Source organism: Eupeodes corollae, chromosome 1 (assembly GCF_945859685.1).
Source record: "Eupeodes corollae chromosome 1, idEupCoro1.1, whole genome shotgun sequence".
Lineage (NCBI taxonomy): Eukaryota > Metazoa > Arthropoda > Insecta > Diptera > Syrphidae > Eupeodes > Eupeodes corollae.
This window is the reverse complement of record NC_079147.1, coordinates 1,463,865-1,580,087: the sequence shown is the minus strand read 5'-3', so window position 1 is coordinate 1,580,087 and position 116,223 is coordinate 1,463,865. Positions and strand designations below refer to the sequence as shown.

General features: G+C 31.0%; 9 protein-coding genes and 1 long non-coding RNA gene across 18 annotated transcripts in view; 4 read left to right on the top strand and 6 right to left on the bottom strand.

The window, feature by feature from the left end:
- Positions 1 to 15,143, top strand: part of LOC129939048 (sex determination protein fruitless) — a 15,666-nt gene extending 523 nt beyond the window's left edge. The window contains exons 1-3 of the mRNA XM_056046914.1: positions 1 to 133; positions 10,826 to 11,614; positions 13,321 to 15,143. The exon at positions 1 to 133 is cut by the window's left edge and continues 523 nt beyond it. Coding sequence (XP_055902889.1) covers positions 1 to 133; positions 10,826 to 11,614; positions 13,321 to 14,423 — 2,025 coding nt within the window. The 3' untranslated portion in view covers positions 14,424 to 15,143. The remainder of the gene's footprint in view (positions 134 to 10,825; positions 11,615 to 13,320) is intronic.
- A 7,191-nt stretch (positions 15,144 to 22,334) lies between these two features.
- On the bottom strand, positions 22,335 to 24,648 carry LOC129941271 (26S proteasome non-ATPase regulatory subunit 6). The gene is made up of 2 exons (XM_056049859.1): positions 23,984 to 24,648; positions 22,335 to 23,062 (listed from the first exon to the last, which is right to left on the bottom strand). The coding sequence occupies exons 1-2, from the start codon at positions 24,524 to 24,526 to the stop codon at positions 22,436 to 22,438; spliced, it is 1,170 nt and encodes a 389-aa protein (XP_055905834.1). The 5' UTR covers positions 24,527 to 24,648; the 3' UTR covers positions 22,335 to 22,435.
- A 2,987-nt stretch (positions 24,649 to 27,635) lies between these two features.
- LOC129940225 (AP-2 complex subunit mu) lies at positions 27,636 to 36,102 on the top strand. The gene is made up of 4 exons (XM_056048484.1): positions 27,636 to 27,924; positions 27,999 to 28,277; positions 28,347 to 28,506; positions 34,716 to 36,102. The coding sequence occupies exons 1-4, from the start codon at positions 27,748 to 27,750 to the stop codon at positions 35,411 to 35,413; spliced, it is 1,314 nt and encodes a 437-aa protein (XP_055904459.1). The 5' UTR covers positions 27,636 to 27,747; the 3' UTR covers positions 35,414 to 36,102.
- A 7,387-nt stretch (positions 36,103 to 43,489) lies between these two features.
- Positions 43,490 to 45,019, bottom strand: LOC129938825 (valacyclovir hydrolase). Its single transcript, XM_056046614.1, has 3 exons — positions 44,240 to 45,019; positions 43,919 to 44,174; positions 43,490 to 43,850 (listed from the first exon to the last, which is right to left on the bottom strand). The coding sequence occupies exons 1-3, from the start codon at positions 44,730 to 44,732 to the stop codon at positions 43,754 to 43,756; spliced, it is 846 nt and encodes a 281-aa protein (XP_055902589.1). The 5' UTR covers positions 44,733 to 45,019; the 3' UTR covers positions 43,490 to 43,753.
- Positions 45,020 to 46,669: 1,650 nt separating this feature from the next.
- On the top strand, positions 46,670 to 94,047 carry LOC129943307 (modifier of mdg4-like). Of its 8 annotated transcripts, XM_056052642.1 has the most exons (7): positions 46,670 to 46,827; positions 47,198 to 47,458; positions 47,528 to 47,667; positions 49,311 to 50,010; positions 68,364 to 68,557; positions 68,622 to 68,781; positions 68,862 to 69,057. In XM_056052642.1, the coding sequence occupies exons 2-7, from the start codon at positions 47,245 to 47,247 to the stop codon at positions 68,981 to 68,983; spliced, it is 1,530 nt and encodes a 509-aa protein (XP_055908617.1). In that variant the 5' UTR covers positions 46,670 to 46,827; positions 47,198 to 47,244; the 3' UTR covers positions 68,984 to 69,057. The 8 variants fall into 8 exon arrangements, with proteins under 8 accessions (XP_055908617.1, XP_055908622.1, XP_055908621.1 ...); XM_056052647.1 differs by lacking the exons at positions 68,364 to 68,557; positions 68,622 to 68,781; positions 68,862 to 69,057 and adding exons at positions 66,476 to 66,629; positions 66,698 to 66,961; XM_056052646.1 differs by lacking the exons at positions 68,364 to 68,557; positions 68,622 to 68,781; positions 68,862 to 69,057 and adding an exon at positions 93,683 to 94,047.
- On the bottom strand, positions 69,116 to 70,372 carry LOC129943311 (uncharacterized). Its single transcript, XM_056052656.1, has 3 exons — positions 70,030 to 70,372; positions 69,811 to 69,970; positions 69,116 to 69,749 (listed from the first exon to the last, which is right to left on the bottom strand). Exons 1-3 carry the CDS (start codon positions 70,138 to 70,140, stop codon positions 69,625 to 69,627), a joined length of 396 nt encoding a protein of 131 aa, XP_055908631.1. The 5' UTR covers positions 70,141 to 70,372; the 3' UTR covers positions 69,116 to 69,624.
- On the bottom strand, positions 81,081 to 81,461 carry LOC129940912 (uncharacterized; the record flags this gene model as incomplete). The annotated part of the gene is made up of 1 exon (XM_056049438.1): positions 81,081 to 81,461. A coding segment is annotated over one exon (321 nt), but the record flags the coding sequence as incomplete, so codon positions are not given.
- LOC129954103 (uncharacterized) lies at positions 81,334 to 81,917 on the bottom strand (the record flags this gene model as incomplete). Its single annotated transcript, XM_056067775.1, has 2 exons — positions 81,334 to 81,454; positions 81,516 to 81,917. A coding segment is annotated over one exon (279 nt), but the record flags the coding sequence as incomplete, so codon positions are not given.
- LOC129943315 (uncharacterized) lies at positions 81,924 to 87,070 on the bottom strand. Its single transcript, XR_008781208.1, has 3 exons — positions 86,588 to 87,070; positions 83,762 to 83,826; positions 81,924 to 82,198 (listed from the first exon to the last, which is right to left on the bottom strand). It is a non-coding gene; the product is annotated as an uncharacterized LOC129943315 (long non-coding RNA).
- Positions 87,251 to 92,317, top strand: LOC129943310 (uncharacterized). Of its 2 annotated transcripts, none has more exons than XM_056052655.1 (3): positions 87,251 to 87,534; positions 91,765 to 92,001; positions 92,070 to 92,317. In XM_056052655.1, exons 1-3 carry the CDS (start codon positions 87,459 to 87,461, stop codon positions 92,186 to 92,188), a joined length of 432 nt encoding a protein of 143 aa, XP_055908630.1. In that variant the 5' UTR covers positions 87,251 to 87,458; the 3' UTR covers positions 92,189 to 92,317. The 2 variants fall into 2 exon arrangements, with proteins under 2 accessions (XP_055908630.1, XP_055908629.1); XM_056052654.1 differs by having other exon boundaries at positions 91,762 to 92,001.
- Positions 94,048 to 116,223: the final 22,176 nt, after the last annotated feature.

The following is a 116,223-nucleotide window of genomic DNA, read 5'->3' as shown; positions in this document are numbered from 1 at the left end:
GACCGTGGTGACTTAGTGGACGTGACGCTGGCCTGCGATGGCAGACTTCTGCATGCCCATAAGATTGTCTTGGCCATTTGCAGTCCTTACTTTCAGGAGATCTTCATTTCGAATCCCTGCAAGCATCCCATAAGTGAGTATTCTTCTTGTTTAATTTAGTTATTTTACCATCTTTGGTAGATGAAAATGCTTTTCATTGATAAATTATGAATTCAAAGACCTTGCCGTATTGTGTTTTAGTAATTTAGCTTAACACTTTATTTTCTAATTCAAACACATAACTAATGACACCAACTGGACTTTGAAAGTTCTTCAATCGAATAGCCGATTCGATTGACACTATCAAAACGCACATATCTATTTATTGAAATGTAAATTTTATTTCCCTGTTCAGTGCCTTTGATATAAATACTCTGCATACATTTTATTTTTGAATTTAAAATAATTATTGATAATGTGGATATGCGAACAAGTTTAAAATTTTTAAAATCAGATGAACATTGTTTGGCCATTTCTTACATTTGTACGACTAAATAATGTAAGAATCTAACTACATTAGATAAGTTCATTGCAGCAGCAAATTTTAAAAATACTGCGAAGGGGAATTTCTCTCGATATTTTAAATGTAGTTTACATAATATTTTGTTTTGGTTTGGGATCAGTCATTTATATTTGAAGCTTCAGATCTATGGATACTGGATAGAACAATGGAAGGGGGTATGACTGCTTACTAGGTACTTAAAACAATCTGTTCATTTGTCAAAGCATAAATACCACCAGATTTAAGTCTAATTTCGCCATCCCTTCTTAAATAACTGTATGCTTAACCTTTTCCATTTCACTGATCCTAATCCTAATATTGTCCACTTTAAAAGGATTATAAAACCTATCATTCATAACTATAGTGCAACCCCTGCAGTTTGAGCACTCGGTTATTCGAATGCATTACAGAATATAAGAAATATTGTATTTCTAAGAAAAAACATCTTAAGAAACCAATTTATTGATGGTTTACGTGCAGTCATCATTTTTGTGTTAACTAAGTGTGTTAATCGTTTACTATATAGTATTAAAGACCAAAAAGTCGGTAATTCAAAATCCGAATTCTCTGATAGTATATAGTAACATTTTCACCAATAGTATGAATCTTATATAGTTGAAAATGGGCTTTTTTAAGTTGGTAATTAACTGAAAATACTTTAAGCATTAACTCTCACAAACAATTGATTTTTGACATAAAATACAAATTATTTTTAAACATTAATGGAAGTTCCGACCCTGTTGGTCTTTTACGGGCATTTAAATACAAAATTTCATTGAAGGTTTAAGTAGAATAATAATTTTGGTGTTGAGTTTTTGTAATGATCATGAACTATTTAAAAAAGTATCACAAATAAAAAAGTAAGTATTTCAAAATCATACGTGGACTTATCTAAGTTTTTCTTTAATAGTTGAAATAACAGAAGTGCAACTAACAAACTCCAATTTTTTAAATAAGGCAATATAGGCCAATACAGAAGTGTACATTTACCGTAATAATCTTGTAGTTAAAAAAGGGCAAGGGTAGGTAACACGTTTTTAGTACAAACCCTCTAATGAATTCTTGTCATAAAACACTTTGTTTAAATGTAATTGTAAAAATCAATCCAGTCGGGTATTTCATTTCGAGAATTTGGGCTGAGAATTCAATTTAAGCTCCTTCTAGTGTTTAGTTCAAAAATCATAAAATAGAGTTTAGATGCATTGGGCGCATTCAAATAGCAAATAGCTTTGTGAATGCAAAATTTCACTACAAAGCTAGTCAATCCGGAACTGTCATATTAACGACAATATATGTACATATGTATGTACATATGTATAAAATAAGAAACAAATAGAAGATGTAATATGATTGATTTATATTTGTATTTAAATTCCGAAAGATTCGTTTCATTGTGAATTCTTGTGTCCTTACCGAGCAGTTGATTGTGAAACGTTAAAACCAGTGTGCACTAACTTTATAGCCGAACTACGTACCCACTAGCTTTGTGAATGCGACCATTCAAACAAAAGTAGCGTAAGATTAGTTTTTTTAAAAACAATAACCTATATCTTTGATCTCACATTTGATATCTGCTTGATCCCAAACTATTGTATCTGATCTTTCTCAATAATAACTAACATACATATTAATTCCCTCAATATGATTAAAATCTGAAGTTTTAAATTTCACTATATCTAGAATAAGATATTTGTATACAAAATTCGTCAAGATATCGGGAATGTATGTCATTCCAGACTTACAGTGTCATAAAATGTCACTTAAATAAAGCTCACTCCATCAATCAGCAATTTAAAAACAAAAATCTATAAAACTAGGTAGTCATATGTCAACATTAGCTTTTGTATTTATCATAACATGACAAATAATGTGATATTTGTACGTTATTGTTATACTAGAGGCTATAAACCCAACGAATAGTAGTTATCGGATAAAAAAGTTCTGATACGAATCGTCCATTCCTATGAGCCACAATAAATTTTAATAAATCAATAAAATAATGTTCTTTTTTCTTATAACGATAGATAAGGGTCAATTGACAATAACACTGTACTTCTTCAGTAGCATTTAATGTTTACTTTGTATCTATTTCTAAGTATAATTATATTAAGACACACAGATGGCGCTTTATCTTAAACTTTAGATATATGTAGCCAACATATTCCATGAGTCCATGTTTGATAGCCCAAAAAAGGTTCACCTATGGATACGGGACCATATCTGATTTTCGTTTTTATCTTGAAACTCATTTATCTATCAAGTAGCCAAGCGAGCTAGCTACATGACAATAATCATATCACAACTAATATTGCTCTGAGTGAAGTCTAATACTGGATTTAGAAGTTGTTTCTTTTGTTTTTTTTTTTATTTTAATAAATTCATTATCTGTTTATCGTAAACCGTAATCTTTTATGTCACTGAATGCATTTGTAAATATATATGAATGTTTAAGGGACTACTACTTATAGCTATATAGCTTAAATGAAGAGTATAATAATTTTTCAACGATCCTCAATTCATTTTATTTATTATTTTAAAAGCAAAAAAACATATTTGGATAATCGTAGTTTAAGATTTTAAGTACACAAATTGCTTATTTTCTAGATAAGCTTCTTGTATTTGAATTCTAACAAATAATATACTTTGCTTCAACGATTTGTTATCGACTTATTATTATTTATCTCAATTTAAAGCAGCGATAAAAATTGGTTAAAAGATATTCAAGCAGTACTTTTTTTTAAATATTGTTTTGGTTTCGTAACATCAAGATACATTTTTATCTGATAAGAGAATAAGTTTGAATTAAATCAAATATGTCTCATGATCAATAAAATGATTAAAAATATTTTCACACATTATGAGTTTCAAAAAAAACGGCAAAGAGAATATGCTTGACTCCCACATTCATATGTTTAAGAAAAAATGGACAAGTCACTTTTTCGAAACCAACGGCGGCGTCTAAAAATTAATGAAGTAAATTTTGTTGGTCGTTTTCCAGAATAACAGCTCTATTGTTCTGAATTGGTTTAAACGATTAATTAAAAAACTAAAATTTTGTTAGGTTTTCTTATGGTTGTTTCATGGTTTTTCTTTTTCCTTAAATCTATACGTAACTTTACTCTTTTTAAAGTTAAGAACTGTACCTGCTTTACTAAAAGATATATTAAAAATACAAATATTGTTGATTTAGAGTAAACATTCTTTAAGAGCTTTATAGTTCCTTCTACTGTCCTTTTCTTCTCGTTGGTTCAAAAATATCCAAAGAATCAAATATAAAAGTAAATTATTCAAATTTGAGATAACCTCAAACTTTCAAATAACTCATTTCAAAAGCCTATTTTTTAATACAAAATTGATTAGTAAATAAAAATAATTGTGTATGGAATAGGGAATAGAAATTAAACTTTTTTCAAACAAACAGATAAGATTCATGACAACGCTTATTTCATTTTGATATTAAAATATGTCTTTCCTGACTGACCCAAGCTTAAAAAGAAAACCTTAAGTTATTATCGAATGTTATCATCTTCAAAACAAGTGATCAATAAGTCTATCGTGTTTCTTTTTGCTACTGTGTGTAGCACATGCCTGAAAATTGATAAGATAGATCAACGGTGGCGCTCAATAAGATGCTACTTACAACAAAAAAAAAATATATAAAAACACCAAACACATATTTATCTCGAACTCGAACGTCGATGTTGTTTAATTCTTCCAAACGAAAAACAACATCGACTCATGATTTTCTGCTCTGTTTCTGTTTCGAGATGATATTCATCCAATAATAAATAGGAGACCCCTAAAGTTTATCAATATTGTTTAACCTAAATTGTGTGAATATGCGTTCAATATTTAAATACAAAAACAAAAATTAAATAAAAAACCCAACCGTATTTATTTAAACGCTTATCATCCATACAAATTTCAATGATAATTTCTGTTACGAGCGTTTTGTTATACTCAAAACAGCTCTCTAGATGGATGAAGTTTTAACTATTTCTATACAAAAGTATTATCTTTAAAGTTCACGAGGTTAAGAAGACGAGAGCAGCAAAGCAGAGATAAGTCCAAAATTTATTTCTAAATGTGTTTGATCGAAAGAAACAAAAGTTTCTTATCGTGATTGGTAAATTTTTTGTTCGAATTAAAATTATTGATAAGGTTCTTACAAGTTGTGAACTTTACTGCTTTGCCTGTCCAATTATAGATACATTTTAGAGCCTGATATATTAGGTGACAGTTTATGGAAGCATTCTATTGGGTGTTTTGATAAACGAATTGGATATCTTCATTTCCCATATCAACTAATTTATTGATTTGGTTTTTCAAACCAATGGATTTACGTTAAGACCAAAGTGGGTGGTGGGTAGGCTTATTATTTACTTTTTATTTTTTAGCTTCACTCTAGAAATGTATATTAGAACTTAAAACGAACGTATTGTAATTTTTATATTTGAAACAAAAATTATTCGAAATCGGTTGCATTTATAAAAAACAATATATCGATTATAACTAAATATTTCCGCTCAATAGTTTGTACCGAACCCGATAGTCTTTGTTCAAAATAAATTATATGAAATTTACACAAGTAAAACATAAGAAACACTTGAAGAATGTTTCTAGTTTATGTTCGTTGTATATAAAGAAAAATTGTATTGGTTATAAATTTGTACAGTGACTGCCATTAATATTCGGTTTTTGTTATTTTTTTTACTTCGACTTGGTGTTTAAAAATAAAATATATACAACTATTTCTTGCTTGTAAAAAAAGAATTTATTATTTCTTATTAAATGGTAGAATTTTTGGTTACCAAACTAAAAGCTAAACAAAGAAAAAAATAGAAAACGAACAAAACTTTTAAAAAACATAGTTCATTAATATTCGGTTTTTTCTAAAAACACAAATGCATCGTTAAGAAATTCATTTTTTAAGAAATGATTTAATATTTTGTCGGATAACCTTGATTGGATATGACTCCTTGAAGTCTTTGAGGCATGTTTTTTATAATTTTTGAAAGATATTCAACACTAATCTTGTTCCATTCTTCTTGGTGTCGAATTTTAAGTCCACTTATTGAAGTAACGGGGTTTTCACGAACTCTTCGATCCAATATGTTTCGGATGGATGTTTCGCCATGTTTGACAGTTGGTTTTAAATTTTTGCCCTTTAGCTCTTCGTTAGGTTTCCGCAAACCATAACCCTTCCGTCTGAACCAAAGAGATTAAACTTACTCTCGTCGGCAAAAATAACGTCGTCCCACCAACTTGCATCCTTGTTTTTATGCTCCTTCGCGAAGTTGACTCGAATTTTCCTATTGCGCATATTAATGAAGGGCTTCTTTCGGGCAACCCGACCACTGTAGCCACATGCTTTGATGGTACGACGAATGGTTGATGCAGATATTTGCTTTTTGCATTCAATTCTGACTTCTTCAACTATTTTTGGGGCACGTAAACGAGGATTAGCTTTGATCTTTCGTACTATAAGCCGTTCTTCTTTCGCCGTAAGTTTTTTTGGTTGGCCCAACTGCTTCTTTGGCTCGATTCTTCCTTCATTTTTGTATCTCCGGACTATATCCCCGACAGTATTTGGCTTCATATTTAATAACTCTGCAATTTTCTTGTAAGTTTCACCTTTTTCGTGTTGAATAATCACAAGTTTTCTTGTTTAAAGACTCGAATTTTGTCATTTACGACCCATGTTTTATTTATTGAATAATTCTATAATGTTTGACTTCTAATTACTTTACAAATGTACGCAGAAAACCTACAGACTAGTTTGGTTTAATTTTACATTAAAAAAAAACAAACCGTTAGTCTTAAGAAATGCCAAAACAAGCAGAGGAAGAAAAAACCGAATATTAATGGAGCGTTTACATTCAGCCTTTATGCGTTTACATCTAATAATCTTAGCGGAGGATGGTCAATGGCGGATAATTTTTGTTCAATTGTAAAGAATATATTCATTCATAAATAAAATACAAACAAAAAACAAATACTAAGATTTATAATAATGTTTATAAGTGGAAAATATGAAAAAAGAAATTGCATGATAAAAACCGAATATTAATGACACTCACTGTATAAAAATTCACAAAAAAATGGACTAGTTGAAAAAATACTTGAAGGCCTCAAATAAGTTTTGTTTAGTTTTAATTAAAATAAAATATTTAAAAATATACGTTCTTAAGAAAATATCGATAAAGACCTAGAACTACTGTAATTAATTTAAATACAGATACAAAATTGTTGAAAAAACATTTCTAGAAATAATTTACTTGAGCCTTTTGGTATTATGAATCATCATCTTTTAAGTTTGATGGATGCATGACTTTGGATGGATGCATGTTTTGACTGCTTCAAGGATTGATCCAAAAATTGTATTAAATTGACATCTTCGAAGTTTCACCTATTAATCGGCATAGTTTTCATATAATATCTTTTCGCTCTATAAACCATATTACAATTCAGTCATCTGTTAAAATGAAATATGATTTTGTCTGACACATAATTATGGTTTATATTTGCCATGTAAAAATGGTGTTCATTAATGTGGTTGCAAGGTGGTTTGATTTGGGTTGGTCGAATGAAAAGTTTGATATTCAGATTGCTTTTTTTGGTTAAATAATAGCTTTTTAATTAATTTTATTTACGATTTATGAGTATCCTAAGTCCCAAGTGAATCAGGATACTCAACAAAAAAATAGTATTTAATTACACCTTTGGTCACCTATGGCTGTAGTTTTCAATTATAGACCACTTTAACATTCATTGCAGTAACATGTATTTTGCACAACATTTTAAGAATAAAAGGAGTTCTCTCAAGACAATTTGATCCACAACTATCTACAGTAAAATATTAATAACTTAAACAAATGGAATGACCAAATTATGTTATATACCAAATTTTGGTAACATAACTACATTATTGAAAATAAAAATAAATTAGCATATACATAATTCCATATAAGACCTAAATCAAATCTTTAAAAGTTTGTGTTTCAGAAAATATGAGCCAACAATTTTTTAAAGTAGCTTCTTCTTTTTGTATGCAATATTTTTATGAAGTGCTTTATTCATGGTCAAATAAAAAAGGGATGCTAGGTCCCTAGCTAGATGTCTCCACTATCGCGCTCCGTGTTGGGTGAGGTCATTTTCCACTTGTGCGCGCCACCTGATCCGCGTCTTCCTCTACTGCGCTGCCCTGTGGGTGTGGATTCGAGGACTTTCCGAAGACTTTCCCGTTTTGTCGGAATAATTAAACAAACAATTTTTAGTACTGGAGAGTTTATGGCTCGATGACAGACTTATTGAAAGATGATTTTAAGTTCTTGAATTAATTCTTTTTAGTTTTGATTAAAATAGTATTTAAAAATATTGCTATCCATGTACGTTAAAAAAAAAATCGATAAAGATCTATAACTACTATAACTAAGTAAAATAGAGATTTTCTATTTAATTTCTAACAAATTGTTGAACAAAACTATCCTCCTTCTAGAAATAGTTCGTTTGCCCTTTAAAGATGGTAAAATTCAGGTGGAAAAACGTCACCACTTGTCAGGTAACAAAACACATATCTGGCCTGCACTAGATTGAAAGCAATCAAAGTGCTTGCTATCTCTTATTAGATCGCATATAAGATCCATAATCGGTGTTATAACCGGAAACTGTCTAATGGGAAAGCCCGCCCCGCGGCAAGTCGTATCCTAAAATAACTTTTGCAGAAGCTGTTTGGATGAGGAAGAGGAGGAAATAGTTCTTCACGTCCTTTGTACTGTACATGCCCTGCTCTAGCTCTCGAAAACGCAAGAATTACCTAGGACCAAACATAATCAGCCTCTCGCGTTTGGTAAAGGACTCAAACTGGTTTCAATTAACTTAGGAAGAAAGTCTCAAGATTCATATGGTATTAAAATGGGCCACTAAGCTGTCCTAAGTGTGTCCTTCTCCATCACGCACAGCCACTTTAACCTAACTTACCTAAATTTTGAAAGAGTGCGCATGTAATTTGTCGAAGCCCTTGTGTTACATATTCAACCTATCTCTTCGAAGTGGTGAGTTTTTGGATACATGGAAATTTTCCTATATTACTCCCATATATAAATCTGGCTCTAAGCAATCTGTGGAAAATTATAGACCCATTGCAAAGTTGCAACTGATTCCAAAGATTTTTGAATCGATTGTGAAGAAGAAAATCTATGAAGTAGTGAAAAATCATATATCGGATTACCAACATGGTTTTGTTCACGGGCGATCTACTGCAACTAATTTGACTATTTTTGTAAACTTTTGCTTGAATAACATGGAAAACAAACGTCAAACCGATGTAGTTTTCACAGATTTTTCAAAAGCATTTGATAGGGTAAGCCATCAAATTTTATTAAAAAAAACTTTCCTTCTTGGGATTTCACTCAACACTCCTTAAATGGTTCAGTAATTACTTATGCAATCACTCACAGTTTGTAAAAATTGGATCTAAATTATCTTTTAAAATTCATAATTACTCTGGTGTGCCTCAGGGCAGTCACCTTGGACCCTTGTTATTCCTACTCTTTATTAATGATCTTCCTGTAGTGATTAATTGTTCACAATCTCTGATGTTTGCAGATGATGTAAAAATTTTCAAGTCAATCAAGTCAGTTGCTGATTGTTTGGATTTACAAAGAGATATTGATAAATTGAACGAATGGTGTACTATTAACTCCTTGTGCTTGAATACAAATTAATTCACTTATGTCTTTTTCAAGGTCCGTCGTGCCTATAATGTTTGAATATAATATTGCTAACGTTTCATTGCAAAGGGTTGTAAGCCATAAGGATTTAGGGGTCATTTTTGATCCACACTTATCTTTCAATGTTCATATTGATTATGTTATATCGAGAGCTAACGCTATGTCTGGATTTGCGTTCAAGAACTCTCAAGAATTTCGAGATCCTTACACACTGAAATCCTTATACGTAGCTTTAGTTCGTCCCATTTTGGAATGATGTATGGTCTCCTCTTTTTAAAAAAGATTTTATACGTATCGAAAGAATTCAAAAACGATTCTCTAAATATGCGATTCGAAAACTGAACTGGTCTAATTCCAAGCCATCTTATAATAGTAGGTGCTTACTAATTGGTTTAAAACCTTTATCTTGTAGAAGAATTTATTATTCAGTAATATTCGCAAGAGATGTAATCACGGGACATATTGACTGCCCCCCTCTTTTGGCCTTGTTCGGTATATATGCTCCCTCTAGATCCTTAAGACCAAGAAGTAATGATTTTCCTCGGCATGTTACAAATTATGGTCAAAATGAACCAGTTACTAGTGCTTGCATAAATTTCAACAAGTATGCAAATGTTTTCGATCTTAATCAAAATAGAAATAGTTTTAAAGCTATTATTATGGAAAGCATTGTCTAAAGTTAGTCAATCTTTTTTCTTGTTTGTATACATTTTTATCTTGTATATATATATTATATTTTATTATTTTTAAGAAATATTGTACTTAGTCTAAGAGAGTCATAATACTTATAGACGTAAATAAATAAATAAATAAATAAATTAATTCCTTCTTGCATTATGGTTGCTTGATTCTGAATGGAAGCATGTTTCCACTTCTTCAAGCTTTAATTCACAAAAATTGTATCAAATTGCCATGTTCAAATTTCAGTGATTCTTCGGGATTGTTTTAATATACCATTTTTTCGCTTAACCATATTACAATTTAATATTCTGGTAAAATGAAGTATAATTTTGTCTAACACATGATTATAGTTTATAGGGAAGGGGGAAGTATGCTATGTAAACATGGTATTCATTAATGGGTGGTCTGGTTCGGCTCCAGACGCAAACAATTGTTTCATCAAAAAAGAATCTAAATGTAAAGTCGATTTTCCACATAATGCATTATTTTATTTTAATAATTCTAAAATTATAATTTTTTTTTTTAACGGTTTTGTTCATATTTGAATCACAAGTGTTTCAAGATACTCAAAAAATAATATATTAAATGACACCTTTGCTAAGCCCCGTGCTTTGGGGAGAAGCTTTACAATAGGAGTTCTATCGAACCAGCTTGACAGCAGTTCAGCATAATTTCTTAACTTAAGACTGAATATATCACAATCCCCACACACTATTTTTCCAAACACTACAAATTTGTAATGCGCTTATACTCGTCTTGTTGATACAATTTTTATTCGCCGCCCAAAACTATATTTTTATTTTTAGTTGATTTTACATTTAAAAATGTTCTGTTCTCTCATTAAAATATTACCTTTTATTTTCTTTTGCAGTTATTCTCAAAGATGTGACCCACGGTGTAATGTGTGAACTTTTGCAATTTATGTACCAGGGAGTGGTTAATGTTAAGCACACTGAATTGCAAGCTTTTATGAAGATTGCTCAGTTGCTTCAAATTAAGGGTTTAGCTAGTAGTGTAGCAGCACCCCATAAATCTCCTAGTCAACTACAAACCATTTCTAGTGCAACCGCTGTCCAAAACACATCAACATCATCAGCTGCTGGCAGTAGCGTCACCAATCAAAGTCACAAACCGGCATCTGGACAAAACCCAACTGAAAATAGTAATCTAAATGATACAAAGAATAATATCCCTGCGCCTTCTTCTTCGTCATCAACGTCATCGCCTTCGCCGATGCCCTTTTCGCATATCAAAAGCCCGGCTGAGAATTTAAATCCTTTCCAAACTGGGCCCGGACTCAAGCGCCTTCCTGAATATAGTACAGATTCACTTTCAATCTACTCGCGAAAACAATATCGACGAAATACTGAAAGCAGCGAACAAGATATGTGCCCTGATTCAATGGATCACGTCAATCCTGAAGACAATTTTCTGGCAACAACAATCCCGCATATATCGATGGCGGAACGTTTCGATCCGAATAGTGTTAAACGGGAGAACAGCGATCACACGTCCAGTCCTCTTGGACTAAGGAATTCACTTCCTCCACATTTTGGGTTTGATTACAATATTTACAAAAATAATCCTGACTATCCCAGTGACTTGCACCTACCCAATGATTACTCGAAAAGCTTTGGCAACCACATGGACATTCCTCCAAGTAAGTGCATATCTTTTTTTATGGTATTGCATGTCATTAACTTATTTGCACATCATCTTAATTTGTCCTTATTAAAACCTTAGCATTACTCATTAAAAGCTTTTAAGTGCATGTAACTGCCATTTGCGAAATGTAAAATCATCTACATTAATATAATTAAACTTTATGTATAATTTATTAATAGATATATTTTGTTTTCATTTATTTTTGGATTCCAAAAAAATCTATTTTATGATTTAGTTTCTATCTTAAATCAAGTTCCAGTTCAAAGTTTATCTAACTCAAAATTTTAAGTGAGAACATCCAAAAACGAAAACAGTGTTTTTTAAAACCATACTGAAACAATCATTGAATTGAAATCTTAGCCTTTTACTTTAATCTTTGGTTTCTAATACTATTTTAAAGAATATACGCATATCTAAACTTGTAGGGAATCTTCAATTTTTAGTTTATATCATTTTTTGATAAGTTTGACTGTGAGCTTGTGTATAATGCCTTAAGTTAATGTCCAAAACCACAAGCAGCTATTTTCTAGATATTTAATTCTGTAAGCAAACTGGATCTAAGCATTTAGACCCATTTAAACTTCTTGTTTGAAACATCTCAATCGAAGTTTTTGAACCTTTAAAAGTAAAAAGCAAAGATGAGAAAGGGTGGACCTAAAGCGGAAACTTGAACTTATTTGTTACTGACGAAAAGGAGCTAAGGCATATTAACAAGCGAATATAATAACAGTTACGCAGTACAACTTTGAGTGCATAGTTGTAAGAATGCAAGCATAGATGCAATTTTATAATTTTGATGTTTATTTCTTAATTATTACCAATGTTAAATATAACAAATTCAAAAAGTCCAAGTTGGTAATGCAGTCAAACTATCGTAACTATCCTTTTATTGTTCCTAACGATTGTTGCCAACAATCTTTAATACTTAGTCACTGTTTTACATATTTTTAACGCTTAAATGTCGCCCTGTGAAGATTTTGGTGAGACTGGTAGAGTCTTTGAATCCAGAATATCTATAGATAACTTCTTAAAATAACGCTACCTGTATCGTATCTTAGTGACGTAAATAATTATTTCATACGAACCTACAAAAACCTTTTATAATTTATTGCCAGTAAATTCTTGCACAACTTTCACAATGTTATTCTGTCATCTCTTTAAGATTAAATCTATATTTTTAACTCTCGTTAATTCTTATGTAAATATGTAATATATATTGTTAATGCAAAAAATTTAAAATCTAATACTTATGTATAACTATATTGAAGCTCAACTTATGAACACATTTCAATAGTTTTTCAAAATGATTTAATAACTTTTTTGTTGTTATATAAATAATAGCTTTGAATATACATTGTTGCTTTTTCTAAACAATTTGTTTATTTATGTTTGTAAGATAGTTTCCTTATACTTTTCTTTTATTTCAAAGTTGTTGTTTTTTGTTTATAAAAGAATAAATTTCACTATGCATTTTGTTTAATATACAATACAATTACTTTGATCTTACTCTACCTGTGCATTTTGCTAACAAGTTCTCGAGCCTTCTGTAAATAACTGCTTCTTATTTTAAAATATACAAAATATACATCAAACCCACTCATTTATTTTCTAATTGCACAAAATATCTTTCAACAATTAAACAAAATTAAATACACGTAAAACGACAATGACAATATTAACTAATGTATAAACTAAAATTAGGCGGCGGTAATGTAACAATGCTATCGTCTACCTCATTGCTGCATGCGAACTGCGTCTTTAATCGCAACAATACTGTGGCCACTCAGCAAGGAATGAAAACTTATTGGCTGTGTAAGTCCTATCGCATAAGCATGTGCCGAGCTAGATGCATAACTCATCAGGGACGAGTGATATCTGCAACTGGAGTTCACAATCATGCGCCACATATGCGAAACGTAGCGGGTGGCCTGGAAATGATGCCGCCTCAACAAAACAATGCAAGTCTAATGGTTCCAAATAGTTCTGCAAATCTAATGCAGATTCCAACATCGAGTGCAAATTTAAACAACTCTCTGCCCAACATCCGCCTGCCACAAAGCGCCACTAATCTTTCGCAGCATAATCTATCAGTTATGAACCACCAGCAGCAGCAGCAGCAACAACAGCAACAACAACAGCAGCAGCAACCGCCGCAGCCGACACCGCCTCATCATCATCATCTGCCGCATGGAATTTCCTCGAACCCTCCACCACAACACCAAATGCATCAAAATCCACCTAGTCATCATCACCATCAAACTCAGCATATATCGCCGCACAGTCAGAGTTCAGTAATTCAAAATATGATGCACAATGTGAATCTCATGCATTTGTCAAACATGGCCCCTATGTTGAACACGCTCCCGACGCAACACTCGCCTCAAATGAACTCCATGCAACAGCAAACGCACCATCACCAATCTTCTCATCACCAAATACCACAACCTCCTTCGAGTCTGGAAATCACGCCGATTCTAACCGAAAGTCCGTGCGTCAATAGTCCATCCAATCGCAGCAGCAATCCGTCCCAAATAGAGAACATAGATTCACCAATGCACTCCTCAACTGGACCCAGTGGATCCGGTGGGGTGGCCTTAGAATCGCCTTCTCAGGCGAGTGACGGCAACGGCTCTTCGCATGTTCCCGATGCAACAGCTTCGCTCGTTCCTAACTCTGCAATGTCACCGGATGACATGAGTAACAATTGCCAGGACTCTCACAATTCATCTCAGCACTCGCACATTATAAGTTCCATAACTATATCGCCAGGCAGTGCGCATAATTTTAAAATTGAAAACATGTAACCGCAATTCACGAGCATCTGCGATCGGGCGCAGGATATCCAAGTTGGCTAGCCATTGGCCTGAAACTCATTTGATACAAAACAAACAAGTGCAATATTGTATTCTTTATTTTTATTCTTAACTATTTGTTGAAACACAAATTTTTTGATCTTTATGATTCCTCTCAACAAGCAAGTGAAATTCTTTCGAATTAGAATTATATATGAACGTCATGGTTTCATGTATTTATACAAAACAGTATAAAATTGCCTCCCAACTGTTGACCAATAGAATTCTTTTATTTTATAACAGATAATAATTAAAGGCAGTCTGATAAAGTTAGATCAATAAATTGGGTGTAATACTATGTCCCGATACTTTATCAAACATGCAGTCACATACGTGAGCGAAAGTTTATCGCTTGCAATTGCAATCGAGCAATTATTTATTACTCTACTGTAACTTCTGATTAGTTTTGCTAATTCTACCAACATTAATCGTGTTTTTTCTTTATTAAACTTCTCATAATATCTCTTGTTTTAAGTGAATAGGTAAAATACATATATCTATTATATAAACATTTAAATGGCTTTGATTTGTGTAAACAAAAATTAATTGCAGTTTTTTTTTTTGTTGTTAAATGAAAAAACACAAATACAAAATTGTAAATATGAAAATATAAATTAAATACTTAAATATTTTTTCTATAAGAGTTTTTGGGTCCGTACTTAAAGTTAATATATTAAACAAAAACAAAAAGAGACAAAAAGAAAAATAACAATATTGTGTTTAACATTTTATTAATTTATAAATAGCATATTTTTTTGTTGGTGATGTTATATTTCAAATATTTATCTATAAGTTGTTTATTTATATAAAATTTTAAATTAACAAAAAGAAAAAGAAATGGAGGTTACATTCTCTTCTACGATGTGACGTCGCATCGTGTTTGTTAATAAACCTATATACATAATATTTAATATATGAAAAATATTATTTACTTAATTCTAATGTATATCATGAAATGGAATTAATAAAAAAAAAGATAAGAACATAAGATTTTTTAATTTGCAGTTTTTACTGTTTCCATTGGTAATGTTTTTTGGGGAAACATTCAAAGTGCAATGAATTATTTTTGTTAGAATATTTAAGCATGAATTATCGAGTGGAATCACATTTATTTGCATGTACAAGGGGATATAACTTTAGCTAATTTAATTTGTTTATTTTAAACGACAAGTGGGTAATTTTTTCAGAGATAAATTGGATTTCAAGTAAGTTCTTCTTTTCGTTGGATTTGATTTTTTTCTTAACACTTTTTTAAAAAACACCTCTTTAAAGATTTTGAATAACTTACTTCTTTAAAACGTCTGATAGTACTTTTAAACGAGTAATATTTGAAGAACAAAGTAACAAATACAAAAATTGTAATATTCAGCATAGATTACGTAAGATTTTGTAACCTAAAGGTTTTTTTTTAGCAGAGTACTCATGCTGGACAAATTCATGATCATAGAATTAATTTCAATGCAGATACGATTTTTTATTGTAATTAATGGAAAATTGACATTTCACATAATTTTTTCGTTCGTACCAACAAAATAACCAAAATGAGAAATTTTATATTTTCTACAGTGGTGCTAGAAACATTCCGGATTTTTTTGGTCAAGTTTATTAATCCATGTTTTGCTACCCAAGAATGTATACTTTTTTTTATATTGTCTATAATGTAATTAGATCATAAAAAAATTAAAACCAGTTAAAATATTCCACGCAATAAATGACAAAAAATTAAATGAATTCAGAAATTCGTCTGCTAAAAACTAACTGGATTTTTGTCACTAAATCTTAAAAATTAATATTTTGTCCAGTAACCTTTCTTTTTAATAACTTCATGGCATCGACGAGGCATTGACATGATTAAATTGTCGATTATAAAGGCAGGAATATTCTCCCACTCATTCTTCAAAGCTGCAAAAAGAGAGCTTTACTTTGTTTGGGATCATTATCCTGCTGAAAAGCCCAACGCAAAGGCATTTCCTCTTTAGATTTTCGAATAACTAAGCACATCAACACGGGACAAGGTCTACAATATGCAATATCTTAAACAAATAAAATAAATAAAAATAAATAAATGGCAGCGTTGTTGACTACAAAATATACCTATATTGAAAACGGTCCATAATTCCTGCGAATTGATGTATCGGAGCAACGCCTGGCCCGGAAAAGAAAGTCCAGACCATCACCGAGACACCACCGTGCTTAGCAGTAAGGAGTACATTTGCGCCTTACTGTCATTCTACCATAGGAGTAAAATAAGTTCAATTTGCTTTCATCACTGAAAAGCACACTTTTCCATTTGCTTATGGTCCAGTTCAGATGTTTTTTTGCAAATTTAACCCTGATGATGATGTTTTTCAGTAAGTAAAGCCACTACTTTTCACTAAACATCGTCGGAACGCATAAAGGCCGCATTCCCTTAAACGACTCCTTGCCGTAGATGGCGCTATAGATAAATTTACATCCTCACAGATGTTTTCTAGGACGCACAAGGGTCCTTAAGAACAATATTCTGTCTGCCTCTATCTGTTTTAGCTGTTGTTTTGCGAGGGCGTCCACCACGAAGTTCTGCTTCTTCTGATTTTCCGCTTCTAATCTTTTTGATAATGTCATTAACCGTTGAAGTTAGAATTTTCAGCATTTCAGCGATTAGATTTTGTTTTTTTTACCGGGTTGATACTTTTCTAACACTTTATAACGAATAGCGTTTGTGTGACGTGTTTTAGCATTTTATTAGTCGAATTTATTTCTATTTAGACAGCTCACAACCTCCTTAGTTTTTGTTAATTAATTATGTTATCCAAAAACCGTTACCTAAACTCGAAGTTTTGTATAAAATCCGGTTATTTTTGAGCAGGGATGTTATGGAGTAAATTTATATATTTTATATTTATTTATTTTTTTACCATCAGATCATTATTGTTTTAAAGTAACTATAAAGTATACCAATATGTTTTTGAAATACATACAAACAAGAAATTCAGTTAGATTTTTCCTAGTTGATATTAAGGAAGGCATCATACAAAAAAAACACATCACTGTACAGTGTACATGTAGTTTGATAACTGATTCGAATTCTTGTTAGGATTTTTCTCAGACTTTGTTGTAAGTTTGAAATAGAGATAATTCTGTCAATCGCCTAATTGAATTTGTATAACAAAATTTTGTTTTTATTAAAATAAAAAAAATTGAGGAGTCATAACCCTGTTTAACAATATCTGAGCAAAGTATTTTTCAAGTAATTGTCTTTGAAGAAAGCTTTTCATTAACAGCTCTTAAAAAAAAGAAAAGTTAATTCTGAAGTTGATTTCACATTGAAAAAATGTTGTGAAAACAACAATTTGATTGTGTCACGAAATAAGCTAGACTTATATGTTTCATGTCAAATCTACCATCGTACTTCTTTGTCTGAGGTACTCTGGTTTATCAGTTCAATTGAAAAAACATTATTAGATTTACTAAAAAGCGAACCTGGACTCAAGCACTAATTTCCGTCGAGTCAGGTCTTTAGATTTATTTGTGTTTATCAATTGCAGTTGGTTTTCAGAATGAGTTTATGATCATTCTTCTTTATTTTAACGTTAAATTGTTTGTCTTAAAATTCAGTATAATTCTAAGGATATTTTTAGTAAGAACTTATATATGTCATGCAGAGAATAGTCAACAAGGAAATATTGAATGCATCAACTCAGGTGGGTACTTAACATCAATCGATCTGAAATTGAACAATATTTTAATATAATAAGTAATAATAAAATGATATCATTATTTATGTGCTTCATTCTGGGATACTACTAATCATCTAGCTCATCATCAAATTATCGTTGCTCTTGATAAAAATACGAAAGCGATTTAACTAAAAACTCCCTTTTAAATAATTTATAGTAGCACCAGGTGAGCGATGGTTCCATGGTAAGCTAGAGTTCATGCTCAGCCAACGAGGTAAGCCTTTACTAGTGCACGATGGTCATACCTTTGGCATACAATACGTGCGTAAAGATAAAAAATACTGGCAATGTAATTTGTCGCGTAAATTTAACTGTAAAGCTCGTGTCACCACCACCGATACCGGAGAAATAATCGTTACCAATAACGAGCACTGCCACACCGAGATTCGTCAACATCTCCGCAAAGACTATCAACGGAATAAAGTCATGATGAATGCCTTTATAAACCTCAGTAAGAGCCAGCTGAGCGAGCTGCATCGTCATCAAAGTTGCAACAATAACCTCAATAACTTTGGAAACATTAACAATCTCAGCACGTCGTCGTCGTCTAGCAACAGGGTGGAAAAAGAATATAGACCTTATCTGGAAATGGTCCATGAAGCCATCAATGCAACTATGCCGGACAGAAAAGCCACTCCACCGAATTCACCAAATACCGATAATAAAGTCGAAAGCAATATCAATACCAAAGACATAAGTGACAGCCCTATAGATGTTAGTTGGAAGGGTAAAAACAACGAGTCAACCTAAGCCTAAGCATATCCGTGTCCGTATCCGCCTAAAAATGCTAAACTATCAGTGATACAAAATTATACCTGGTAGTGAAATTAACAGAAGCAAAAAACGAATTTAAATTAATGTAACTTTTATATAAAAGGTGAGCGGAGCCGGCGTTTCTTTCATGCTTTACGCTGGGACTATAATTTAAAATATTCTATGTACATTAAGAAAACAAGTGAAATTATAACCAAAATATTTATCTGTAAAATACATGACTAAGATACATAGATAGAAAACATATTTCAATATTTACACATAGCAACGTAAGAAACGATTAATTAATTAATGCATGACTTCTATAATTCGATTTAAATAAAGTACAAATTAAAACTTAAAGTCAAACCAAAATACTCGTCATGTCGTCTTCAAAGAATACATTTAGAAATTAGTTAAAGGGTTTCATTAAGTAGGTACATAGATAAATTGTGAAGAAGCAAATTAAATATATATTTTATAAAATAATTAATATTTTTTTGTTTGTAATACGAAAACGAATAGATAAAGAAATTCTTTTTTGTTTTGTTATTAGTTTTATATTCTATACTTTTATTATTTTAGTCATTAAGCATTCTGGTTTTTATGCTTATAATTTTTGTTCATTTAATATTAATCTTGTTGATAGTGTTTCTTACCAAATACATAATTTTAAATTATATATACAGATATTTTTTGTATAGGAGCAGCCATGTTATCAAATTAAATGTAATATATATGCACAGTTTTTGGGTAGAAAAATGGTATATTATTTCAAGAGATTAAATATTTATAGAGCTTAAAGTAAGTAAGCAGCTTGTAACAATGGTTGTCACATTAACTCGCCCTGGCAAATGTTTCGTAGAGTTGAAATGTCCATTTTTTAAAACACTTAAATAATTATAAACTTATATATTTTTTTAAATTTAAAATATTGCCTACAATAACTCTCTTAAAAAGGACTTGACAAGAAACCGTGTGTCAAAAACATAGAGATAATGTACTGACAAATATATTTTACATTATTTTGGTCCTAAAAATAGAGTTTTTTATGAAAAAAAATAAAAAGATAAGTTTTAAATTTATAAAAAAAAAAAAATGGATAATGATTAAACATTGATGTGTACTTACTTAAGGTGACGCTATAGTCCTGTGTAAACTACGGCCTCAACCTGATTCGCGGTCTTCCTCTACTGCGCTGTCCTGTGGGTGTGGATTCGAAGACTTTCCGGGCCGGAGCATTGGTTTTCATGCGCTCTACGTGACCCAGCCATCTTATTCGTTGAACTTCTACCCTTCTGGCTAAGTCTACGTCGCTGTACAGCTCGTCGATCCATCTTCTCCTCCACTCTCCTTCGATGCATACGGGAGCATTGTCACAGTCCATGCTTCTGCACCGTGTAGCAGGACGGGGATGATAAGGGTCTTATAAAACGACACTTTGGTACTTCGAAAGAGGACTGTTCCACTCAATTGCTTTCATAGCCCAAAGAAACAGCGGTTAGCAAGAGCTATTCTTCGTTTGATGTTTAGCGATTTATATATACAAAAATAAAAACTCCAAAATCCCCTTTATTTAAATGTCAAATAACGGAGTTCCTGTTCCTACTTTGTTAAGCAACGTCTTTTATAGAGGAATGGTTAAGAGTTTTAGAACTCTGTAATTAGCCTTATCGGAAACTCCTTGGGAAATAATTTTCCCTAGGAACGTTTCTCTTCCCGGGAGAAAGTTCCTACTATCGGGATTTCCCCACGGAACTCTTTTTACTTGGGAGCAAATTTTTCCAACATAAAAATAATACATTTATTTTCGAACATAGTTTTGGAATGATTTGACAGTCGGTTCTTGGCGAACAAAATGGATTGGTTTCGTACTAGACCTAATCCTTTTAAAAATGCAAAGAATATCCTTTTTATTATGAATTTATAAGGCGATTTCAAGTAAATGGAACTCGAGCTTTGCTTTAACTTTTGCTTTAACCTCCTTTCTCATCGTTTCCATTTCAAGGTTGTGCCTTGAGGTTTCTTGTTCTGAAACTCACTAATTTTTCATTGGACTTTTATGTTTTCTTGAAATGGGATACCATTTCTATTTGGTGTCGCTTCTGCCTCTTCAACCTTATTGCAGAGTTCTTTTTGGATTTTAATTTTCGTTCCAAATCGAAGTCACAAGTGATGCCTTTTTCTGGCTTTTTTGTAGGACGAGGACTTGAAGTTCTGTTTTCAATGTTCGGCTGGGAGTCCAAAAGTTAAAGCGTCTGGACATTTTTCCACCGATTTTTCTAAAGCACAAATTCGTATTATCGTTTTCTCCAACGCACTACCATACATACTCCTTGGTTTTGCCTCCACCGGTTGCTTTTTTTGTCTTGTTTTAAGACACTTTCTTCCTCACGTACTTTTTTTATCAAGCCATACCTTAAATTATTTGTAAGGTATTTAAATGTTAAATCATGGTTATTAACTTATCACCTACTTTTTTTCATTCAGAAATAGATTTTGTTGGTGGGCCCAAACTGTTAAGTGCTTGTTCTACTTCTTTCCAAAATGTTGGTACATCTTCCTAAGACAGATTTGTTGTTGATTTTTTCCATAAAACTAATTAAAACGTGAACTTGGTGAGTATTTGTTGAATTCGATCTTAAAAAGATACATTTTTATTAATATTTTGATTGTTATGTTGTTCAGAATTGCTTACATTGTTTGCTCCACTTCTCCACAACTAAATAACGGGGAAATATTCAGAGAGAAAAACACAAGATTTTCCCATAAAAAAAAAGTTGCCGATAGGTATTTTTCCATAGGAATTTTTTTCCCAATTTTGAAAAATTCCCGATACCAATTTTTCGAATATGGGAACAAATCCATGGGAAAAGAAGTTCCCGATAACCCCAAATATTAAAGCAGATTTGCAGAGCTAACATTTTACACAAAATGCAATTGTGTATGCCAGTTCCTCGGAGACTTTATAAATGCAAAACAAAAACTTTCGGTGGCAGGATTGGATTTGACCTAAACTTGTTATAATCCATGACGTTTAGGCTTAAACAATTTAATACAAATTGAGACCTTACACAATTTGTACCTTTGTTTGTGTTCATAATTTATACAATTTGATGTACAGTGAAAATGTTAAACTCAGAAGGTTCATGCCGGCAAAAGGAATTAGCGATAACAACGCAAACAATTTCACGCAAAGTATGACCGCGTGTGCTCATAACATGTCCAACAGCTTAAATATTTATTTCAGCTATCAAGACCACACAAAATCTTCCAAAGAATAAACTTAAATTTATTAAATCACCCCACCTATTAGTAAAAGATAAAAACATAACATTCTGGGTTAAACTTTAATAACAAAGAAAAAGCAATGCCAGAAAATCATCTTAAATAAATTTGTAATTCAAAACTTTAAGTTAATATTTTATTGTTCAATATGTTAATACAAAATATTTAATTAAAAGCAATGGGGAGACATTTTATTGTTGACACCTAAATATTAATAACTCTGCTCAACTTTTGTATACGATTAAGCAATAAATCTCCCTGCTTGATGGTAGCTTGATATTGCCAGTTTTTGTTATCGGGACGATTTGTTTCTACGATTCCTCCCACACGATCAACTTTGCAGTGCAGACGACCAGCGGCAATAAAACGAGACAATTCTTGATCGATGTAATCAACGTCCACGCCAAATGCTTCGGCCATGTATTGTAGGGTAAGCGATCGGTATGATTCCAAAAGCTGAGTGTAGGCTAGGATACGCATTTCACGGACATAGAAGCGATAATGGGGATTGGCCAAGTAATCATTTCGAAAGATGGTCTCAACTTCGGCCAAGTGCTGGAAGAAATCGGCATACTGGCAGTTGTACAATGAGAAGAGATATTTCTTGACATCGGGTAAGCCGTGAAGAACTTCTTGGATTTCAGCGCCTTTCACAACTTTATCTCTCAATTCGTTGCGTGGCAAACTTATCATCGAGACATAGACGGTATAGCGGACGAATGTGGGATAGTCCATAAGTTCGTAGGATGTAAATGTGCTGACAGTGTCCAAAAAGAATTCGGCGGCAGCCTTAAAGTCCCGAATCGCAACTGAGTAAATTCCTTGATAAACCTACATAAAGGAAAAAGAAATCAAGAAATTAATAAAATCTTATAACATTTATTTTTGTTTAGTAAAAAATTAAATTATGATTTAGTTTATAATATGGAAGGTTTTATGTGATTGAATGCTTTCAGTTTAACAGAAATAAAAAAAACTTAAGATGGACTTAAGTGAAAAACTTTTATTTTTATTTTAATTTTTCGTTTTTATGATCGGTGCAAAAATAAAATAAATTAGAGAATAAGGTCTTAGTCACAGCGCTCAACCATTCCGCTGTGTGAGTCATGTCAGGGATTCAGGGGCCTACACATTTTATGCCGAATCCGAACGGATAATTTGAGAGTCCTTTTTATGAGGTTATGTCGAACTCTTAAAAAACAAACTTTAGAAGCAGGTATTGAACTTAAGACTTCTGACATGACAGTCCAACGTGGACCTTGTTTGAAATTAGTCGTATGCAGGCAACGGAAGTGTAAATGGGAAACCTTTTGACCTTACAAATTAAAAAACGTAGGTTTATTGATTTTCGAATTAAGGGCACTCTTTGTTCTTCTTTATCTGAAGTTCGTTTTCACAAGTCCCCATAAGAACGACCTGAATATCCCAACCGAATAATGTAATCTGTTTTAATTGGGATATTGTGAGAACATCCTTTAATCAACATGAGTTCTTTAGTTAAAACTTAGGTCTAAATTGCACAAGGTTACTCGTTACTTATGCGATTCAAACTTTCCTATTTGAGGATATAGATTGTAAGATTGTTAACTGAAAAGATGCGAAAATAAAGAACTTCACAAAGGGATTAGAAAATTGTATAGCGCCAATATATAGTTCATAACAAAAGCAATTTTTAAAAATAAGAAAGTAAAGTCGATGTACTATAGAACTAAATTAACAATTTAAAATTAAATTAAAAATATTTGGACAAACCTTCAAACGATTGCGACGATCCCAGTCGCCACCTTCTTCGATTAAATACTTTGCCTTGTCGATATTTCGAGTGATGAGGTCGTGATCCAAGTAAAACAAACCCAAGCGAATCAAATGAAAGACAATATCCAAACGATGACCCAATGAAACTGTCTTTTCGTAGGTCTTTCGGAATGCGGATTCCGCACCAGCTTTGTCCCCAATACGGCACAAAAATTCAGACTTCTTAAGATTTGCCTCACGCACTTCCATCTCACCAAGACTTTTTTCTGCGTCCTCAATAGCTGCATCAAGCTTGTCCAGCTCAGTCTTATTGTTTTCCTTCATGCGAGCAAGCAGGTCTTTGTCTACAGGCCAATTGAGTTCGGCACAAACCAGCTCATACCATGGAGCCATATTATCGGCTTTGATGGCATCGAGGAGCCGTGTCTTGATAGCGACATCATTTTTGTGTTCGCTCAAAGTTAGCAAAAACTTCGATTGTGCCAAATCTAGATTGGGATTTTTTTCGAGTCCTTGTTCTTCCAGGTTTTCAATAGGCATTGTTGAAATTTATTTTTTCTTTTAGAACTTATTTAATTTAAGAACAAAGCAGCCCAATTTTTCAGTGGGATTTTCTTTTTAGTTTTATGTTTGACAGCTATGGCTATGACGGTGAAATCCGCAAATCATGAACCACGAAGTGAAGTGAGTTGTAGTTGTTTGTTTGCTTAAAATGAACGAATTCAGTAGACAGTTCTACAGTTCAGCGCACATTTTGTTTTTTACACTGACAAAATAATCGAAATCTTTTACAATGTAACATAATTATGACAAAACAAATTATATCAGTCTAGCAATGAAATGGAGACTTGTGAATAACAGGAGAAACAAAAGGAGGGACTTTCCAGCGAACTTACTTCTGATTTTTATTAGTTTAGTTTAGTTTATTTCATCAAGCAGAGTTTTACAATCTCTTATAGATTACTACTTATATAATAAATTAATAGTATTAATAATAATAAATATGTATAAATATGTACAATTGGCGTTAGTAAATAAAAAAAAAATATGAAATTAAGTAACTATGTGTTGATTAGATAGCAAAACAAGCATGACATATCTTTTAAAAATATCCTTTGAACAGACTTGAAATATATCAATGGAGTGTTAAACACTATTTGTCACTTTGATGCAACGAGATATGGGTTCATTCCTACTGTAGTTGCCTCTAAAAAATTCATCACGTAGGTAGAAAACCATATGGAGACTTCTGCAAGGAAAATACAAATTAATACATTCAAGCACATAAGAACAATTTATGTGGTTACTTAATATATCTTTTACCATCATTACTGAAAAATATCTCCTTCTTAAGCCTAGTACATACTTGTGAACCATCTTGTGAACCCATACAAATTTCAGTTTTTGGTTCACCCGTGAACTTGCTCGTGAAGCTGAGTGGAGAACAAAGTGGAGAGTTTTCGTTCACGGGCAATTCACGTGCAAAATGTACGGGAACTGTTGGTGAAGCTTTGACATTTGGTTTGTTCATGTTCACAACGTGTACTCACAAGTGTGTACCAGTGAGCAATGTCAAAAGTTCACTTTCTCCACTGGCGAACGTTCACTTCACGAGGAAGTATGTACTAGGCTTTAACTCAAGCGTTTGCATACCAAAGAGCTAACACCTTACAGGATCTATGAATACTCCAATTAAGCTTATTAAAAGCATATCTAGTGAAGGATTTCTGCACTTTTTCTATTCTTAAGGAATGAGTGTTATAGTACGGATTCCAAACAACACTACAATACTCAAGATTTGATCTGACAAAGGCTGAGTAAAGGCATTTGAGCGCGTAAGGATCAGTGAATTCCTTTGTGTTCCTTCGTACAAAGCCGAGCATCTTATAAGCTTTATTTACAACAAGATCAATGTGGAAATCAAAAGAAAATTTATGATCTAATATGACTCCTAAGTCTTTTTTTTGAGTAACTTTTTCTAAAACAATGTCATTAATTTAGTAATCAAACAAAATGTATAATTTTTTCCTAAAACACGTAAAACTTTGGCACTTAGATACATTCAGAAAGAGTAAATTTCTATTACACCACAATGCCAATTCATTTAGATTCTCTTGCAATATTATAGAAAATCATCAACATATTTAATGGTTTTAAAAATTTTAACATCATCAGCATACAATAAATAACTAGAAAATTTAAAAGTATCAGGAATATCATTTATAAAAAGTATAAAAAACAAGGATCCAATATGACTCCCCTGTGGATTTTATTTACAGGAAGGTAGGGGTGTCGATGGAACATGTTTTAAATATTAAGGTGAGGAAACACCTTTGAGTCATAACAAAATATTTTTCTTTTTCGGACTTAACAAGTTTTTTTAATTGATAGTATGGCGTACTAACAGCTAGGTATGTAAGGGGGTCATGCTGCCCCCTCAAAATAGCGAGTCGAAGTTCGTACTGCGGTAATGGAATGTTGAGCCCAGTTAGGTATTGTAATTGGGGTGGGTGCGAGTTTGGGCATATGAAAAGTACTTTTTGCAATTGAGCACCTAAATCAAAAAAATTCCAAAAAAAAATCAAGTTAGGCAACACTGAACAAAAAACAGGGAAGAAATATCAAAATCAACCATTTTGCGTGTGTTCTTTGTAAAAAAGTGATCTTTAAAAATTAATTTAAAATTGAAATAAATGTTTCCTCATTCTAATATAACTATTATTTATTTGCAAATATCTATCAAATAAAAAAACCAAGTGTTTTTATTCGTGCTGCGGTAATGGAAAGTTGAGCTAAACAAAATAAAAACTGTGAATGATAACAAGGTAGCGGAATCGACTGATTACGTCATGACAATGACAAGACAAATTACAGATTAAACTTTAAAATCTTCACAAAGACGAGATCATAGTCATTCTCGATATAAGTACTAGTTGATTTACATTCCCACAGGAAATCCCTATTAAGTGTAGGTTTGGAGGAAAAATCATAATTATTTTCAAACTCTATCTCTTGTTTCTTTGCCTCAATAATCTTTTTTTCTCAAAAAAACTAGGGTCCTCTATCATTAAAAAGTCACAAAATAAACAAAACACATAAATAAAGCTCAACAGTTTTTCCATTTTTCTTCTCACCCTAGTAGTGTTAAAGAATAGATGACATCAGCTTGAAGTTGGCTACTAACAGTGATTTTTATCACTGTTTTAACAATTTTGTATGCTAAGTGGGGAAGATGATATCTGTTGAGTAGCTCCCTGTGTCGATGCACATTTACCCTTTTTATAGCGATTTCCATTCCTGTCTGCATGATTTCTGGTGATAAATGTTCAAATTTATGTCAAACATTTTTTTTAAGGGCTGCGAATGTCTGCGGCTCGTCATGACATGACAAATTTTGTTTCTTTTTTTTTGCAGATTTGGTGTTTACAAATGTCAGATATGATTGAAGATTAAACATGATTACATTTTTTAATAATTAAAATAATATCTTCTAATAATGATTCATTTGTTAGTACCACCTTTTATAATATTCAAACTGATGTGTAACCAACCTTAGAAAATGTTCGTACTAAATTTATGAACGCACTTCTGTACTTGTGGGTTGTTGTTCTACTTTTAACGACTCAACTGTCCCGTCCCTTTTTCTGTCAACTGTCACTTAATTCATAAAAGAGGGTGTCGGATCGATAAGCTAATTGGAGAAAAGAAAAATTTAACTTCTCGGAATATCTTCATAAAAATTTCAATAAAAATCCTCAAAAATGATCGGTGGATTGTTCGTCTACAACCACAAAGGTGAAGTATTAATTTCTCGAGTCTATCGTGATGATATTGGCCGAAATGCAGTCGATGCCTTTCGGGTCAACGTCATCCATGCAAGACAACAAGTGCGCTCCCCAGTAACAAATATCGCTCGCACTAGCTTTTTCCACATAAAGGTAGGCGTAATCTCTAAATAAAATCGAAAATTTAATTTAATTTCCTTCGAATGCATTTTTTGTCGATGGTGTAGCGTGCAAATATTTGGCTAGCTGCTGTAACCAAACAAAATGTAAACGCTGCAATGGTCTTTGAGTTTCTCTTAAAGATCATCGAAGTGATGCAGTCATATTTTGGAAAAATCTCTGAGGAAAACATCAAGAACAACTTTGTGCTTATCTACGAGTTGTTGGATGAAATTCTCGACTTTGGTTATCCTCAGAACACCGACACTGGCGTCCTGAAGACTTTCATTACACAACAAGGAATTAAATCTGCAACAAAAGAGGAACAAATGCAAATCACCTCGCAAGTAAGTTCATTGATCTTTTGTTAGTATTTTGTGTGTCGGCAGTGGAGAGATTAATTTATTTTTTTTAAGGTCACTGGTCAAATTGGATGGCGTCGTGAAGGTATAAAGTATCGTCGCAATGAACTGTTCCTTGATGTTTTGGAGTATGTGAATCTCCTTATGAGTCCTCAGGGCCAAGTTTTATCTGCTCACGTAGCTGGAAAAGTTGTCATGAAGTCTTATCTTTCTGGTAAGTATTTAATTTTATATATTTACATATATACTTAACTTTAGTTGATGGCTCATGAGTTTAGCTTATAGAAATTTATACCAACTCTTTGAAATATGTTTAAGGTACAAAAATTTAAACCTGAAATCATATTATAATTCTCATGGTGCGTTAGAATAGTTTTTTTATACACAAAATGAGCACTTAATCTATTTGACCGATACCATTGATGGAACGTTGGAAATTTGTGGATTTTTGTTGTGAATTGTTTAGGAAAAAAGTACCTGCTCAATAAAAGAATCTTCCCTACTGCAGATATGATTCAGGTTCACGGAATTTTATTAAACTGGGAGGTATTTCCTGTGTGATGATTTTGTTCAAAAAAAAATATGTCTTCAAAAAAATCGTGTTTTAATGCCAAGTCGCCAATTTTCATCCAATCAAAATTGTCTTACGTCATCGTGGTTAGTTTAAATTTCAAGTCTATCTGATAATTTCTCTTTGAATTGCAATGTCAACAGAATTGAAAGATCTTACTTCGATTGTATAAAGACTTATTGGTTATTTTATACCTACGAGCGTTTGCTCTTTAAAAATCTACCAAAGGCATCGACATTTTTACAGATAAATTTATATTGGAAATATGTACATACCTATGTATGTATGTCTACAGTTAATCGAGTCATTCCAAATGTTCTCAATAAACAACAAGTCCGTTTGTTTTTGTTAACCATGCAGTACACTTGACAGTCATTTTCGTACTATGTATGCCATTTATAACAAAACCTTAGATCCCCACCTAGAGAAGGAACCTCTTATGTCTAAATCATTGAGTTTCTTAAAAACTTCTTTTACGACAAAACTCGATATAGGGGGGTTTTGATTTATAAGTTTTTCAGTCTTGAAGTCACTCAAATCGTTATGAGTCACAAACACGTTATTTACTCTGAAAGCGTATCTGTTTTCTACGCCATGCAAAACTGAAACAACAGCACTGAACTTATATGTAAAACCAGACATCAACTTATTAAATTGACATATAATATCAAGTTAATGTGAACACCTAAAGATGTCAGAATTCGCGGAACGAGTATTCAGCCCCGGTATTCAGCTTTAACACCCACACCAAATTAGATTTGCTTAAACATATACAAAAAGCATCCACCATCACTATTAAAAAGTTAACCCAGATAAACTCATCCCCATATACTAGACAAGCGTTTCTAAATACAAAATCTATAACTTTGAACGACTAAGACTTGAACACGCACAGCCACCCATTGACAAAACCACTCCATCGGCTTATGATTTCTCATTTGGGAGTTACCCACATGTAAGAACAACGATTTACTGGCTAAAGCAAAAGTTATTACAGTGGTGGTGCAGTATAACGAATGATCGATAGTCCATTAGGTTTTCTATATAACGAACAAAATAACGAATTTCAGATAGTAAACAAAAAAAAAATAATGTAAATGTTTTAATGTCTCTAACATGTATGTTTATGATAATATTGGAAGATACATACGCAATTTCCCATTAACCAAGTATTTTTTTCGCTTGCTTAGTTATGTCCTACGTATTCGTCTTCGTGTATGTAAACAGTTGCCCTGTTCGCTATGCACAAAACTGTAACGGAATTTTAGTCCCATTTTTTTTTGTTTTACGTTTTTTGCCGTCTGGAATATTTAACATGGTTTCTCAGTTTCATGCCTGATGCTGAATAAGAAAGTTCAGCAAGATGTCGTCGCGCAAACGTTTTACAATGGAAGCAACAATTAAAATCATTAACGAACATAAAAGAGGAGTTTTGCTTTCGGACATTTCGGAGAAGTTTTTTATTCCAAAGTCTAGCACATACACTATCAAGAAAAATGAGAGCAAGGTTCTCAAAAATCTGAGAAATACAAACAATGGATCTTTTCGTCGACGATCATTAAAGAAAAATGAATATCGAAAAATGGAAACCGCATTGTACAAATGTTTTATTGCCCAACGTAAGAATCATGTTTCTATTAATGGTAACACTTTAAAGGCCAAGGCAATGCAGTTTCAAAAAAAATATCACCACGGTGAATTCACAGTGGTTGGCTAACAAAATATAAAAAGCGCTTTGGAATTCGACTTCTTTAAGAGTCTGGTGAAAAGCTTTCTTCGTGGGCAGACCTTGTCAAACCATTTAAGAAGAAATTAGCTTAACTAATACAGTATATTCCCTAAATGTTTCGTTATATTTCAATAAAGTTATATATGTTTTTTTTTATTCTAAACGGTGATTTTTTAAGAGCTTGAGAACTTTTTTTTTAAAAAAAACGCATCAAATTTGCAAAATCTCATCGATTCTTTATTTGAAACGTTAGATTGGTCCATGACATTTACTTTTTTAAGATAATTTCATTTAAATGTTGACCGCGGCTGCGTCTTAGATGGTCCATTAAGAAAGTCCAATTTTGGGTAACTTTTTCGAGCATTTCGGCCGGAATAGCCCGAATTTCTTCGGAAATTTTATCTTCCAAAGCTGGCATAGTTGCTGGCTTATTTGTGTAGACTTTAGACTTGACGTCGCATGATCTTGGTGGCCAACTTACCGGTCCATTCCTTGAGATGAATTGTTCTCCGAAGTTTTCCCTCAAAATGGCCATAGAATCGCGAGCTGTGTGGCATGTAGCGCCATCTTGTTCAAACCACATGTCAACCAAGTTCAGTTCTTCCATTTTTGGCAACAAAAAGCTTGTTAGCATTGAACGATAGCGATCGCCATTCACCGTAACGTTGCGTCCAACAGCATCTTTGAAAAAATACGGTCCAATGATTCCACCAGCGTACAAACCACACCAAACAGTGCATTTTTCGGGATGCATGGGCAGTTCTTGAACGGCTTCTGGTTGCTCTTCACTCCAAATGCGGCAATTTTGCTTATTTACGTAGCCATTCAACCAGAAATGAGCCTCATCGCTGAACAAAATTTGTCGATAAAAAAGCGGATTTTCTGCCAACTTTTCTAGGGCCCATTCACTGAAAATTCGACGTTGTGGCAGATCGTTCGGCTTCAGTTCTTGCACGAGCTGTATTTTATACGGTTTTACACCAAGATCTTTGCGTAAAATCTTCCATGTGGTCGAATAACACAAACCCAATTGCTGCGAACGGCGACGAATCGACATTTCACGGTCTTCAACAACACTCTCAGAAACAGAGGCAATATTCTCTTCTGTACGCACTGTACGCATTCGTGTGGTTGGTTTAATGTCCAATACAGTAAACTGAGTGCGAAACTTGGTCACAATCGCATTAATTGTTTGCTCACTTGGTCGATTATGTAGACCATAAATCGGACGTAAAGCGCGAAACACATTTCGAACCGAACACTGATTTTGGTAATAAAATTCAATGATTTGCAAGCGTTGCTCGTTAGTAAGTCTATTCATGATGAAATGTCAAAGCATACTGAGCATCTTTCTCTTTGACACCATGTCTGAAATCCTGCGTGATCTGTCAAATACTAATGCATGAAAATCCTAACCTCAAAAAAATCACCCTTTATTAAGTGGAGTTGTAATTTTTTAATTTTTATGAAGGTTGAAATAAATTAATGAAAAATACAAATGTACTTTCTATTAACGTAAAGATTTGTATGAAAAAAATGTGTCGATATAACGAATTGACTCTGGACATTATATCGTTCGTTATACTGGACCACCACTGTATATAATAACTTAATAAACTGAGCCAACAGTCTCCCAGCTAGGCTCGTTAATCTACTATGGATTACATTATAATTTATAATTACTTGTGCATAAACAATAATAATAAAAAAAAAAGAAACACAAAATTCAAATAAATGCATTCAGTCTTTATTTGAATACGGTAAATATAATTTAATGTTTAATGATTATGTCATGCAAAGGTTTGGCCGTGGCTACGCTTACTCTTTAAAACAATTTTCCCGCTACTTCACAATAATTGACCGGACCAAACGTGGCAGTAAATTCTTCACCGTTGCCGAACGTTATTTTTCGATAGAAATGTTTTCCTCCGGCCGAATTTTTAAAAGACCATTAAAATTTTGTTGTTGTGTTAGGTCTTTCAGCATCAATTCTGGCACCAGCTGTATGTTGAAAGGCCTCAAACCTAAATGTTTAGGCACATTTTTTTCACGTAGTGGAGTAAAAGAGACCTAATAGTTGCGAACGGCGGCGAATCTAACTAACACAAACCGATACCGCAGTTGCACTCTTAATAAGGGTGTTGATAGTGTAATGTCAAACAATTTATAATTGGTGGTCACAATAGTTGATTAAAATGACCATAAAATGGAAGAACCCCGCATTTCGATAATAAAATTCAATTCTTTAAAAGCGCTGTTCGTTTGTAAGATGTACTATCAAAAGAAGTATGACCACATAGAAAATACCAACAAAATTGCTTATCGGGCGTAAGAGTAATCTGTACCATAACTGAATTTTATGACAAAATCTCGCTGCAGATCTTTTTTGAATGGCATGAATAGATTTAGAATATAATTCAAACTTAACTTGTAACATTAAAAATTAAAATAAAAACTAAATAACCTATATCTATTTGTTTATTCTCGAAAGGCATGAATATGTTTGTTTTTGGGTTTCTTACAATCAATTCCTTTATGAAACTCTACCTATTTATTTAATTGCATTCCTTGAATAAAAATACAAATCTAAACTCCGTCAAGAAAACTGTTGGTGTCGGTCGTTGTATAATTCAACTACTTGAGTAATCTGTCTTATAGATCTGCTTCTTTTTGCATTGCCAAGATGAATTCACGTTGGTCTACAATGCTGTGCTTCGTTTAGTTCTTATTATTGTTTTGTCTGTTAGTGGTATTTTTGGAAACTCAAATATTTAATAACATAATTTTCATACATTACCAAAACTTCAGTTTTAAGTAAAATTGATTATGAGTTGTTTATATATGGCCACTGCCCAAAGTATGTTTTGAACATCATAAAACCCATCTACCACACAGCAGCTAGAAGAAGCATAAACGCCTTTCCAACAACACCAACAAAAAATATCCTAACTGAAGAGACACCTTAACTTTTAAACTGCTCGCCAACTAGTACTCTCCAAGAACTCCATAATCGACAATGACATCAAAAAGACAATGAATCAAAAACTAACTAAACGTATTCCATCCGCCATCTGTACAATTCTTAAAGAATCAAGAATCATCAATCCTGAATCGCTGATATTGGATCTAACAAAATATAAAAAAATAAAAACAGCAAACAGCACATATCGCCAACTTTATTTATGTATTCCCTCTGACTTAAGATCTGACGGATAGAGATTTATCTTCACCGATGGCTCTAAAATTCCAGACGCTACATCTTATGCGGTGACTGATGAAAACGGATCAACCGTAAGCATTGGTATTCTCTCAGATTTTGGCTCGGTTTTTACAGCAGAAGCATTGACTATACCTCAAGCTACTAAAGCTGCAGTCAATCTTTATGAACAAATCATTATATGCTCCGACAGCATCTCAGTAATCAATGCAATTCACAATGCAAACAACAACACCGAAATCATATCAGTAATTAAATATCAACTCATAAAATTATTGAAAAAGATTAAACTAATGTGGACCCCAGGCCAATTTGGAATACTCGGAAACGAATATGCCGACAGCGCAGCGAACTCAGCCAAAAACGCACCTGTACTCACCTGCAACATTTTCACCAAATCCGACCTTTCAAGCATACGGGAAAGATATCTTCTGCAAAAAATAGTCACGAATGGAGCCTATATCAGCATCACTACAAGGATAAAAACCTCTTAAAATCTACGCCGATGTACCCTACTAACTGTTCAAAACAAAAAATAACCAACTTCAGTAGACTTAAACTTGGACACACCAACACCTCATCAACAAAAACGACCCTCTAACCTGCTCCACTTGCAACACCCGCCTTGATCTAAAACATATTTTGGTATATTGTCTGTTGACGCAGCCCATAATTAAAAAAAAATTAAAAAATATCCCCGAATATGAAATCCTCAAAAATCCCAGCTTAACAAATAGTTTCTCAAAAAAGCAAAAATTGTAGCTTGAATTCTCAAGCAAATAAGCCATTTTTAGGCTCTGCAGCTAGGCTTGTTAAATTTTATATTAACTTGTAGTTTTAATTGCTTGTTAATAAATATTAATAATAATAATAATACTTTTTTCTTTACACTAAAAATAATTTTAGGTATGCCAGAATGCAAATTCGGTATTAACGATAAAATTGTTATGGAATCCAAGGGACGAGGTTTATCAGGAAACAACGAAGCCGAAGCATCTCGTTCGGGAAAGCCAGTTGTCGTAATTGACGATTGCCAATTTCACCAATGTGTTAAACTAAGCAAGTTCGAAACCGAACACTCAATCAGTTTCATTCCACCGGATGGTGAATTTGAACTTATGCGTTATCGTACAACAAAAGACATTTCATTGCCATTCCGAGTAATTCCTCTAGTACGTGAAGTAGGTCGCACTAAAATGGAAGTGAAAGTCGTTCTTAAATCGAACTTCAAGCCATCGTTACTCGGTCAGAAGATAGAGGTTAAAATTCCAACGCCACTCAATACTTCCGGAGTACAATTGATTTGTCTCAAGGGAAAGGCCAAGTATAAGGCATCGGAAAATGCAATTGTTTGGAAGATAAAGCGCATGGCCGGTATGAAGGAGACCCAACTGTCTGCCGAAATTGAACTACTTGAAACTGATACCAAGAAAAAATGGACCAGACCCCCAATCTCGATGAACTTTGAAGTTCCATTTGCGCCGTCAGGCTTCAAAGTTCGTTACCTTAAGGTCTTCGAACCAAAACTCAACTATTCAGACCATGATGTCGTCAAATGGGTGCGCTACATTGGTCGCAGTGGACTCTATGAAACTCGCTGTTAAACATCATTATCGTTGATCACTTCGTTTCAATCGTAATAAGAAAACACAAGAAACAAGATGCAGAAAACATATAACATTATTTCCTAAGCAAAATGTTCAATCTTTGTCGTTATATTCCAATATTTTAGATATTCACTTTTTTTATTATTTTCTTATCTTTTAAAAAATACCTAAATACTATATATAAAAACGAAACCTACATTTATCAAAGACCTATGCAAATCGAAATTTCCCCAACATGGATAAGTTCTGGTAAACACTCGAAATTCCGATATTACTCTAAGTGTTATATAGAATTTTCATTGTTAATAAATACATGTAATAATTAAATAAATTAACTATCTTTTGTTTTTTGTTTGTTTAATTATCGCTACACTTTAAAAGAATTAAAAATTATTATTTTTAAAATGTAATTTAGCCTAAAAACAAATGTTGGGAAGAATGAAACTCTGACATATAGAAAAAAGCTCACTCCTACATTATAACACTTTCCTAGGATAGTGCTAATATATGGCTCTACCTTTGAGTAGCAGCAAACATTAATTAATATATAAACATTATATTATATATACTCGAATGTAAAATAAACAGGAAAATGATAAGATTTATGTATTATTAAAAACGTTGAGTTTGTTAAAAATAAAAATTAAAACAAAAATAAAAGCCAATGGTATAAATCTGTCTTAAAATATTTTACTTTTTATTTACTTTTCTATACGCATCGTTTGGGGAGCTTATATTCTGTAGAGGAATTTTTTTAGCACATTAAAAAGGTCACTTTCCAATTAAGAAGTTAGTCATTTGCATGGATATTAATAATGCAATGTTTATATCATAATCTATTCTTCAACATACAATAATTAAGGACGTTGTTTTTATTATTCTATAACAGTGCACTCTCTCATATTCTAATTAACTAAAAGATTTGAAATCGAAAGATTTGTTTCTGTAGCCAAAAAGAACACGGCCTGATCTCTCGAAAATAAACTCTCTACTATAAAAAGCAACAAACAAAATTTAAAATTAGAAAAAGCTTTAAAAAAAGGAGAATGGGCATAAATATATGGGACCTGGGCCCTTATTATGAACTACGAAACGAACGGCAGAAAAAACGAAACTCGAAGAAACGAAAGTCATGGCGAAGAGCGATTATAAGATACGAAAATAGAAAGCAACAAAAGTTGCCAGGCAAAAAGAAAAAATGATAATTTTTTAAAGGAGCAACTAACTTCACTGGTATTAACAAATGTCAAAATATAAATAAAGTCGAGGAAGTTTCAAAAATAAATGTAATTTGCATAAATTCTATAAAATGTTTTTTCACTGCCACTATTTCCTTGAAAGCAAAGATGAATCCCAAACTAACGAAGAAGAGGAAATGCGTATAAAAAGAAGAGTTTTAAGAGATTCATCGAACCCAATGAGTCTTCCAAGTTCAACGTAAGTAAAGTGAAATCCTTTCCATCTAGTATTAAAAAAAAAACTCCTTAAATATTTGCCAGGTTCAAGCTTCTTTATCGTTTGAACAAGGTCGCATTCAAATATGTATTAGAAGAGATCGATCCTTTTGGATTTGGCTTTGGCTTGGCTCGTCGGCAAGTAATTTTTTGCTATGTTTGGATTGGTTTCCATAAAAGCTACCAGCAAATCCAACTGCTTATCAGAAATACCAAGGAGACTTAACAGAAGTAAGAAAGTTGTTAGAAATCATATTTCTGATCCACACAAATATATGAAAAAGCATAAAGGGTACAAGATAGAAATAAGAACATAGGGCAGGCAGACTTCATTTGCAGTTTACTGTATTCTTTGAACGTACATTTTGACCAAGGCAACTAGTTAGTTTTTCAAGTGTCATGAATTTCAAATTCAGAACCTTACTTCACAAACCTCTACTGCAAGTTCATAGTACAAAAACTAATAAACATATTATTGTTTAGAAAACACTCCTCAAGCCAGCTATAAGTAAGTCACAATTTAGATTTTATATTGTAAACGTATTATTTAATTTCCAAATTGACAAGGAAACCTTTTACAGAAAGCATTAAATGAAGTTTTGCAGAAAATAAATTAATAAATAAATAATAAATTCATCGTTGGGTTCAATGAAAAAACATAATCTATTGTCATTTTGAAAAAAAAAATAAACCTGACTTGATAGTTAGGGAGATTTTTCTCGACTTACTTTCCAGTCAACTTTCCAATAAAGTTGCCTTAATTGAAAGGCATTTTTTTGACAGCTGGCCAATCAGATACTGGAAACTTAATGTCCTGAATCTGCCCATTATAAGAAGAGCTGTTAATTCTACGACTTGTCTAAAACCCACTTCAGCAATCACGACGATCAAAAGATAGCCACAGCCATGCTATCAGCGTCAAATAAGCTTAAAAAATGACGCATTCAAATAATTTTACTTGTATCATGCCAAGACACGCGACACAGGAAAATATTATGTATCTTTGGAAAATTCTGTTGCATTTTGTTTTTGTTCTGTATCTTCGGAACTTTATGACAATCAATATTCTTATAATGGTTGTTATAATCGAAATGGTCGTTAAAGCCGAAGTCGTTACAACCGGAAGACATAATTCAATATTTAGTGCCAAACACAACTTAAGCTTTGTCGTTTAAATCGCAGTCACTACGTGTCGTACCTATCCTACGAACGTTCTATGAAACACTTACAGCCTAAAACTAAAATCATATTTGCAAAAATCAGTATTATAAAAATGCTCATAATCGATGGATAGTTCGTTTTATTTATCAGATCTTATGCTTATGTATTTAGGATATTTCAATAAATTAAATACAAAAAATAGAATTGTTAAAGGGAAGAATTGTGTTTGTATTATACTGCCTAAGCTCCATGGCCTACAGTGCCATAATGATGCTCTTGGACTAAGCTTGCCAACGTTGTATATTTTAATTTTGGCCACAGGCCGCAGTTTTATACGCAGTCACTTAGTTGAAGAAAAGTAACCAAAACTTTTATTTCAATACCTCATGGCTTACAGATTTGTGCCCATACAACAAGATGATGTACTAGGGGTAATCTTTCAAACAATATACAGTGTCGGGCATAAGTCATGGTACTCAAAGTGCCATGTCATTAAAAGCTCTGAAAGAAAAGAAAACTTAAGGACTTAATTTTCATGCATCAAGTTATTTATTATGATAAAACCTTATTCTTTGTTTTACCAATAGAAAAACTTAAAAACAAATTCTATTTTCTAGCAAAAAATAATAAAACCTTGAAATCTATGAAAAAAGTAGTGCAAAAGTCTAGGTACTTCTGCACTTTACCAGTTTTAACTGTTTTTTTTTTTTTTTTTTTTTTTATAATAAGCGCACACTCAAGGGGATATATTACCCTTATTATGTAGACACAGTGTGAGCACTAGGAAAGGGAGAGAGGGGTTGAAAGGAGATGTCGGTGTACATTGGTTTTGAATTCCTGAATATTGCAATAGCTGGGAAAGACAGAATGTGGTAAGGCATTCCACATTCGCATAGTACGGCTAAAGAACGAATCTCTATACTTGACAGTACGACCGAAGATGGGCTCGAGGGTATATTGATGAGCATTCCTAGAAGCGCGAGTATTACGGTTGAACTGTTTAAGGGGAGGAATGCAGCTGGCTATTTCTCTAGAGCATAAACCATTAAAATAACGGTAAAACAGGGTGAGACAAGAAACATTTCGACGATGTTCAAGTGACGTAAATGATGTTATGATGGTAATAAAATTTTTAATTTTAAATTTGTAACGATCTTGTTGGCTTTGTTTTTTTTTTTGCATGAAGCTTGTAATATGACATATGTGTGTCAATCAGTACAAAGCGATCGGTAGTGCAGGTTAAGGTCAAAGAAATTTGTAAACCAAAAAAGCGATGGTCAGAAAAGAACTAACGGTAAATGAGCGTCAAATTATTATTAATTGCCATGAGCAAGGTAAAAGTTATGCGGATATTAATAAAATTGTTGGACGACCCAAATCTACCATACAAAATGTGATTAACCGTTACAATAAAGAAAACCGAATCGAAAATAAATTCAGGTCTGGTCGTCCGCGCAAGTTTACAGAAAGAGATGAACGAAAAATCGCGAGTATAATAAAAAAATATCCATTCAAAAGTGCTTTAAAGATTGCTACCGATATACAGATTAGTTTAAATAAAACAGTTTCTCTGTGGACAGTTGCAAGATCGCTCCAGAGATCTGGGTTTAAGTCTTGCACACCTCGTAAAAAGCCGTTTGTAAGTGAAATAAATAAAAAGAAAAGACTGGACTTTACAAAGGATTATAAAAATAAATGAAATGAATTTTGGGATAACGTAATATTCTACGATGAGTCGAAATTCAACATTTTTGGCTCAGATGGGAGGATTAGAGTTTGGAGAAAAAAAGGCGAAGCCTTGAATCCTAAAAACACAATTAAAACTGTGAAACACAGTGGCGGTGGTGTAATGGTATAGGGGTGTATGTCATCCAATGGTGTCGGGAATTTGACAATAATTGATGGAATTATGAATAAGAAAGTTTATTTGAACATCTTAAAACAAAACTAACAACAAAGTGCAAAGAAACTTGGGATCGTAGACACATATCACTTCCAACAGGATAACGATCCCAAGCATACGGCTACAAATGTAAAGTTGTGGATCACCTACAACACGCCCCACATGCATTTTTGGGCAATAGGTAGACATAGTAAATTTGAGTGAGTGATGAGTAGAAAATATTGAGTCTGTTTTAGCGGTAAATAAAGAATCTCTAAACTTAGCAGTAAGTCAAGAATATGTATACAAACACAAAAGCTAACGTCTGGGGTGAACCGCAATATTCTGAATGGTTTATTACTGAGTCTGGTGTCAAACAAGGTTGTCCACTTAGTACACTTTTATTCTCACTATTCATTACTGACATTGTTAACCACTTACCTGGAGGAATTAGAATGGCCGGAATCCAGATAAATGTGTTACTATATGCTGACGACATGGTCATATTATCGGAATCGAAAGAAAATCTCCAATTGATCATAAACTGACTAGCTGCATACTGCGATAAATGGGGATTACAAATCAATACAGATACATCAAAAATAATGATCTTTTCGCGTTCCAATCGGATTGAAGCAGAAAGTAATTGGAAGTACAGCGGAAGAAGTTTGGAAGTGACAAACGAATACAGATACACTCCGCTTCCACTGAATACGCACACATTTTTTCTAGGGTATGTTGTCTTTTTTCTCCCAACATTAAGCATTTCTTCGTCTTTTTTTTAGACTTGCTAATGGCTTAGTATGTTAAGATAATAAATGAGAACAATTTTCGCAAAAAGTACCGCTATTTATTCTATTTTTCTCTTCCATTGTGTTCCATATGCAATAATGTCATTAATTTTTTGTTTCAACCGAATAGGTACAAACATAAAAACTAACGATTATTAGTAAATGAAATGAAAAAAAGTAATATTTTTTTTTTGAAAATTATGTTTATTAATTTTCAGTAATGAGTACTTCCGCCTTTATTGCTGATTACTTCTTAAACTCGATTGGGCATCGAATCATAAAGCTTCTTTATATAATCAAGCGAAATTTCGCTCCACGCTGATCGTATGGACATGATTAGGGATTCCCTGTCTTCAAATTCACGGCCAGAGGCATAAACTTTTCTAACTAGCCATCCCCAAATGTTTTCAATAAGATTCATGTCCGGGGAATAGGGTGGCCATAGTAGTAACTCCACATTTTGCTCGTCGATCCAAGCTTTAACTGCCCGCGCTGTGTGAATAGGAGCGTTGTCCTGTTGGAAAACCCATCGATTAGGTCCAAAAATATCCGTAAATTTCGGAAAGTTTCTTTCCAGGATGGTTTTGTAGGTTGTTGCAGTCATTTTGGCGGTCTGAAACTCTAAATCAATTGTACCGTAATAACTCACCACACCCCAAACCATAACTCCACCTTCTCGGCTGTGATGACGGGTTAAAAATTGTTCCTCTTTTCTCAGATCATGAAAATAATAATTAAACCCATCAGGGCCATCGAAGTTAAACTTCTTCTCATCCGAGAAAACTACAAAATGCCATTCTTCTTTCCAGGTCATATGGCGTCTACAAAATTCAAGTCGTTTTATTTTTCGTTGTTCGTTAAGAGGTGGTTTTTTTTGCAGTTTTTTTCGTTTTAAGTGGCTGGCACTATTTATTATTCTTCGGACTGTTGAAGTACTAGCACTAACGCCGGCATTTTTTTTTATTTTTGCGGCAGAGTCACAAGAATTTGAAGCTCATCTTATAATTTTTCTTCGATCAGCTGGTGTTGTTGCCGTTTTTTTGCCGCCTTTCATATTTTTCCCATAGGAATCTTTATTTCTAAGGTAGGAATAAACCACATTAAAACTTCGTTTAATTTTTTCCGCTATTGTACGGCCGGTTTGACCTTGCTCACGTAGTAAATTTATCTTTGCTTGTTCAATGGCACTTTAACATTTCGATCTACCCATTTTTCTTTTAATTCAGATGAATAATTATAAAATTACACTTAAATTCACTCAAAAGTCTTTAACCGTTCACCTGATTTGTCAATTACCTCAAACGCTTGTAAACAATGAAGTTAAAATGTTTGTACCTATTCAGTTGAAGCAAAAAATAAATGACATTATTGCATATGGAACACAATGGAAGAGAAAAATAGAATAAATAGCGGTACTTTTTGCGAAAATTTTTCTCATTTATTATCTTAACATACTAAGCCATTAGCAAGTCTAAAAAAAAGACAAAGAAATGCTTAATGTTGGAAGAAAAAAGACAACATACCCTAGAAAAAATGTGTGCGTATTCAGTTGAAGCGGAGTGTATCTTGGAGTGAACCTCAATACACGGCTGAATTTTAGTAGGGACCTTGACATTAAAGCAAAAACATCACAAAGTCTAATAAACTTAAAATGGAGAAAGACTTTTACGTACAACCTTATTTATTTGTCTACCAAATTGTTAATTCAGTTGTAAAGTCCTCTTTATGTTATGCAGCTCAAGTTTGGGGGATGGAAGAGTATAAGGAAATTGAAAAATTTCAGAGGAGTTTAATCAAAAAAAATCTTTAACCTACCAAATTATGAGTTATGCGATCTACTTAGAAACTGGCTTACCAAAGTTATTTACTAGCACTTTGAAACTACAAGCGGATTATATTATTAAAGTCTTAGGCTACCCAGATGAGCGATTAAGCAAAATGATGCTGCTATACGAAATAAGGAACAAAGATTTTTAGTATGATATTTTTTTTTTTAGTTGCAATTTAATCTGAGTAACAATAACTATTTCATCGATTCTTTAAGCTACAAAGATATTTCTTTAATTTTCAAAGCAAGATGCGAAGTCGTATGTCTTAACGATAGGCCATACAATGGGAGTTTTAACCAGTTCTGTACACTGTGCAATTAAAAAATCCAAAGAAGACAATTTTCAATTCAAAAGCAAATAATGTAAAATTTATTTATTTTAAAAATTAATTTCTTACTTAAAAAAAGTGTGGAATTAGGCTTAAGGGTAAATTGAAAAGCATTCCTAGAAGTACAGGTTTTGCGGTTGTAACTGGCCATTTCGCTAGAGCATTGTTTATGAAAAAACTATAAAACAATGACAGACATGAGACCTTGCGGTGGCTATCAAGTGTAGCAAAATGTCTCAATATGAGAACGATCGTCTAGTCTTTTTAGAGATCTTTTTTCAATTCTATCTAAAAGACTTAAATACGTTTTTAAGGCACCAGCCAAAATATTAAGCATTTGGAAAATAAAACTTTTTAAATAACTATATCCGGATCAGAAAAGAAAACATTTCTTGCATCGCCAGCGAAAACTTAAACACTTAGATTCCCCATTAGATAATGCTGTTAAGATCAGAATTTAACGAGCTTAACATAGGCTGCCGTTGGATCTGGATGTCCACATTCGACGGACAAGTACGTCCGAGTTCAGAAAGGGTCATCCAGCCGGGAAATCCAGAACCCCAAGATGGTAAAGTTGAAGTCAACTTTTTCAGTGTATTACTGGCAACAACAAAAAAACATTTTCAAAAAAATTGTTTAATTTGCTGAGTATTAATTTTATTTTAAATGAAAACGAAGGCACTTTCTTTGTAAAATTAAAAAACAATATACCATTTTTCTACTTCGTCAAAACTAACTGGCTTTTAACCCTTTGCTTCCTTATGATTTCGCTTTGGATCCACATAATTGATTCTTTTTTGATATGATTCTAGAGGTTTGACGATTCCCAAATCCATTTGTGCAAAATGTAATTGATACCTTCGAGAACAAAAGGTTAAAGACTTCCACCTATTTAATATTTTTGTAATAAAAAGTTCGCAACAACGTTGTTGAATTCGTCGGAATATTTCAAGTGAATGTTGTGCTTGCCTTCTGGGAATGAGTAATACCTGAAATAAGAAAAAAAATTAATCGTTAAAAATATTTAAGAAAAACAAAGAATATCCCTATCCCTAACCTGCATCCTAGAATCCTCTTGCGGATATAAGGTATATGTTCTTCAGCTATCATTGGATCTTTTACTCCATGCAAAATAAGAGTAGGTACTACGATTTTCTCTATGTCCTCCCTACAGAAATTTCCATTCCGTTGTTTAAAGAACTCTAACATAGCATCGATCCACTCGGACCAGATTTCTGCGAAACGTTCGGGGCCATATAGTTTTTCCAGGGGTTCTCTCATTCGTTGAGACCATGTTGAAACATCACGCATACCTGTGGTTAAACAAAAAAAGAAAACATTAAGATCATAATACTCTCTAATGTTTTTGCTATATAACCTTCTATCAATTTTATTTCTTTTTCATTGATGTAAGCACCAGCTCCCCAAATTATCATATTGTCTACCAGGCGGCGATGCTTGGCAGCCATGATCATAGACGTTATCCCACCATCGCTCCAACCAAGGATGGAGAAACTTGAATAGCCTAGAGCTTGCATAAAATCTTTTGCCCATTCAGCATCTTTCTGAAAGAAATCCAAACCAAATTGTCTTCGGGGAGGTATTGATTTGCCGTAACCTGGTGGATCCCATGCGATGATTGTGTAATCGGGTAACAACGAGGGCAGTTTTTCAATTTGTGGTTTGAAGTCAGTCCATGCCGAACCGATGGCGCCTGGCATCAACAAAATCCCATTGGGGCCATCTCCGGATTTCACGTAATTGATATCAATACCTCCGACATTGACCTTTTGTTCCGAGATGTTACTTGCAAAGCGTTTGATAACTCCAAGTGCAGATTTTACACTTTGAAATAGCCGTGGTCTGATCATTTTCGAGTTTCTTGTTATGTTCAATGTTGACTTTCAGTTGTCAATGGATATCGTTATCAAAGCGTATGTGTCACTTGCATGGTTCATGCGACAAGCGAAATGCATTATTTTACATAAACATTAGATCAAGGCGACAATAAAATAAACAAGTTGTTCTTGTTTTATATACGCATTTTAAAGCATTTGCTTGAAGAATTGAGATGAGTTTGAAATTGTTATTATGCATGTTTAATGTTTTTGGTTTTATAATGCTAACTTATATATTTTAAGTTTTAACAGCTGTTAAAATTAAAAACCTGGCCAAAATGGTGGGAAATGTGTTATAAAAATAATAAATCGAGGTGTAAATTGAAAATATATGTATTTCCCCATAGGAACAGATAAGCAAAGGTTCAGTTCAGAGATTATCAAGTATAAGGACGCGGTTGCATTGTACACAAAAATTGCCTAGTTTGGTAAAGGCTGATAAATTTAAATAAAATAATAAAAAACATCAAATTCTTGTGAACAAAGGACACTTTCCTTGAACTTAAAACTATACAGAAACAGGTCTTTATATCTGCTTAAGAAGAAGGAGTGAAGTACATGTTGAAACCCGAAAGTGGGAGAGAATTCATAAGTGGTAATCCTTTTTTACTTCCCATAAAATACTTTAACTTTTTAACAATGTTGCTTTAAGCCTAAATAAAATTTAAAAAATAGCGATAAATCTGAATATATTTTCACACAATAAAAATATTGCTGTCAGGGAAAAGGCGATTACATTTTTAAAATGTAGAAAAGAGTGATTTAAATATTAGCCAAACTTCAAATTTTGTGGAGCTTCTTGAACTTTAAACTATACAAAAAGAGGTCTTTAAATCTTCATCTGCAGGAAAGAAGAGGAAGGTAGATGCATTTTGAAACGTGAAAGTGGGAGAAATCTCACCAGTGTCAATCTTTTTTAACTAATATGCTATAACTTTTGACAGTACAGTGTTATTCCGCTAAATTTTAATGTATTTTGGCTATAATTGAGAACATAGTTTTTTTCTCCCTAGTTTTCATGATAGCTAAAAGGAACTTATAATTCAGTTAAAAGAAAAAAAAGCATTAAAATTCAAAATTGACTTACGTAAGAAAAATATTGCAATAAGTTACCTAAATCTCACAATTAAAAGGAAGTTTAAGTGAAACTTTAAGCTTTATTGCAGACTTAGACTCTATAATAAAAGATGAACACTTTCGTCTTCAGTATAATTTTGACTTCTGCATTTTTTGAATTTTCTATGAGTTCGACTAATTTTGTATGCAGCATTACTTTTTTTGCAGAAATCAGAAAAGCAAAATAAAGTCAAGTCAAGTATAGAGGTTCCTTACTTAGCCGTACTAAGCGAATGTAGACTGCCTTCCACACTCTGTTTTTCCAAGTCATTGCAAAATTCAGGAATTCAAAACAAATATGCACCGACCCGTCCTTTCAACCCTTCTCTTTCTTTCTTAGTGCTCGCACTGTGTCTTTACATGATAAAGGTAGTAATATTCCCCTTGAAACCTACAGCCATTTTGAGTTTGGCAGCTAAGCCCAAATTGTAATTTGAGAACGGTATTAAACCTAACTAAAATAAGTCTAAAATATAGCAGCTAGTTTTGTTTTGATTTTGCCGTGTTTTATGACATTGATTTATATTTCTATATCAAAAATACTTTGTCTGTAAAGAAAAAACACAAATTAAATGCTTGCAAATATTTAAATTGAATGAACAAGAAATCCCAAATATCATAAATATGATTAAACGTGACTTCAATCATTTTGTTGAACCTAGGTCAAATGTAGTCGTGGCCTTAGTATTTCCTAGATTATTGTGGTGGCAACCAAAAACGATCGAACAACCAATCGAAACGCTCGTTGTATTTTTTCACATAGCGGAAGTAGGAACAGATAGAATTCGTTCCCAAGCTTAAGCATTTGGTCGAAAATTTGTGCCCATTCTAGTAAAATTCTCCAAAGAAAGAGGTTGTGTCGCTTTGATTTTTGAAGTCAGCGTCTGGAATTTTTACTCATTTTACTTAATCAAACGAGAATTTAAACAATAATTGTGTTTTAATTTTAAAGGTGAGACAATAATTCAAATTCAAAAGATTCCAATTAAATAATTATTGCTAGTTTAATTTGGTAAATATATTCGATAGAAAACCTTTCTTGGTTTTTGAAAACCAAGATGGCCGCAGTAATGGTCATATCGAAGAAAATTTCCCAATTTTGTTTGCATCTAAAAAATGGGAATTCTTAATTTTGTTTTCTTTATTTACTTTAAGTATGAACAAAATTTAGTTTAACATTTTTTTTATTTAATAGTTAATGTTTAATTGGAATGCTTTTTGACGCTTTTTTTTGTTTTATTTAACGCAAGCGCGTTCTTATCTCGCCATTGATTTTCTGTATAATATATTTTTAATTTTTTCTTCTTTTCGGACAAACTCAGGAAGGTTGATTTGCTGTTTTCTGCCACAAAGTAAATGAGTCGCCGACATGGCGGACGATGAGCAGTTTTCACTTTGTTGGAATAATTTCAACAGTAATTTGTCGGCTGGTTTTCATGAATCACTATGCCGAGGCGATCTGGTGGATGTCACTTTGGCGGCGGAGGGCCAATTCGTGAAGGCGCATCGGCTTGTTTTGTCGGTGTGTTCGCCATATTTCCGCAAAATGTTCACCCAAATGCCAGCGAACCAACATGCATTCGGTAAGAATTAAAGCATCTTTGTTTTTTTTGGTCGATGCTAATTTGAATCGTTTTCTTTCTTTTTCAAAGTTTTTCTGAAAGATGTAAGCCACTCAGCTTTAAAGGATCTAATACAGTTCATGTATTGTGGAGAAGTTAATGTGAAGCAAGAGGCGTTGCCTGCATTTATCAGTACAGCTGAAGCCCTGCAGATAAAAGGACTCACAGATGTAAGTAACTCTATTTATGTTTGTCTTATAGTAAATGTCTACTTGGCTTTATTAGTGTAATTATGTTATTAGCAAAAGTTTGATTTAAAAAAAAGGGTGACAACTTGGTCGCACAGGTCACTGCCGACAGCACGCAAACTCCTTATGTAGCTTTTTCTCTACTTAAGTTTTGTGTTCTCTTAAACTTCAAAAAAAAATTTGTGCTGGGTTTTATATGATGCTCGATATGATGCATTGTGACATGTCCCGCCACCGGTTGGTAGCGTCAGTTAATTTTCAAATACATAGTGTCCATTTTGTTTTGACTGTGAGCGCGTCGGTTCTACAATACCCGAAGTATGAACGCCAAACTACTTGCCGGCCATATTTGTTTTTATTTAACTTATTAGAAATTAAAACCAGTTTATGTTTAGTTCAAACAAATGTCTAATATCTTTGTGATACAAATTTTGAAGATGTTTGACTGTTTACAAGGTATATATATGTACATGCAACATTTTTTCTAAGTTTATGAGATTTGAGAATTTTCTCTTTACACTTGACAGTAGGAGAAGTCGATAAAAACACAATTATCTACCTAGAAGCGAAATGAGCTTTTTTTGTATTTCTTTTCTTCATATTTGAATTACAATGAAGAACAATTGAAAATCGAATGCTGGAAATTCCTTTCTCAGTTTTGACATCAAAAACCAGAAAAACCTACTCCAATTTGTATTTTCTAAGTGGTTATTTTCAAGGATTACACATATGCATTTTATTTAAACTAGTTGAAAATATGTAATTCTAACAATTATTTGAGATCTGCTATTATAATTTTCGTTTGGACGAAATTTAAACAAGATCAATATAAATATTTCGGATAATGAGTACTCCGACAAATTGATAATTCCATTCATTAGAACTTAATTTTATGAAACAATAACTTTTAATTATACAGCAGTTTTTCGTATCAGAGTATTAATTCGACTAGGAATTAAACAAATTATATACTTTTTACTTCTTACTGGACTCTTGAATTATTTCAGAATGTTTGCTTATTGCATTTCAAATACTTGAAAATCTAGCTTAATCTGACGACTTAATCATAAAATTGGTCGACTGGGCGTTCTCAATTTCAAGAAAATTATAAGTGCACATAATAAAATTGTTTCATAATTGTCAGTTCTGATTTATAGGATGTAGTAAACACTGGAGTGCATCTACTATAGTCTATAGTAAACCACAGTTACAGTTTTCTTCAAAATTTAACAGTTTTTTATTAATATTAGATTTGAAATACTTTACACTCCAACATAAAATCCATAAATTATGGTTGTTAAAAGTTTAAGGCTGATTGAACATTACGCACAAATTTGTATTTCATTTATGTTAAATAATATTAACATTATTAAATGGTCTACCATAGTAGGCCACACGTGCTTTGGTGTATAAAAATAGGGTGCGTGTACTCCAGTGCTAATAAATGTGTAGATATAGTATTTCAAGTTAATTACATGCTCCGCAATAATTCTAAATAATGGTTAAGTAAAAACTCGAGGTCATAGATTAGTAGCTTTACAACCATAAAAAAGTAATACAAGAACTTCCTTTTCCTACTACCTTCATGAACTCATGAAAATATTACTCTTTTTTTCTATTTACAGAGTGATCCCGCGCCTGCACAATCTCCGGCCAAGCCATCCACACCAGCGCCCCAACCAGCGCCGCCCGCCCAAACAATAACTCAAGCTATTACACCTCCCCGTGTAAGACAGCGTAACAGTACAAGTCGGTCGTATAGAATAGAAACAGACGATTCAGATGACAAGAGTACCCAAATTGTATTGCAAGCAACACCGGTACAACAACAACAAACCCAGCAACAACAACAAACACAACAACCTACCATAGTACAACAAACAACAACCACCACAGCTATAGTTAGTCAAAAGAGAACGGCACCCCGCAGTATAAGCACCCCCCATACAAAACGATCAAAGAATACCATCGATCCGCTTGAGGCATCCGAACCTACACAGATTACCGTTCAGACAGTTACCGAAAGTAAATCGACGAGCGATGCGGAATTTATTGACTTGCCCATTGAAATGCCGACCAAATCTGAACCTGATTATGCTGAAGAAACCGGAGAAGTTGAGACTGCTGAACAGGACGCAACATATGTTGAGGATGATTCATATGGTGATATGAAATACGATGAGAGCTATTTTACAGAACAAGAGGAAGCGGGTGCGGCGACGGGCGGTGCTGGTGGAGCAACAACATCAACGGCAGTCGTTAAACAGTCATTCGTTGATAATTCATATGTGGAACAGGCGGATCAATCAGCTAATGAAGCACAGGGTTAGTTGAAATCTTCTTTTTCCAAAAAAAATAATCAAAAGGAAAGGTTTGGTTTTGGTGTTGATTCCTTTCTGCTTAACTTCCATTTTTACATGGATATAAAATTTGCTTCTAAATGTGAAATCGTAGACAGTAATGCACCAAAACTGGGTCTTTGACAATTCAAATGGGAATTTTAAAAGACCAAAAATGGTTGTGTTCGCATCGGTCAAGTTTAGACTTCCCATTTGCTTTTGTGCTTTTGAAATTTTATAATTCCAACTATATTGATTGATTATATATATTTATGTATATTGAATTTAAAATTATTTTTTGACGTACAATCAAAAAATAGTCGTGTAAAAATCTGCTTATTATCGGGAAAAGCAGTTGCTTAACATTTCGAAAATGAATTTTGATGTAAGTATAGTTTTTTTTGTGATTTATTTAATTGATCCTAGTGAAGTGGTAAAATTATGTTTCAAAATGTGTGAATTATTTTAAAAGTGTAGTGTGAATTTAAGAAGACGGATTTGATGACAGGGCAAAGAAAGAATCCAAAAACAAAAACATACAATCTAGATTCTAGAAGAATGAAGGAAGACTTGCTTTGGGTGGCTGGTGTCTATATAATTGATATAGGTGGGTTTCTTTTCTTAACATATTTAAAATTACATGTGAATATACTTTTAATCGAATGGTTTTGATTATTTATATATGCTCGATTAAAGGTTTAATCACTACTTTTTACTATATTTAAAATTGCATTGATTTTTAAAATTCTGAATTTAAAGACCCTCCCTGAAAAAGTCTGCTTTTAAAGTTGAGTATTTTCGTCAAATTTAAAACTTTTTTCGATCTTTAGATGATACCATTCTTTCTGTATTTCTATATGAATTTCAATGGCTCATTTTTAATTGTTTCCAATGGAAAATAGTATCTAAAAAAAAGATGGAAAGATGACTATTATCTAACGATTTGGAAAAGTTATGTATTTTTATTAAAATCGGATAGTTGCATTTTTTTCAACATTGTACATCCATTCTTAGCACAATATTGTTGTTGCTGTAGGTATTTGCTTCGACAAAATTGAGAAAACAAAATATATGAAAACTGTAAACATTTGTAAAAAGATTTAATATAAAGCAAATTGTTACCTACCTACAGCCCCAATATTGTGCTAAGAAGTTTGTAACATAAAAAACAATTTATGCAACGATATTAAACATTTATTTGCGAATAAGTCGGTAACTTTTAGTGGAAAACAGTGACAGTATTATAAGTGATGATAAATGAATGTGTTTTAGAAACAATTGTGATGTGCTTAGTTTGTGAAAAAATTCAATTGTGATGCGAGTGTGATTTATATGTTAAGATGGAAGAGCGAGTAAGTGTTTAACTATTAATTACTATAATATAAAAAAATAACATTTGATTGGTACCAGAATTCTATAAAATATTTGTATACTAGTTTGAGAAAAAAGGTATGAAAAGTAATTAAATAACTAAATGAAATGGTGGAAACAACATCAAATTTTGTTGAATATCTTGTAGAATATCAAAAATTCAAAGTCGACGGTTAGCTTAAAGTGTGCTCTGGTCTAAATGCATTGATTGTTATTGTTGATTTAAATATCAACATGCGAATACTTAAACTAAATGTTTTTTCCTAATAAGAGAACTTCACGTCCTTCATTAACAAATTAAAATAATTTATTTTCACAAAATGTCCGGATCTTGTATTCGTCAAAGTTATCCCGTCTGAAAGGTTGATGTGTTTAAAGGTTTAGATTTAGTGCAGTGTGCAATTTACGTTCACAATTCTCCGTCTGAATAAAAGTCAATTTGTTATATTTCTGTCATCGATTTAGTTGTACAAAAGAAATCCAAATGATATTGTTAAGAAATTCTTTCAACTAATTTGTTTTCAAAATTCAAGATGTTAACTATAGAAAGAGCTAATTGAATACAAAAAAAAATTCTGGAAAGAATCCATCATGAATTTAAAATAATAGTGTTTGATCATTGGATCAAGTTTTTCTTGTTATAGTTGAGTTCGTTATTGAAGGATTTTTTGCCTATACAGAAAGTGTCAAATATACGTTATATAATAGAATTTTAATTTGTATTAGATACATTTAAAAAGCGTTCCCGAAAATATGGCAGAAATAATAAAACTGAAAGAACCAAATGAGAAAAGGGAAAATATTTTTGAATATGAACACATTGAGGATGTTAAAAAGATTAATTGAAAAAAATAAAAGTTTCCTTTAAACAATTGAAGAATTTCCGGATGACATTTTTAAAAACTATTTTCGAACTACTGGGTCTGCTTTCATTTGTATTTATAACAGCTTGAACTCAGATTGAGTCATAAGAGCGACTTAAATGTTAACCGGTCTTGAGTCAGTAATTATTCTGCCTTCCGTTAGCTAAATAAATGAAAGTGAAGAGAATACTGAACATTCCTAATTTTGCTTCAAGAATTGTGTCCTTATTATGAAAAAGAAAATTGTAATAGGTGAATATGTTAACAAATTTGTTTAAAGGATTGGCATCTTGTGTGGTATTTGTTCCGAGCGAACATTTTTAACGTACCCCATCTTCAAAACGAAATTATATCGATACAGCGAAAACATATTTTTTATGTAAAGCGCCAATTCCTTAAAATTGGGTTAATAAACGATTCGAATTTTACTTATAGGGCCCATACACTACACACGCCTGCATGCGCTGCGCATACAGTGCTTGCGCATGCAAACTGCCAGTGTATGGTGTGAACTGTGTGTTTGTGCAAGCGGCATGAGCAATATAAAAAAAAATTTGATATTTTCTTGCTTGTGCATGCAAGCATGAGTAGTGTGTGTGCTACATTTGCTCAGTCAAGGGCTAAAGCAATCAAAATTGCCGCAGCAGCGGAGTCGGAGCTTGACATTTTTTAAAGTTTTCTGTTCAGCGGTGAACACAAAACTGAATTTTGTACAGTTTGCATGCGTAGTGTATGGGGAAAGAGTGTTTGCGCATCTTTGTGCTTGCGCATGCAGGCATGTGTAGTGTATGGGGCCTATTAGCGAAGACGATCATCAATTGGTACAAAATTAGATACGAGCTACTGATAAAACGACATTTTTGGTTATTTATTAACGCGAGTAGAATTGTCTCTTTGAATGTTTTCCTCCTTTTGGCGCAAACGTAGATGATGTTCACAATTCTGTAGGCTTCTCCAAACGATAATTTTTGACGTGATCGTCCATGATTTACTTCAAGCACTTAATTGACTAAAACTAGTTAAAAAAGCTAGTTATGAATGAAAAACGTTTTTAGTTTCATTTGAAATCAAATCATTTAAAAATGGTAGTTGCATTTTTATTTATATATATTTACGAACTAGGCCCATTGCTTTTTTTTAGAAAAATGAGTTTTCATTGCAATTATTTAGCGCTATCACGAACTCCATTGTAATTGAAAACTTACGATTCCTGATAAAAATAAAACAATTACCAAGTACTTTCGCCGTGGAACGTCAACATTAGGAACAGATTTCGGGTACGGTTTTCGATTTTCATAAAAATTGTCAAAAAAAAATAAAAAATATAGGTAAATACTTTCACATTAAAACAGTAATAAAACTTACATAATTAATTTATCTTCGCAAGATAAATATTTTTTTCGTTTTAAATTAAACCCCGATCAAAATGTTCGTAGAAAACCTCTTCATTCGGAGCTAGTTATACCACTTTTCACGAATTTCGTAGCAAATTTTTTTAATACGACGGGAGTAATGATAATTCAAAAATGCAACTAGTTGCACAAGCCATGGTGAAAAAAATTCATGGAATGCATTTATGAACAGAAAAATTACCGCAATAATTCGACAGATACAATATCAAAAACCAATTGTCGAAGTAGGTGCTTATTAAAAAAGAAGACAAAAGATTTTTGGCGGCATGACGGCCGCGTTGACAAAATTCTTTCAAAAAGTCCGATACAAATGTTTTAATAGCAGTTATTTGAAATGTTTTGATTCCTATGAAGTATAATTATTTTATTTCAACTTATTAACATCAAATCATTTTATTTTTGGCCAGAAATTTAATAAATATTCAATTATTTTACCTTCTTGCCTTGTTCTGACATTTTCCTGTAGAGCGACAACAGAAATAAAATGACATGTTTGATCGCATTTCAGCTGTGATTGTTTTTTTTTTATCAAAGTTTTACCGACTGCAGTAATGCAGTGTATTTACATTAATGAATGCAAGTCTTGCATTACTGCTCCATTTTTACTTACCCATACTTTTTTTCGGGGTTCATACTGCGAATCTATTACGATTAAGACAGTACTTTTTTTTCGGGGTTCGTCAAAGTTTCCAATTTCGATGGAATTTGTGATAGGGCTAATTATTATGGTATAATAGTTGAACGAACCCGTTTGATAAATTAATCGTTTCGGTTATCATCGCCAATGCTTCTTATAATAGCCGAAAACGTTGAACAATACTGGAATGGATAAATTATAAAAAAATGTATTTAGGTTGAATAATTGTTTTTACATATAAGTTAGAGTAGGTCAGACTGTCTTCGCATGCGTATAAGTTATTTACTTTCATTTTGTTTCGCCTACAAATTTAAAACTAATTTTGTCAATCGAAGGAAGAATTACTATACAAGATGTCAATTTACAGTGGAAACTCATCAGTAAGCTATCGCCAAACTTTAAAATTGATGGGAGACGATACCAATTTAGTTCAGAATGCCATTATTTGATAGCGTTTTAATTACTTACAACTCTCAACTTTTCCTGTGTGGTGGTATTGTTGTCAGGGATGGAGGGGTCCTTGTTTATTTTAAAGTCGAATCCAAACGGCTAATTTAAGAAAGCACTTTTCGTGACAAGAATTAATCTTGGAGAATTTGTCAATTCCTCGCAAGAGACAGTACCTGTGAAAAAAAAAAACTAGATGGCATGGGCAGGGATCGAACCCAAGACCTCTAGCAAAACAGTCCAACGCACTAACCATCATTACTGGCTTCCGTAAATTACAAAACGCTCAAGCGGTATTTCAAACAAACATCTTAAGACTATAAATGTGTCTTTTATTCAATAAGAAGAAAAAGTAGATGTCTAATACTTTTAACCAATTTAGTTGCAACCACAGATGGGTAAATTTGTGTGCACTTTTATTCTAGCAACGTTTTAAAAGCTTTCTGCAATCTAACCAAAAGCAACTTGTAACAGTGGAAAGCCAAGGTTAATTTAATTAATTATATGTCTTCAGAATCGACGACCTATTACCATTTGTAAGGAAATTTATATACAGACGTCGGTTAAGTTCAAAAATACAACTAGTTGCTGCACAAGCCATGCCGAAAATATTCTTGCAATACATTTATAAACAGAAAAACTTCTGCAAGAATGCGGCAATGATATACAATATCAAAAGTCAGTTTTTAAATGTCATCAAAGTAAATAAGTTACGCGGGTTTTGGTTTTTTAGTATTTTAACAAAAGGAATTGTTTTGAATGTAACAAATTCATTCATTTCTATGAAGCATAAATATATTTCAACTTATTAATAACAAATCATTTTATTTCTTGCTAAACATTTACAGTCTTATTTAATAGAATTCGCTAAACAGATGAATAGTTATACAGTGAATAAGGATTTATGTAGGCTCTATGTAACGTTGCAAAAATTCCTATTTATAAAAAAATCTGCTATAAATTTTAGTTATACAATGCTTATATCAAAAAAAGTGCCAAAAGTACTATAAAATCTGCTAGTTGTCATAGCAACTAAAATATAACAAAATAATTCCAATTATTTGTATGATATTCTCTTTCGAAAATCTATATTTTTTTTAGATTCTTCGTTTCTTCGGCTCACGACTCATCACGAGCTAAACTCGAGAGGCATTATTGTTTTTATTTTAATTTCAAAAAGAGAGGAGAGAAATCAAAATGACATTTACGAAATAATAATAACAATAATTTCCTTATGTAGGCTCTATTCAACCTCAAAACGCGTTTAGCTTATTATGGGACTATGCAACCTTGTATAAGTTTTATAAATAGCATTTTTGCGTTTAGAGGCATTATAGAGATAACATAACTTTATGTAGGCTCTATACAGCGTTTTTAAATAAGACTGTTAATAAATATTCAATTATTTTACATTAATGAACTTAACCCCTGACGACTCACACATGAATTGAGAGTTGTAAGTCACTAGTCCATGGTTCTGTACGGACTGTTGCTCCACCTATTTTATTGGTAAACAATGTAGAAATTTGATGCGGAAAGTGAAATCTTAAATGTGGTAAGCTCAGAAATCATTTGTGTCTTAGTTGTCAGTGTGACATCTAAAAGCCACCACAATGTGGCGTTGTGGGTTTTATAAACGAAAGTTAAGAACATAAAAACTACGAGCTAGTATAGTCTCAATGATAAGACTACGCTCTATTGAAATCTTCCAATTAAGGCAACTTTTTGATAGTGAAGCAAGGTTCCAAGTTTGAAATAAATGTCACCTAAAAACGTATACATACTTGTGGTATAAATTTGCGTTCAAAGAAATGCAGTTGACAGTTCTGTTTGAACCTGCATAAAGACAGATATGTTGAACATAGAAACATTTTGAGATTTTATTCGCTATCTTTTACTTTGTATTCTATATTTATACAAACTATTCTAAAAGTAAATAGACAGAAAAACAAGTTACATGTAAATGCAGTTTTTAATATGTGAAACGTATGAAGGGTTGGAGTCTCATAACCCTGGTTACAACAGGAGATTAAGTAAACGAATCGAAATTGCTCAGTAAAATGAAATTCCGTCCGGAAAATAAAAAAAAATAAATTTTTAGCGAAAAATAAATGCACAATTAAACTTTATTCCTCAAAAAAATTATGATTTCCAATAAATCATACATAAATTTCATTTTTATTCAAAGGGAAACATTCAAACATCCGTTCAAAATAAATATAACATTTTTTAATGTGTATTTAATTTATTTATTTGAAATGATAGGTACATAGTTGTTGAGTACTCTGTTTTTCATCTTGACGATATGAATTTCTTTTTTGAATCTGGCAAACATAATGTTCCAAAGTGTATCAGATAAATAAACCTGACAATAATAATTTAAAACACATTGTGAAACAATCAAAGTCATTAGTCCATCGGCTGATGAGCTATAATAATTTATATCTAAGAGCTCAGTAAGTAAGTATGTATACTGTTATGCAAAATTGAAAGTGTCTGAACTAAGCTAAATCAGTGATAAAATTGTATAAAAAAGGACATCTGTAGGTAAATGCTTGCGTATAAACGATTGTTTTTATTAATTTATATGAAAACCATGTTCTGTTTACAAAGCAAAAAATAAAAAAACAGAAATACGATTTATTTGATGAATTAAAACCCAACTTTATGTGTTATCTTATCACACAGTAACAGAACTAATTTTCAATATTATATTCCCTACTGCAAGATTTTAAAAACAGATACTAAAGCAGGACATACACGATCGAACCCTTTGGACACGATCCAAATTTGGCCGGCATACACGACCGAGCAACAGCCATTTTGACTCAGATTATTTTTTATTTCGAGCACAAATAAATATAAACATACATATATGTATATGTATGTACATATATCTGGATAATAATAACATAAAAAAGGGAGTTTATGAAATAAAATAAATATTGCCAGTACTTCGTTCAGGAAAATATCTTAAAATTACGAAATTTGTAAGCAGAAAAACATGGCCTAAAAAGGTAATCTAGTAAAAAGATGGAAAGAGGCATTGAGGATTTATTTACTTGGTGAGATAAATGGAGATAGTTGTTAGGTAGCGAGATAAGATTGTGTAAGCAGACTGCACGCACATCAGAGCCGAGCCTGGCTCAAGCTCGTTGATTTTTGACTTGCTGAAAATCCAAATGGATTGATAGATCTAAACCGAGCCATCCTTTTCCCCATACACTGTTGATTTTGGATCGGGACCGTTTCTTTGTATTCTGGGATTATCGTGTATGGCTAGCTTAAGATCTAATAAATAGAAATAGATAAATAATATAAATTTAGTTTTAAAACATAACAAAGGAATATCAATTATTATGTATTGTATATGTTCAATAAAAGATCAAAAAATAGTTAAATAATACGAGAAATAAAATTATTACTATGCTGAATTTGCAAAAAGCTATACAGGTGGGTTATTATGAAAAACGATAATCGTATTTGTAAAATTGCGATTACGAGAATCGTAAAAAAACGATACTCGTATTTTTATTTACGAGTGCCTTCAAGCTTTTGTTTTGGGTTTTGGTGGTTTACTGTCAAGTGTCAAACATTATTGTGTTTTGGTTTGGTTTTCATTTTGATGAAGGAGAAAAATGTAAGTTAAATAATAAATATATTGGTGAAAAACAAAAATAAGATATTTCTAATATTTAGGCCTACAACGAATGCTAAACAACATTTCACCGAATAGAATGCAAATCAAATTTAAACTTAAAACTTTTCCAACATTTACATTTTGACATTTGTAAATAGGTGTGAAGTTAGTTGCGTTTAAAAAAAATACCATTTTTCATTTTTGGCTGGCAACATTTTCTTGATTTCATTTTCGTTTCTCATAATCTCTCTACGCCATGAGTTTCATTTTTCTGCCGTTCGTTTCGTATTGCATAATAAGAGCCCTGTTGCAGTAAGTTATTTAACATTACTTTTGCATTATAATTTTGGAAGAAATTGACTTGGTAGCTGTTGGGGCGACAGTTTATTAGATTTATTCTGCCAAAGGTTCACATTAAAATCTGACGTTTGCTGATTTATCCGTAATAAGTAAGAAATTAGTAAAAAAGAAAATTAAGCAAATGGATTCTCCTTTGGAATTTCAAAAATTTAAATCTAATACAAATTGGTATTACAATTTATAACGTAATAATTTATTGAAATTTTCACTTGAATCTACATCAACAAACATGTACATGTAAACATTATTGAAATCTAGCGGAACGACCGAGACGAAATTTTTGGTGCCGTCAGTAAACTTATAATTTTTGGTATAGCTTATGTTGGTAGAAAATAACGAGGACCAGCAGCACTTCCGAGTGTACTAAAATTTCATGTTCAGTGAGAGAAGTTTGGATCTTAGAATTATCAACTTCATTATACTAAAACATTTAAAAAAAAAATTCAGTCATAGTTATGTATTAGAAAAATAAAATTTAAAATTTAGTTGTTGGATGCTATTTGTAATGACAGAGCCGTTGTCATTAACATTTCCAACAAAATAAAGGTAAAAATAAAAATTAAAAAATATTTTGTTAATTGAATTGAATTGAAATAGGGGGCGGCTGTCATAACGTTGTAACATGAGAAAGAAACAACAAATAATGTAAGTATGAGTACGAAATCAACAGTTTCGATAAATAAAATAATAACAAATAAATCTTATAAATGTTGAGGAGACAAATTCAAAACATCATTTTATTATCATGAACAATTTCAAATCTGTTCGATAGTGTGTTTGAAGGTGATTCCAAAACTAGTGTTTTGATGTTAATAGGCATATTGGGAATATAAGAAAAGTCTACATTAAAAATCCCAAAGCTAATATATTTTTGAGACACAAGTAAGTAAACAAAAAATTACACTTAAGATGTCAACGCCAGCTTCGAGGAAAGTTCCGAGGAGATGTACAAAATCGTTGAATTCTCTGCTGCGAATGGTTTTCTCGGTAGGCCGAAAGATTAGATATATCCAGCCTTCGAATTAATCCTTATTTTAAAGATAAAAGTTGTAGTTAAAAAAAGAGAGATGGAAAGTCTATTAACAAACACGATCTTAATCGAATTGGATGTGACCTCCTCTGTAATCGTAAGGCAGGAACCTTGTCTTTGACTCCTTTGTAAATGTTAAAGTTAAAAGTAAACACTTTTAGAGATTTTACTTATAATAGGAATGAAACTTATAGCATTGATTTATAATCAATAAAAATTAACATACAAAATGTTTGCAATACAATAGTAAACAAAAATGTTCAATTCACTTCAGTTAATTTTATACCTATAAATTATGTCAATGAACAAAAAATAAATACAAATTTAAAGCGCCTTTTGAAGAAAATTTTAATTTTTTGTATTGTGCCAGAGGCGGGACAAATGAAACTAAAGGTAGATTTTTTGAAGGAAGCTTCATTTATCGGATTCAATTACATAAAACGATTTGGAATGATCATGGACTAAATTAAAGAAGTAAGCTTAATCTATAGCGATAGCTCCGTTGTGTGGCTTCAAAATGCTGTTACATTTTAGTCTTAGTTTAAGTTAATCAGTTGGCGAGTTAAACAGAATTATTTACAATGCACAACTTGCTTCAAGGACGATTTTCTTGAAATAAACCATATCAGAAGGAATAACACACTCGCACATTATTCTAGCTGTAACCCTAACTTATGGTGAGTTTAATAAGATTTAGTTTAAGCTTTGAACTAAAAAACTTGGCCATCCACAGGAATGATCAGTTGATTTTAACACGCTAACAAACCAATAGAAGTTTTTTATAACACGCATTTCCGATTAAAAAGCATTTAAAAGTAAAAAAAATTTAATTTACTTTATCTGCTGTACTATCTAAAATGATAAAATTATCTATAAATTATGGTATTACTTTTTTTGATATTGTTAAAGGTGTAAGACTTTATTTATAAGGAAAGCAGGTTAGATGCATTCCAAAAAATGCAGTGACTCCACAAAGATGAACATGTTTTGCGGCAGTTCCTACAATCATCATTTTTGGTTTACTATCTAAATAGCTTATGTTATTTCAACACTCGGTTTCTATTTTTCTCCATATTGGAAAATTCAGAACAGTGCATATTTACCATAATACGAACATATCCAAAGTCAAAGTGGGACCTTAATCGTACATATACTTTGGCCCTCTATACGTCAGTCATTATATTTTGTACTAGATTATTTCCATTTAGGCTTGACTCAATTTTCGACAGCGATATGAATTGCTGCTTGACAGCTCCAGCTACAAGCTTTTCGCTTGTTGAAAAATGGAAAATTGAAATTAAGATGTGAAAATGCTAAAATATGGAAATGTTTCGGAAGTGTTTTTATTCAAAATACCTTATCCTCAACTCACTACTGCTTAGTTTTTTAATTATAAGAAATGTAATTTTGTTTGTGAATAGGAAGTGTTGTGTTGGTTGGAAGAGAAAAGAATATGAACCTCGAATGCTAGTGTTTTCTTGGCTTTGGCAAAATTCGTCATTCAATGAACTCAGTGCACAATAGTTTCTATTTCTTTTTAAAACACATTATGTCTGCATTCTCGAGGTAAACTTTATTGTTTTTATTTTAATCTTATGTATCTCTCAATGTGTTCTGACGGGTAAGTCTTATTTATTTATTTACATATTTTTTATTTCATAAAACAAAATTTGGTACATAGATACTTCTGCGTTATTGTTTATTTTGTATACCTACATTTAATATAATTTAAGTTATGCTGTTCAAATTCCGACATTGAATAATAAAAAAAATTAATAAAAAATAAACCATTGACTTTTCACTTGCGCTTCTTTTTCTACGTGCGACAATAAAAGTACGAGAGGAAAAAGTTTAACCAAAGATTTATAATTATTGCCCAACAACAAAAATATCTCTTTAAATTAGATAATCAAATAAAATTAGTTTGTTTTTTTGCGTTTGCTTGTATCTTTCTAGATGAAGTACGATTCATACGAAGCCAGAAAAAGAACGCCCAATTGGTGTACAAGGGATTTATCTACAATAAGAAATTAACCCAAGCCAATGGACACACTACGTGGCGGTGTATCGATGTTTTAAAATGCCGATGCAAAGCAGTGGTTATCACCAAAAGGAGTGAGCTTGTGGCGGCTCGTCGTAACCACAATCACTTGGACCACTTGTCTCGCATTGGTCACAGACCTCTTTATCGCGAGGAAGAGGATCTGGGCGAGTACATTGAAATCAAGGCCGACGATCCAAAGCTGAACGAGATCATAACCGTGTCTCATCTTGAATTCGATAAGGACAATTATAAAATATTTGTGCCCTCATTGAAAACCAAAAAAATATAAAGTAGACTTTTAATTTTTGATTGCTCTTCTTAGGGACTTATTTGTATTTGTTTAAATTTAATTTTTTGAAACATCCAATAAAATGAATATATTATATTCTAGAAAAGAGAAATAACATTTTTATCAAGGGATATGCTAAGCACTATGCAGTCTGTATGCATAGAACATGATTCCAAGTAACTAAATGGAAAAGACCTTTTTAATTCAACGAAATAGTTTTTATTTAACGTGCCTCCATTTGGTCTAATTGGCGATACAAAAATAAGATTTATTAAAACCAGATACTTAATACACACATACATTAAACACTTATTTTAATTACGCAAACACTCAATTTTATTCCGAATGCACAAAATTGCATGAACTTTAACCAAAGTTTTGCGATTTTAGGTCTTACGAATAATTTTATAATATATATTTTCCGATAGGTATTAGTTAAATTAAAAACCAGGTATATATGAGTATGAATTGCATTTTTATCACATCAATTTTAAAGGAGTTACTGTGGATAGTTTTTGTTTTAAATACTCACCCAGTTGAAATAAAACTAAGGAACTACCTACTTCTCAGTAACTTACTATTTTTAAACTCGAAATAATTAGCAAAATAGATTATAATTTTCTATTCCTTGCTTTTTTGTTTTTACTGATCTAGAAAATAATATATTTTAAAAATTTTGTATTTGCATTATTTTAATATTAATTAAAAGCCCTTGACATAGAAATGTAAAGAACGGGTTACGTTTATAAGAGTGTGTTATTAGTTTTTCCACAACAATTAATTTGTTTACGAATCCTTTTCTTTTTATATGTATGTGTATTAATGTGTATTTTCTCAAGTTGACTCCTGAGAGAAATACTTTCAAATCAATAATCAGCGCTATCATGAATTCCATCGTAATCGGAAATTTGCTCCGGATCCCGAAAAATCAATCACAAAATCCGTTCGTAGTGGAAAATCTCATACAATTTTGCATTACGAACGGATTTCATGATACAGTTTTTTGGGATTCGTAAAAATTTCCGATTATGACCGAAACCATTTGGCCCTTCAATTCCCAGTGTCAACTGTGGATGACGTGTGATTATAATTCTAATTTCTTATTCGCAAATAAAAACTCTTGTTAGAATTTTTTAAATTTAATTTCTGCAGGCGTTAATAGAAAAACAACATTCACAATTTTTATTGTAGGTGACCCTCTTTATAAAGTGTCGTGAAGTTATTTGGTTTAAAATATTGTAGGTCTCTTTTAGATCCATTTATGCTATTGATTAGACATCGGAATTGAAGGGTTAAATAACTCTATTCAGGTCATAATATTTATACTTTTTTCATAAATTTGATATTTTTATTTACTTGGAAAATTCAGATGTAGACCCACGATAATTTTTTTTAAAGACTACCTTTATTTGTTTTATATATTAATACAAATATGTAAATAATAAACAAATATTTGGACTATGTTAGAATTCTATTTTTCTTTATAGTTCAGTACTCATATGGGATCATCGATCTATAGTTAACTTTCAGATCAGTACAGATGACATCTTCATAATTTCCATTGGGAATGTATATAACTAAGAACTTGTGTTTAGCTTTTCATTGCTGTCAAATATTTCTAAAATATTTATAATGTTTAAGTTATATAAAGAATATTTTATATTATCCTTTTTTTATATGAATAAATAACGGTAATCTCAATGTGTGTTATATTTTTTATTTGAAACTATTGTTTTATTTATAAAATAACGAAAACCATGTTATAAACAACATACATACAACTCCACAGTCCAAATTGTAATTTTAAAAACGATCAAACTAGAATCATATATGGAACCGTCTTTCTTTAATTACAAAAAATGTTAATTGTAAACACATTTCAGTCTTTCTAAACAGATGTGTTGTATTTAATAACAGCACTGAAGAGTAATTGGAAATTGAAAACAAAATTGTGTTTTATTGTCGGATGTAAGATGGTCTCCAAACTCAGAACTCAACCACAAATACACATACAAAATTATTGAAAATGGGGTAAAACAAGAACGATAATGTATGCATACCAAAAAAGCGGAGTTACTAACTAAAGATTGGCGGTCGAGGTCTTCTAAAGTGGAGTCCTTGGACCTACGCGAAAAAATTTGTTTTAACCTACTTTTGATTTCCTAAGTAGGTGAAATCCAAGCATCATCAGAACACATTAAAGATAGGTATTATACCAAAATGTGTGGAAGAGTAAAAGCTAAAGCTTCCTAAGAAAAAATATAATAATTTAAAAGAAACTTTTCTTTCACAGTTAAAAAAATCTATCCAAGAAAAATGGAATTTATGAACAATACTTGTATTTAAGATTTTACATTTTCACTTCAATGCACTAATTCTAACTTTTTTTCAGATACTAAACTTTTGTTTATCGAAAGTCCTTGGTCCACACCATGTTTAATACTCGACAACAGTTACATGTACAACTGTCACAGCAAGAAAAATGGCAAAGAATACTGGCGATGTCATAATTATTCCAAAAAGAAACAATCAGAACGTTGTCGTTCAAGGTGTGTCCTCGAAAATGGCAAACTTAAATCATGCACCGGAGGCCCACACAACCACCCTCCACATATGGATAAAATTTCCAAAATGCTACAACGCAATCGTACAAAATTAAATGTATCAAGAGCATCGCCTCGTTTAATGGTTAGACAAGAACACGAACTTACTGAAGATGTATTAAATCATGCGAGCAGTTTTATCTATTTAAACAAATTGTAAATTAGTGTTTCTTTAATGACATTGTACAAATAAATAGCAACTATAATTATACATAATTATAAACATTATTGAGTGGAGCTCATTGTTGAAGTTATTTGAAATTACAATAAGTGCAGTTTAAATATGATTATGTGTTATCATCTGAGTAAGCATCAAGCTCCTTTTATCTTAAAAGGTATTTATTTTCTTAAAATTTAAAAATTATTATTTTTTCAATGTTTAACTTTTATACAAAAAAAACCGAAGTATTTTAAAAAATTGATACCATTTTTTTAAAGAACAATCACTTTTGCTTAAAGAGAGGTTTTGAGAACCCAAATAAATACATTTACAAATTTTGAAAAGCATTTCTAAGTAGAGAAAAGATTACTTACATAATTGGCTTGATCTTCTTATACAGACGGTTATCAGTTGATCTTAACAATACGTTTAAAGCATGTCGAAGCGTTTATATGTATACCAAATGTAAAATAAAATTTCAGGACCTTTTAAGAAAGTCTGTGCAAATCGTCTGGATATTAAGTCTTCTTTTAAGAATTTAAAAAAAAATTTGTAAATAAATCTTAGGTTACAAAACAAAACAAAAAACAGATTTTGAAAATCTTCAATACCTACTTGAAATATATGATAAAATGACCTAGTTTTTAAAAACATTAGCTAATCAGAATCAGTTTTCAGGATAAAGGTTTCGGGCAAATGAAAACTATATGTAATGACGACCGCAATTCCTGTTTACATTGCTCTTCTATTGTGTCTATTGTTTCCGCCGCCGCATATCACTTCAATTTCTTAAAGGGTATTCTAAGTTTGTACTCATTTCATAAGAACTAGAAATAAATATGTCTAAATTACATCAAGAATAAACATTTTTATAAATGTTCAATAATGGTTTTAATCAAACTACTTGTTTTCTTTGTCATACGTAGAATATCACTTAACAATACCTTTTATCTTTGACTGGATTCGTGATCATATATAGAAATAAACAATAAACCCAAATAATTTCCTCTGTATTTTGTATTTCAGGATATTTTTACACACAATTTCCAAACGAAATGAATGTCTTTTTTGTGCGAAGCCGTTGGGGCCGAAAACTGTTGGTCTATAACAACTACACTTTTACATCCAACAAACGAATTCATGCCACAAACACGACCTATTGGCGCTGCACATTTTCTAGTTCAAGAAAAGAAGTGCCTTGTATCGCCCGTTGTACAACTCGAAAAGGAATGATAATAAACTTTTTAGGCTCACACAATCATCCACCCATTCCACCAAAAGTAGCAACTGATAGACCTCCGGTGGTAACCTGTGACTACAACATTGATGATCCTTAATTTAAAAATAAATGTAAAATTAAAAAAAAGAAATCTTTCATCAAAGAAAATATTAATTGTTAATTAAAAAAAAACTCAATAAAACTCACAAAAAAAAATTAGACATCAATAAATTTGAAAATTTGGAATGTTGTTTTTATTGTATACTTTATTTATAAATAATGTATAAATTTAACAAAAAAAGTACAAAGTGAGTTTTAAGAAATAAACATTTTGGTTTAATGGATTTGGCGCTCACACTATTCATTCTTATTTTAGATGATGATACAAAATTGGTTGATGAAAACCGCGTTAATTACATAACCAGTTTAAAGGGTACTTACCAACTGTGCCTTGATGGATTTCCTTATACAAGACATCGTGTAAGGAGTGGTACAATTTATTGGAGATGTGTACAGTTTAGGCCCCTCAAGTAAGTTTTATTTTATATAACTATGTATGTAGACTATAGTTTTACAAACTTTTGTTTGTATTTATTAGATGCAAAGCGCGAGTTCGTACAAACGAAAAAGGAGATCGAGTTAGCATTGTTCAAGAATCACATAATCATGATGTCCTCAAAGAACGGCGTAAGAAAGGTTCCCTTAAGATCGTGTACGAGTTGCGGAAGTTGGAGAACAAAATAAAAAAAGACAGACGAATATAATATACAAAATCATCACTTCGCTTGCTGCTGAAAAAATATATTTAGATAGAAATGTTTGTTGAAATTCAAATAAATAGTTATAGTTTTTTTTCTTAAAACCATCTTTAATTAGTATGCTACCATAAAAAGACTAACAATAATGGCGATTGGAATTTTTACTTTTTATTTTTTAATCAATCAACATTTATTTAATAACTAATTATTCTTCTGCCAAATAAGTCCGTCTTTTTATTAAATGTATATCAAAAAACATCCTTTTAACTTCATGTTCATATAATTTAGCAGATATGTATTGTATTTTTGCCTCTGCCAATTGAAAAAAAAGGCAAAAGACAATTTGAGGACTACAACCCAAACGTCTTGTTTGGTCTAGAATTAAAATTGTAGTTAGAATATATTTGGTTTACATTCACTGCCAAGAAAGTATCTCTCTACCAGGAAAATTAAGCTATGGGAATCTAAATATGTAGATGAAAAAATCTTTAGCATACGCCACACCACACCCTCCTCAGTACACAATGAGAATATTGAATTGAGCTTAAAAATTGAGGGTAAGATTTGTGTTCAATACAATAAATCCTGAAATGTTTTGAGAAAAATAATAACGAATTTTAGTAACTAGAAGATCAGCAACAAAAATGTTGCTTGTTATGAATATTCTTTATCTGCCCTAGGTCACTAAATTATTTATTTTTTAAACAACTTTTTCAAGAGGATATAACTGTGCTTATATTTATTATTTTAAAGTAGCTTTAAATTTAATCAAATATTTAGTTAATTTTTTTAACAATATTTTTTAGGCGCAAGAAGATTTTATAAAAATAGATACAAGTTTTTGTATCGTCTCCTTGATTGCAGGAGCAAAAATTTGCAAAACCAAAAGCTTTGGTTTATCGTGTTGAAATTTAAATTGTTCTTATCTGATCTGATTTTGAAAATATGTTATCATATCTGTGATTTGTTATCAAGCCTAGAAGCCATTGAAATACAAAAATAGGATCTTTTAAGCTGTTTTTATTTATTTATTTCGGTTACATCTGAAATTTAATTTTAATTTCTTAAATTTAAAAATGTATTACATTTCGTTTGTGTTTTATTAAATCTTAATTTTTGCCTCCTTTCGTCAGATTTTCATATTTTTTTCATTAATGATTTATTTTTATAAATCAAACTATTGAAACTTTAATTCACTAGATATTTTAAAAATGATGTTATTTTTAGAAACAAAAAAAATCAAACGACCACAGAGGTTTCATAATTAAGTTTTTAAAGCTTCTATATTCATTAGTAGTACATAACATACTTTTAGCTACATCGTTTTTATATTGGTCCATATATAATCTAAAAGTCTATTACTTCTATAAAAAAAACTGTTCCAGAATATTTACCCAAAGTAGTTAACTCTCCAAATTTGGTGAGTTAACTTTTAAACTAGGAAAGTCATACAACTAATAACAGGTATACATATATCTTTGATTAATAGTTCTTTTTTGTTTCCAGGCGTCAGGCCATCATCATCCTCTCGCAAGGTCAGGCTCTTGAGGAGAGAAACAAATGAATTAAGGTATCGACATTCAGTGCCCGGCCCACCACTGGTTTCATTTCCGCATCTAAACTTGCCGGCAACAACTGCTGTAGAATTTCAGCATTTAGAAAGAGACATTAATGAGGACTTTACCAAAGAGGGTATTTTTGTACGTTAATTCAATAAACCTGAAACACATAATTACTTATTTAAATTCAATTTATTTATTTTAGGTGAATGAGCTTCGGGAAACTGATGCTACGACAGTTGGAAAGTATATACGCAAATGCCTCCGTAAAATGATAACTGATGAAGCAGCACGCAGGTTTTCGTGGCGAGGGAATAGAAAAAATTTTCCTGTCAATTCCTATACAGTTTTAAAAATTTTAAAAAGTATTTTACTCTGAATTTATGTTCATCGAATGCTGAATGGTCACAAAATAAATTTCTTTTTTTTTTTACTTTGTTTACAGTTGAAGCAATCAATAAATTTGGAAATTCTGCGGATATTGACGTAGAAGGAATCATTCGAAAATGGTTCCAGTATGCAAAAGACCGCTATAACAAGAAAAATAGAAAATACTATAATGATTAAATCATAAGTTATTCATATGAAAATATAAGCTAAAATTTAATAGTACTAATAAAAGTGTCACGGGATGGTTTAAAGAAAGAAATGTGCTTTTGTTTATTACTTAAAACAAGAAAATGTTGGTAAGGTTATAATATTAATAATAAGTTGTTTTAAGTTTAATTACACATTAATTATTTTTATAACGCTCAAAGGTTTAGAATAGTGTAAATACATATAAAAAAAATACGTGCGTCCGTAATTAAATCAATTTTTGAACTATTCAACGATTTTAAACACAGTAGAATCTTAAAATCTTAAGTTATCTTACATTAAAACAATTGTTGATGATTGCAGTTCGTCATGAAATAAGCAAATTGGAGAAACTAATTATTTAAAAACGAAATTGAATATTATTTATACATGTACTGTTTTGTAAGTGCTAAATAAGCAGTTTTTATTTGTTTAAAAAAAAAACACTAGTACAAGCGCCAGCTTCATTTGCGTATATGCTTTAAAAAACATATCTTTAGGAGGTATTATGTGGTATCGAAAATTAATTTTATAAACCATTAACTATTATTTATTAATGCAGTAAAATATAAGATAACATTTTCTGCAACAAACAAAAGGTGCCGTTTCAGAACACATATGTGTATACCAAATTATGAAGCAGCAGAGTCCTTGGTCAATTTTCTTCGACAACGATCCTTAGCATAATGGAACCATTTTCTCATTGCACCATTAATGTCAGCTGATCTTGCTTCTGGGAATTTTTTTCTTGCGCACTCTACACGAAGTCAAGAGAAATTATTAAAAAAAAAAACTAATGGTAATGATATTTGAAATACCTTGAATCACATTCAATAACGTAAAGTCTCCAACTGCCAAATTGTTGTTTTTTCCCTCCCATGAACACTTATTAGCCACTGTGTCATCCATACAATATTTGAGACAACCACTCAGGAATTTTTGCAAAGTAATATATGGCATTTTTTCCATCAAATTTTGCTAAATAGAAATAATAATTATTTGTTATGTTTTGAAAATAAATTAAACAGTTTACATACAAATGCATACAGTGTGGGCAAATCGTCTTGGAGTTTAGCCTCAAATGCTAGTAAATCATCAAGTGTGTGACAAGGGATTTCTAGGATCTGAACACAAGATACGGATTCCATTGTACTTTCAGGGTCATGTCCATATTTTGCCTTTAGTTTTTCAATATCCGCACGTAGTAGCTTTGTTTCCTTAATGTTAGCAATAATTAACGAGCGCAATGCTTCAATTGCGCTTAAAATTCTTGCTAAAATTGTATTTATTTACAATTGAAAATGATTTAATAAACAATTAGTACTTGTACATATATTAGAGAAAGTGAAACATCTGTTTTCTCTCATATAAAGAATTTAAGGAGGAATGAGTTGTACTCTATTCTGAATATTACTTATGTTAATATAATCTGCAAATTTACCTATAGCTATTTTCTGTCCCAATGTAAGTGTTTCTGAAATGAAGAAAAAAAATAATATAGTTTAAAAAAAACGAAAATTAATATTTGTTTAAGAAAACTGCAAAAACTAATAAAATTAATTAACCATAAGTGCGTGTTTATGTGCCTCTATGGGAGATTATCATTTTATATTCAACAATAAAGAATGGTTGTTCATTTTAAATATGTATTGTTAAACTATTAAAACGAAAAACAATTTACTGGCAAATTAAACAATTTGCAGTAACAATTGTTTATTGAATATTTTGTATGGATCAAATAAAATATTTGTTTAATAATATAATTTCTATTTTAGATGAAGAACGTCAAGTACAAGAAATTGAATTAACTTCATCTCCATTTTCATACAATCGGCGCGGACAACTAGTTTACAACGGGTATACATTCTCTGCCCATACAAGGAATCCAGTCCAATGTATGGTCTTAAGACGTTGTTCATTTTACAGCCGAACACGATGCCCGGCAACAATACAGACCAAAGGTCGAGATTATTTTCTTATTAAAGGAGTTCACAATCATAAACCGACAATGGTAAAGGGATATAAACCCAAAGAATGGAGTGAAAGTTAAGAAAATCAAATCGTTTATTTTACGTTTTTTTTTCGTTAACAATACTTGTTCTATGAAATAAATCATTGTCCGCTATTATGTAAGTCTTTATTTGGATAAAATAAAAAGAAAATCAATCTTGTTGTTTTCAAATTCTTTGTTGTACATTTTTATTGTAAATCTTAAAATGTTACTTTAAGAGGTCAGTAATCTTGCATTATCTTGATATAAATACAAGATTTAAGTGTAACAAGAGTTTTTTTTTTTAAATTGGGACTTAGAACCCTGGATAAAACACCAAATAAGTCTGTTTTGTAGGAATGAGAAATTGTTAGAAGTTTTTCTCATAATTTTAACTAAAATTTTAAAATAAAACTATCATAATAGAACTTAAATTAATACATTTTTCTATTTGCAACTATTTTCAGCAAAAATATTTAAAAGGCCTGCAATATCCGAAAAAGTAAAAATAACTCCTATTCCTTTGGCTCTTTTAAAACATGACACAGATAAACCAAAACCACCAATGCAATTATCTGCATGCGCCAATTTTGCGGCGCCGGAGAACATTATTAAAGTTGCTGAAAATAAACATACCTTAATAGTGATAAAGAAGGCTCGACTTAGAGGACATTGTGTTCAATGCATTAAAAATTCAAATAAAAGCAAGGAAAAGAAGATATTAAAAAAAATTGTCACATATTGCCCACAATGTCCTGGAAAAGAATGGATATGTGAACCTTGTTTCGATGTTATTCACAAGCCCATCTCTTAATATATAATAACCGAGTTAAATGAACAAAAAACAAACATTTTTCTTCCCTGAAATTTATAATTAAAATAAATATAAATACATAAATAAATTCTAAGTTATTTAAATTACAATTATGTATTAAAATTTATAATTATTTCTTATTCGATGCTATGTGAACCAATTATATAGTTTTTCCTTTGACGAATTTGTTTTGGACGGTCGTGGTTGTGGTCTTTACAAATGACGGACAGCTTTGAATCATAACCTACTTGTACTTTTGCAAGGCATTTTGTTTTAATTCGATTTATACATATCCATTGCACTCCCATATTGTTCTGCAAAAGTTTAACATATTGAAAACCATCATATGACAATTGAACTCCGATCAAACGATCAGTTGTATAGTAATATCGAGGAGTTTTCCATTTAACTGAAAAGCAAAAGATAGAAAAACAGATATTAGATAATTGTTTTTAGGTTTTGAAATATGCATACAGTAGTTTTTTCGCTTCACTTCAGTTCTATTTTGTAGGATAAAAAAAACCTGCAAAATTGTATTTACTTAATTTACTAGTTTAATAAAAATAAAGTAGAATCATAAAAACGTTGAAAAAGGTTCTGGTAAATGAAAACAAAAACTAACGATAGATTATAGACTAAAATATGAATTCATTAACTTATCGATTTTATCGTTTCTTATTATTAAGTGAAATCAAATACTATTTTATTTTATTATTAAATGTACATATATTATAAATTTTCTGTTTAGTCGAACATTTAAAAGTAATAGTATTTTAACACTCGGTTATACTGGGTACTACCGGTTTATCAGGACCAATCTATGAAAGTTAAAAAAAAATAGCTTTTGTGCTATCAGCACTCATAAGGCTTGGTTCTCCTAATTCCCGAATATTGTATCGTACATTTAAGATGGTCTCCTTCTTTCATTCTTTCTTACTTCAAGCTTAACCCTTTTCTGTTTGATCTTCTCCTTCTTCAAAAAAAAGATTTATATGAGTAGGCAAATAATTCAAAATTTAAAACTTTTTTAAAAATCTACCGATTTATTTATATTAGATAAAACCTTCGAACTGAAGCATTTGACCAGAAGTAGAGTGATTGCATCGACTTTGTTAATTTAATTAATTGTTTCTTTATTTAAACATTGAGTATTTAGTTAAAGTAATAGCAACACATAGTTTTCCTAAATTATTTCAAATTATCAAACATTTAACTTAAGTTTAAATTCCAAATTAAAATTACCAACTCAAAAAGAGAATTACTCGTAATATTTAATAAATAGATATCAATTTTATTGAAATGTCTAATGCATTTCTTGAATGTCCACATATACCCCGAATATGTTTCCCTTTTATTTTAACAAAAAATCAATAAACATACATTGTATTAGTCGCCTTTTAGAAAAGTTCGTCTCTTCCTACCCTGTCTCATTTTGTCACGACTGTGATTGTGGGAAGAATGCAGGATTTCCAATTTTTGATAGGGATTGACACGCACTCGTGCATGACATTTTGTTGTAGATCGTGTGGCACATATCCATTTAGATCCATTTCTGTTCTCCAACACTTTAACAAAGTAATATCCGTTGTGGACGAGTTTCACTGAAGACCTTTGGCCCTTTGTAAAGTAGTAAGCATTATGATCTACATAAACTGAAAAAAAGATAATTTGTTTTTATTTTATTAAGAAACACAATTTATTAAATATTAAATAAATCAGTAAATTTAAATAACGATTACATACAAACCAATTTTAAAGATTTTTAAGAATCTTTTTATTTGTGGACTGGAAAAGCCTGTTAAAATAGTAGCCTTAAATAAAAAAGCATATTCTTTTCTCTTTTGGTCTCCAAATTAAATCAAATAAAAACGATAAATTAAATAGAATAATAATATAACTTAATCGACTGGATTTATTTACAACCAGTATCGGTCTTTTTCTTAATTTAGAACAAAATTGGTCTATTTGGCCTTAGATTATTAACTTCGATTTTAAAGTTGTATCTTCAATTTAACTTCGAAAAATAACAATCATCTAAGAGGTTAAAATAAATAGTTGTCAGAATGATCCATTAATTAACTTCCAGAATTATATAAATTGAATACATGTAATAAAACGAATAATAAAATGTATACAATAATTTGTTTAGACGTATCTGAAATTGTAAATATTAATATATATCTTTAAAAAAGAATTTATGAATTTAAGTACATATTTTTTATTTTATGTTATTCATTTGGTTCCCACGAGTAGGCGAAGTAAAGGGAGGTCCGTCGGTGCAGAGATTCGCTTACACAGATAGGGCTATCTAATCTTGAGATCGCCTGGTATCCGGATACTCCGTTAATGACTTAGCTATTTTTAGAAATTGGGCCCTCAGCCTGGCTGATCATCGGCACGGGTCGTATAACACCTTAGATCCAGCTCGATTGGGAAGTTGAAGGGAAGGATATGTTTTGGACAAGGAGAGATGAACAGCAATTAATCTTAAGAAAGGAAACTATGCATTGACAGACAGTGATAGAGGGAATAAGGAGGCATCAGCCAGCATTATAGCACAAAGCCGACGTAGGAGGGGGTAAGGATTGGGCGATCTTTGGTTTCAGGAGAAATAATTCCCGAGAATCATTGACCTTACTCAGCTTCTACAACTCGACAAGTTCGACACTCAGGCGTATTTTTTATTTTTGTTCCTGATTAGCACAAACTCAAATGGTTTCAATCCATTGGTGTAAGGAATTTGCAGAGTTTTGAAATTGATTAATTCTAATGATAGTTCTTTCTGAATACATTTTTTTTTTTAAATTGTTCGTAATTGTTTCTATCTTTTTATTGATTCATTTGGCTTCAATTGATCTTTTAAGGCCTCTAAGCGCCATAAAACGACAGGTCTGTTTTTAGATAAAAGAAACTGCTTTTGGACTTTGTTTTAGGACCTCGTAGAATAAAAACGCCACTTCTAAAACTATCGTGAGGTTTGTCGATTCAAAGATACTATTTAGCTTACAATAGCGTTGTTTTTGTCTACGCTCTGAAATAGAAGCAGTATTTTTAAGAATCCTTCGTACCCATCTTTGTGATGTATATGATTTTAATAATTTAGAAACTCTTAATGTTGATGTAAATCTTTTTGCATAGCGATGGATACAAAATAAAATTCGAATTTACCATCTGCAATGATGTATTCTAAACAGTGATCGTTTATTGTTCAATAAAAATGTTTTTTTTTTAATACCAAATAAATGCAAAATAATCAAATTACACTCTTATTGAGAGATTAAGTATTTAATTAGTACTTTGTATCTTTGTTGTATAATTTTTTTATTAATTTTTATGATAATTTCAATTTTAGACTAACTAAGAATACTATAAACGATCTCAACTCAATGTCAACGATCGTATGCTCTTTTAGCAGAATAAATAATTTGTAATGAATAAATGTTTTGGTACGCTTTTTTTTAAATGTATAATTAATTAAATTTGAATGTGTTCTTAATTTTGAATACTTTTAAGCTTAAATGATATTTATAATAAATTAATTTGTCTTACCTTTAGTAATGAATTTGATATTAAATCTAGACATGGTTTTTTTTGTATGTTTAAATAGACATTATGTTGTATGCAAATTAAGTAAAATTATACCAAAATTTAATGGTTGTGTGCTGGGCCCGTCAGCACCGTCCTTCCGTTTTTAGTTATTGCTCGCATTTTGCATTGAGTTTTCCTAAACAAACGACAGCGCCAATAAGATGTGCCCTTGTATAATTGCGACCGATGAAATATCTCATTGTTGATCATTATGGATCTTCCGCTTTGATCCAAATTGCTGGTTGTTGGCATGGCAGGGCCATGGGAGTTTTGCCAATGTTTCCTGGGTGTGTAAATCTTTTTGCGTTTTTCGCTTTGACTCCGTACGGGCTTGAAATTCTTCTTTTGCGTAGTTGGTGTTTCTAATTTTGTTTTCACAAAGTCCAATGGATTGCATACGTAGTCACTGTAATCATCTTCAATAAGCTCAGTTTTAACTAGACTCAAGTCGATCATATCCTCTAGAACGATATGAAAATAAACATAATTCATGAAAGTGGAGAAGAAAACAAAAGTTCAATTTATCTTCAAGCCTTGCAGAATTTCGTTTAACTATTCACACTCATATTTAAACTAACTTAAAAATTAGTTTTTTAATGTATATTTTAATATTTATACTTTACCCATAACAAGATACATTTATTCTCAAATGTCTACAAATTAAAAACATATTTACATTAAATAAAATGCCATTGCATCATTTCTATTTTATATATGTATATAAAAAAAATATTTAAACACATTGACATTTTTTAATTCTATATTAATGTATGCAAATTTAAAATAAAATCGTCATAAAATTGATTGGGGAAATATCTATTTTTTAGCTCCTCGGTCACGTTTTACTTCTGTTATAACGATTTCAGTGACATCAGCCACGATTTCTTCATATTTCATTGGTGTAATTGCGTTAGCATTTTCAGTTGATGCGTCCATGCTATCAGTCCTTGAAAGAACATTCGGCTTGCGAGCACGCTTTTTTCTTTTGACAATCTCTTCGTGGGTATGATATCGATTTAATGGCACAACTGTGTCATTTATAGTGAAAACGCGAGACCGACACTTTTGAGCCCACCATTGATTACAACGCCAATATTTCTTATCCTCGCCCGTTGGAAGTTTTAAATTTTTCTCAAAAATAAACGGTTGACCACCATAAATAAGTTGAAGTCGGCCCCTTGATGTCGATGAGTATATAGCAATGTTGGATTCTATAAGAAAAAAGAAACAATAGAATATGTTAGTTGAAGTTGTCATTCATATAAATAAATTAATTAAACAAATAACTAAAAAGTACACAGAATACAGTTATAACACACACAGATTGACTTTATTCAATTTAATTTATTTTAGATAAATATTTTGATTAAACAAAATGCTTTTTTTCTATGCAATAGAAATGAAATTTGGACGTATTTAAAACGAACCAATTTGCCCGGGCTTATGCTGATTTGGGTGTTTTTTGGTTCAACAAACTATTCTGGGTAAATGCATTTTACTTCATGAAATTAGTTTTATATTGTGAAAACATCTTATTCTGAAAAAGTCTGCTTGTTACATAGAACTTTATAAATAAATTAAAATATTAGACATTATTGTTCCGTAATTTCATCCAGTTCTACAAAAAAACATAAGCTTTTAAGAATAAAAACGATTCGACTAAAAGACATTTCTAGATAATTATACAAATTTTATGCGAACGAACTGAAAAGATGTCCTGATGAAACGTCTCGAGTTTACTTGTTACTCAAGCTTTGCTAACAGACTTCGATTTTTACTAAATTCGTAGATGAAAAATATAAAATAGGCAAAAGTATAAGGACCTAAATTTCAACACACTCAAATAAATGCGTATTTTAAATCTAGGTTTTGCAAAGACATACGGTAAATTTTAAAAAAACTAAATGTCTGAATCTAATTATTCGGATTCCATGTTTTATTTGATAAGACAGAAACGGTAAGTTTTAGTTCTCCCCAAAACATGATTAGATATTTATTGGATTTTCCAGGGACGCCTTTTATTTAGAGTTCGAGATCATCGTACTACCTAAAAAGAGATCTGTTAACAAGATTCAAAAATTATGTAAAAAGAAAAAAAATGAGTTTTACCTTTTTTTAAGAATAATTTTGGAGTTACTCTTTCCAATAATAATAATTATAAATTATTGCGATCATGTGTGGCCAGATAACTATACATTTTTGAATTCAAATGATAAAATACAACAAAACATAACTCTGCTACATTTAATTTTTTATTTACATACAGGACTTTATTCTAACTGATGTTTAATTATATATTTTATTAATATTTACATCTTTAAGCTGTAATTTACTTGAGTGCTTAATCAGTTTTAATACATTTTTCAATTTTCTTCAACATCCGCACAGATGGACTGTGGTTATGATGTGGTGTAGTAACAACAACTCTATATGTTCCATTTTCTTGTTTGCTCGTCGTTATTCTAGCTCGGCATGCTGGCTTCCCAACCTTACGGCTTCGACAACACCAATAAACCGTGCCACCACTTTCATTGTTTTTTGCAAAAGTAAAACCATTAAAATACAGAAGTGATTTTCCCCGTTGACCAGGTATAAAATCTAGAGTCATTTCGCATTGTTGTGGCATTATTTTCAACTCCGATTCCATTGTCGTTAGTTTTGTTAAAGTGTTTTTGTCATGGCAATACATTTCCAATGGTTGACCGTCAGGCCTTTCAGCAAGTATGCGATTGAAGTGTTTCTGTTGATCATAATAGTGTTCCGTCAGGTATTCATCTAAAAGCAAAAATAAAGAATGTTTGTTAGATAAAATACAAGATGCGACGAATATCGTGAATTGTTAAAAATATTTATACGCATTTTGTTTAAAACTGCAAACAAACAAAAATACAATGGTTCAATAGAAACAAAATCTTACCGGTCTGTATTTAAATTTATTTTTAACCATTTAAACTATCTGTATGTTCTCAATCAATTTGAAGAAAGCGGACATTTCTTGTTCACAAATTAAAAATGTTTTTGTCATAAATGTTCAAAGGGGACTTTTCATTCTGTGTTGTCGAAATGCCAGGATGAATCTGTCCGAGTGTGTAAATCATCTAGCTCCAATGCATTCTAGAAACTGAATTTTTAGATGGTGTCGATCAGAAAATCACCTATTATTTTGCAAAAATAATTGGTTCTCCAAAAATCGTTTTCAAAATAATTAAGTTAATAAAAATTTATTTATAATTTAAAACATGAGTATCCTTCAGAGTTGCTTCTATTCTTTTGGTCAGAAGATTAATTTTGCAATTATATAATTAGTTTTAGAAAATTTATTCTAGTACTAAGCTTAATAATAATTAATTTAGCTCTAACAAATGTTTCATTTAACCGAAAATAATTTAAACAGAAAAATAAAATTGTATTATATTAAAAGGACAATATTCAGTTAATTAAGGTACTGTTTTATTATTTAAATCAGAGTATGATGATGATTTTTAGTGATAATATTTCGTCATTGTTTTTATATCAAACATTGGCGGATGGGTGTGCAGTTGACGTGTTGCATGAATAAACGGTTTACTTCCATTATCTAAAAATTTTGTCACAAGTCTGGCACGACATTTTGCTTTATGGTACATTGAACATTTCCAATCACGAGATCTTTGTCCTGGTTTTGGTTTCTCGTTCGGCGTGTACGTGTTGAAATCGTAGAGGACTAATAGTGTACCACGGCGCGACCGTATATATTGAACTGGTGCTTTTAAATCTGAAATTATAAAATCTAAATTCAATGTAGTTTATGATTGAATACAAACAAAAAATTATTTAAATCTTAGATTAATTAATAAACAACCATTATGTGAAAGTATATTGTGCCAGAAATATAATTTATTTATGTTTCTTTTAGTTTTTTTGTTGACTTTTAGAATGCAAAGCATTCAGACAGGAATTCCAAACAATTATTTTAAAATAAAACTTTGTTTATATTTTATAGTGTACCAAACTTAACATACATGCACGAGATGTATAAATACAATTATTTCGATTTATTTACTGTGACGACTCGTAGTTTATAAACAAATAAAAAGATATACGATTACAAGCTTTGTCTTGACTTCATTATAATTAAGTATGTATACGCTAAGAAACTGATGGTATTTTTTTAAAAAACAAAAATTGCAGACGAAAATAACGAAACCTAAATCACTAGCATCACAAAAACCTGCTTCATACCAAATTCTTAAATGTAGTGAGGTAGTAAAACTTTTCCTTTTTCTTTATTTTAAGCAAATTTTGATTTTTATTTGAAATACAACACATAAATCAAAATATAAACATTTTTTAAAAATACTTTAACTGCTTTTTTAGGTGAAATAGCACAAAAAGTATTGAATTATTTTTTTAAGCAAGTGGCATCTTCCAAATAAAAGAAAAAAACTGTATTAGTATAAATTATTGATCTTTAAATCGCTAAGACTTATATTTTCCAAATGTTTGTTTTAAACCTTATAACGTATAAAGGTACCAATTTTATAAAAGAGCCAGATGACGACGGGGTTGGCTTTATAAGCATTCTCATTTTGTAATTTCTATTTTTTAAATCAAAATATTTTCTCAGCACTCTTAATAAATGTTTGTACTATATTTTGTACATATTTTTATTTAAATATGCAATTATGTTACTTAAAATCTATAAATCGAATTATCTCAGAGAAAATGATTATGGTGTAGGATTAAACTCATGTTTAGCTCACATGTATTTTTGTTTTATTTTAATCGTTTTCCATTGTTTTATCCTTAGGAATTACCACATGTTTTGATATTCCAGTGAGATTATAAGTATGCCGACGATGGTTGTGGTCGGGATGGGTAAGTCGTATTATTTCAGAATCTTTACGATAGGTTGCTCTGGCTTTACATCTACTACGAAACGAAGCACATTTTAGATAAAATGTTGTTTTTGATTGAGAACCAATAATAAAACGATAATTGTTGATGAGTACACCGACACCAAATTTTCCTAAAATAATAGAAATATATCTTTTTTATTAAATACAAACCAACAATTATATTGCATATACATATAATAAAAAAGTCAAATATTTTTTAAAGATAAATTTATGTAGTTATCGTGGAAAAACCTTGCTATTGTTTTCAATAACATTTTTAAAAAAATACAATTTATTAGTTAGTTTTTGTGAGTTTACATAATTATGCATGGATTACGATGTTTTATCATTGATGTGATTATGTTTGAATTTCTTTCCGAATTTGATGTTCTTTGCTGGATCAGTTACACAACGAGCTCCACATTTGGGTGTACAACAAACCCAATTGGTAGATGTCTTAAAGGAAGCTTCTGTGCGATACTTGTAGCCATTCCAAAACAGATTTTTCGCACCACGTTCGTTTTTAATAATGTAAAATACAATGTTGCCATACCAGTTACCAGGTGTTAGGGACTGATGGTCTATAAGTAATAATTTTGAATTGAGATTGATATAGAATTACACAGGGAGATAAAGAAATAATAATAAAGTATATGTATAAACATAGAATTTACACAAAAACACGCTGCTCAGCATTTATAAAGCTTTAATAACACATGACATTTTCCACCAAGCATTGGAAAATTAAGTTATCTGATTCCAATTCAATCGTTATTTTTGGGAAGATTCTTTTGAAAATAAAAAAAAATAACCGGGGAATATAATTTATTCTTTGTTAACGCTTATTTTATTGTTTGTTATTTATAGTATAATACACTACTATTTTCTTAAATTTAGGCACTTCATCATTATATTTGCTTTTTGAAAGTGTTGTGGATTGTAATTATCATTGTCATAATTAGTTATGACTGGTTCGTGATTATGCTGTTTGCGACTTAGCTTAATGGTGTTGTTGCCTGATGTAACGCATCTGGCGGGGCATTTAAGCTGGGAGTTGCTATTTTTGTTGCATACCCAGTTGACGGTGCTATTGTATTTGCGTTCCGCCGTGTATAAGTAGCCATTATAAATTAAATTTAAGCCACCACGACGATTTGGCAGATATTGATAATTCGTATCGAGCCAAATTCCACCTGAAAATAATTGAAGTTATTTTTCTCTTGTTTGACAATAAGATGTATAAATTTATAAAACCTATGTGTGTTAAAATTGTGGATTAATTAATTGAATACTTTCAGTTTTTTAAGATAAAACAAATATTGTTTTTTTCTGAAATTTATTAAAATAACTTAAGACTATTTTCGATTAACAATTAATTTAATCATGATTGTGGGTGCCACGCATCGACACAACTTGTCCGTCTTTCGATATAACTCTGGCAATACATTTGGTTTTTTTACAACGCAGCTTTACACACTCCCAATAGCTGGCGTCTTTCATCTTTCGATTTAGCGTAAATCGCATGCCGTCGATTGTTAAAAGGTTGTTGCCTCTTGAGCTTAGTGTAAATCGAACATCTGGCGTTCCATATTCCGCATTTCGTCTTGATTGTTCATTGTACAATTTGCTCTGTGCTAGCAATTCATTGATTTCTGAAATTAAAAGGATTGCATATAAAACAGGAATTCTCTTGAACTTTTCTCTGAGAAAAAATGAAAATTAAAAAGTAAAAAAAGTTTATAAATAAAATGCATATAGTAAGAAGTTCTTTTTTTTTAATCATAGGCTTAAGTTGTAAGTCGTATTTATTTTTATTGATTTAAAAAGTTTATTCTATTAATTTGTGCATACAATAATTTTATCATGAATTAAATAGATGATTTTGGAAATCTGCTGCGGGTTTTCGCAACAAAATATTGTAAAATATTTTTTGTTGTCTGAAAAAGAAAGAATTTGATTAGTTTTTCATTTAAAATATTTTACAGTGAGCAACATAATTAGTTATATTTTTATATGTTTCTGGTTCTGGCACCCGATAAAAATATAAAATTAATTAATAACTTGACGAAGTTTTCGATTTTTTAAACAGTATATAGGTGTTTATATTTTTAAACAATTAATCCCGCTTTAATTTCATTGCAAGAGCACCCCTATCATATAACTGTTGAACAAATAACGTTGTTAACACTTATTTGATTATCCAAAACTTAAATATTTAGGTTCAATTACTTAATATTAATATTAATAAAATAAAATACCTTGCTTTAAAATTGTGAACTGTGCCTTCTAATTCGGAAATTACACATTCTATTACTTACCAGTGCAGCGATTTTAGTGTAGCTTGTGATTGTAATTGTTTCCTCTGCTTCTTTGACACACAGTGGTTTTCTTCACACCATGACAAGAAGTTTTTCAACATTATATATGCAATTAAAAACTTTTGTTGTGAAGATTCTATCAAGCTACATATGCATATACATATTTACATATTTTCATGAATTAATAAAAAGTAATGCTTTGAAATTTTCGCTTTGTTGTCATAAATTTTATCACGTGCCTTGAGGTTGTTGATAGAAAAAGAACCAGGAATTTTTTAAGCATATAGTGGTGCGAAGACTATTTCAAGACAATTTCTCTTTAGATTTATTTAAAATAAATTTAAATGGAAAAACCAAACATCAATCAAAGTCTTTTCCCAAAAACAAGTTTAAATAATAAAATTATCTTTTTGAAAATAAGTGGTAATGCATGAAAAAGCAATCAAATTTGCTCTTCCACTTTTTGCCCTAAAGAATTCAAAGACGGCCTTTAATGTAATCAGTGTACGACTTCATAAATTCATACACGTTATTTAGGTTGCACTTTTTAACATAAATTCTAGCTCGTAAGAATAATTTCGTTGGATTTATAAACAATGTCGTTATTTGTTATGCATAATTCACTTTTGAATGAAATCTGTAAAATTTACAAATTTGCTAGAATTGTGTCTTGATCTTAAATTAGTAAGTTTTAACTTCTTTTTATTTAATAAATTAGACCATAAGAAGTCTTTTAACAACAATTAATATTATTTTGATGTATATGGTATAAGTATATAGATATTACCGATTCTTGGAAAAATCTAGTTACTTCATCTAAAGTTACATAGTTCAGTAAACTTAGCTGTATCGGTCAATTTAGAGCTTGGTATCAAATATTAAGACAGTGAGTAAAATCAATTACCTTTAGTTAACCAACAACATTCTAAAGTCTTGTTCAAAACTTTATATTCAAAAATAACCCTCCAAAATTGATAACTAATTTGTTTTCTTAGAAAACTAAATGCTTAGCTGCAAGCAAGCACTGAGGAACACCATTAAACTTACGTACACAACCGTTAAACAAGAAAATGCCAAATTTTAATGTTTATTTTCGATAAACGTAAACATGCGATTTTAAAAAGTTTTCTTCATCAATCATCAATCATTACTGATAACAACTTATATACAAAATTCACTTACCCTCCCATAATTTGTTCAATCAAACAGGAACTTCCGATGCAAGTTGCGTTTTTAAGTTGATGACACTGTAAAATTTGATAGGATAAATAAGTTAAGCATTTAAAGGCAAACATTTATATTAAACACATAGAATAAAGGCACATTTGGACATCAATACAAATAATCAATAAACAAATAAAAATATACAAAATTCGTCTATATCACCGACATAGCGTAATGAAAAAAAGAGAGATTGGACAAATGTATGTTTATGGGAGTTTGTCGTAAGAGGAACAGAATTGAAATATAACTAAAGCCGCCGCACAATTTTAAGCTCGCGTTTCTTAGTTAGTATTTAAAAAAAATGATGGTGGGCACCAAGTTATTACTTATCATCGAATTTCTTTTAAGATTACCTACCTCCCTTTTCGTGTAATGAATGCGTAAGGATGAAAATTAGTTTATGACTGTTAAGAACAAAAAAGTCGACCTTACACATCTAGGTCTCAATTTATATTTTTAATTTACGCCTAAATAACAAGTTTGTATTTCCCTGTTATCAACATTGTGCCATTCAACTTTAATGACACCTTTTCGAAAACGATTGCAACTTTAGGTAACTCCTAAACATACAAATAATTATCTTTATGTTCATTCAGTAAAATAAACTTGGAATCGTTATTCTTAAATTTTTGCGGTTTTGGAACTTTTTACAATTGTATTGGTTCCAAATCTTATTTGTCATACGTACTCTAAACTTTTACGTCGTTGGATAGTATGTCACCTTTATGATCTAACTCTTAAAGAGTTTGAAAAATGCTTTGTTATTGTTTTGCTTGGACTCAACATAGAACAATAAGTTATTTAATTTATGGCCGATCTTAGAAAGTACAATAGATTTCCAGCTAGAAGTATTAACACCCCATATTTGTTGGCAACTAAAATTGTTTTACCAAAAAAGGGGATAAAATTGTTCGCTGAACATTAAGCACAATATTTTAACTCACTCAAGACTTTTAGCTCTTCTGCATCTTAGCTTGGTGATGCTATTGAAGTTCTATGATTTTTATAATCGTTAACTCAAAGGGATTTTCAATACCCGAAAGACCCAGTGTGAGCATTAGGAAAGAGAGAAAAATGGTTTAGTAGAAGGTGTAAGTGAGCATTAGTTTTGAATTCCGAAATATTCCTGGGAAAGATAGTGAGGCAAAGCGTTCCACATTCGCGTAGTACGGCTAAAGAACAAATCTCTGTACTTGACAGTACGATCAAATTTGGGCTTGGGGTTATATTCATGAGCATTTTAGAATATTTTAGTCCAATTGCATGAGGGAAATAAAGCCAATGGCTAATTCTCTAGAGGATACTCCGTTTATATGACGGTAAAAAAGAGGAAACTTAATGACAATATTCAACCGACGTAAATTTTGTTTTCGCTATCCATTTAAATACTCTACGTTTAATACTGTGCATAAGATTTAGGTAAGTAAGGAGCATGAGATCACCGATGGGAATAAAACTAAAACTTTTTCTTATAGATCAGACGGTATATGACGGTAAAAAAGAGGACAATATCCAACCGACGTAAATGATTCAAAGAAATTTTGTTTTCGCAATCCAATTGAATACTCTATGTTTAATACTGTGCTTAAGACTTAGGTAAGTATAGAGCATGAGCCCAGAGATGGAAATAAATCAAAAACTTTTTCTTATAGATCATTGCATTGCTTTACAATCCCCCAAACATTTAGCGGCTTTTTAGCGCCATCGCGTAGGTGGTCCTCCCACAAGATGTGATTTGAGATACACATATAGAGAATTTCGAGGTTTTCAGTCTCCTTATATTTTTGTTAATATTATTTATTAAAATATAAAATAAATGTACATTATAATAAAAGCAATTAAGAGAACTAGCTACCAGATACTTTATGCTGGAAATTATGTATAAATCTATTTGGGATAAATAAAATTCAGGTAGATAATTACAATGCATGGGGCTGCCAAAGGTTGGAGGACCAGCGTTCGGAGTACAATTGAAGCTAACTAATCCCTGACAGACCCGTGCATATGGATTTACATTTTTAAAACTTAGCATCTATATTCTAATTCATTAAAAACAATAGATGGCACGAATGCCCTATGAAAGTTGGTGGAACTCGGAATATGAATGATCGATAAAGATCTTTATTCTAAAATTCATTTATGTCAAATTCACACTTCTCTCAGAACGTAGGTATTATGTTTTCATAAAGTTGATCTTTAATGAAAATCTTGATGTTAACAACTTTTGTATGTTAGAAAGACTGCTAAGATCATTTATTATTGAAATTCTTCTATCAAAAACAAATTAATAAATGTTAGTGTTATGGAGACACCTCTTGATCATCCACCAGTCAGAAATCAAGAAGAAATTAATCGGGCGTAGGTGTATCCATCTGGTTTGCACACACAAAATATGACTGGTGTAATTACTATGCCTCCTTACTGTTGAAAAGTTATTACCATAGTCATCTTATGCAGTTTAAAACAAAATTTTTAATAAGGGACATGCGTTGTTGAAGGAACACGAAATTTTCTTTCGTAAAATAAAAATAAATTAAGGACCTAAGGGGTTGGAACAATTTGTATGTAAATAATTCAATCGACAGCTTTGAAACAAATTATCTGAAACTAAAATACACATATTATTTTTAAGGTAGGTATATCAAATTTGGTGACCAAGGTTTTTTCCAAATCTTAAGTATCTACCCCTTGGCCAGACATTCGCACTTCTCAAATTTCTCGATTTGTATGAAATTTTAAACTAAACACGAACTAAATTAAAAAGTCCAATCCAAAATAACTCACCCTACAAATTGCTCCTTCAATTGCATTTGCATTTATGTATATTTAAAAAATTATTCACTTTTTCGACTCAAGTTATATTGGCACTAACATAAATTCTAATTTGTTTACAAGAACACAAAAGATGCAGAAACCAAATTGTATAATTTGACATGAATTTATTCATCTCTATTTTTTCACCACAAAAATATTATAACAAATAAGAATGCTTTAATTTCGTGCTTAGCGGTATCACTAAAATATCACTTTAATATAATTTGTAAAATTCTGAAAAACATTCAAAGAAATTTAAACAAATTTAACAAGAATTTTAGACGAAACGAAACTAATTTTTATACGAAAACGAAAAATATTTGACATTTTCTTTTTGATTTTTATTTCTTTATTCGATTGTGGTGTGGTGGAGGTAGGCTGTTCAGTTTGGTTTTTGGTATTTGCCATTTGGTGGATAGAACAAGAAGAAAAATCCACGCTGTGCTCAAAAAAACGAAAAAACGAGGAGGTGACGCTAAAATTGTACTAGAAAACAGAAACGACACAAAATGTTTGTGGAGCTTTCAAATGCAGATGGCGCTTCGAATTGCACGTATGTCAGTAATGTGATGTGATGCGACAGTTTAAAAAATGTCAGAAACAGAATTCGAGAAAGCAAGAAGAAGAAGCTGCTTTTGGTTTGCTAAATTTTCAGAATTAATTGCAATAAATCGTGTAAAAATAATTAAAACTAACTAAATGTTGAGTGAAAAAGAATATGCGATATTTAAATATATAAACAAACATTATAAAAGTTGTTTTGTGTGAATAATTCGAGGGTGGTCGCGTAACAAGTTTATTGGTCTTTTCGAGTGTTCTGTGTTGATGATTTATTTTGTGAATGGAGTATCTGAATTTGTTTGCATTTTTTAAGTTCTCAGCTTTATTTTTTTTTTCTTGTGAACTCGAGAAAACTGGTAAGTCTACCAAAAATTGATCCTGATGGCCGAAACATGATGAGATTCCTATTCGTATTACTCTTACGTTCAATAATGTTTTGTGGGGACGAACAACATAATGAGGCATTGGGGTTGTTGATACATATTAACAGTTCTTTCGAATGAAATCCACTTGTTTTGTGTTATTTTTCGATGCGGTTCTTATTGAGGATATTCTTTGAATAATGAAAAGAAGTTATTTTTTGCAACTATTGTTGGGTTTGGAGCTTCAATTGCTGATATTAAGAAAGTAAGTGCCTCCCTACAAAAGTTACTTCAAGGCAGTAATAATGTCTTATTTAGTGGGGACTTCTGGCAAGGGTAAATGTATAACCATTCGAGCAATTCTGGTGCACGCACATCGTCCATTTATGAATATTCAGAAAAAAATGGATAGAAATATTTCCTTTATTGTACAAATTTTTACGAAATTTTGAGTAATTGAAACAAATTAGATATGGTGTGTTCCAACTTTTTGTTTATTTGGTCCAATTGTAAAATATTACTGGAAACAATTTTTTATTTTGCAGTTTTGCCATTTGATGACTTACTATGTAGCCTTTTGCCTAAATTTAAGTAGGCTAGGCAAAACATTTGGTATCAAAACCCACTACGAACGCAAAATCGCATTTTCTAGCTATTATTCGGATATAAACGAATAACTACCTAAATACCTAGTTGTAGTTTTAGTAGCAATAATTTATATGTGATGTTTGTGGGCTCAAAATATCGGTTTTCTTTTAAAGAGCTTGACATCTTTACAGAAATAATACAAGATTCGAATACATTTTTTTATCATAATCTTGTAAACAGTTTAATCTTATTATTAAAACATTATTAGCGTCAAACGATCAGTCCAATTTTTTTTTTAATAATTGCATCAGTATGGTGTCATTGTTCATTGGATGTAGACATTTAGGAATAAATCGTACCACTATTAACTTTTAGGTTCTAACAAGAAACTACTAGGAAGCAAATAAAATTTTCAGTAAAAATTGGCTTTTGCTCTAGCTGTTTTTTGGACCAAATATCGTCGATGTTATTTTTTTTCTTACGTTTCTCCTTCTGTTTAGTCAAGCTTCTTTAAAAACTAAGAACCTTTGGTTAATTCAAAAGAAACACTTACAAAAAATTTGGTATACCTTTTCTAAAATATGAAGAAATGATTTTATAGATGCAAATCTTCGTGCAGACCGTTTTTGAAAAAATCGAATAGGTACCTATATATATTGTTTAAATTAGAAAACTGCAGTTCCTTTCCTAACTACAATTTTTGTCTTCGAATCCACGCTCACAGCACCGCGCTAAAACGAATAGCCGTGGATCAGGTGGCTCGCGATGTGGAAAGTGATCTCAACCAACTTACCGTGCATGCAGGTTTGGAGCGCCACCTTAAGTATGTAAGTAAGCACAATTTTGTACATGAAACCTTTTAGAGTTACACTAATTTTTGTATTATGCTTATATATCTATTTCTTTTTTTTCATCGGTGTGTATTAAAATGAATGTAAATTAAAACCAGTTGTCGGATTACATTGATAAGTTTAATTAGCAATTGACATACCCGTAAATGTTTTATTTTTATGTATTTAAAAAAGTTTGGTGCATTTTCTCAAACAAAAATCACCATCAAAACCCAATTATTTAGTTTGAAACTTGATTAACTTACTGAGCAGGTCCGCTTTATTAATAGATGTTATTTAATAATATAATGTTAATAACCTTCAGTTCTTTAAATAATTATACAAAAAATGAAATTCAAATGCAATCCATTTCTTTAGAGTTCTTAACTTTCCAAAGCATTTTTTTAATTTTGCCAGTCAAAAAAATAGCACCGCATCATAAAAAAATCATTTAAAATTAAAAACAAATTTCATTTTGTATAATATTTAATATTTATTTTTGAATCTGTTTTAAAACTATTCATAATTAATATTTTGTTGAGTTTCCTTTATTTGCAATGACTGCAGTACAACGCCTTTGCATCGAGTTCACGAGGCGTTGGCATCTTTCAACAGGAATCGATTTCTAGAAAGTGTTGACAGTAGCCCAAAGTTCATTATTATTGCTTGGCCTGCACCGAAATACTTTCGCCTTTACGTCAGCTCAAAGATTTTCAATTGGGTTCAAGTCTGGCGACTGTGCAGGCCACTCCATAACTTCCACACAGTTATCCCAAACCAATTTTTGGCCAATTTGCTGGTGTGTTTCCGATCGTGGTTTTGTTGAAAGACCCAATTCAACGGATTATCAAGTTACGCATATGGCAACATCTCTTCCTACAATATTTGTACATACAGGTGCTGATCTATTAAACCTTTTATCCAGGGGATCAATACCTTAGTAAGAGAAACAGCCCCATATCATAATATTAGATCCGCCATGTTTAATTTTGTTTATCGTATATTTTGGGTTGAATTCAGTATGTTGGGGCGTTCTTACGGATGACCGCGATCCTTTTCCACTAAACAAAACAATTTTGGGCTCAACTGTCCATACAACATTCCTCCACTTCGTTATTAGCCTTCTACATGGGCTTGGCCAATTGCATCCGTTTGGTCACATGTTTTTTTTTGTCAGGAGAGGTACCTTTCTTGGACTGCGGGCGTATAAACCGTTATCGCTTAATTGCCTGCGCACTGTTTCTACACTTGCTGTCGCATTCAACACATCAGCTTTGTAGCTGGTAAAAACGGTTCCTTTTTGCTCTGCCGAATCAATCGCTTCACCATTAGAGGGGACATTGTTCGCTTCGGCCCACGTGTTGCGGTTTTTACAGTAAATGTTAAGACATTGCGGATCTTTTTATTTGAACACCCGAGGATTTGCCTGATTTCCGAATAAGTTTTCCCATTAGATTCATATTTTTAATGGTTTTTCTATCTTCAGGCGTACAATGTTTTCCACGACCAATTGTTGCTAAATAATTTTAAGATTTTTATAAATGACATTAAGAATAAGTTAAATAGTACAAACCTATTAAAAAAAAATTTGTTTGACAAAAAATATTTCAAAAATAACAGGAGTACTCTCATCGGTGCTATTATTTTGACTGCTTTAATTTGACAAAATAAAACTACTCAAATCAAATCTGCAGCTATTTTTTTTTGTTAATGGAAAATTCTCGCAGAGAGAATATTTGGAAACAACTATAGAACGGTAGAATATAGTAATGGTGATTAAAAGTGTACCACATTTATATTAATCGTTGAAATTGTAACAAATTACATCGTAGTGCTATTTTTTTGACCGCAACTGTAAGTTCAAGTATACATTTGATTGATTTTGCGTTTTTTGAGAAGTAAAATTTATAATTTGCCGGAAAAGATAGTTTAAACTTTAATGTTTACTTATTTTACTCAATTTTTGTTTCCACGAGTCGCCCTAAACATTAAACGTTTGAAATTTATTTGAAACACTAAAAAATTGAAAATTAAAAGAAACTAGTGAGAAGAAATACTTTGTTTCAGATAGTCGAGTGTGAGTCCCAGGTAATATATTTTATTATTTAAATTTTTACCGGCCGAATGCTTACCAAATGTGATGTTTTATATGTGTCAGAGACAGATAAGTTTGGATTAATTTTCTTAGTAACATATTTTTTAAACATTTTATTTGTCTTGTTATTTTCAGAAGAAAATGGATTTCTCTGCAAATCCAAAATGATAGAGCAAACAAATAAAATTTATTTGTGCACTTATTACCCTGATCCTGTTTACTACAATGAATCATCTTCCTGCGGTCTTAAAAATCTTCTATGTAATTTTAATAGATTTTAGAACTAATGAAATTCATGCTCGGCTGTTGAAAAAAGGAACCCATCTACATTATACGGCGGATCAATTCCGTCTTTCTCCATGAAAAACTTGTTTTATAAACTGTTTCAAATCCAAAAACGTAGAAGCGTTACTTCTAATTCACACACACCAGTATTTAAAGGGTATGTTTTAAGCTATCAGGTACGGGTTAGGTACCTAAAAGATTTATAAAAAGAGAAGTGTTGTAGAATCTTTCATTGTTTAAAAAAAGATAATGATAACCAGTTAAAGACTCACATCATGTTCAATATGTTGCATTAAGATAATTTGAAATAAAGATTCCAAAAATACTTAAGCGTTTTATTCTTTAACATCCTTATACAGAAACATATAGAAATATACACACACACACCTTATTAACTTATTGAAATATTTCTATTTCGTTTAGCAGAGACCAAAACTGAGGAACGAAAACCAGACCTTGAAGGTGTAGTTCCCTTGCATGTTGGCAGTCAAGTCTTCATTTCGAAACGTGATATTCTACGAATATTACATAATGATTGTTGTGTCTACACTGGATCCTTGAGTGAAATAGTATTTGGTCGGACAGCCTTAATTAAATGTTATGAATTAGACCCAAGTGAAAGGCTATATGGACTAAATCTGAATTATCTTAATTCGATTATAAGTAATTTTATAAAACATAAACTATCTGCTGTTACTATTTAAATTAATATATTTTTTTAACGATTTTAGCCCATGTAATAATGGTTTTCAAAAGTCGGAATGAAGATATCAACGCTGATCAAGTTAAATCATTTGTTCTTAATAAAATAAATCAACTGGGAGAAAAACATCACAAAACAGATCTATGAAAATGTTTCGATGGTTTTAAAATGGACATAAGCATAATTCTAATTAAACCAGGACACAAAATACAATAAAATGTTATTTTTAAATATTGTTCAATATGTATGAAACGATAAACTGAACAAATTATTCTATTTTATTTGTTTTTTGGCTTATTTTCATGAGGATAATAACAAATTGGATTGTTCTTTCTTTTCAAAGCAACAGCGGTTCTGATTCAGGCTTAGGAAGCTTTTCATTAATCTAAGACGTATCTAAATTAATAGGAAATTATTACCATAATCACCAATTTTATCATAATTTATTATTCATTAATCTAAGACGTATCTAAATTAATAGGAAATTATTACCATAATCACCAATTTTATCATAATTTATTAGTGAAAAAAAGGCCAACTGTGTTAAAGAAAATCTTGAGAAAAATATTTCAAAACCATCTTATGATTGACTGGTAAGTTTCAAAGTTTGAATTTCTTGAAAATTTTGACGGTGTACTACAAGTTAAAAAAAAAGAAAACAACAAAAAGTATTTTTGTAATTTGTAGCTGCTGTCCAGACATCAAATAAATGTCTTTTAATTGAATTTGTTCATATAGCAATTATTTGCCTGGTGACAAATTGCTCTAACGAAGAAAATAAGAGGTAATATTATTGTGAAAGCGGCATTACTACAATATAACACCGGATGACTTCTCTTTACTTAACAAGACCTACAAAACATCATTTCCTGAACACGTCAAAAACATTCACTTGACACATTTTTGAATGATAAGCGAAGGTTTTCAAGTTCTTCTGCACTGAACATATTTGACCTTATCAAAGGTCCTGTCGGAGAAGATAAGTTCTGCAAATGGCAAACATAACTATCGCAATACGATTACAAAAACCAAACTTGAAACTCAAAAATTCCGCTTTTAACCAAGTTTAAAGTTTTGGACAAATATTTTGGCTTGGAGAAAGGTTGTGACACTTTTTGTCATGTTTTCCTTCGACATGACCTTTGATAAAACCCGAAATTGGATATTAAAAACTTAACATCTCGAAAACGAACTAATGTTTTTTTTATAGGTTATTAAAATGTATTAAATGATTGTTTTTTTGAATCTAAACAACATTTAAAAAACAAAATTACCATTTATACTTAATTTTTCTTATTGACTCTACATCAACGTTTTCCAAAAAAAAAGTATAAAATGAGAGCGTTCGCAGCCATTCATGAATAAACAAACATTTGAATTAGGTATAAAAATGAAACTATCTACAAAATTATCTAAATAAAAAAAGTGTTTTCAAAGAAAAATGAGTAAACTTGCTTTTCTTTGCTAAAAATAAATTAAAATGATTATAAGATTACATTTGAAATACAATAAAATCTATCGAATTATTCGCTTTGTGTTTTATTCAATTAATAGTTTTTTATTTGTAGTTAAAATTTCCATTTCTGTTTAAATATAAATATTTCTTTTCAATAATTCTGTTCTCCTATATTTTCATTGCAGAATTCAAATATATATTAGAAGATAAAGGAGCGACAACTTATATTCAATATTCAACAACACAACGCGGTCGAGTTATGTTAATCTACAATGGATATCGATATGTTGAAAATAGACAAAGCCATAAAAACATATTTTGGCGTTGTTCGCGTTATGTTAAATTCGGTTGTAGAGCAACAGTTGTTACATCAAAAGTTAATGATGATGTTACAATACGTGTTGCCGGGTCACCGCACACCCATGAACCTGAGGTTAAGATCGATGGAATGGAAGACCTACAAAATGAGTTTCAGGATAAAATTCGATTTCCAAGCCTTGCAATGACTTAAACAATTTTTACCTAGACAATTATGGTTATTAAAAAAGGAAAACTAAAGCAAGTACATATTATTTATGTTAAGAAAAACTTTCCTTTGATAGTAAAGTTAAAATAATTTTATTTATATAAAGAAAAAAATATATCCATATATAAAAATAAGAAATAAAAATTAAAAAATAAATGAAGTAAATCTTGTAGCCTCAAGTTTTACAAGAAAAAAAAGATGACATAGTTAAAAAAATGATTGAGTTGATGCCTTTAGTTGTAAGTTTCTTGAAATATTAGCCAATCACTTATAGCTCATAACTTTTCCTGACCGGTGGATTTTGAAGAAAATCTATTACAGCAGCTAATAGAGACGGTTCTGAAAAGCTATTTATTGATATAATTATAGAATAAACCATCCAAATAGGTTTGGGATGTGTTGACAAAAAGGATAAAACCAATTTTCCCTGTGATTCAAAAAGGTAAGTTTCTATGTTAGAACGCTTAAATCCGTAATAACTATTAATTTTTTGTTTAAAGGTGATGAGATCTGCCCAAAACATCAAGGAACAAATAAAATGATTTTATTCAGCCTTTCTTAGATATCCTGAGTAAATTCCGAAATAATTCCGCAAGGAATGTTTGTGATAATTGTAGTATTTGAAAATTAAGCCAGCGCTTGATGGTGATTTGAGTAAGAACATTTTAGCTTTCCTTATTGCATTCAAAAGTTTTTGAACTTTTATTTAACTTAAAATATAAATTATAAACAATGTAAATATTTGCATTGTAAAAATATTGGTTATGAATATGTTTTAATATCAAATGACATTGTATTGTAGCCCAAACATTAATTTATCATAAATGATGATAAAATTATTCTGATTTATTGGAACTCTAAAAAACTTAGCCGTTTTGGTATAAACCATTAAATTAAATTAACTTTTATTGTATTATATATATTCTTATGAAATTTGTACGATGAATTCAAAAACATTATCTTTTACATAAATTGTTGGACAGAAGTCAGTTTTGACTGCACAGTATTTTTCGTATTTAGGAATGAAAATAAATTTGTTTATTATAGTAGATCATTTTTTAGTTATAAATTAAAGATATCTGAGTATTGGTCAGTAGTACCCGTGGCATGATGGTTAGTGCGTTGGACTGTCATGCAAGGGGTCTTGGGTTCAATCCCTGCCTGTGCCAGCTTAATTTAAAAAATAATTTTCGCGGGTACTGCCTCTTGCGAGGAATTGACAAATCCTTCAAGAGTAATTCTTGTCATGAAAAAGTGCTTTCTCAAATTAGCCGTTCGGATTCGGCCTTAAATTGTAGGTCCCTTCCATTCCTGACAACAGAACTCGCACACAGGAATGGTTGAGAGTTGTAAGTCACTAGGCCCTGGTTCACAACGGACTGTTGCGCCACCCCATTTGATTTTTTTTTTTATTTGAGTATTGGTTTAGAAAAGTGAATGAAAATATGTTTTGAAAACGTCGGATAAATTATATTTTAAGAAAATTAAGTGAAGCTCCCACAAAAAAACACTCTGTATGAAGATATAAATCCTTCGTTCGTGTCACCCTCCAAAAACCCATTTGTTTACATTGTTGTATTTGTAATATGGACGAATTCAACTAGGAAAATTGACGTGTTTTCACGCATACAAAGAATCAACTACTAAGTTTTTTGGGGAAATTTAATAAATTAGAGGATAAATTACACGATTATGAGGCTGATTTCCGGTTTAGCTTGTAGGCAAACCAAGATGTCTACCGAGGACTTATATCTTTATATAGAGTGCTTTGATCCCGCTCTCTAGTTTCGAACTCCAAGCTCAAAGTTGCCGATAGTGATTTTTCTTAAATTTTACAATTTAAATGTTTGTTTGTGCCTATTTCCAGAATGTTTAAAACTGAATATTTTTTGTAAATAGGTCATCACAAAAGTTTTGCTAATGTTTTGTAAATATTATTTTGTTTATATTACAAAAAGCTTTTTAATCTTAAGTGTTGTTTGTTTTTTAAATGAACAAATCGATTAAGACGTATAAAGGTATTTTTAAGAGTTTTAGTTAATGTTTATACATTATTACTTAAATGCTTATAACGTTCCTCTTTTTAATGAAATTCGGTGTGTTTTTTTTATGACTTTAAATAAATACTGCATAAAATATTTTCTAAAGTATGTTAAACAAAAACACGCTTTAAGAATACTGTACTTTAAGTGTTTTTAAATACAGACTATAAGACATAATGCTGCGGATTCGATCTCCTTTAAACACGTTAAATGCAATCAATGAAAAAAAAAAACATTCCAAATCGGAGTCATAGAATATTTAAAAAACTTAATACAACAAAAACTCTGCATGTGCTTTATATTAAATAACACCGTTCTGATTGTCACCCACTTAAGTCTAAGAGATGGTGGTTGATTAAAAAAATAAAATAGTGCTTTTAAAAATCTTTATCATCTAGTCTCAAATAACTAAATAAAATGAAATATTACATTCACATTACTTCGCGCTGAAGAGTTTAGTTTTCCTTAAATATGTATAAAACTTAATTACACTTCATCTTAATGATAAAAACAAGGACAGGTGGTTCAAAAATTAAATTTAAATGTAGTTCCGATTAAAAATAAATTTTTTTGAATTATCAATGTCTTTTAAAAGTATTTTTTCTATTCCTTTAATATAATTTTCTAGAATCTTTAAATGGAAAGGGGATTTTTCATTTTCCTCTTTTTTCTTCTTCAAGTATAGGTTTATGCCTTTCTTAACAGTTTTGTTTTTTAATACATTGCAGATTTCAAAAGAGAAGATGATAAAAGTGCGTCGTTTGGCAACGAATCTCAACTCCACCATCCAGGTGACTCTACTGCATGTGAGTTCATGTTTTTTATATATTCTATTAATGCACTATCAGAAAAGAACTGTTAAATATTTTATCAATCAAAAATTACAAACAACTTGCAAGTGTTGAAGAAAACAATTCCTTTTCCTTTCTTTTAGTAAATTTAGTTGCATTAATAACAGTTCAAAAATAGAATTCGAATATCTTCTCTCTGATAAATCAATACTCATTACCAATTTTTTTAAATTAGTTTTTTACCTCTTTTTTCAGCAAAACTGGAAAGTTTAAGCAAGGACACAAAGGTCAAAAAACGGTATACAAAAATAACAAAAGGTGAGTCGGAACTGAGTCGTAAAGGTGGTGTTTATTTTTACAAAATATTTTGAGTTTTTGCAACCTACTAGCAGAAAATAATTAAAAACCAAATCATAAATGCATTCCACATACAATTACATATGTGCACTATTGACATTTATTCAGGGAACATTTGACTTTGCTTATATGGCTCAAAATTGGTTTTATGACAAAAAAAATTGCAAGCTAAAATTATGACTTTTAGCTTATAATGTTTTAAAATTTGTATATTAATAAACTTTGACAGGGCAGCGCACAGAATTCTATACTTTATTATAAATATTTTCTAGTATTAAATATCTTATAGAAACCATCAATTCGGGAACGTTTTTCTAAGTTTGATAAAATCAACAAGAACAAAACAAAGCACATAATTTAAGTTTTGATTTATAACATGGTTGTATTATGTATCTATGTATATTAAATAAGCAATAATGAAAACAATACATACAAAATTTTCTACAAGGAAAATACGTCAAACCATGTCCGGGAATGTTCCCGAAATGACCGTTCAAGAAATCGCGATTTCAAATAAGAGGGTCAATAGGAACATATTTGAGGTTTTTTTGTTATCTCGAGTCGTAAAAAAGAATTTCATCAATAATTATATTTAATAAATACGTTCACGGAATGACGGACTATTGATGTACGCTCTACGAATAATGAATAGAAAGGTACTTAACATTTCGATATAATTTATTTGATGAAAAATACTCTGACAGCCGGCTTTCTTACTGTTCTCTCCCTCGACTGACTTTTGACACCGATTGGCTGGATTTACCTAATTTGATCGATTGTCGATATGTTCACTGAAATGACTTGAGCGGTATTGGAAAAACTATTTTTGTATTTTTATAGTTAAAAATAAATAATCTTTTAGTATCATCTCTAAAACTACATTTTGTATAAAAAATACGGTGTATTCAGTAATGGTCGGCTTTAAATACCTTACATTTTTTGGATTTGTTGTTGAAGATTGTAAATTAGGACGAGTTCCCGAAATGATTTTCTATACGTGTATATTGATTTCATTTAAAATTCACCTAATTAATAAATTATATAGTTTGATGGAGAAACAAAACAGGTTTATTTTAGTATTTTATTCATTTTTTTTTTTTCAATTAAGTCAAGATTTAAGGTAATAAATTTCTAGCAAAGCTAATTCTGCACCTTGGTGATTTTGAGCCATATATTTAGAAAGCTAAAACACTATATTTGACTTGGCAGGAACTGTAAATAGGGATTCATCTTCGAACTGTAGGCCATTAGATAATTGGTAATTGCCAATACAAACGTTCCATCCCTTAGATATTCATGTCAATTGATTTGACGGTTGCCATTTTAAAAATCGATAGGTTTTAATAAGACATGCTGCAATAAGTCAATGAATTTTTATTGAGACTTTTAGAAATATTATAAGTGAATTGATTACATTTGAATAGACATAAATAATTAAACCGACTTGGAATTGGTCTGGGCTAAGTTATAAGTTTTTAAATTACGCAGTTCTGTGAGTTAACATTGGTTTAATAGAATGTGTGTTGCTCAGACTCACGTTTATATGCACATAAAGCATAAAGATATTTTGCAAATTTGATTGAATTTAGCAAAAAATAATTAGACAGCAAAACATTCGTGTTATTAATAAAGAATTCAATATATTAACTTATAAAAATACGACTCCGGCGAATAAAATAAATAAATTGGGTGGAGCAACAGTCCGTTGAGAGCTAGGGCGTAGTGACTTACAACTCTCAACCAATCCTGTGTTTTATCCTACAGTTTTAAGCCAGCCAATTTAAGAAAGCACTTTTAATGACAAGAACTACTCTTGGAGAATTTGTCAATTTCTCGCAAGAGGCAGTACCCGTGTAGAAAACTCTAGATGGCATAGGCAGAGATCGAACCCAAGGCCTCTTTGGCGTATAGTGATAGTATTAATAAATAAAATAAATCTCATCTCTGAATCTGCTCTAGATTTTGAGGAATATTAACTTTTAAAGCATTTGTTATTTAGAATTTGTAATCAATATTGTCACGAAAACATAATTCCTATTTTTGCAAAACGTTCCTACAGGAATGTTTGAGTGTGAAGTCACGACTATAGTCAGGTTTGAACGGACAATAAAAATGACAATCAATTAATAGTAATAATAAACAAGTTTTTGGTTCTACCCGGACAGTTTTCCCACCTTCAAATACCATTAGCCAGCCAAACTATAATTTTGTTATTGATTATTTGAATTTTTAAAGTAACGTTAACTTTAATAACGCATATTCTTTATATCAATTTTTTTAATTCTCTCAAACTAAAATGCAATTGTATGTAATTTCAGTTGCGGACTCGTGTTTCAACAATGTCGCAGTTTTTGGTATATCTCAACAAAACCGCCGCACACTCTTAATCGACAAAAATCATTTCGTTCATGTTTCATGTAAACAAATATATAACTCATGGAGATGCGCAAAGTTCCGAAGTCATCGTTGTAGGGCATTTGCTTATACAAAATCTTTTACCTATGAAATACGATATTATTTAACAAATGCCAAACATTCACATGACTAAACAGTAAATTGCTTTTGTTTAATAAACAAAAACTACAGGAATTGACACTTTATCCAGGAATGTCCTGTATTTTTTTGACAACTTAAACAGTAAAAAGATTGGGTTTTTAGGTGGTTCTCAAAAAACTTTTATTTTTAAATAAGTTTCTTTTACTATAATCAAATTTAATTTAAGACTAAAAAAAAACTTTATATATATATACATATTATATGTTTATAACTACTTTTAATGTCTGTTTATTTGAATAGAGTAATACGTTATAAAAATTAAATTTTAATCTTTTAAAAAAAACTAAAAATAAAATATTCACAAATTAACTTATATTAAGCTATCACTTAATCAAGCGCAGAGAGATATACAATTATGGGCTATGCTAGTTTTAGTTTAGTTTAAGTTTATTAAGAGCTTAATTTTAAGATTCACATCATTTTGTAAGAAATCTTAACTTGGGACATAATTAAAGGGTCAATCAAAAAAATTGTATTTTTAAAGTAATGGAACAAAATTTAAAAAAAAAACATTAATGTAAATTTAAGTACAAATTTAGTTTGAACATAAAAAAAAATAAAAAAGGCATAATGTTAAATGTTAAATTCGAAAATGTAAGGTGCTATGTCCTTAAAAATAACATTAACCTTCTTATGGCTTACGCTGTGGAGATTGCAGAATATTTCACAACCATAAATCTCGATTGTTACCACAAGGGTTTTCACAAGCATTTCCCTAGTTTTAAATGATAGGAAATTAACTCAAGTCCGTTTATTTCTAGCTATGATGACCACATTTGGCAGACCATAATATTATAGCTGAGAGAGGTTTTATTGTTCTTTTCAACGCAATCCTGAATCATTCCCAGTGAACAAATTTTTAGTAACTAAAGAACATCAGCAGAGAGTTCTTAGCAATGTTTTATTATTTTTGGAACCTCATTAACGTATGATGAGAAAAGGAACGAACAAGAATTGAAACGTTTATATATTTTTTGTAGCTTTATAAATAAATGGGGTATGCTAGCGTTAATATATGTCGAGTATAATGAATTAAAGGACAGATCGATGCTGAATGAAAGCAAAACAAACTTTGTAAGGTATGAACAATTGTTGTTAAAGACATTGTAGGCCGATCGTTCAAATACAGACTTGGCTCGGTAGAACGGATCTAAGATGTACAATAATTCAATGACAATGGCAACGACAAAATTTTACTGGACTTTTTCATTTTTCATTTTCATCTCAATCTAAAATAATAATAATAAAGTGTCAGTCATTAAACTTTCAATAACTTTGTGTTCATAAAATGTTCTAAGTAAATCTATTTTGTATATAATTTCAAAACTTAATATTTCTTACAGATCATAAACTTTTCGCCGTTCCAGCTATTTTTGGAATTTCAAGAAAAAATCATCGTACCCTGCTAATTGGAAGTTACACGTTCGTTCACAAAAGAACAACAAAAATTAAAGAAACCTGGAGGTGCTCTAAATTCCAAAAGAACCGATGCAAAGTAACAGCCTATACCATGATGATTAATGGAGAAGTCAACTGTCAGGTTTCTGGGAACGCACATTCGCATTGAGAAGAAACCTAAATTAAATATATTTTTTTTTATATTATAACTAAATAAATTCGTAAAAAATCATTATTAACACTTCTTATATGCATTTTTTATTGTCTATTAATCTTTTTATTTTGTATATATTTTATTCCAAAAATGTAATTAAAATAGAATATTTTTGTTATATAATATTAATTTAGAATATTTTTGTTTTGTTTCAGTGTTGCGGAAATTACATGAAAATTTATATAATATTCCCAGGGAATCACGTGAGTATACTTATAAAGACAATAAAATTAATTAAAGTCAAACATGAATTGAATTAACCTGAAACGTGGAAGTAGAAAAAAACTGTTTTTAAAAAATATTATTATTATTATTAATTTTATTATACAGTAAATAAATTACATACACAAAAATTCGATAGGTATATAAAGTACATAATAATATAATTTTCTAAATAAGGTTTTCTAGTTTTAGATTCTGCATTATTTGGTAAACTAAATTAATATTATCGATATTGATGTTACTTAATAGGTAATGCATGTTGTGGTTTGATAGTTGTCTGCTGGTTGATTTGCACAGGTTAGGAGATGAGCCATAGTAAGGGTAGAGTAATTGCCTTCACAAAGGTGACAGATAGGTGGTGACTCTTTATTAAATAGGTGTTTGTGAGTGATGTAAGAGTGGCCTAGTCTGAGCCTGATGTATACTTTAAGTTTTTTAAAAGGTGTATTGTTGGGATATATTGCTTTGTCGCCATTTGGATTTAGGTTTTTATTATAATTGTTGTAATTATTCCAAGCGTTTTTTCTTTTGTATTTCCAGTTATCATGTAGAAAATTTGAAGTGTCTTTGCTGTTGTGTTGGATGAATGCTATAAGTGGTTCCTTTATTGCTGATTTGGCTTCCTCGTCTGCAACCTCGTTGCCCCTAATGCCAACGTTTCCGGAGATCCATACAATTTTTAAAGTTTCAGGTTTTGAGGATGAGATGGTTGCAAATCGTGTCTACTATTTCAATCGAGTTTGAGATGTTTTGTAAGGCTCTTATAGTAGTAAGGCTTGGTATATAGCAAAAGCTTCAGTAGTGAAGGTCGATGTGTATGTTGGTAATATGCCTTTAGAAACAACGGAACCTGTTTCATCAACTACAGCAAACGATGTGTATGTTTCGGCTTTGGACGCATCCGTAAATAGTAGTTTCCATCCAAGTAATTTGTAGCTGTTGGAGATTTCACGAAAGATGGATTTGTAGACGTTGTCGGTGGTTGAGGTTTTTGGATATTTGCAAACATGGATGTTAATTGTTTGGCTAGGGAGCTTCCAGGGTGGTTTGTTCAACCTTGTGTGATTTCGAGGAGAAATTGTTATCCCTAAATCCTTTGCGAACAAGATTGCTTGGCATAGTGTTGATAGCATTTTTGGATTTCTTTTCCGATTGAATATTTTTGTAACTGCGGTATGGATGGATGTTTTATGTGGGGAGTTAATTTTTGTGATTACTTTGGACGTAAGAAAGTCGATTCTGTCTACTAGTTGGGGAAGTCCAGTTTGCGTTAGTATGTTTAAAATTGGTGTTGAACGTATGGCTCTGAGGCAGCTTCTGGCGGCAGAATGGTATGGTGTTGTGACAAGACTCAAAGACGATTTGGAGCATTTACCATAAATTGATAAACCATAGTCAATTTATAAAATTATTGAGCCCGAGTATTTACACCATTGTAGGAGAGCATCTATAATTAAAGAAAAAATGTCACTTAGCTCGTCAAGGTTTTTATGTTTAGAGAAAATAACTAAGTCGTTGGCGTAGAGTGAATGCTCGACATTATGAAAATAAGCTTAAATAAAAGGCCTACAAAAGTTTCCAACTACCATTAAACGATTTACCGAGTAATAGCTACAATCTCTACTAGGTGCCTCCAAAAATAAGTGTTCACTATATCACAGTCTTATTATAGATTTATCATTTTCGTTGTATAAATTCGATTAAGGGTCGGGTTTTCAATAACCATTAAAATAAGTTAGCTATCAGAGGAATAAATACGTACAAATGATTGATTTAAGCATGTTTACCTATACTACTAAACAATTGGCCCTTAAAAAGTTTAAAATTATAGATTTCTATTATTCATATAATTATATAATATTGTTACACATATTTCAGCTGAAAAAAATCTACAAATATATAACTTGCCAGCATTATTTGGATTATCAAGCAGGTTTCGCCTGCTTTATTAATTTAAGTTTCGCACATTATTAATGGATAAACATGCTTTCATATTTAATAAACGATTAACTAATTTCGACTCAAGCAGGTGTAGCAAATATTATTCTAAGCTAAAATGCAAAGCAACAGCTCATTCAAAACTGATCGGAAACGAGGTTAGATGTCGAGTTGTAACGCCTCATTGCCATTTCTAAATATGTATATTACGTTCAAGGAATAAAGAAGAACAAACTAGCTTTAACAAAAATATGTGTACGAATAAGTTTTAACTATTTTTCTTTACTCCGAAATATGTTTGAAGAAAGATTTTTAAGGTTTTCATTTGCATGATAAAAACTTACATTTTATTGTAGGCTATAAGAATTGCAGCTTTTCTTTACTCAATCTACATACTGTTATTTTTTTTAAATGCGAGAGCAGCATTAATTTAATTAATAGTTCCATTTATTTTTCCTTGAGCACCTTGTGCGAAGAAAGTATTTTGTATATTAATAACTATTTGATGTATTTAAATCAGTTAATAATTAAATGAGTCTATCAAATGTTAATAACTGTACACTAGATTTAAGCACTTGTTATTCAATTTTTTATAATCATCAATTAATATTTATGTTTGGCTCTTAAAAATAAATATTTCTTTATTTTTCAGGTTCCAACGCTAATTCTAAATTTGTTGGCAAAGTAAAATTAGGAAGGTGTAATATATGTAAGTTCAAAAGATAATAATTTTAACTTTTTATTACTAATCATGAATTCACAGAATGTCAACAAAAGTAGAATAAAATTTGTTTTTTTTTAGTAAATTTAATAAAAAAGCTTAGGATATATAAACTGAATTTATTAAAAGGGAAATCAAACAAAAAACTATGCACTTTTGTATGTTTTATTTTTATAACTCCTCTTTATTAAGCTACATGGCTGCGAAAATGACGGAATAAACCTTTCCATTTTTTCTTTCTTAGTATTTCAAATTTTTATTTTACTACTTGAAATTTCACCACATTCAATCCAGAATCATTTGAGCCGTTCATTTTGAAAGTGGTATAAGTCACTTTTGTGTTAAGTCGAGATATTTAAGATATTTGTTATACCGTTAATTGCCAATACTTTTCTCGAAGAAATCTCAATAGTTTTCAACTTATTGAGTGCAAATTTTTTAAAAATGAAAAGATACCGTTCAATACCGTTAAGTGTTGCCATTAACTCGATTTTTTTGAAAAAGTGACTTATGCCACTTTCAAAATAAACGGCTCATTTAAGTTTCCCAATCCAAGTCGAATAGAGCTTTTCTCTAGGTAAAGTTCAAAAAGGCAAAGATTGAACTAAATAAAGATTTAAATAAGGTTCATACAAAAGTTGATTCTGTGAAACCCGCTCCCACTTAATATAAATGGGTGATTATACAAAAGTTGGGTAACTTTTGAGATATTTTGTTTACGATAGTTATTAAATCAATCTTCTACAAATTCGGGTGTATATGATAGCTAATCTAATTAATATATTTTTCCCAATCGGAACAGTTTTGAAAGTATTATAATGAAACTTAATACAAATTAGTAAACGTCTATTACGGTTTAATAATGATCACTTAAAATCGCTTAGTAACAATTAAAAATAATTATTAATATGTAATACTGGGAGAAAATACTATATTTGTTTTCAAAACAGACTTTTGACATTTAACGTAACTTTATTCTCTTATCTTTTACTTCTTTCACATCGTTTAACTAAATATTGCTAGGTTAGGTTAGGTTAGGTTGGAGTGGCTGTCCAGATGTCATTGACTCACCTAGACCTCAAGGGTCCATTGTGATATCACTAATGAGGTTACTCATGGGAGAGTAATGAACTTAAATAAACCGTTTTGTACTTTTAATGAAGTTAGAGATATATTTTGTGTCAATCGTTGCCAGTTCACTGGTATTATCGAAGAAGGGATTACCGAGAAAGTTATTCCTTCTAATGAAGAGTGCTGAACATATACAAGCTGTTGGACTGTTTACTCTTCCTTCTCGTTCATGCAGCTTCTACGTAATTCATTTGTGTAGACCCCTAGCCTCAAAGCATGTCTTCCTATGAGGCAGTGTCCCGTTATTACTCCAACTGTAGAGCTTATACTTTGTCTACTGAGGGATATCAAGCCTTTTGACCGTTTTAAATCTATACTTGACCATATTTGCTTGGTTGCTATGCAGGTGGTACTCTGTGACCATCTAGCATTTGTTGCTTCTAGAGCATATTGTTTGAGAAAATATTTGCATGTAGCAAGTGGTGTTCCTATGTTATGTATTTGTCTAACATTAGGCAGAAGTTTTTGGCGAGCTCATCGGCTTTGCAATTTTCCAGAATGTATCTGTGGCCCGGCACCCAAATGAGGTGAATGTTAAACTGTTCCGTCATCTCATTAAGAGATGATCGACAATCGTGGACTGTCTGAGAGTTTGTGGAGACAGACGCGAGAGATTTAAGAGCGGCTTGGCTGTCTGAGAAGATTCGTATATCCTTACAAGATATAACGTTTTCTTTGAGCCAGGATAGTGCTTCTTTAATCTCCATTACTTCTGCCTGGAATAAACTACATTGATTGGGAAGTCTATAGGATAGACTGAGATTCAGTTGTTCTGAAAAGATACCACTTCCAACTCCGTGATTGGTCTTTGAACCGTCAGTATAGAAGTGTACCGCATCGTCTTCCAGGTGTCTCTCTTCTTCCCAGGAGGATCTTGAAGGGATGAAATATTGCTAAGTTAATCAACAAACAATATAAACGAAATCTAACGTTTTAATGATCATAAAATGAAGAACAATAACAATATACCTAACACAGGACTGACGCCATAGGAGTGACGAAAAAGAAGAAATATGATATTATAATCGGACTATTTTTTTTATAATAAACACACTCAAGGGGATATTACTACCCTTATTATGCAGAGGCACAGTGTGAGCACTAGGAAGAGGAGAGAGGGTTTAAAAGCAGATGTCGGTGCACATTGGTTTTGAAGTCCTAAATATTGCAATGACTAGGAAAGACAAAGTGTGGTAAGGCATTCCACATTCGCCTAGTACGGCTAAAGAACGAATCTCTGTATTTGAAGTTGGGCTCGAGGGTATACTGATGAGCATTCCTAGAAGCGCGAGTATTACGGTTTAACTGTTTAAGGGGAGGAATGCAACTGGCTATTTCACTAGAGCATAAGCCTTAAAAATAACGGTAAAAAATGGTCAGACAAGAGACCTTACGACCATGTTCAAGCGAAGTAAATGAATTTATGATGATATTATCATCTATCAATTTTTTTTTATAATTTCGAACAAATTGTGCGACCCGCAGCTAACTTTATTACCAACATTAAAATTCAAAGTGGGATTTGACGTTGAGTCGGCGATATTTCGCACGAATTTCAAATTTTAATAACAAACAACGAATGACGAATGAAACTGAACACAACATTTCTTATTTTTTTAAATAAAGTGCATTACGAAAGTTATAGTATATATTTAACTATAATCATCACAGATTGTGGTAAATTGATAAGTTTTCTCAAATCAATGATAATGTTTAATAGATAGTCACTTAATTGTTGGTTTTCAGGCCAAGGGACTGAAGTTTTAAAGACTAATTGCGTTTTTTAATAAATTGTATTCAAAATGATGACCTGAAATTGGGTGACTAAATAAAGGTCTTTCCATTGTTTTAAAAATAAGTTGTAATCTCAATAAAATATAATAAGACTTCGAATATATTGGTTGATGATATTAGTTAGTAAATAAATAAAGCTAAATTATTTTCCTTTCAGTTAAAGACGAATTGTATACTTCACCAGTTGTTCTTGGAATTTCCAAAAAAAGTCGCCCTACTGTATTAGTTGGAAATAACACCTTCATATTTTATAAACCACGCAAAGGAGGTGGTGATACCTGGAGATGTGCAAAATACCATAGTGAATTTCATTGCAGAGCCACTGCATACACAAAAATGATACGGAACGAGCTCAGATGTTTTCTATTTAATCCTAAACATACTCATACTAATTGATCTTCGCTCTAAAAACAAAATCTCAAAAGTTCAAAATTTGTTTGAATTTGTTTAAATAAATAATGTAATTTTTCTAATATTTGAAAATTGAACAATAAAGCCTATCGCACTCAACACATAGTTTAAATAACAAAATTTAAAGAATTGAAGAATTGTTTTTTTTTACTTAGATGATTATTGTGAAAAAAGTCATCAGAAACCTTAATATGTATCAATTTAAACAAGATGTTCTTAAATTGCTTCTCTTAACTTAACGGAAAAAATGTCAATGTTCCCTAAATGTTTTCATGTTTAAAATAAAAATATAAGCAGCAAACAATAATATACGCAAGTGTATATGCATAAAACCAAAAACATTAAATCAATTGTTGAATGCCACGAATTTTTAGCAACATTAATTCAATTGTTGAATACGACGAACCAGGATAAAAAAGAAACCTGATTTAAAATACCACAATCCAATATCAGGTAATTATTGAATTATGTAGTAGCATAAAAATTTTGCACAATTCATTTTTCTTATTCCTTAAACGACAAAGTTTAAGTAAACCCTGATTTCTTTAGCGGTAATAGTCCCAAAAGAAATTCAATTTAGTAGAAATAAGACTTATTAACTCCTTATATTTCAGTTTTTGTCTTTATTTTAGGTTTGAAATGAATGGCAAGTAAATTACAAAGTCGAACTTTACCTCACTCTTTTTAAGAAGATGAGAGTTTAAATTGTTTAAGAATGTGCGAGTCCTAAAAAAAACGTACACAAGTATTTCCACAGGTATATTTGCACATACGAGTATATTTAATTTAATATTTCAAAGAACTATTTTCAAAAAGGAATTGAGCACTGTATAATGCGACTGAGTGTTCAACCCTAGAATGTAGTAACTGCCATAAAAAAGCTTCTAAAGTTTATTACATATGAAACAAAAATATGTATATTAATTCTTGCATACAAAAAGTTTTAATTTGAATAAATTGTGTTGATAAATATTCCATTGTTATTGATAAAAACAATACATTACTTAAAATATTTCTACTTTTCAAGTTACAATTAAAAGTTTTAAACTTTCGATCAAGGTACTTATGTCTTTTTTTTTTAATTTTGTCTTGAACTGTGCATACATATACATATGTGGTGTAACAAGTTTTTGATTATAATCTTATTCATTTTTTTATCCATTTCAGAATGCGCTCAGTTTGGGAATCTTATTAAAAATGAAAATTTACAAGAATCAAACAATGTATTTGGTTTCATAGGTAATTAATGAATTCTTTACTACAGAAATTTCTTTTAATATTACGCTTTAATTTTGAAATCTTAAGCTTTTACGAATCGATCGTTATATCATTTATAACATTCATCAATCATCATATAACATTTTAACTATTTTTAAATACTAGACAATCCCAACGTCACGTTGATCAAATTACAAGCTCCAGAAAGGAACAGAGCAAGAAGATCAAACCGCTCCATAGAATCAAGTTCGTGGGGCGTCGAGTCACTTTTTGAATTCAAAAGTGTGGGTATAACTTTTGTTTGTGTTTTGTTTTATTTGAGTAACTTGTTTATTTATTTAAGCTCTTTGGTTTTGCTTTCACAATTCAAGTATTTTTTGTTCTAACTAATCTAAAATGCATTAAACTGAGTTTTGGAAGTCGATTTACTTTTTTCAAATAGCCATTGACAACATTTTAAAATGATTATAGTCCCTTGAAAATTAAACAAAAAAAATGTTTTGATATTAACGCATTGGCAAAAAAGTTCCGGGCATAACTAAAAAACACGTCTTCAAAATCGGTTTTATTCGTCAGCAAAGCCATTATTCCTGTACGACTCTAAAATTTGAATGCAATGTTTTGTAAAACCATTTGTCTTTTGATTCAAAATAGTCCTCGGTTTCAGCTATAATCCCTTCGTTAGAGCTAAATTTCTTATCGGCAATCATTTTTGATGTAAAAATTATGGTTTGTTACGTTTAAGCATTGCAAGAACGCTTCTCCGAAACAGCAATACGCGCTTTTGTATCTTAAGTGAGCAACATGATACCTTAACGATGTCAGCTAACTCCCGTTACACTTTTGATATGAATAATATGCTATTGTAGGTATTTGCTAGTAGTAGCTAGCATTTGAAATCGGCATCAACGGTTTTGAATCCTTACAAAATTGTACACTTCATGTTTCTAAAATATGAACTAATTCATAACTAGTAATTAAAAGAAACAAAGTAAGATAAATTCACTCCATTCAGATAAATTAGCTCACCTAACCTTTCTTAAATTTATAAAACTTATATATCCATTGCTTTATGTATTAGGGGTGCATATGGAGGGAGAGCTGAGAATGGGGTGAAAACTGAAAAAAAAAAAACAATTTTACATTTATTCACTTGATTGTTTATGCAATTATGTTTGTTCCTCATATTTTTCATAACGTCTTTAGGATTTAAAAGAACTGCTGGAAAGCACCTTAGAGGGCAAGGCTCTAATTTGTCATTATAAAACAAAGCCCTTTGAAAATATCCATCGACAACGAATAGTGCGTATTATATGTTCAAAACTGTTGGAAAGAAGACCTATGGGAAAGTTTTCAGCTCAAGAATACCAGAAATGGGCCAATGAAATAGTAAATTTGTTTCCGAAGGAAAAGAGATCAGTTTATTTACGCCAAAAGCTAGATAAAAAAGGTCGTAAAAGTATGAATAATCTGGCCGGGAAATTATTTGATCATATGAGTTACATTAGGAGGAGATACCGACAAATGGGACTAATGCCTTAAGGTAAGCATAACTAAAATATTTATATTATTATTATTCAATGCTATTATTTAAGTTCATTTCTGATTGTTATTGAATAATAGATACAAATTTAGATTGTTTGTTCTTTTTGCATGCGCTTTCAGGATTTGACAAAGAACGTACCTTGGACAAACGATCCTGAGACTCATCTTAACTAAAAAAAACTATAAGACGGGCCATGACACATACAAAATTACTCATAAATCAATTACATTCTTGATTGACGCTTGAAATTTCTGTACAAATCTAAAAGCAAAACATCTGAAAACAAAACTATTTTTGTTATTATGTGCAATACTAATAAATAAGTATGAACATACATTTATTTTTAATATAGTTGGTATAAAATAAAATATTTTACTGATCTTCTAAATTTTAAGCTTATTACTGTATCCAAATATAATATTTTTTTTAAGATTTATAAGACACTCATTCTTGTACTCTTATATATAAAACATGTTTTGAGATTAAAAGTACCACATCAAAATTAATGTATTGCAATTTTACAAGTACTAGTAAAATGTTATTATATTGTTTATATTATTTTAACATACATTTTTATTTTCATGCATTTTGGTAAAACTTGAAAAGTATGCAGTTTTTGAAAAATTGACGGTTACAAGAATCAAAAAATTAAAATGAAAATGAAAAAATTGTGTTCTCTACCCAGTAAGGAAGAGATTGTCCTTGCTATGAAAAAGCTAAACAACAAACGCGCTGCTAGAGAAACTATGAGCGAAACTCCAAAAAGATTGCTGCATAGAGGTTGATACAATATCAAGCATGCCCCATGATTGATCATCTCTAAAAATGCTTAATGTCTCATAGAAATCCAATGCACCGTTTTGTGTTGGAATCTTAAGCTGCTATGTAATTCTATAATTGGAAAATAAGAACGTGTATTAAGGCCCAACATATCCACCACATACTTGCAGATGGAATATTTTAAAAATAAAACAAAGATTTGAAGTTGGTATTTTAACGCAGAAGATTCAAGCTATCCGAATATATTAATAACCTTAAGTGGAGATACTGTCAATATTGATTAAATGCTTTGTACAATTATGAATGAACACAATTAAAGTTAAAATAATGTTTTATTAAATTTACATAAGTCATTGTATTTGAGTCAAATTTTTCAATTAGTAAATAAATATGTAGGTCCCTTAATACCAATTTGATTGTTTATTATAGTATTTATTGCTTTCCATTATGTCAAGAACGATTATTAGTTACAAACTCTTCCTTTTTTCTTCATTCTAGTAAAACGTGAAATTAAAGAAGAAATTGACCATATTGAAAGCCAATCGCAAGCCGATTTAACATGTATGTAAATATTTATTATTGCAATTTGTTTCATTAAGACAAATTTTATTTCTCAAATTTTAGTGAATTATAAGATTGAAAACTCTACCTATTCTGGAAACTTCGTTATCAAAAATGAAGACCTACAAGAATCAATTGAAATAGAAGATTCAACAGGTAATTATATTAAATTAGTTTGAATAACTTTTGATTTAACAATATACGTATTTTTCTCAATATTGTGTACGAATCATACTTATAACACATGTAGATACAATTTTAGTTTCTCTTTTATGGCCTGTGAATCGGCACGGAAAGGCAAATATGACTTAGCGAAAATCTCATAACTACATATTACAATTTTAATCTAGATTTTTTCAAATATTTAATATTTTCTTATACCACAACACAAAAGTTTTTCTAAACGTTTAGATATTCGATTCACTATTCATAACTAAAATAGACAATTTGTTGGGATATATTAATTAAATATTAAATATTTAAACAAAATAACAATATGTTTTCTATTTCCCTTTAACGACAGATGATTCGGAGTTTTCGTTCAAGGAATTAAAACCTCTTTCCCACAACAAAAGGATCAGTTCGAACTCACTGCTTTCCTCAGTTCCAAGAGGCAGAAAAGTTTCAAGTGAAAAAAGTTGGAGTGGAGACACGGCACAAGGAAGCGTAAGTTTTGTTGTTTTTTAGTTTATTGTGTATAGGTTTTTATTATTTATAATTTTACCATAAACTATCTTCAAGTTTTGCTTAATTTCAATTGCTGCATATCAAAATCACTAGTTGTAAAATTAAGTTGATAGCATTTCTGAACTTTTGAGTGTAAAGGAGGTCGTTTTTCATATAATTCAATTATAATAAGTTCTGAAACGGTGAACATTTATTTTTGAAAGAAGTTTATTGTTAAAATTAAAATGATGAAATAAATAACTCTTATCATGTAGAACATTCAAAAAAGGACACCGCAACATTTTAATTGTTTATGCATTCATTCCTTAGTCATAATGGGAAAGTTTGTGTTAAGTCAGAACCAAAAGTCCCGTAAAACTGTTGACCTTAAATTTAAATCCATCAGATACAAGGTTATCTCATTTAAAATAATACATGTGACAGATTTTTTTCTTTAAATTTTTTTAGAATTCAAGAAAACTTTTGAAAAGTACCTTCGAAGGTACTTTTGTGATTTGTGCTAAAAATGGGAATATGAAAGAATTAAGTTATTTCCTCTGAAAAAAAAGATTCTGTAGTTAGTTGAATCCATAATAAAGGTCTTCAAGCTTTGAGGAACCTAGCTGGAAAAATACACTACAGTCGCAAAAACCTTAAAATTAAATATTCCAAAAATTGATTAATGGCTTGATTGGACAAAAATGAAAGTTATTATTTTTATATTTCCGGGATCTCATAAATTATCTGCCTCGTAAAAATAATAACATTCATATTTACATATTATTAGCGCTTAAAGTTATAACCAAAAAAATTAAGTAATAAATGAATACGTGTGAAATATCTAAAAATACAATTTCATTGCGATGAAATGATAAGTATTTTATTTATTTCTTTATAATAATAATGCAAAACAATTTTCGTTTTTAGTTTTCTAAAATAAATTAATACTGAATTGAAATCCATTTTTTTGTACAAATAGGAGCAAATGTTCTAAAGTTCCAAGATAGTTTTGAAAGCCCCCGTCTAACTGCAAAGTCATCGATTTTTCTTGCCGGACTTGTTAAGTCTCTGCAGTTTTCTTATCTTCGTATCCAACGAACAGATCATTTATCTTAGAATACAAGTTAGAAATAAAATCGTCAATAGTAATTTAGTTTTACCAAAAAAAATCAAATTACTAGAAAAGAGAAAATATTAACTCAGTCTTTAAAGTGAGCGTGCAAATATATGACATTTTCATCCATATCGTGATATGCAGAAGGTGACTTCTACGGCAGTGTTTCAGCCATCAAATGCTTCTTATTATTTCCTTAAGTAAAAACCCAACAAAAACTATTGACTATTGAATTAAAAAAACACATAATCTTATATTTGTTTCAATTTTTCAGGAATTACAAAAACTGCTGGAATGCACATTCGAAGGCCAAAACTTACTATTACATTACAAAACAAACCCCTTTGAGAACTCTCATCGCATTCGACTTGTGAGAATTATATGTAAATGGATTCTAAAAACAAGACCTGAGAGAAAAATTACACTTGAAGTATACCAAAAGTGGGCAGATGAAATAATTAATTTGTTTCCCAAAGAAACAAAGACTTTGTATTTGCGAGAAAGAGTCCATGATAATGGCATTCAAGTTTTGAAGAGAACAGGTGGAAAACTACCGGATTGCGTTAACAACCTCAAAAGAAGATACCGCCAAAGTGGATTAATATCTTCTTATAATAAAACCAACCGAACAAAACAATTTTATTAACCAATTTAGAGTATGTTGATTATGCTATAAACTATAAACATGTTATTGAGTACATCTAAAATACTTATTTTGTTTGAATTTAAAAAAAATTAAATGTGAGATATTTAATTTTAGCTAGGAAATAATACTATTTTTGTTTTAATTATAAATAGTTGATAATTTAACTCTGTCTAGCTCTCAAAGTTTACAGCTCGGATCTGGACAAATATGTAAAGGAAAGTAAAAGCTTTAAGTATGCTTATTACTAGTGCAAGGAATTAAAAAATCGTAATTTCGTAATTTATTTTCGTAGAAGATTCCCAAATGTGGATGGAAAATGTTAAAAATACAATAATAGATGCTTCATTAATTAACCTTAATTTTTATTTTTTTTCTTAACCGTCATATTAATTGCAATAAACCCTATTTTCGACTGTAAATGAAAAATAATATTTAGACTATATTCATTTGCAGCCCTTTTCGAATTTGCTTTTTTGACCTTTCTTCTTTTTATTCTAGTAAAATATGAGATTGAGGACTGCAATCAGCTTGAACATTTTCACATAAAAAAGGAAGTTCCAAAAAAAAGAAGTCATGAAGATGATTTAACAGGTATATCAAAATATTAAATGTTTTTTATAGATTTGGGATCAATATTTAAGTTGTATTTGTATATATTTATTTTTAACAACGCCAGATAATTCATACTTCTCTTTCAACGAATCATTACCTTCTGCAGACACTAGAGCAAGCTGTTCAAAATATAATTATTGGCCAATGCCAATTTATGAACATAGAAGCGTAAGTACAAACGTTTCTAACAAATAATAATTTTAAAAATTTTAAAAAAAGGTTTCTAGAATTTTGTCATTGTAAATCAGCTAACCATTGCTTTAAATTTACTTCAACCAAGTGCATTGTGCAGTGTACATATTAATGCATTGTTTTATTTTTAGGATCTAAAAGATCTACTGGAAAGCACCACAGAAGGCAGAGCTTTACTTTTTCATCATGAGACAAAGCCTTTAGAAAATATTCACCGGCAACGACTTGTGCGTATTATATGTGCACGGATTTTAGAAAGGAGACATCAGGGCAAGATTTCATCTGCGGTATATCAAAAATGGGCAGACGAAATAACACACTTGTTTCCCCAGGAAAAAAAGTGGTTGTATTTGTGTGAAAGAGTGCAAAAAAAGGGTCATCAAACTCTGAAGAGGCTAGGTGGAAAATTGATTGACGGGACCTACAACCTTAAGAGAAAATACCGTAAAAAGGGATTTCTAACTTAAACTAAATACAAATTTGTAAGCTTATGTTATATAATTAGTTCAAAAATAAATGTATAAAAGTTTCTAAATGAATTATGTCCGTCTACACTTTTAAACTTGCTAAACAAAATTTTAACTTATTTTAATTTTATATAATTTTTGTAATTCCTTTGTATACTATTTATTTTTGTATTCTAGTTAAAGAAGAGATTGAAGACATAATTGAATTTAAAAATGAACGAGATTTAAAAGGTAACCTATTATTTTTTAAAGTTTTAACTGTGTTTAAAATACAATTTTTTGTTCAGTCCAAAAATTAAGATACTAATTTTTCTTTTTCGCTTAAACGCCAGATAATTCGCACATCAGTTACATCATTCCAGTATCCAACAAAGTTTCATCTGGTACAAGTTCATTGTTTCCAGAACCTAAAACCGTAAGCACATTTATTTCTACTGCTAGTAACGTCCTCCAATACAATACAAAAAAGCAATGAATTTCGAGGTAGTACACGTACATTTTTAGTAAATGCTATACTTTTGGTTAGGACAACCAAAGAATATTCGATGATTAATCCCCTATGATTCAGATATTACAATATAAATCTATTTATTTCATAAGCCGTTTATATATTTTATATTTTTTGTATTGTTAGGATTTAAACAATCTCCTTGAGAGCACTTTAGAAGGTAGAGTCTTACTTCCAAACTCTAGAACAAAGTCCCTTTGCAAAACCCATCGGCAGCAACTTGTTAATATAATATGTTTACATATTTTAAGAAAGAAGCCTGAGAGGACGATATCAACTGAAGTATATAAAAAATGGGTAGATGAAATACTTGTT

Coding starts and splice junctions, on each gene's coding strand:
- LOC129941271 (XM_056049859.1), bottom strand. CDS start 24,526: ATGCCTATTGAAAACCTGGAAGAACAAGGACTCGAAAAAAATCCCAAT. Junction 23,063..23,983: donor ATCGTCGCAATCGTTTGAAG/GTTTGTCCAAAT, acceptor TCCTTTATGTAG/GTTTATCAAGGAATTTACTC.
- LOC129940225 (XM_056048484.1), top strand. CDS start 27,748: ATGATCGGTGGATTGTTCGTCTACAACCACAAAGGTGAAGTATTAATT. Junction 28,278..28,346: donor AAATGCAAATCACCTCGCAA/GTAAGTTCATTG, acceptor ATTTTTTTTAAG/GTCACTGGTCAAATTGGATG. Junction 28,507..34,715: donor CATGAAGTCTTATCTTTCTG/GTAAGTATTTAA, acceptor AAATAATTTTAG/GTATGCCAGAATGCAAATTC.
- LOC129938825 (XM_056046614.1), bottom strand. CDS start 44,732: ATGATCAGACCACGGCTATTTCAAAGTGTAAAATCTGCACTTGGAGTT. Junction 44,175..44,239: donor AGAAATAAAATTGATAGAAG/GTTATATAGCAA, acceptor GTTTAACCACAG/GTATGCGTGATGTTTCAACA. Junction 43,851..43,918: donor AAGAGGATTCTAGGATGCAG/GTTAGGGATAGG, acceptor TTCTTATTTCAG/GTATTACTCATTCCCAGAAG.
- LOC129943307 (XM_056052642.1), top strand. CDS start 47,245: ATGGCGGACGATGAGCAGTTTTCACTTTGTTGGAATAATTTCAACAGT. Junction 47,459..47,527: donor AGCGAACCAACATGCATTCG/GTAAGAATTAAA, acceptor TCTTTTTCAAAG/TTTTTCTGAAAGATGTAAGC. Junction 50,011..68,363: donor ATCAGCTAATGAAGCACAGG/GTTAGTTGAAAT, acceptor TTTTGTTTCCAG/GCGTCAGGCCATCATCATCC.
- LOC129943311 (XM_056052656.1), bottom strand. CDS start 70,140: ATGGAATCCGTATCTTGTGTTCAGATCCTAGAAATCCCTTGTCACACA. Junction 69,971..70,029: donor TGCCCACACTGTATGCATTT/GTATGTAAACTG, acceptor ATTTCTATTTAG/CAAAATTTGATGGAAAAAAT. Junction 69,750..69,810: donor GTTATTGAATGTGATTCAAG/GTATTTCAAATA, acceptor GACTTCGTGTAG/AGTGCGCAAGAAAAAAATTC.
- LOC129943310 (XM_056052654.1), top strand. CDS start 87,459: ATGGAGTATCTGAATTTGTTTGCATTTTTTAAGTTCTCAGCTTTATTT. Junction 87,535..91,761: donor TTGTGAACTCGAGAAAACTG/GTAAGTCTACCA, acceptor TATTTCGTTTAG/CAGAGACCAAAACTGAGGAA. Junction 92,002..92,069: donor TTATCTTAATTCGATTATAA/GTAATTTTATAA, acceptor TAACGATTTTAG/CCCATGTAATAATGGTTTTC.